This window comes from Chelon labrosus (assembly GCF_963514085.1).
Source record: "Chelon labrosus genome assembly, chromosome: 21".
Taxonomy (NCBI): domain Eukaryota; kingdom Metazoa; phylum Chordata; class Actinopteri; order Mugiliformes; family Mugilidae; genus Chelon; species Chelon labrosus.
This window is the reverse complement of record NC_140354.1, coordinates 10544285-10684833: the sequence shown is the minus strand read 5'-3', so window position 1 is coordinate 10684833 and position 140549 is coordinate 10544285. Positions and strand designations below refer to the sequence as shown.

The following is a 140549-nucleotide window of genomic DNA, read 5'->3' as shown; positions in this document are numbered from 1 at the left end:
CCCTGATACCTGCTCCAAGACATGATGACCGCCGGACATGTTTTTCCACAACCCCTCTGAAGGTCACTGTGGTGTCTGGTTCAAAGATGTCAGCCACAGAACCTTTAAGTCCTTAAAGATCTGAATTGGACATCTGCCAACAAATCTGTTTCTGCTTCCTGGTCTGTCCTTCTCTAGGTGCACAACACAGTGGAGCTCCCCACCAGGTTTCAGAGTCTCCTCCTCAGGAGGAGTCTCCAGATCCTTGTTTACCAGCTGGATTAAACAAAAATGTATTTATTTTATTCAACTTTCAGTTAACCCTCCGAGCTTCACATCAACACACTGTGATGAACCTGCAGGGCTGCTGAACAATAAGAACCCTAATGAATATGACTCTGATCAGATTATTGCTGCTGAACAGATTTTTTTTATTCTCAGTGTTGTTGTTTTCCTCTTCGTGCTGTAGAACAGCAGGCGGCAGCACCGGGTTGTGTTTTTGCCTTGTCTCCAAAGACCAGAAATTAAAGACCAATGGACGAGCTGATGTTTCGTTTTGTAAAATGTTTCCTGAACACTGCGATCAACATGATACTACACTCAGTCTGTGTGTGTTCCAGGATGAGCTGTTTGTTTTAACACGCAGTGAACTGCAGGGAACCGTTGTCAACAGTCAAGCACTAGAAGTCTTTGACAAACTTGTGCAAATTCTTTAAAAAGGTTCTCTGAATGTTTGAGCAGGATTAAATCCAAGGATCAGCTTGTAGGCCGATGTAGAGCAGGAGTAAATAGACAATGGTCAGATTTGGATAAATTCAAAAGAATCATTCCCAAAAATGTTCAGACTATCCACCAAGGAGGGGCGTGGCTACATGTGTGTGGGCCGGGCAACCGCCTGCACGGAGACAGGGGGGCGGGGTTACATCCTGCAGAGATCTGTCAGTCTGACAACATGAAACATGTTCAGTTACATACTGATTTTAATCAGAATAAAAAACATTCTGGCTTTATGTCTGAAAGAGTTTGATGCAGGACAATCCTCACAAATACTAAAACAAACAGATGTCTTATGGGTAAGTCCACTTTTACTGGCTAGTCCTTTAACTCTTGTCAACCCTGTAATTTATTTTCTTTGCAGATTCATTCTGTTCAGCAGGTTTGTAGCTGTAAAGTCCAGCTTCACCAAAAATACGAGAACAGGTTTGAAGTTTCAGAGACGAAGCTGAGCTTTCGGAGCTGAGAAGATGGATTTATTCAGATTCATGTGAATGTCACTTATTGTTTAGCCCCAATACAAGATGGTTTAACATTCAAATCTGATCATGGACTCAGCTAGTCTGTTACAGCTTTGTTTAATGCTGCAGGTCTGTCTGCAGGGACATAAAGATAATAAAAATAAAAAGAAGAATTTGACATTCAGTTTAAAGCTTAAAGAAATATTTGTCAGAAAGGTTTTTATTGTTATATGTGCGCGAACATTACTCATGTTGGGACGAGAAGTCTCAAAACAGAGATTAAAGACTAAATGAAGATTTAATTTTCAGAATAAGTCTTCAGTGAAAGAGTGTAAAGCTGTGTGATGTCCTCAGAAGTGCCGAAAACATGGCTGTATGTGTTTGTGTGTGTTTATAAAACATGGGAGGAGTTCTTCCTGTTGGACATCAGCACGTTCTCCCAGAGAGAGAGGGAGATGATTGTTGTTAATGAGGACAGAAAGCAGCGGAATTTGTACATAACATGAAAAAGTCACGACATCTCATTTTATTATTTATTTATTTGATTTTATTATGGTATTTTTTTTTTTTTAAACCTGGTTCATGTTGTCACTCCAGACTGTAACTGGTCCTGAGTTCTCTTAGAGTGATATTCAATCTGTTTTGAACTTTTCACCCGTTCATTTCTGGTCTCTGTTGGTCATGCTTACTTTAGAGCTCGGTTGAAAGATTTAGAGAAAACTGAGCTGAAAGTATTTGTGACATAAAGATGAGGTGAAATTGTTGAATAGATTTATGGCTACATCTATTAAATAGAAATATATTCAGTTCATGTTCAGTTTCAAACATGTGGCAAATGATTCATTTAGTGAAAAAAAAAAAAAAAAAAAAAAAAAAAACACTGTAAAAGTAACCTGGATGATGACTTTCTCTCTCTGCAGGACCACAGCTCGCTCGGCCCCAGCTCGCCCATCTACGCCAACGTCTCTTCTCTGAAGAAAACATCTCCGCCTCAGATACCTGTCTCTGCAAACTCCCCGCTGTCGCCTCCGTCGTCAGACCCCGCCCCCTCCACGTTAAGTCACACCCCATCGTCTTCAGGCTCCTCCTCCTCCAGCATGATAAGCCCCGCCTCCCCAGTGAGCCCACAGGACGAATGGCAGGTAAGGCGACGTCGGGCAGGTGTGTAGAGTTTTCACCGTTTCACTGAGCGCTCTGCAGTGAGGAGGGAGTAAAACTAAAAGACATTGAAGCGGACGCGTGGAATTTTGGTTGTGACTGAGGTACTGAAATTGAGAGATGATGTTTAAAGAATGACTGAAAGAAAAGAGGGAGGCAAAAAAATGTAAGCAGTGAAAGGAGAGGAAGTGGCTGTTGTCGGGAGCAGGAATATACATTTAATTGAGTTAACACGATGAAAGAAACTGAAGTGGCAGTCCAGGCACACAACAGACAACCACACAACAGGAAAAAATAAGCCTGGAATAAGTGAAAGTTGAGATAGTAGGACTTGTTGAAGTGTCATATGAGATTTACCTTGTTGAAGTGTCATATGAGATATTAGCAATAAAAGATATTAAAGTGAAAGGATATGAAGTGGTGGATCAAACTGAAGGAGAGGAAGATGACAGCATCCACAGGGTTAGCTTTGACAATAACAAGAAAAGCTTAGAAGGAGTTGAAAGGAAAGAGTGACACTGGTCACGTGCAAAGTGAGAAGTAAGCACTGAGGACAGTTGGAAGTGTTGATGACGTTGAAAGCACAGATTAAGCACCATGCTAAATAAGACATACCATGGTTTAGTTTTTATAGTTTTGTTGAACACTTGTATTCTTATTATTTCCGTATTAAGGTCTCACATTACGTTGAGTTTGGATTCTGCTGCGTTCATGTTACTGCAGCTCAGAGGTAATTAAAGTTTGATCAGATGTAATCTGAGCTCGTCGGGTTTCTTTCAGTCATCACATGAACAGTTAAAGCTTACGTGCTTCCAAGGAAGAGGAAACCGGTCACTTCTTTGCTTAGCTTCAACTTTTACTCACACTGTTGTGATATTTAGGCTGAATCCTGAGAAAAAATGTCCTCCTTGCTAGAGCCGCACCATCTAAAGAGCTTTGAATTGTCTGTTTAAACCGTTGTTTACGAGTAAACCTTTCTTGTTCAGGTGCACACTGATAAGGACAGCGGGAAAGTGTTCTATTATAATCCTGTGACCAGACGGACCACCTGGTCCGACCCGCGCTCCCCTCAATCCCCGGTGTCAGGAGGCGCGGACCAGTCCAGGGGGAGGGAACAGGGTGGACAGCTGATCTCCCCCTCCCCTCTGCTCTCCCCCACCTCCTCTCAGGTACAAACCACCACCTTTCCCTGCATTGTCGGGGACGAACTAACACGCTAACAGCCTCCTCCTTCCTGTCAGGGTTCTTTTGGCTGGGAACAGCTGACGGACGAAGTCTCAGGGAGATTTTACTACCACAACCCCACCACAGGAGCCGTGTCCTGGACTGCACCAGAGCCACTCCCCTCGTCATCCCCCCCAGGACCTACAACTTACAGGAGGCAGGACAGCAGCCCGGTACGACTCTGGTTTAGATCATGTTTCAGATCAGTAAAGTCAGAATATGTGGGTCATAGACAGATGCATTTTAAACAGGAAAAATGATTTTTGTTTATTTGATTGTTTGAAGCCTCCGCTGCCAAAGGAAGATTATCCTGTAGACAAAGACAAAGACAATGACAACATCAATGCTGTCTTTACACCGGTATGACACACAGACTGAACATGAAGTCCACTTTTATCTCACATGTGAATCTTTCATTGGATTTGGTGAACTGACCAGAGTGTTGTCCAGCTTTTAATCTCCAGCTTGTGCCTGCTTCTTTTCCCAGCATCCTCAGCAGCATGTGGGCCCGATACCTAGAGCTCAGCTGGCCCTGAAGGACACGAACAGCTCCCAGCCGAAGCAACAGGAGGTATCAGTGGAGATAAATTAATAGATCAGTGATCCTGTTGGTAAACCAAGTGGCTGGTGAAAGAAAGTTCAACCTGACTGATTGCTGCAACTTCTGTATTTACCCCAGAGGCCAATGGGAAATGGAGTTTCTGAGGAGGAAAACGTGCTGCAGATCAAGAACTGGAGACACAGCCTAGCCGAAGACGTGAGTCCAACCAGGACTTTTGCAAACTAGATTGTAACTTGTGAGCTTGAACCATCTTGCAGGACTTGGAGTTTGTAGACACTTTTTAAAGATCGTTGTCCATGTTCCAGACGTTTGCTCCGAGCCACAGAAGGAACGTCTCTGATCTCACTGAGGTGACCAACAGAAGACACTCCCCCGACAGTCCACAGGTATACACCGTTGTCTCAGTGTTGCTGTTCTCTCATTTACTTTACATTTAGACCTACTAGTTTACCTGCCCGTCATTCATTCATTCATTCATTCATTAAATAATACATTAATTCATGCCATCGTTCATTCATTCAATCATCTGTCAACGCCTCATGATGTCATCCTGTACTCCCTCATCAAGCTTTCTGATAGGTTCAAACTGAAGAGGAATCGATCCAATCCGTCAGCACCCCCCCGTCAGCAGCATGTAGGTCCTGGGCTCTGATTGGCCCTGAGTGTATGTTGGGTTGTCTCTGTGAGACATTAGGGGAGATTATACTACAGGTCTGGTTGTACTAACCTTTGTTCTAACACACAGAGTCTTTTATTTGTCACCTGACGGGAACTTTTTGGGCACTTCAGTCTCAGGGTGAAAGATTTTAATTGAAGGCGATGAACACTCTGAAGGTAGACGTCACTGAACAAGTGTGAAAATGTGCAGATTCGACTGTAAGACTTTTGCCCAGAAAGTTGCTCAGTATTTTGTTACTAACCCTCCTAATCACACATTAATAACCACTCATCATTTGGACTCAGAGTTCTTCTGTTGGCACTGTTGTTCGTTTTTCTGTTGGTTCTGTTATTGGTTCTACTGTTAGTTCTACAGAGAGTTCTTCTGTTGGTTTTGTTGTTAGTTCTTCTGTTGCTTCTGCTTTTGGTTTAACTATTGGTTCTGTTGTTGATTCTGTTATTGTTTCTACAGAGAGTTCTGCTGTTGGTCTTACTGTTGGTTTCATTGTTTGGTTCTTTCGTTGGTTCCACTATTGGTTCCGTTGTTGTTTCTACTATTGGTTCCACTGTCGGTTCTACTCTTGGTTCTGTTGTTTCTACTATTGGTTCTGTTGTTTCTACTGTTGGTTCTGTTGTTCTGTTCTGTTCTTGGTTCTCGTGGTGGCTCTGAGATGTCTGTCCTAGGCTTGGTGCTACTGATCTTATAATCATTATGGACCCAATTTCTAATTTTAGGCTGAAATTTCTAAACAAATATCCATGAAACTTGGTTCAGATATTCATACTGGAGTCTGACAGTCCAGATAAGATCAGATCAGACATTTGTCTCAGACCACAAGAGCAAAAAGAGCGACTTATGTATCTAAACAGCAGCTATTGGACAAATGCGTTGACGGCACCGTAATGGATGCACCAAATAAACAAAAGTCATACATGTATTATATATGTACAGTATGTGGCAGAGATTCATATGTGACTGTGGATGTTAGCATTCGGTCTCACGGAGCTGTTAACATGGATGTAGACTGTCAGTGTCAAATAAACTGGAAAGTGTCAGATGAGTTCAAGGATTGCGCAACAAACCAGAATAAAGGCCACAGACTCTTAAAGGAGTAGACCTCATCACCAACAGTATCTTTAAGCTTAGAAAATGCTAAAAACCTTCTTATGAGCCCTCTTGAGTTTAAAGTTTGTTTAGCTGTGCTTGTGAACTCATGAAATCTTGGGATCTTTGAGAAGTTTCATAGGTCTATGAGGATATTCTGCAGGTCACAGAGGATACATTAGGGTCATTGAGGACTTTTGAGGAGTCTTTCAGTAGTCTTTAGGTTGTCTCTGAGTATAAGGCGGTCCTTGTATCAGCTTGTACAATTTCTGGGTCTTTAGGTATTTTAGAACGTTTCCGCGACTGAACAGAGTAATGGATAAAAAATGAATGAGGTTAATAGGAAAGCCTTCAGGCACAGATACCCGCTCACTCACCGCTCCCATGTTTACAGAGGAGTCACATTTCAGAGCCGACCTGCAGGTATAGAGAAAGCTGAAGACTCACCCCCCTGTCTGTGTCTCTACAGGGACACCTGCTGGAGAAAGCAGGAATTATCAACAAGACCAAAGTGGCTGATAATGGCAAGAAGATCAGGTGAGATCCAAAGACTAGAGCTCTCATTCTGCCTCAGTTTGTCTATGAAGTCTTTAGAGAATAAAAACTTTCTCTGATCTCATCATGGGACATTCTTATGGTATAAAATATGAGTAGAATCATTTTCTGTCTGCTGTTTCTCACCTGATCTCTTAAGCACTTCCACATTGAGGAGCTGTCACTTAGTGTTTGAGTTTTTGTCGCACAGGAAGAACTGGAGTCAGTCCTGGACGGTCCTCCATGGCGGGATCCTTACGTTCCACAAAGACCCCAAATCTGCTCCAACTGGAAGCGCCGTAAGAACCAGTCAAACACACTGGAACAGACCTGCAGAGGTCGTCAGTGTCATCAGTGTTGTATTTATGTACAAGTAAACACTACAAATGTTAATGAGTTAATAACAGCAATTCTAAATACAAATATAAAACTCTTACAGAGAGACTATAATCATTTTTAATGAAAACTGAATAGTAAAACATTCTGGCAGTAAACCCTTAAATGTTCTGTTTACATGGTGAACTGGATTACAACGTTTATACACAGTATGATGATGATGATGATGACAACTTCTTTTCCCTCAGATGAAGGCATCACAGATTGTCCCAGAGTACACTGTCGAGCTCAAAGGCTCCTCTGTGGGCTGGGCCTCCAAAGACAAGTCTTCCAAGAAGAACGTCCTAGAGGTACGTCATTCTGTTACCATGGTTACAGTCGGCTGTAGAGGTTCCGCATCTATGTTGGTTACATGTATAGAGATCCTCTCTTCATCCATCTCTCGGAGCTGATTTTGAATTTATAGTTGAGCCTCTGGTTGCATTGGTAACATTCTCGTATGTTTCACAGTGAAACAAGCAGAACATAAAAATATTGCTCGTATAAGGACGCTAGCTCCAAGCCTGCTATCAGTGCGGCGAATTTGGAGGTAGGAGCCAAAGTCAAGGAGGGAGTTTCCTTGAGGTACAAGTTTGGGGAACTTTGTGTTTGCGTAATATACATCACCCGTATCAGCTGGTGGGTGTGAAGTGGAGGCCCCTTTTTCTTCTTCTTTTATACCTTCATGGTCTCTGGTCGACACACAGCTGCCGGTCTCTTTCTGCATGGGCGAAGTTTCAATGTGGCTACAGCCTGTTCTAAGATGTAATGGCATAGTTTAAGTTTTTTTGTGCAAAACAACTGTGTATATCACTATATGCAGACAATGTCCTGCTTTACTTATAGATATGGAAGCTGCAGGAGGTAGTTGGTTCTTCTTTTATCTGTTAATATGGTTGCTATGAGTACAGGAGATGTGCAGTCCTCCCATCTCTGACAGTCTTTTGCTATGGTAAAAGCATCAAACCCGCTACGTTGTGTTGTTTCTAACCTCAGCGTCAACTGTTGTTGTGTCTGCAGCTGAAGACTCGTCAGGGCTGTGAGTATCTGATGCAGTACGACACAGAGAGCATCATCTGCGACTGGCTCAAAGTGATACAGGACACCATCAGGCAGCTGGTAACACAGCACACACTGCAAACACATTCATTAGACCTCCGTTCGGAGTTTTCCAGATAATCCTGTGGACTAAAGATATTGGCACGGTCTCCTCATTGATTTGTGTATTTCAGGAACAGGAACATCTGTCAGACGATGAAGACGACGGTGCTTCAGACAAAGAGGACAAAGACAGGAAGAGGACAAGTGAGTCATCTGTCTGGGAATTTAGACCTGGTTGAATCAACCTTGTTGTTCAGCCGAGTGTTCGGCATCGGCAGGTTGAGTTTTACTGAATCAAAGCTCCAAAGATAGTCATTAATGTGTTTCCAAGATCAGAAATCAAAGTCAATGTGGAGGTGGAAATATTACCAGGTGAAACTTTAATTTAATTGAATTGCTAAGTCAGACTGTAAATAGCAGCTGATTCTTCAGATACATTTTTTTTTTCAACTGAGGTGAACAGACAACTTACTTTTAAATATACTACTCTTTTTTACAGGTGTAAATGTGCTATGTTCAGGGGACTGGCCCAACTAACTTTTATTTCTCAAGCACACAAAGGAAAGACTAAATTCCTATTTGCTTGATGAAACATCCGACTTTTTACATCGTCTCCCATACTTAAGGATACTTACTGATGACTTTCTTGGCAATTCAAAAATAAAAACCTCAGTGTGGAGCTTGGTGGGATATCATCAACATTATCATGAAGTTAAAGCTTTTACTTGTCACTGTGCTGTTTCAGCGACAAGGAGTACAGCAGGATCAGACTCTGAGCAGAGACGAGTTCGGACCAAACTGCGGCGCTTCCTCCAGCGGAGGCCGACCCTGCAGAGTGTGAAAGAGAAGGGATACATCAGAGGTAAAAAATTAGTCTGTCTGTGTTCTCTGAACTCTATTCGAACAAAAACAAACACTCTTTATTGTATTAGTTTCCCTCTTATTTGATTTATGTGTCACATACTCAATCCGTGTGTCACTTTTACATTTAAGTATATAAAATGTTAGTGTTGATAGATGTTTGCCATAAAATGATATAAACAGAAAAAATAAAACCCTCAAATAGATCTGACCAGACAAATACAAATATGACTTTATGAGATTTACCAACGTGTGAGAAATTTAACATTTTGAGTATATGTGTTGATTTGTGGAGTTCCCCAGGGTCTGACAGTAAGTCCTGGATCCACTGATCTCTCCATGAAACCTTAATAAGATTCAAAGTCATGGTTGAATACTTTATAAATCTTATTTCTCCTGTTAGTCAGACTCTGGGACTACGTGACAAATGTGATGGTTCCTCTGTGACAGTTCCTCTGTGATCTGATTTCATTTCGATCCTCTGAAGCAGTGCTTCATATCTTTTCTTCAGCACTTGCCTTGCTGCTGTAGCTCTGTACATTTTTAAGATCTTTTTTGCCTCTTCTTTCAGACAATGTGTTCGGCTGTCACCTGGACACACTCTGCCACAGAGAAAACACCACCATTCCCAAATTTGTGGAGAAGTGCATCAGAACAGTGGAGAGGAGAGGTAAACACACAAACATTAGTTCAGTGTTGAAGGAAACAACTGAACTTCTAAAGAAGTTCAGTTGAAAGAACTTCTATAAGGTTTATTGTGTACACGTATTAGAAATCTGAGGGTCTGATGTTATGTGTATGCATAAGCTTGAATGTTTGTCTGGTTCAGGTCTGGATATTGATGGGATCTACAGAGTGAGCGGAAACCTGGCCGTGATCCAGAAACTGCGACACAAAGCTGATCATGGTAAAGTTCAGTTCATAATACATAACAATCAGCTGCTTTTCATCTTTTTAGGAGTTGGACCTGCATAGTAAAGCACTTAAACGCTCATCATCTGTGTATTTCAATGTATGTAGATGTAATTTACTTGTTGATGTAATTACAGTCCAGAGGGTAGCTTCAGGAGATAGCTTTCTTTCAATGTTTTATTCTTATTTTTATCCATCTTTGGTCCCTGCAGAGGAGCACTTGGACCTGGAGGATGGACAGTGGGAGGAGATCCATGTTGTCACTGGAGCTCTGAAGCTTTTCCTGCGGGAGCTTCCAGAGCCGCTGTTTCCATTCAGCTGCTTTGAGAAGTTCATCGCTGCCATCCGTGAGTACTCAAAGTAACACTAATACTCAGCCTGCGAAATGTGGCACCGGTATTTAAACCATAGAGAAGGAAAATGTTTGACATGGTTTGGTAGCAGTCTTCCCAGGATACGTCTGGATGTGAATGTGATAATGTTGCTGATGGACAACACAAGAAAAAGGGTAATTATGAGTTAAAAACCTTGTTAGTGTGTGAAGGCAGCTCTTTGTGTTAATTTCTATGCAGAGGTCCCAGACTACAACCTGAGAGTCTCCTACATGAAGGACCTGGTTCAATCTCTGCCTCTGCCAAACCACAACACCATGGAGCTGCTGTTTAAACACCTGCGCAAGTGAGTTCACTCTAAGCTTCCTGTAGCCAGGACTAACCTAAAGATCAAGGACTACTTTTTAGAGGGAGCTGTGGACTAGTGGTTGGAGACCATAGGGTCTCAAGTTCACATACCCCATTCCACGGCTGATGTGCCTTCAGTTGATATATCTCTCTCTCTACACAGGGTGATTGAGCACAAGGACTCTAACAGGATGTCGGTTCAAAGCGTCGCCATTGTGTTTGGACCCACGCTGCTTCGCCCCCAGACGGAGTCGGCCAACATGACAATCCACATGGTTTTCCAGAGCCAGATAGTGGAGCTCATGCTCAACGAGTTCCAGACTGTTTTCACCCCGAACCAGTAGATGAACCAGATGGACTTCCTCTATAGAGTTCAAGAACCCTGTGAGGAACATCATGGAAACTGCCAATAATCTTCAAAGACCGTCAGAAACTTTGGATGCAACATTTCCTCCTTTCCAACTTTAGTTCACTTGGGACTGAACTGGAACCAGCTGGCTACATGATGCCGATATCTGTATCTGAACCAAGTAAGACCCGAACAGAACCACTGAAACCTCTTAGCTGGTTCTGAAGACCCTGGCATCAGCTTTAAGGCAACCTACCAAAGGGAATATATTTTCTTGGCACCTTAAAAAACCACAGAACATCTCAACATGAACAAAAACTCTTCATCATTTTCAACATCTTTGAAACTTGCAGACCAAAACACTTAAATTTTGACAAAATACAAGTTCGGGCATATTCAGTGCAGAGTGTAGCAGGTTGGCCACACCACACCTAACCACTGTGGCTTAAATGATCCCCTTTGAATTGGAATGAAACCCTCTTGAGCCCTGGATTAGTTTTCAAAAGCATGTACCTGGCACATTAAAATCCCTAAATCCAATTCCTGATTTCAAGATGAAACTACATCTCCAGGGTTCAAATGTGACGAGCTATCCTGAAGCCAAAGCAGCACCTTCACTTTACTTTCAAGGCAATACACCAAAGAGAACACAGTTACAGGGCACCTCAATAAAATCCAAACCAAATTTGTGGGAGCCCTCCCAAAGGTTTGGAACCTCTTTCTCACTCTTTCTCCTCTTGATTTTTTTTTTTTACATGCATGTCTCTGCAACTGTACCAAGCCTTAAATGACCCAGGTTTAAGCGGAGCCACCTAGAACTGATTCTAGGATCTGAAATCCTTAAACACAGAGACATGACAAGCTGCAATGAAGCAACAGAACAATCATCAAACTACGTCCGACTTACAAAGAACTTTAAAACACTCCTTCAGACATTTAGACCTCCACGTCACATCTGTCTCCAGCATCCTGACTCTGTTCAAGACATTAAAGTCCTGCATCTGGATTCTCAGGAGCTCACACCAAACAGGATTTGCACATTTTCCATGGAAAGACTTAAGAGAATGAAAAGAAGTATTTGAAATCAACATGACCGTTCCCTCACAGTTGGAATAAAAGACGCTCAAATGGATACTGATGCCAGTCTATCAACTATTTTCAATTCTCCTGATGGAGTAAAATTTTTATTGATTTCAACCTTAAAATCTAAAATATAATGAGCATTGTGTTGTTTACTTGGGTATCTAACACCTACCTTGATCAGGATGATCAACATGATTTATTACAGTTGTCCTGGTTTGACATCTGTGTGGGTGATTAAAATATAACTTACAAATCTTTTAATGAAGAAAACCTTCCTGACGTAGAGTGGCCTGGTGTCTGGAACGAGAGACACCTCCCTCTGTAACGTCTGGATGGATTCTCAACGGTCAGTAGAGGAGATCTACCTGTTTAGATCTAACTTCAAAGTATGTGTTCCCAGCTTTAGCAATACAGACTTTCAGTCTGTGTTGCATTCAGTGACATTGGAGAACACAGAAACATCATTTTCTAAGTTAAGTTACAGTATATTGACATTGAGCCCATGTTTTATGTACATTTGAAAGGAACAAGACCTTCATCTTATTAAACACTGGATCAAACTTCGTCTTGGTGACGTGATGGTGTTGTCAGACATGTACAGAGGTACAGTAACAAGATAAGTGTTGAAGAAAAGATATGAAGCACTGCTTCAGAGGATGGAGATGAAATCAGATCACAGAGGCACTATCACTTTTGTCAATGCAGTTCCATAGTCTGACTAACAAGGGAAATGAGATTTATTAAGTGTTAAAGACTTTGAATCTTAATAAGTTTAAATAGAGAGATCAGTGGATCCAGGATGTTTCCCTGAGGAACTCCACAATTTACCCAAGACAGAACAAAGAGATTTACAGAAGCAAAGTGTTTTTAAGAAACTCATTTTACAAGAATATTTTTACAGTTTGTTTCCTGCTGTAACAGTGAATTAAGCATATGTACAATGCTGTATGTTTTATAGTGTTGAGTTTATACTGTATGCATTACAGACACAGAACAAAGTTAGCACAAGATAACAGAATCATTTCTGTATATAAGAGGGTATTTTACTGACTGTTATAAAAAATAAAACTGACCTGTAAGACTCTGTTCATGTGTTGCTCTTTTGTCAAACATGAATTGAAAACCTATGAAGAGATTGAAGGCTTCCAGAAATCCAGCATATCTGCAGACAACAACATTAGACATGTCAGACATGTGAACGATGACTACATCTCATTCAAATTTATTTGAAAAGTTTAGCGAAGAGGTAAAAAGAAAATGCAGAAGGACGTGCAGGTTTTCTACATGATATTTAAAATTTATACCAAAGTTTGACCTTTTTCACTCATATATATATAACACACTGTATTAAAATTGTATGAAAAAAACTTGAAATTTGAATATGTGGTAAATTTGTTCCATTGATAAAATAATCTAAATAAATAGAAAAAGAAGCACACATTCTGATCAATGATCAGAGTCAAAACACCTTTAATAAAATACTTAAACATGTATTTATATTGACAAAAGAAAAAGGTTATTTTTTAATGTCCATTATATGCTGGATGACGGCGGTGTCATATGTTTCTTTAAACTAAAAGTTTACTTCCTGATGTTCACAAAACCTAGCTTTTTTTCTGGAAAAACCCAACTGCGCATGTGCAGCCCGTCGTCGTGGAGACGGTTTGTTGTGTCCTGCTCTTGAGGAGACTAAAAGCACCTGAACACAGAGAGACATCGGCACGGGGAACAGATTAAGTCCAGGTAAGTTGTTTGAAACAATTAACCTGCTAAGCTAACGTTACCTAACAGGCAAGAAATCACAGTTGTCTGCTCTCCGGTGGTTAGCTGAGAGCTAACTAGCTTTAGCAGAACAACTGCGTTCGTTCAAGACTGGCACGTATTTTTTATCAGGTTTAGTAATTGGTGTGTGATGACTTTTACTCTGGTTTAACATCTGTCCAGAAATCTTTAAATTAATTAAAAAGTAATATTTAATTCACATCCTAAATACTCATTCAACGTCAGTTATTTGATGTTTTTGCTGGAGATTGTGTGGTTAGTCTTTATTATTTCATAATTAGTTATGTTATGGTATGGTTATGGTATTCTAATGGACTCTGGTGTCCCCTTAAGCAGGTGTTTTATTCTATCATCTTTGACCTGCTGAAATAAACTGTCAACTGTACACACTTAAAACATCTGCAGACTCTACCTGTCTTACATCATCAGGCGATGGCGATGTCACAGCGTGAGGTCATCGACTTCCCTGCGTTGGAGAGGGAGCTGCAGGCGGCCGTGGACTCTGAGAGGAGACACGAGCGAGAGAATGAAGCCAAACTGAGAGCCGTCAGCCAGCGGGTGTCCTACGACCAGTTCAGGTAGGTCCAGGCCGTGGAAGGAGCTCCGGGCCAGAGTGTCCTGGAGACTACTTGAAAGGTCTTGAGGACTTTGAGAGACTCCAGGAGATTCTTCAAGGCACTCCAGTTGACTGTGAAGTAGTTAATGGTTTAGGGGCCTTTATAGGTTTCTGGTTCCAGAAAGATATTCCAGGAGCCCACAAAGGATTCCTTGGACCTTCTGGAAAAATCTGAACTCCTCCAGATACCTCCTGGAACGTTAACATTGCTTCATGATGTTGGAGAGACTTCCTGGTGTCACTCAAGACGGCCCAGGAGGTTCATGAAAATAGCTCCAGGATTCTTTGAAATGCTCTTTGTGTCCCTGAAAACCTCCCTCTACTGGTCCCTGAAGTGTGTGTGTGTGTGTGTCTTTCCTCAGAGACCTGGTGCTGTCCTGCCACCTGAAGCCTCTGGACAGGAAAGATAAAGATGGGGGTCCACGGAAACAACCCTGGAACCCGGTCGCCCCGAGCAGCAAGTAATGTCTGCTCGCCCCGAGCAGTGAGGAACTGTTTGTGTGATGCAATCCACCTTGCAATGTAAACAAACCCAGGAGATGTAAATAGTAGCACAGCTTCAGATGATGTTTTATAATAAACAGAATTTAACAGTAATCTGGTGTATGCTCTTTTTTTCCCCGATACAGCTGCACTGCTACTGCACTTCCTTCCTTCCTTGTCCAGGTACATCTATCTCTACTGTTTGAAACTGAGTGAATGCAGTGAGAATGCAGTCTGTCATATGTAATTCTCACATTGACCAGCAGGTGGTGCAGAAGACTCACAACTGAGGTTTGTTTAACAGTGCAGAAGCTTTAGTTCAACTCAAATAACAAGTATCATCTGGTTTTAATACTTTTCTTTTAGTAGTTCTCGGCCGCCTTTTTTGCAATGTTAAAATCAGTAACTTCCTGATTGATTTACTGTTTTTATTTTATTTTTTTTCGAGTTGCTAAAGTTTCACACATTCTGGCAGAAATAGAAATTACAGAGTTCTCACTCTTTTTATCAAGTGTGTCTTCACTCTGATGTGAAACAGGAAGTGGTCAGTGCTGAACAGGTTCACACACAGAGGAGCAAACACCGGCAAGAGGGCTCACTCTGACGTGTTAGTGGAAACTGAATGCACCACGAGAGTTTGAAATCTGGGGGTTTTTTTTGTGTGTGTGTGTGTGTGTGAATGAGACGGTTCCAGTAGTGGTGGGGAGTGAGTCATCTGTCAGACAGAGAGGATCTTTGGTTGCAGGTTTGAGAAGCGGAGAGGAAATTTGGGGCTGCAGAGTGAAGTGAGAACAGAATCAGACAGGAGACACCATCAGAGCTCCGAACACCCAAGCTTTCTTCTTCTGCAGCTTTTGGTGAGTGTTTATGATTTGTTTCTTCTACAGTTTAATCAGCCCTCCGGCTGCTCCACAGTCAGCTATTGCTTTATGTTTATAATTCAGTGCTACAGTATGATATTAAACTGCTGTATTGATTCTCAGTGTGACGTCAGATTTAATATCTTCTGTCTGAGTTAAACTTTGTGACCATAATAAAGTCACATAACAGCCAATGAGAACAGGTGGTCGGGTCCAGTCTAGGTCAACTGGTCTGCTCTTACAGAGGTTACTGATGGTTATTGACTGATTTTGGCTTGTGTCAGCTTCAGTTGAAACATGAAGGAACAGAACGTCAACGAGGAAGTAATAAAGATTCTGAAAGAAGCTCCGGATGCCAGAAAAGCTCTGCGTGAAAACTACAACAACCTACTGAATGTGGCTGACTACTGCTACAACAACTATGTACAGGTACTACAACAACTACATACAGGTACTACTACTGCTACAGCAACTATGTAGGGTACTACAACAACTACATGCATGTATTACCACTGCTACAACAACTATATACAGGTGCTACTGCTGCTACAACAACTACATACAGGTATGACAGCAACTACATTCAGGTACTACAACAACTACATTCAGGTACTACCACTGCTACAACAGCTATATACAGGTACTACAACTGCTACATACAGGTATTACTACTGCTACAACAACTACATACAGGTATGACACCAACTACATTCAGGTACTACAACAACTACATACAGGTATTACTACTGCTGCAACAACTACATACAGGTACTACTACTGCTACAGCAACTATGTAGGGTACTACAACAACTACATGCATGTACTACCACTGCTACAACAACTATATACAGGTGCTACTGCTGCTACAACAACTACATACAGGTATGACAGCAACTACATTCAGGTACTACAACAACTACATTCAGGTACTACCACTGCTACAACAGCTATATACAGGTACTACAACTGCTACATACAGGTATTACTACTGCTACAACAACTACATACAGGTATGACACCAACTACATTCAGTTACTACAACAACTACATACAGGTATTACTACTGCTGCAACAACTACATACAGGTACTATCACTGCTGCAACAACTACATACAGGTACTACTACTGCTACAATAACTACATACATGTACTACTTCTACTACAATAACTGCTAGTATGCACTACAGTAAATGCATACAGGTACTACTACTACAACAACTACATACAGGTACTACTACAGCAACTACAGGTACCACCACTACAGTAACTACATACTGGTACTATTACAGCAACTACATACAAGTACTACCACCACAATAACAATAAACTAGTATTTCTAGTGTTTCTCCTTAGCTAATTTTTCTTTGTTCTCAGTATTTATATTAAGCTAACAGTTTTTCTGTATTATCAGTATTTAAGCTGAAGTAAGCAAACAGTTTCGCTTTGTTGTTAGTGTTTATGCTAAGCTATGCTAATGCTTTCTGTTTGTGTGTAATATTTATGCTAAGCTAAGCTAAGAGTTTTCCTATGTTATCAGTATTTAAGCTAATGTAAGCTAACAATTTAACTTTAACATTAGTGTTTATGCTAACCTTACTAATATTTTCTGTTTGTGTCCAATATTCATGCTAAGCTAAGCTTACCCTTCCTCTTCGTCTCCATCAGTCAGGTGACGGCAGCTTGAAAGCTCTGGAGGAAACTAAAAGGTTCACCACCCAGTCACTGGCCAGCGTCGCCTACCAGATCAGCACTCTGGCCAGCAGCGTGTTGAATCTGCTCGACGCTCAGACCAACCAGCTACGCCACATGGAGTCCTCCATCAACCTGATTGGTCAGGTGAGAAAAGGCAGCCTGATGGATAAAATTGCAAATACGTTCGAAATAAGAGCCGTTTAATCATCACAGGAAGTGGAAAGAAGAGGTTTGTTCGGCAGTTGGTTCTGGTTGTTTGACTGCTGCGTTAAAAACAACCATCATGATTTAACAGATTCCACAGATTCTGGGCCTCTTAATGTTTCCTCTCTCTTTGTACTGAAAACAGAACATGTGTCATTCTTTGTGAGGGCCAGGTTATTGATATGTGTGACGACATTATTAAAAAGAATCTGCTCCTCAGACTTTTTAAGGTTTGTGTGTGTGTGTGTGTGTGTGAGTGCCAAGTGTGAGTGTGTTGGACTGCATGAATGAACTGAATGAATGAATGGACCCTCTGTTTTCTGTCTGCTTTGTCTCTCAAACTACTACGGCTGCTGCTGCTGAGATGAAGAGTTGTCCAACATGTAAACAAGGTGCTCTGCAGGGAGAACTAATTGTTGTTGTTTTTGAGCAGCAGAGCCGTGAATCTGTTCTGTTCTGCAGATATTTGTTAATTAATCCATACACTGTCAGAGACAATAACAGCCATCTGTCTGTGTTTCTTTGGACGCGTAGTTTGCTCTTCCTGTAATGCAATAATGAGCTATGACCAGTTTTGATTTTCTGTATCAGTCAGTGCTTTCCAGGAACATGTTTAATTCTCTTTAAAGTTTCTCTTTTGTTGAGTTTATCATATTTCTGACGGATGTTTGAATGATTTAATCTTTATTTGACTTTTCAACACAAACGTCAAAGTGAATTCCTACGGAGGCTACAGGCCCATCTGTGATCCCTCTCTGTCCTCCGTCCTCAGACAGTGGAGATGCACAAAGAGAAGGTTTCTCGGAGGGAGATCGGCGTCTTCACTGCAGTCAGGCGAGTCCCACGCGGCCACAAGATCCTCCCTCCTGCAGCCGTACAGCCCCGCCCATCTTACAGCCGTCGTCCAATCAACTACCAGCAGCTTGACGAAGTGGGCCACGGCATGAAGGTAACACCGATCCTCCGACTGCCGTTTCAGTGCTCTTGTCTTCTCTGCTGAAACTCAGCCAGACTGCCGATGCCAAACTACCAAACATCAGTTAAACGTGTCATAAACGACGCTACGCGTATTTAAGATGTGCAGCATTTGCTTCAGTTTTGCCTTTGAAAAGGTTTCCACGTTGAATCAGCATTATGAAAAAGGGCTCACAGGGCAGAAGAGACAAACTAAAGCAGAAGTGAAGCTTCATTCTGAGACTATTGAGGATGCTAACAGGATGCGTCGGCGGCTGCAGGAACCGCAGAAGCAGAAATGATGTGACAGATTTGTCAGGCGGACGTTCCTAATGTCAGTCTCCCAGCTCAGTCTCAAAGCACTCCAGACTGAATCACCATACACTATATACATACTGCACTAGACCACCCCACACTGCTGCAAACTGAGCTGCCTTAAATGACCTTAAATGTGAACTGACACTTCAGATTCGTTGCTTTCATCGCATACATCAACCTGCACGCCGCAGCTAGTTTCACTACTTCATCGGTGAGCACTTGTACATGCCCTGGTGTAAACTTTATGTCTTAGTTCCGTTTGTTTTGTGTTTGTTGCTTCTGTATCTGCAACGTGACGACACCTTCGGAGATATTAATGTCAGTTCACTTTAACTATAGAAAAAGAAGAAGTGCTTTAATAGAATTCTCACACAGCAACAACTTTGCACATGTTGGTTCCTCTGTCTTTGTGAGGACCCCAGTTCACGCTGACTTCCTCATTTACCAAAAACCTGAGTAACTCTAAATCTCCCGGTCCTCACAAACATATCTGTCCGCACACACACACATACACGCAGTGAGCCGGGGGTCTTTGTTGACCGTGGGAAAATGCTTGGAGAGACTAATTAGAGCTGCTGAGGCCTGAGAGGCGGTATTATTGCTAACACTGGTCTCTGTGTGTCCTCCATCAGGTCTCTGGGAAACAGTCGGACAGAACTGGAACGATCCGTAAACACGGAGCCTCCTTCAGGTTCCCATTCACTCGTCTCTATTGACGCCACTTTCTGTTCTCACTTGTGAAACCAGAAGTCTGACTGTGCGTTCGTGTTTGTGCATTTCAAGGTCCAACAAGCCTCCAGAGCCGGTCCAGTGCCCGGTGGCGCCCCCTGCTGGCGGGTAATAACCAGTCTCAGGACTTCACTTCCAGTTCCAGTTCCAAATTCAGTTTCTGAGCCTCATGTGCAAGAAATGAAATCAAAAGGCAGCTGTGTTGTTTTCGCTCTTTCCTCTCAGCTCCAGTTTTGGGAGACCTGTAGCTCCGCCCACTATCCCCACAACCTGGCAGGCACCTGAGAGTGACATCATCCCACCACTGCTGGATGATTCCCTGCCACCTCCTCTGAATGACATGCCGCCGCTGGACGATGAGGTCATGAACGCCTCTGCCCTTCCCCCTCCACCTCCTCCTCCTGATTCCTCAGCAGACATGGCATCCCCAGCCCCTCCCCCTCCTCCACCTCCTCCACTTTCAGGGGCTCTGGCCAACCTGTGCGCTCCACCTACAGCTCCACCCCCAGCTCCACCCCTAGCCCCGCCCCTTGAGACAGGTGAGTAAAAAACAACTGTTAATTTGTTTCTGAAAGATTTACATCCATAGATGTTGCCATGACAACTAAACTGAATCACATCGCAAGAAAAACCTGGATTATAGTTTGATTGTAATGATGTTTTAACTTCATTATGATAGATCAGCTAAACCTCGATCACTTGCATCAGTTAAATCAGAGGGGATCAATTAGACCTGGGCCAGTTACATTTCATTTTAACTGTAGGCTACTGTAAAACCAGATTAACCGTTAAACCGGTATCAGTTAAACCTGGGTCAGTTAAAATATGGTGTTTAGTGACATCATGACGACATCACATCTCCTCCCTTCTTGTAGTGGTCGAGGAGACCAGCTTCCCTTCTCCCTCCCTTCCTCCTCCCCCTCCTCTCTCTGATGACGACGGTTTCCCTCCGTTACCCAACGATGGCTCGGAGTTGCCAGCCCCGCCCCCTCCACCTCCACCCAACCAGGAAGTAGACGGTACTGTTCTTTAATAATGAGCTGTCTGTTTGTCACTGAAGTGCAGACTCTGTTTCCACAATCACTTCTCATGTTAACATCACAAGAAACAACAACCACTTGTTTTGGTTAATAAGCCACATCTACACATGCAAACATAGTGTAGTGTATGACGTTGACACAAACGTAAACCTGCAGGAAACCTACAAGAAGCCTGGCAACTGCATAACTGAGCAATTTAAGTCTGTATTTCTTCTTCTGTACGGTTTTTCTCGTCCTCTTTTCTGTGGTCTCTCTTATATCTCTCTCACCTCTCCTTCTTCAGCTGTGTTTTTTCTCAGCCTTTCCATGTGGTCTTTTCAGTGACCCTCCCATCCAGGAGGAGTCGCCACCGTCGCTCGCCCCCCGCTGCTCGCTCTGTTTCTCTGAGGGTCCGCTCGGGCCCCGCCTCGCGCTGCCGCTACACTCGCTCCCTCTTCCTGCCCGCTGTCCAATCACGTAAGCTGTTGGAGGGCAGTGCTGTTGTCCACCTGAAGCTCATGTAAATCAGTAAGAAGCAGATCAGTGTAGGGGGTCCTTGAGTCAGGTAACTTGAGTCCTTGAAGAGGTTGAAGAAAGTTGTTGAACTAAATGTCCTTGAGGAGGTTTCTAGGAAGTCCTGGAGTTAGAGGGGACTTAAAAGAGTCCACCTTAGTGAAGGTCCCAGGTGTCTGTGAGTCAGCTGTAAGGTCCTTGGGAATTGAAAAGTAATTATTGAGAAGTTTTTGGAGGTTCAAGCTCCTAGGTTCCTTGAGAATGTTCCATGACACTGATCGTTTCAATCCAAACTTTATTAGTAATCAGATTGTGTTGACAGTCGGTCCTGATGTGGTGATCACAGATTGTGAATGAAGACAGAGGCTCACTCCTACTGGTTTACTAAACTGCTCTGCTTCTCTTTGTCTGTGTGCCAGTCATGATCCCCCCTCCTCCATCCTACCCTCCCCCCAATGCTCCTAACCCTTCTTCCTCTTCCTCGTTCACCCTGCTCCCCCGCTCCTCCTCCTCACCTCGGCTCTGCTTACCTGCTCGTCTGGAACACCTGGGTAAGACGACGTAGAGCTAGTGTGGATTTGTATAGAGCGTTAGTCAATCTGGAGGTAGAACTGTTAGTGTACTAATGGTAGTACTTTAGTTTGAATGTCAGTAGTACGACAGTAATATTACTGCATCAGAGTACGCACAGAACCTGCTCTGTTGGAGCTCCGCCTCCACAGATCAGGTTGGTCAATCCCTGACAGGTTGTGTTCTCTTAGATCTGGTGGTCCCAGCCCCGCCGCCTATGCTCCTAATGGATGATGAGTTTGGGTTCAATGACACCATGCCACCCCTCCCTCCTCCCGTGGACTACGACATCAATGCACCCCCAGACTACATCGAGAAAGGTGACGCTGTTTCAGACGACAACCGAGCTCTTCCTCTGTAACTCCCATTAACTCCAGTTCCTCTCTCTGCACAGTCATGGCGCTGTACAGCTACGAGGCCACGAAGCCCGATGACCTGTCCCTCGTGGAAGGTGACATCATCTACCTGACGCGTCGCCATGACGACGGCTGGTGCGAGGGGGTCCTTAACGGCAACCACGGCTTCTTCCCTTCGAACTACGTCCAGTCGTGTGGCTAGGTGACGCCACGCCACTTTCTGCGTTGCCATGGAAATGGAAATAAAACTAATTTAATTTTTTTTTCAAGATCTAAGTTTTTATATAGTTGTGTTTAAAAAGTCATACTGACCTGTCAGTCAGATGTCTTTGTCATGAAAACATCCTCTGTTAAATGTCTCTTGATGATGAAGAAGTAATCACCTAGCACTGTTATAATATAGGTATATTACACAGTATAGTGTCATGATCTTGTGTTAATGTATAGAACACATTCTGATTGTGTTTGTGTACAATTTTAGACACTTTTCCATTGTTCAAATTCAAAATGATGCAAACTCACAGATAAAATAAAAGACCCTGTTTGTGATTCATTAAACATTAGACATTAGTATTTCTGAAAGATTTAGCATGGCTTCATTCACGTGGCGCCAGCATTGTGTTACCTTCATGTTAGTGAATGTGATGTTACATGAGAGGAATCAGCAGGTGAGCGACTGATCTCTTTTGCAAACAAAGTAAACATAGGTCTTTGTGCAATTTCAGCACTATTTCTAAAACTTAACAAGTGTCTTTGAACAGGTTTTACAGTAAGTCAATCTCAGATCCTTCGAACGCGTTCACACTGTTGTGTTTAGTTTAGTTCACATATTTACTGTAGCTTATCATCATTATGACAATTAAAAACAAGACTTGACAAAACAGAAAATCTGATTCAGATTCTGATCAGCAGGAATTACTTTATTGTGCAAAAACAGTTACAATTAAAAACAGTTTAAATAAATAAATATAAATAATTTAAAATATGTAAAAAATATAAATCATATAAATAAATAAATAAAAATAAATAAATACTTTAAAAATATAAATGTATAAATAAAAAGATAGAAACACTAGAAAGGCGCTGCCTTAATGTTGCTCTCTGGTTGCTGCAGAGCGCCTCCTGCTGGCAGAAGCTGTAGCTTTGATGGAGGCCACCAGCAGATCCAACTGATGCAGGTGTTGTTTGGTTTCACTCCTGAGCAGCTCCCAGGATACAGCACTGCCACCCTGCACACACAATAATACAGTCAGTATACGCAGTACTACAGTCTGTACGCACAGTACTATAGAGTAGTACAGTCAGTAATACACTACTTGTACTCACCATGCGCTGCAGAGTACTCATTGTCAGGTTCCTGTAGTACCTCCTCAGTTGTCTGTTTACTTTCTTGTTTGTCGACACCTGAGGACAAAAAACACACTTGAGGTTGATTTTCTGTGTTTGAAGTGAAACCTGAAGTTTAAGATATAAAAAGATATGAAGTGGTTTGTGAAGGGAAAGCACTAAAAGGAGCTGAAGTGGCAGTTAAAACAAAGGTTCCACTTCATCACTCAGAGCTGAGTTAATTTAAAACATCTGTCAAAGGAGATGAAGTTCTGTGAGACATATAAGGTTTCTGCTTGGTTTCAGCTGGCATATGGTAGTAAAAGAACTGAATGTTGACGTACTGAAAGGAGTTGATGTGTTCTGAAAGTAAGTAGAGTGTAAAATCCCAAAGTCAGCCAGTCTCTGACTTCGAGATTAATAAATTAACATATCATTTTTTTTTTTTTTTCAGCTAAATTGAAAGCAGTTGAAATGACTGTCCACTTACGCAGCTGTTGAATCCGTCTATCTGTCTGTCAATGCTCATCAAGAAGTGTTCAGTCCTGGTGGTGTCCCAGCCAGCGGAGGAGATGTTATCATGGCGATAGAGATCTAAAATGAGTTTCAGACTGTCCCTGATGAAAACCAGCTGGGACTCTACCTGGAGAGGAGGAGGTAAACAGTATTTCAGTCAGTTAAAGCGTGATTTTCACACAGGTAGAGAAGATGAGATGAAAGCAGTGGAAGCATCAGTAGCTCAACTAATTAAGTGCTTACCTCAGACTTGCGCATGCGGCTGTAGAGTTTGTATGGAAAGGGAACAGGACTGTCGTCTTCAGTCAACGGACCGCCCTGAAAGATCAACACTTCATTTTACCATATCACCACCACATTTTACCATTTCTTTTTACAGTTTTTCTCAAATGCTAAAACACAATTTCTGAAACCTTGCTCCATTTTCTCAAAACCTTAAACACAAAACCTCAGCTTCAAGCATGATTTACAAAACCTCTGACTCCTCTTGCAAAATCAAACTTTCACCTCAAAACAGTTTTACGTGTGCCCAAAATGAAACTTTCGCCTCAAAACAGTTTTACGTGTGCCCAAAATGAAACTTTGGCCTCAAAACAGTTTTACCTGTGCTCAAAATCAAACACTGCTCTCAAATAATAAACAAATTGCTCAAAATTACATACACTATCAAGCAGTCAGTAAACAATACACCAAAAAATAGAAAACACATTGTTCAAAACATATAGTTCTCAGGGAGAAGTACATTTTTAATCTCAAAACAAATTTCATATGTTTCTGTCATTATACAAAAAGCTCAAAATTGATCAGAAATTACTGTGTTTTGCTCTTTGCATTTTTTTTTTGTTCTTCCTCCTTCTTGTAACCTTATTTTTACAGTGCTGTACCCTGCATCTCAAAAACTTTATCTCTGTGATACTGTAATTCTTGTTCTTTGATGATATGAACCTGTAACCAGTCGAAATCTATTGAGCAGTCAGTACTGAAAACAAATGGAAAGCACAATGTTCAGGGCCATACAATTTGTTTATGGTACCATATACAGCTAACAACATGGTCTATGATTGTTGCTCGAATTTCATCGGATATTTCCACTCTTTGTCTTTGTCTTCCTCTTCCTCTTCCTCTTTGTCCTCCTCTTTCTCTTTCTTGCCCTCCTCCTCTTTCTCCTCGTCCCCCACCTCGCGTACGCACTCGTCCTCGTCCTCTCACATAAATTCTTCTGTCCATTCTCACACTTTCTCATTCCCACCTTCAACAACCTGTTTGCTCTCTGAACTGGCTTATATTGGTTGTCACATCATTTGAAACAAGTGAAATCAATTTTGACTGATTGTGTTCAATCAATGACATTTCTGCTCTCTTTATATGCAATTGTTGCCACTTGTGTTTACCAGTATGGATGACATGTGCATTAGAGTGCAGAATGTGTTTTAAGAATGAGAATGTGTTTAGAGTTTTGCTAAACCATGTGAAATGGTTTAAGGTATTGACAACAGACTGAACAGTTAGCTTAATGAGTTCAAGCAACTGAGAACTTTCTTCAGCCAATGGATTTTAGTGTTTTAGCAACTGAGAAAAACTGTAAGTTTTCTTTTTAAGAAATGTTTCCATGTCACCTGTAGCGCCTCCTGCAAATGTAATGTAACACAACACAATGAGCGTCTACACAATATGTTACAGATTGTGTATGCCAAATTTCATGGTTAGCTATTGCAGTTTTGGAGGTATTGAAATGTTGCTTTTGTAGCGCCCCCTAGAGACCAAGTGTCACAAAATTTGGGGTCTTTGTACAGAATCATATTGTCATTAATGATATGAAGTTTGATTAAGTTTGGGTATATACTTCACAATATATTATCTTTGGAGTTATATTTCGCCACACCGTAAAAAATAATTAGCCATTAACTTTGTAATCAATAACCCTGCTAAAGTTATTTTGACAACTTTTATTATCTTTCTCCATAAATGATACATGCCAAGTTCGGTGAGAATTGGATGAACGGGCTAGGAGGAGTTGATTTTGCTTTGAGGTGCAATTTTTTCAAAATGGCTGAAAAAAATGGCAGGCGGAAATCGGCGTGGCCTAGTCTATTAGAACCAGGGCTATATAAGGAATCAGAGGGAGAAAGAATTTTGTTTTTAGGGCACACGGTTCTCGAGATATGAGCCATAACATACATTGGCTTATTATAGCGCCACCTAGCTGCAGGCATGTGTATTGACACCTTGGCAAAGTGACATGCTAGGACTTCTACCAAGTTACCAGGTTTGATGCCTTTCGCCCTTGCAGTTTGTCCTGGGCAGACACTTAGCTACACAGAATAAGATGAATCATTATTATAATAATAATAAAAGTCGCAACAAAATCAATAGGGATCCTACAACTTTGTTTGCACGGACCCCTAACAAAGTTTGTCTAAGTCTAAGTCTATCCGAGACTCCTGGAAGCTCATCCAGTACTTGATATAAGTCTGTACTCACCATGCTGTCAATGAGAGTAAGAGAGTTGTTGCTCAGGTGGCCGTAGTGTCTCAGCCAATCACAGCAGTGTGCAGCGGTCAGGAAGCTGCTGAGGACGTAGAACAGACCGATTTTGCTGAACATGATGAAAATAATGGAGTTGATGAAGCTGCACTGAGAATCTTGTGTCTCCAACATGCTGCAGTTCAGACTTTTAATACGAAGAGGAAACAGAAAACAGAGGGAGTGACAGAAATTCCCACATTGTTTCAACTCTCCCTTTCCACAGAGCTCAGGCAGTATAGCGGTAAAAGTTCTTCTGATATTCAAGTGTATTGATTAGAAAGTGATCCATTTTGAAACAATTGCACCTCAAAGCAAAATCAACTCCTCCTAGCCCGTTCATCCAATTCTCACCAAACTTAGCATGTATCATTTATGGAGAAAGATAATGAAAAGTTGTCAAAATAACTTTAGCAGGGTTATTGATTACAAAGTTAATGGATAATTAATAAAGTATATACCCAAACTTAGTCAAACTTCATATCATTAATAATAATGTGATTCTGTACAAGGACCACAACTTTTGTGACACTTGGTCTCTAGGGGGCGCTACAAAAGCAACATTTCAATATCTCTAAAACTGCAATAGCTAACCATGAAATTTGGCATACACAGTCTGTAACATATTGTGTAGACTCATCATGTTGTGTTACATTACGTTTGCAGGGGGCGCTACAGGTGACATGGAAACATTTCATATGACTTTAAGGCCTATAACTTTTGAAGTATTCACCTAATCCTTGAGAACCTTAGCAACCGTCATTATAATATGCTTGCGTACAGTCATACCAAGTTTCGTGAAATCCGGCCTGTAGATGGCGCTACAACCACTACTTGTTTATATCTCACAAACCACCACTGTAAACAGCTTGAATTTTGACAATAATAAGCTGTGGATGACTCCTTACATGCCCACTAAGTTTCGTACAATACGGTCTATAGGGGGCGCTACTGTTGACTTATGCTTCTGCCTCCAGCTCGGGGACGACTTCGCCAAGGCATGGACCCTTTTATGATTGCTTGCGATCATACAGTTTTTCATTTAGATTTACATCAAAATGAAATTTAGATGCAATGGCTCAGAGCACAGCAGGAATACTGACAGAAACAGTATGTACAAAATTAGAATAAATATTCATATAAAAAACTTGAAGAAGTGGTAAAATGAGGTGGTGATGTGGTAAAATGAAGTGTTGATATTTCAGGGCGGTCCGTTGACTGAAGACGACAGTCCTGTTCCCTTTCCATACAAACTCTACAGCCGCATGCGTAATCCTGAGGTAAGCACTTAATTAGTTGATCAATTGACGCTTCCACTGCTTTCATCTCATCTTCTGTACCTGTGTGAAAATCACGCTTTAACTGATTGAAATGTTGTTTACCTCATCCTCCCCAGGTAGAGTCCCAGCTGGTTGTCATCAGGGACAGTCTGATGCTCATTTTAGATCTCTATTGCCATGATAACATCTCCTCCGCTGGCTGGGACACCACCAGGACTGAACACTTCTTGATGAGCATTGAGAGACAGATGGACGGATTCAACAGCTGTGTAAGTTGACAGTCATTTCCACTGCTTTCAGTTTAACTGAAAAAACGAAAATGTGCTGTGTTTTTCATCCTCAGAAAACTGTGTCTCCTACATGCTGCTGGTTGGGAGTTCAGACTTTTAATATGAAGAGGAAACAGAAAACGGAGGGAGTGACAGAAATTCCCACATTGTTTCAACTCTCCCTTTCCACAGAGCTCAGGCAGTACAGCGGTAAAAGTTCTTCTGATATTCAACTATGAAAGTGTATTGATTAGAAAGTGATCTATTTATTGATCACAGTTATCAGTTTATTGATCACAGTGATCAGTTTATTGATTACAAAGTGGTCATGGTTATAGAGCAGGGGTGTCAAACTCATTTTATGTCAGGGGCCACATATAGCCCTATTTGATCTCAAGGGGGCTGGACTTGTAACACAATAGCGTATTAACCTACAAATAACGATAACTCCAAATGTTTCCCTTTGTTTTAGTGCAAAGAAGTACAAGTATATTATGAAAATGTTTACATTTAATGAACCATACTACTATTACAAAACATATAATGAACAACTGGACTTGGAAAATGGAAAATGTCATTTCTGTATAGTTCTAGGTCTCAGTGTTGTGTTATGTCTACAACTCTTATGAAAACTCTCGGAGTAGTAGTTATTTTTAGTGGAAATATTGCAGTTGATGTCTTCAGTGTAATTCTTGCACTTTGCAAATTCATCCTGCGCGCCAGATTAGACCCTTTGAGGTGGGCCGCTTTTGGCCCGTGGGCCATATGTTTGACACCTGTGTTGTAGAAGGATCAATTTATGATAGATTGGTTTACCTCCCTTATAATCACTGTAAACTGGTTGATTACATACACACATGTTAACCCTCAGCGTGTATGTCTGAGGGTTTCCTGACAAAACAAACCATGTGTTTTTCTTTTGTTCTACGACTCAGTGAAATAAAACTAATATCTATATATATATTAGTTTTATTTTATTATTTCTGTATAGTTATTTTTATTTAAATATATATATATATATATTTATATATATATATATATATATTTTTTTTTTTTTTTTTTTTTTTTTTCAAGATCTAAGTCTTTAAACAGTTTTGTGTTCATGATACTTTGGGAATTCATTCTGAGCTGTCAGTCAGATGTCTTTGTCATGAAAACATCCTCTGTTAAATCTTCTCTGTTAAATGTCTCTTGATGATGAAGTAAACACCTAACAATCTCAGATCCTTCGAACGCTTTCACACTGTTGTGTTTAGTTTAGTTCACATATTTACTGTAGCTTATCATCCTTATGGCAATTAAAAACAAAAATTGACAAAACAAGAAAAAATCTGATTCAGATTCTGATCAGCAGAAATGACTTTATTGTGCACAACCAGTTCCAGTTAAAAACAGAGTTTAAATAAATACATATAAATAATTAAACAAAATATAAAAATAAAATCAATAAATAAATCAATAAATAAATAAAAATAAATACTTTAAAAATATAAATATATAAATAAAAAGACAGAAACAGTAGAAAGGCGACGTGTTAATGTTGCTCTCTGGTTGCTGCAGAGCGCCTCCTGCTGGCAGAAGCTGTAGCTTTGATGGAGGCCACCAGCAGATCCAACTGATGCAAGTGTTGTTTGGTTTCACTCCTGAGCAGCTCCCAGGATACAGCACTGCCACCCTGCACACACAATAATACAGTCAGTACACGCAGTACTACAGTCTGTACGCACAGTACTATAGAGTAGTACAGTCAGTAATACACTACTTGTACTCACCATGCGCTGCAGGGTACTCATTCTCAGTTTCCTGTAGTACCTCCTCAGTTGTCTGTTTACTTTCTTGTTTGTTGACACCTGAGGACAAAAAACACACTTGAGGTTAATTTTCTGTTTGAAGTGAAACCTGAAGTTTAAGATATAAAAAGATATGAAGTGGTTTGTGAAGGGAAAGCACTAAAAGGAGCTGAAGTGGCAGTTAAAACAAAGGTTCCACTTCATCACTCAGAACTGAGTTAATTTAAAAAATCTGTCAAAGGAGATGAAGTTCTGTGAGACATATCAGGTTTCTGCTTGGTTTCAGCTGGCATATGGTAGTAAAAGAACTGAATGTTGAAGTACTGAAAGGAGTTGATGTGTTCTGAAAGTAAGTAGAGTGTAAAATAATAATAATAAAGTGAGCCAGTCTCTGACTTCGAGATTAATAAATTAACATATAATTTTTTTTTTTCAGCTAAATTGAAAGCAATTGAAACGACTGTCCACTTACGCAGCTGTTGAATCCGTCTATCTGTCTGTCAATGCTCATCAAGAAGTGTTCAGTCCTGGTGGTGTCCCAGCCAGCGGAGGAGATGTTATCATGGCGATAGAGATTCAAAATGAGTTTCAGACTGTCTCTGATGAAAACCAGCTGGGACTCTACCTGGAGAGGATGAGGTAAACAACATTTCAATCAGTTAAAGTGTGATTTTCACACAGGTACAGAAGATGAGATGAAAGCAGTGGAAGCGTCAACTGCTCAACTAATTAAGTGCTTACCTCAGACTTACGCATGCGGCTGTAGAGTTTGTATGGAAAGGGAACAGGACTGTTGTCTTCAGTCAACGGACCGCCCTGAAAGATCAACACTTCATTTTACCATATCACCACCACATTTTACCACTTCTTTTTAAGTTTTCTTTTTAAGAAATGTTTCCATGTCACCTGTAGCGCCCCCTCCAAACGTAATGTAACACAACATGATGAGCGTCTACACAATATGTTTCGGATTGTGTATGCCAAATTTCATGGTTAGCTATTGCAGTTTTGGAGATATTGAAATGTTGCTTTTGTAGCGCCCCCTAGAGACCAAGTGTCACAAAATTTGGGGTCTTTGTACAGAATCATATTCTTATTAATGATATGAAGTTTAATTAAGTTTGGGTATATACTTCACAATATATTATCTTTGGAGTTATATTTTGCCACGCTGTAAAAAATAATTAGCCATTAACTTTGTAATCAATAACCCTGTTAAAGTTATTTTGACAACTTTTCATTATCTTTCTCCATAAATGATACATGCCAAGTTCGGTGAGAATTGGATGAACAGGCTAGGAGGAGTTGATTTTGCTTTGAGGTGCAATTTTTTCAAAATGGCTGAAAAAAAATGGCAGCCGGAAATGGGCGTAGCCTAGTCTATTAGAACCAGGGCTATATAAGGAATCAGAGGGAGGAAGAATTTTGTTTTTAGGGCACACGGTTCTCGAGATATGAGCCATAACATACATTGGTTTATTATAGCGCCACCTAGCTGCATGCATGTGTATTGACACCTTGGCAAAGTGACATGCTAGGACTTCTACCAAGTTACCAGGGTTGATGCCTTTCGCCCTTGCAGTTTGTCCTGGGCAGACACTTTAGCTACACAGAATAAGATGAATCATAATAATAATAAAAGTCGCAACAAAATCAAAAGGGATCCTACAACTTTATTTGTATGGACCCCTAACAAAGTCTGTCTAAGTCTATCACACTTCAGCCCCTGAACAAGCAGCAGGGTCAACCTAACTCTGAAAGCACCTCCTAGACTCCTGGAAGATCGTCCAGTACTTGATGTAAGTCTGTACTCACCATGCTGTCAATGAGAGTAAGAGAGTTGTTGCTCAGGTGGCCGTAGTGTCTCAGCCAATCACAGCAGAGTGCAGCGGTCAGGAAGCTGCTGAGGACGTAGAACAGACCGATTTTGTTGAACATGATGAATATAATGGAGTTGATGAAGCTGCACTGAGAATCTTGTGTCTCCAACATGCTGCAGTTCAGACTTTTAATATGAAGAGGAAACAGAAAACAAGGGGGGTGGGGGGAGAAATTCCCACATTGTTTCAACTCTCCCTTTCCACAGAGCTCGGGCAGTACAGCAGTAAAAGTTCTTCTGATATTCAAGTATGAAAGTGTATTGAGTCAGTTTATTGATTACAAAGTGGTCATGGTTATAGAGCAGGGGTGTCAAACTCATTTTATGTCAGGGGCCACATATAGCCCTATTTGATCTCAAGGGGGCTGGACTTGTAACACAATAGCGTATTAACCTATAAATAATGACAACTCCAAATGTTTCCCTTTGTTTTAGTGCAAAGAAGTACAAGTATATTATGAAAATATTTACATTTCATGAACTGTACTGTTACAAAACATATAATGAACAACTGGACTTTTAAGAAAATGTAATTTCTGTATAGTTGTAGGTCTCAGTGTTGTGTTATGTCCACAACTCTTACTAAAACTGTGGGTGGGCCGCTTTTGGCCCGTGGACCATATGTTTGACACCTGTGCTGTAGAACGATCAATTCATGATAGATTGGTTAAACTTCCTTTAAGTTTACATTATTTTTTTTTTTCAAGATCTAAGTCTTTAAACAGTTTTGTATTCATGATGCTTTAATTCATCCTGAGCTGTCAGTCAGATGTCTTTGTCATGAAAACATCCTCTGTTAAATCTTCTTCATCTTCTCTAACCGCTTATTCCTATTAAGGGTTGCGGGGTCTATTGGCGCCAATCCCAGCTGTCATCGGGTGAGAGACGGGGTTCCTCTGTTCAATCTTCTAGTTAAATATCTCTTGATGATGAAGAAGTAATCACCTAACACTGTTATAATATAGGTATATTACATAGTATAGTGTCATGATTTTGTGTTAAAGTAAAGCACGCTTTCTGATTGTGTTTGTGTATAATTTTAGACACTTTTCTATCATTCAAATCCAAAATGATGCAAACTCACAGATGGAATAAAAGACCCTGTTTGTGATTCATTAAACACAAGTTTTCTGTTTAGACATTAGTATTTCTGAAAGCTTTAGCATGGCTTCATTCACGTGGCGCCAGCATTGTGTTACCTTCATAATAATAATAAGTCAATCTCAGATCCTTCAAACGCGTTCACACTGTTGTGTTTAGTTTAGTTCACATATTTACTGTAGCTTATCATCATTATGAAAATTAAAAACAAGACTTGACAAAACAAGGAAAATCTGATTCAGATTCTGATCAGCAGGAATGACTTTATTGTGCAAAACAGTTACAATTAAAAACAGAGTTTAAATAAATAAATATAAATAATTTAAAAAATATAAATAATATAAATAAATAAATACTTTAAAAATATAAATATATAAATAAAAAGACAGAAACAGTAGAAAGGCACGTGTTAATGTTGCTCTCTGGTTGCTGCAGAGCGCCTCCTGCTGGCAGAAGCTGTAGCTTTGATGGAGGCCACCAGCAGATCCAACTGATGCAGGTGTTGTTTGGTTTCACTCCTGAGCAGCTCCCAGGATGCAGCACTGCCACCCTGCACACACAATAATACAGTCAGTACACGCAGTACTACAGTCTGTACGCACAGTACTATAGAGTAGTACAGTCAGTAATACACTACTTGTACTCACCATGCGCTGCAGGGTACTCATTCTCAGTTTCCTGTAGTACCTGCTCAGCTGTCTGTTTACTGTCTTGTCTGTTGACACCTGAGGACAAAAAACACACTTGAGGTTGATTTTCTGTGTTTGAAGTGAAACCTGAAGTTGAACATATAAAAATATATGAAGTGGTTTGTGAAGGGAAAGCACTAAAAGGAGCTGAAGTGGCAGTTAAAACAAAGGTTCCACTTCATCACTCAGAGCTGAGTTAATTTAAAACATCTGGCAAAAAGGAGCTGAAGTCCTGTGAGACCTCAGTAACACTTGCAGTGTTGGAGTGTCACTAAAAAGAGCTGAAGTAGCAATAGATGTTATAGTTTCAGCACATATCAGGTTTCAGCTTGGTTTTAGCTGGCATATGGGTAGTAGAAGGACTGAGTGAAAGGAGTTGATGTGTTCTGAAAGTAAGTAGAGTGTAAAATCCCGGAGTCAGCCAGTCTCTGACTTTGAGATTAATAAATGAACAGATCAATGCTCCCCCCCCCAGCTAAATTAAAAGCACCGAAAGCAGTTGAAATGTTGAAATGACTGTTCACTTACGCAGCTGTTGAATCCGTCTATCTGTCTGTCAATGCTCATCAAGAAGTGCTCAGTCCCGGTGGTGTCCCAGCCAGCGGAGGAGATGTTATCATGGCGATAGAGATCTAAAATGAGTTTCAGACTGTCCCTGATGAAAACCAGCTGGGACTCTACCTGGAGAGGATGAGGTAAACAATATTTCAGTCAGTTAAAGCGTGATTTTCACACAGGTACAGAAGATGAGATGAAAGCAGTGGAACCATCAATTGATCAACTAATTAAGTGCTTACCTCAGAGCAGTTACGCATGCGGCTGTAGAGTTTGTATGGAAAGGGAACAGGAGTCCTATCGTCTTCAGTCAACGGACCGCCCTGAAATATCAACACTTCATTTTACCACATCACCACCACATTTTACTACTTCTTCAAGTTTTTTATATGTATATTTATTCTGTTTTTGTATATAAGTTGATTTAAGTCTGTACTCACCATGCTGTCAATGAGAGTAAGAGATCTGTTGCTCAGGTGGCCGTAGTGTCTCAGCCAATCACAGCAGTGTGCAGCGGTCAGGAAGCTGCTGAGGACGTAGAACAGACCGATTTTGCTGAACATGATGAAAATAATGGAGTTGATGAAGCTGCGCTGAGAATCTGTGTCTCCAACATGCTGCTGGTTGGGAGTTCAGACTTTTAATATGAAGAGGAAACAGAAAACAGAAGGAGTAACAGAAATTCCCACACTGTTTCAACACTCCCTTTCCACAGAGCTCAGGCAGTACAGCAGTAAAAGTTCTTCTGATATTCAACTATGAAAGTGTATTGTATTAGAAAGTGATCTATTTATTGATCACAGTGATCAGTTTATTGATTACAGAGTGGTCATGGTTATAGAGCAGGGGTGTCAAACTCATTTTAGTTCAGGGGCCAAATATACACAGATTTTCCCTTTGTTTTAGTGCAAACAAGTACAAGTATATTATGAAAATTTTTACATTTAATGAACTGTACTATTACAAAACATATAACGAACAACTGAACTTTTAAGAAAATGTAATTTCTGTATAGTTGTAGGTCTCACTAAAACTCTCGGAATAGTAGTTATTTTTAGTGGAAATATTGCAGTTAATGTCTTCAGTGTAATTTTTGCACTTTTTACAGAGTGATCGGTTTATTTATTGCAGAGTCATCTGTTCATCGATTACGAAATGAACGATGATGACAGAGTGATTGTTTCTTGTGGGAACGTGGCTGCACTGTTTTCGCTCTCAGTTTTCTTGCTGTTGAGGAAGTCCCTTCTGTTTCATTTTTCAAACTACTGCAGTCCTCTCTTCACCAGCCGACCAATGGAGTTCAGCGCGTACTAATCACGTGGTTTTTACTTTCACAGGAGAAAGCCGGCCCTAAACGACACACTCTTACGTAACGGGACGCCAGACACTGGGACGCTTTTCCCGTTTGTTTGTTTGTTTTACCTGGAATTTGACTGACGTCAGCCTCGTTTTCACTTTCATGTTGTCCATGAAACTCGGCGATGACGCCAGAGCAGGTTGAACACCTGGCAGTGGCAGGTTGACTTTTGGTTTGTTTCATTTGTAAGACTTTCATTTGTAAAGTACACACTGTTGTCTCTAAAACCCCTTCTTGCTTAAACAATCTTTTATTAACATATTCTGTATATTTTTGTAATTACATCAATACAATAACATAAATATTTGCCTTTTTTATTTTGATTGATGAAACCGTAACGAGATAGTTAACCGAAAGTAAAAAAAGTTGTTTAATAATCCCATTTAGTAGTAAAGTAATACAACTGTGTCTAAAAGGGCGTCTAAAGAACCAGAACACCCTGATTGGTCCGTTAGAGATGTCGTCACTCTGCGTCCTCATTGGGTGCCGCAGCAGACTCCGCCCATTAGCGGAAGCGCGGTAAAACCAGTCCGTTGGATACGGTTGGATCTGTTGTTTATGTCGGTGAGTAAACTTCACGCAATTTAAAATACGGACAGACGGATATTCATGTTTAGTGTCACGGCGGATTTGAAGTCTAAAAGTTTTAAGACGCTTTATCGATGAGATATAACTTTATTTATCACGAAGGAAAGTATTGTGCCAGAGGACCCTTACAGAGCAAATAACAAACAGAGCAAACATTACAATATACTTCACGCTACTTTCATTTTACTGTTAAACGTCCAATATGTTGTTTCTTTACATTATCCGTGTCTTGTTCTCGTGTTCACACTCAACATTTCGCTGGCTGAGAAATCACTTCCAGCTGTTTTCGGTTTGTGAAACGAGTCGCTCATTGATTGACCGCTCAGCTGACTGGCGAAATCTTCAGTGTTTCCTCTGAATTGGTGAAACTTTACAAATGATGTGTGTAGAGATGCCAACTCCCAGAAAAAGAAATAAGGGACTCCTCATTGGCAGGGCTGGCCGACCTATTAACTATTTGACTCGAACCTCAATTGAATTAAATGCATATTTCTGAGTGATATAAACAAATTATTATTCAACAATTTATTTTTTAATACAAAATAACAAAATTAACTGAACAAAATAAATATCTCTCTTAAACAGAAACCTGTCCTGCTTAATTTAAAACTGTATAAATTAATGTAAAACAACAGAAAGCAGAACATTCCTCATGTAGTTGTGCAATAAGAAAAGTGCAAACAGAAAGTGTGAGGAAAAGTTGTTGCTTTGTTGTCTTCCGGTATCTTCTTCGCAAGCGACAGTACCTCGACCAATGAGATGAACGGGATTCCCACCGTCACCTCATACGTTTACCGTAAATGTTCATATAAAGCGCCCTGTTGTTTATTAATTCCATTGACATTTTACACACTATTTTTGATTCTCACGGTAATACGGGACAGAGTGCGTCCAGTTTCAGCTCAATACTGGACGCATACTTTTGTTTCTAAATACGGGGACGATTCTGTTTTTTTTAAGGGACGTTTGGCAACCCTAAATGTGTGTGATGTTGTGTGTGTTTGTGGTGTCTGAGCTGACACGAAGAAAAAGTTGAGTCTGGGTCGAGTTTTGAAAGCAGTCCGGTGTGAATGTGTGCGTGTAGGTGTGCCGGTGTGATGGAGGTGGACATCCTGGAGTTCCGGGTTCCTGTGGAGAACAACAAGACTCTGTTTGTGTGGGACATCCAGCCCCCTCTCACCGAGGCTCAGATCTATGTGAGTTCACCTGTTCTGATCTGATCGGGACTGCTAAACACAAGGAATGTATTTGTACAGTACGAGACAAAGCTGAACCACTTCAGTGTTGTTTTTGTTGTTGTTGTCAGGACGGGCTGTTTGCTGTCTTCTCGTCCTTCGGTCCTCTCTACCTGTTGAAGGTGACACCTAACGCTCCTCTCCACCCTCCTGGCTTCTACGCCCTCATCAAATTCTACTCTGCAGCTCAGGCTTCGAAGGCTCAGCGGCTCACTGATGGACGCCCGCTCTTCCAGAGCTCTCCACTCAAGGTCAGCACTTCCACATGTAGGCTGAAACCACAATGCACCACCTCCCATGTGTGCGCTTTGTCTTTCTGATGTATTGATTGATTGCTGACATCGTGAGTGTTTACCTGCAACTCACGTGTTGCCGTGCACTTGTCAACCAGCATAACAGTGGACTTCGGCGTCGTTACACATTCACCAACAGGGGACTTGCAGTTGAACAGGGGACAACTAACAGTCCCCTGTTAGTTATGCCTCAAATCAAGCTAAAATCATGTCTAAGACGCTCTCGTAAATTTTTTTAATATTAAGCAAAGTGGGGACTTGCAGGTATGTGAGTGTTAAAACCCATACTCAGCGTTCCGCCTGCTGACTGGAGCAGGGATTTTCACACGTCATTCACGCACGTCGTTTCTTAACACTCCTCCATTGTCTGAATGGCTTGCAGCCCCAGCCAGTCTTTCAGATTCAGTAATACACAGGATAAGATGTTATAATCCCTTGTGCCAAAATCCCAGGCAAAACACATTTAGAGGCCCTGTTCCGCTAAGAGACCCTACCAAACCTATGGTCATATAATATGACAATTAACCTATAATCTACATAAACTGAGTAAAAGCTGCTGGCTTGTAAGCCCATTGAGCAGCATAGTTCAGACATTGTAAAACATAAACTAACCAAACGCTGCTGGCTTGTATGGCCCGCTCAGCAGCTAACCATAGCTACCACGCAACAAGAAGACAACAGCAGTATGCAGCATGTCATTGGGGTTTTCAAGTGGGCACCTCCCTTCACCGATGTTTCGTTAAGTTAGGCCCACGACACCTCAAGAAGGCTTAACAGTGACTTCCAGCGTCCTGGAGTCACCCCCCTCCACACCGCCACTGCACAACCCTGTTTCCCTCACCATTCGATGTCTATCAACAGCTAATATAGTAACAACCATGAGCCAAACAAACAAATCTACCATGATTCGCCCCGTTGATGCAGACTGAACCACGTGACAAACAAGCAGATCTACCGCGATTCGCCCCGTTAATGCAGGCCGAAACCACGTAACAAACAAATCGCGTAACAAACAAATCGAGGCCTACATGCGGCCTTCCTTACCTTAGCTAGTTCCCCAGCTAGCATGCTTCCTGCGCACCCATAACCAGTCGCTCGCTCTCTCTGCTGCCCGGGACATGTTGCTAACCGCAGTCCTCTGGCTCCTTCCACCACCTCCTTCAGATAGTAGTAGGGCTATTCATCAACTACTTAGTGAAGAAACCACTCTATTGAAACACAATTCATCATGCATTTGAAACAAAATATAAAGGTTCAGCTTTAGTAGATATCAAGTAGATACGTTTCGAGCTTGATACTATTAAAATAAAGGACTGCCCAGAAAGCAGGAGAGTAAGTAAATTGGAAATAAAATGGTCAGACGAATTAACCTCTTTTCGGTTTTAAGTAAGCACTAATACCTTATTTAGAGTCTGACTTAATATCAGATTTTGACTAGACCGTAGACCATTTCAAAATACTCACCAAACCAGTTTTCACAAAGCCTGGATGTCAGTTTTCAACTTGTGTGCTCAGTCTTTACCTAAAGGAATATAATTTGTTTGTTGTTGTACATTACGGAAAAACGTCCACACTTATATAGCATGGAACGACACAAGTCCACTGTTAGCTGCCGAATAATGACACAAGTTCCTTCTTGGATAGCATAGAGCAAAAGGCACACTCCGGCATGGATAAATTAACTTAAGCTAAATGTGATTAAACTAAAGCTTAATGTGCATTTCCTAATCAGTTTCAAGCTTATGACTGTCTAAAACAAAATGCTACCCACAAGGCAGCAAAATAATTTGTATTATATAATAATTAAGTATTGTAGTATACAAAATAAAATAACACCCAATATTTAATTATTAAGTATTTAAAAAATTAAACAAGAAGGAAAAGAAAAACAACCAGGAAGAAGTTACAAATAAGATGGGCAGGCGTACGATAATTTATTTATATTTTTAATAAATCCTAGACATTCAAAGCTGTCTAATCCAAATCTCAAAAAATTGCTGCTGAGATTTTACAAGCCCTGGATTCCAGTTTATAATAATAATTCACACATATAGTAATTTGCACATACAGGGATACAATATTCGCTCATACACATTACCAAAAAAAAAAAAAAAGGTTCACTGTTGGCTGGCAAATTATGACGCACATTCCCTCTTGGATAGCACAGAGCGACAGTCATACTCCAGCATGGGTGAAAAGAAGAAATAAGCGAGAATATTTAAAACTTAACTCAATAGCTCAACTAAATAATTCAAGAATTAAACATGATTAGTTAATATGTTCTTTGTTTTTGTTTTAAATACAGCATGATGGCTCTATTAAAGCGAAATTAAAATGAAGTGCTACCCAAAGGACCTGAAAATCTAAAAATGGGGAAAGAAAAGAAAAACTACTAGAAGAAAATAATAAAATGGTTTATAGCCATATCTTCTATACTTATAGAAATCCATTTTATTTTTTTCATTTACATTAGAGCATAAGTGCCACATTTAAATAGTGTGGAACAACACAAGTCCACTCTTGGCTTCCGATTAATGACACAAGTTCCCTCTTGGATAGCATAGAGCGACACTTACACTCCAAAATGGATGAATAACAGAAAAAAGCAAAATGAATGGTAGTTTTTTGTTTGTTTTGTGGGATGATTTAATGTGTTTTTTGTAACAAAACACAAAGACATTAATGATTCAAGACAGAAAGGCCTGCATGGCCACCATGAGCATAGTATTTATGTCTTAATATTAACCTGAAAACTTAGGTCACACTGTTTGAAGAAATTTGTCTCTTAAACTAGTAATGTGAATGTTATTTTAATGGTTGTTTTGAGAATAGGGGAATAGATTATTTATCCTCTTTGTATGTTTCATATAATTACCTAAATAGAAAAGAAAACTCTACATCGAAACGGTGAAGTGACACAGCACAGATCCCAACTTTTAATGTTGAATCGTGGTGAGTGCTTTAATGTATGCAGCTATACATTCCTAAGCATGTAGATTCTTTATTCTCTTTGTATGTTTCGTATAAACCATACATATGTTGTAGTAAGCAATGTAATTTTACTTAATTTTTTTAGGAGGAGTTGCATATTTTTTATGGGAAACAGTGAAGTGACACAGCATCCAAGGTCTTCACAGATCTAAACTTTTAAGGTTGAATTGTAGTGAGTGCTGCTGTCTAAAAGTGAGTGACATCAAGCAGGGAGAGAGTGTGAATATGTGGTAATGAAGCTATCAGTCCTTCACTGTCTGCATTGTGGGGGATGGTAACCATTGGGCCTTTCTACCAAGGGCTTCAGGGCTGCTAGCTACTCATAGCCAAGATGACATTTCCAATTCAGACTGAGACACAACTGACGTGAAATGAAAATGATTGATTTGACACAGAAAGTTTTGCAAAAAATTTCACACAAGCATGCATGGCCACACGAACTCCAGTAGACCAAAAGCATATTACTCATATCCCAATATTGACCTGGAAATTTAGATCATACTCTTTAATGAAATTAAACTTTTAAAATAGTGTTACAATTGCTTTTAAAATGTTATATTTGGATGGGAATAGAGTGTAGTGACCTGTCGGTGGAACACACACAAAATATTTAATTTTCGCAATACTAGAGTCCTGTAGATTTGGATTGGAAGTGGAGGAAGCCCATCTGCAGTTGAGTGTTTGGAAAGAGTGAGTGAGAGATAGAGCGGAGGAAAGTCTGCAGTAAGGAGGGTTAAATGGATGGCAACAAAAACCCAGGTGGTAGTGGTGAGAGTCATCCACCCACCTGAACCAAACTCATGCCCATAAAAGGTTGTCATTCAGCAGTGTGGAAGTATTTTGGGTGTGTGTTTTGCCCTCGTTGCAGCATTACAAGTTTCCTCAGTCATCTTATGTTTTTTTGTTTTGTTAAAGTTCATCAGTGCAATAAACATTTCGTGAAAAAAAAAATGCGCCAGAGAAGCGTGATCTCAGTTCTAAGCAAACTTTTTAGCTGCAGTGGTTCACTCCACACTTTTGGCTGAAACACTTTAAATGAACTATACACTTGTATCTCAGTGGCACACAATACAACTGTAGTTAACCAAACTCATTAAATGGATGAAGTTTCAGAATTTGTGCTGATCCTGAAAGAAGCTATGTGTGACTCCTTCAGAGGTCAGTTTTAGCAGCCCATTTCCATACAAGTTAAATTATACAAGTCCAGGATTTAGAATTAAATATTTTGTGTTTCTTGTTTTACTGAGAATATTTCAGAAGCAATTGCAACACTAATATATGAGTTTAATTTCATCAATAAGTGTGACCTGTGTTTTGAGGTTAATATTTGGACAATAGTAAGATGCTTATGGTCTACTGGAATTTGTGTGGCCACGTGGCCCTTTCTGTCTTAAAATAAGCCCCATCAGTATATTGTTGTCCTAATTGTTTCATTTCAGATTTTCTGCATCATATGTGCCCAGTATTGTGTGATACAGTCTATCGTGATCAGAAAAAAAAAAATTAACTAAAGGTTAGTGTATCTATACCCATGACAAAAATGGAGATGGATAGTAAGAAACAGCAGCAAATCCAATATCTTATGGTGGTAAAACATAATCTTGCAGTATTTCATCAGTGCAAGTCTTGGGGTTAATCTAGCCTCCATCTGATTTGTCCCATATATCATCTCTAATAAACTTATAACATACTGGTCTTCCAAGGCAGTACTTACTGTATCACAGACTATATCAACTTATGTGAGGATACAGCAATCCCTACAAGGACTGTCCACTGTTATCCTAACAACAAGCCTTGGATCACCAGCCAGATGAAGGGTCTGCTGAACAAGAAGAAGCAGGCCTTCAGATCTGGAGATGAGGACAAGTTGAAGAGGATACAGTGGCAACTCAAGGTCAAGCTGAGGGAATGTAAGGACGACTATAGGAGGAAGCTGGAGGCAAAGCTCCCGCAGAACAACACCCGGGACGTGTGGAGGGGCATGAAGTTGATTACCGGTTTCAGCATCAAAGCCAAGCAACAGATTCAGCTCTGGACCCCCTGCTGGCCCTCCACCCCCCACTACTCCACTCTAGTCTTTACACCCCCACCCCCCACCCCCAGACGGCCCCCCCACATATAGTAATTTGCACATACAGGGCTGCAATATTTGCTCATACACATTACCAAAAAAAAAAGGACCCGAGTCCACTGTTGGCTGGCGAATTATGACACAAGTTCCCTCTTGGATAGCACAGAGCGACAGTCACACTCCAGCATGGGTGAAAAGAAGGAATAAGCAAGATTATTTAAAACATAACTCAATATCTCAACTAAATAATTCAAGAATTAAACATGATTAGTTATTATGTTCTTTGTTTTTTGTTTTTGTCCTAAATACAGCATGATCCCAAGATCACAGATTTGATCTTGGGATTAGCCGTGTCAATATGTACAAAAAGAACAAAAAAGAAGTTTTTGTTTCATCAAGTTTAGAATTCCTGCCTCGTCTGCAGCTGCCTAGCCCAGTAAACCCACTCTTTCAAATGCAAGTTAATGATAAATCTAGTGGTGAACTGCCGTCTAAAGACAACAAACTCACAGACAGAAAAATATTTTCAGACAATGCTGATCTTTTGCTGAAGCAGCAAGTTAGGGTGGACTCCACCCTCCAATAGAGGGTGTTTTTGCATAGAGTTTTGGAGGCGGGAACAAGCCAAGCCAAATAGATTGACTTACGGAGGTGGAAAGAACACAATAGATGGAAATCTGATTTGCAAAGTGTTTTTAAAACATAAAAAAGTATTCCTACTACATTTTGATAAACTAATGCATAAACATGGCCTGAGTGCGTGGGTTTCTGGGAAGTGACATTGACTGCCCTAAAACCCTTTAAAATAAAACACCTACAAGCTGCTACAGTATTATTTTTCATTGTGCATGTGTAAGCAAAAGCCTGTTGATTTTTTTCCCCTTTGTTTGAATCATAACAGTCAAGTTTAGCTATTTTATTTTATTTTCTGCCTAACCCCATTGCAATATTAAAACTTTGCTGAAAGACGCCAGAAAGCCATCATGTCTGACAAGAAGGCAGTGATCAAGAACACAAATATGTCTGATGAGATGCAGCAGGATGCCATGGAGAAGTACAACATCGAGAAGGACATCACGGCCTTTGTCAAAATTGTGTGTTGGCTCCCTTAAGCTCACTTACATTTCTAAGGTCAGCGATGTCACTAAGCTGAGGCCTAAAGCAGAGTTCTGCTTTGTTATCAATGCCGGGATGAGGAAGTTCTTCCTGCAGGCCAGTGATCAGCAGGACCTGGTGGAGTGGGTCAGCGCTCTCAACAAAGCCACCAAGATCACAGTGTCAAAGGTGGCCGATGGCCACCAGAACTCGGAGATCCAGAAGGCTTTGCTTGATGTCTTAGGGCCCAAGAAACAAGTCTAGAGGGGTCAAATATTTGCACATATTTGCATTTCCCTATGTATACATATCAATCTGCTAGAAAAATTTCCCACCAGAATTTCTAAGTATGGGACCCCGAAAATCAATCTTCAATATAGTGCACTCCTTTGTCCTCCATGGAGAGGACGGGGCCCTAACCATCAACCTAACCTCCGCATGCACGACCAGAGGAGTTGGGAGACCACCAGGAGTATGGACTTACACAGACAGAGACTCCAGAGAACTACACGGTCGTCCTTGACAAGGAGGGATTCAAAGAGCTGCAGCCATCAGACCATCTCCAAGTAGAGAGCTCCATTTGGCTGCCACTTAACGTGGTCTGCAATGGCAACGCCTGTTCCTCCTGCATGTTGATTTGATGTGATTTTATTAATATTTTAACTTGTATTATGCATGCTGATTTTGACTTTGCCTCACCATATGAGTTTCCTTATTTATTGGAAAAATACCAAGGTTAAACGCAATCGCAAAAAAATTATTGCTTCCGTCTTCTTCCCACGGGTGGGGCACTGATGTGCCAGGTCTACTTTTATTATGGCTCTGTTTATTATGACAAATTTAGCAAGGCTGTCTCTCTGTAACCATCACTAGGTCAAGACCACCTATTAGACAAAAATGGATGTAATCTTATTATTGCCTGTTGACTCTGTACTTGCTGTAGTGCATGTGTCAACTCCTTGTTGCAAATAAAACTTTCAAACGAAACTCCAGTGACTCTGTCATTCTTGATAAAGGAATTTCCGTAACATTTATTTATTTATGTTAAACCCACAGAGAGGAATTATCTTTTTAGTCACCCCAATTTCCAGGCATCAACTTGCAGAGGGGATCCCCTACCATGGAATTTTATTAGAAGCTCACCACAACAGCCCTTGTGTCTTAGAACCATTAATATGTTTGTCAGTTTTATTAGTGATGCAGTGCTACGCAATGCAAACTATTGACCCTCATAGCAAAGCTATGGGGGGGTCAATAGTTTGCAGTGCTTCGCACTGCAAACTATTGTTCTTCACTACGTTTTTCTTCTTATTATTAAACTTTTTCCTACGGATTTTCGAAACTTTTCAACTCAAATACCGTTCGTCGCACACAGGTCAAAATACATCAAAACGTGCGTCTCGATCGGACTCGGTGTGCTTCTATACAGTTCTTCCAAACAAGATTTTTTCGCGACAATTGAAATGAATGGAGAAGCACGAAAAAAAAAAAAATTCAACAGACATTTTCAACAATGAACTGCTCTGGCATACTTTAACCGAGAGACTTCATTTCAACTTTAAAACGTAGGTACTCTTGCCTTCTCTTCAGAGATTCACTTCACTTATCGACAACTTTTACCGTTTTTAAACTATGAAGCCTCAGAGTTGTGTAGGTTTTTACTCAAATTTCAGGGTTTATAATGGGTGTGTATTGCGCGGAATGTTTGTGCTAGAGTGGATGACATCATCAGCTAGAGTGAGGAGGGGAGACGAAAATTAGTCAAAAAACTGTACAGAAACTGCTCCCGTGGCCACAAATTTCACACGACAGACATAATTTATACATAGAAACGTAGGAAAATTTGTCTTCTCACTCAAATTCGTCTGCTAAAGCTGTAAGTCTTATAGTTTTGGCGTCAGACACAAAGATGCGCCAGCAACACCCATCCACAGCTCCATAGGCTGCCATGTTAAAAAGGCAGGGAAATTTCTGGAGGAAAGCAGACGTAACCTTTCTTTGAATCGCTTTAAATAGGTCACATTTCTTCATTTTACCCACAAACTGCATATGTAGACGTTCAGGAAAGCCTCAAGATGCCCAAAGTTAAGTCGGTTCAATGATTGGAAATACAGTTTGGCCACAAGTCCTTCCTGTTCGAGGCGATTTTTCAGCATTTTCTCTCTCTCTCCCCGTCTTCCAACTGACATTCGAACAGGAGCAGTTGACCCTGGTAGCCATGACAACCAGACCCCAACCAGCTTACACACGTTCACACACGCAGCTGCTGGGGACGAGAGGCGGGAAAAGAGCTCTCAGTGGAAAACATGATCTGCCAAAACATTAAAACCCCCCTTTCACACAGCTACTGGGCCTCTTAGCTATAGCTCTTCTCATTGACTGAATGACAACTTCATGTTTGACCTTTTCCTTTATTTTAAACACAAATTATATCTGGCTGCTTTGCTGAAACTCCTGACACAACATCCCTGACCCGTTTCCTTCATCTTATTAGGTCAGTGAATAGCTAAACTGCTTGTTAGATTTAGGAGGCTTGACAACCGACTTAGTTTTATCAAACTTTACTGTACGTCTGTACAACAGCCATAACACAGAGTAGCTTCATGAACACAACTTCATTACTTCCCTATCCCGTATCACGTAGCAGATCTCGCGTAGCTACGGGTACCTCTAAGGCTCAAGTCTATTACATTACATCCCTTTTTTTTTTTTTTATATGCATTTTTAAGTTAACATGAATGAGAGTCTGTTCTTTTGTTGACTTAACCTGTGTAAACATGTCTTATTAAATATGAACACTTTACCAACATAAAATGTGACTAAACATTTTACTCTATGCAAATGTTTCAAACTGTACTGACCTTTAGCTTGCAATTATACAACCATGTACTTCAACCTCTCTGAAACCATACCAAATATAACAATAAACATTCACTAACTTGTGCATATACTTAATCTACTCTCTGTATCTAACAGGTAGTCTCACTTGTCTACTGGATCTGGTTCGACATGAGAGTGTTTCAGATTGTTCATTCCGTGTCTCTGTATTTTGTGCAACCACAGTGTGTTCATCTGAACCTGTGTGTTTTGCATGTCTGTCATTTGTGTCACAGGGTTTCATCCCTGAGTCTGTGTTCAGGTTGAGGTCTTGTGCATCTGTGACATGAAAGGTTTTCTCATCAGTTTTCCGCAGATACTTTCTGTTTCTTCTGTACCGTCTCCCATCAGGTGTACAAACTACAAAAGATCGCGGTTGGTCATGTTTGTGCAAGACTACTGAGATCGACTGACTCAGGTCAGATAGTGGAGCACAGAGTTAAAACCAAACACGGTGAAGCAGCATTTAGCTGTTACGCTGCACACAAATGGAACAAACTACCAGCAGAGCTGAAATCAGCCCCAACTGTAAGCACTTTTAAATCCAGGTTAAAAACATTTCTTTTTTCATGTGCATATGGCTGAGCCCTTTTAAATCATTTTAAATCGTAATCTTGGATTTACACTGTAAGTCCTCTTAATCGTTTTAATATATGTATATATATAATACACTTTTCTTTTTCTTTTTTCTTTTTTTCTTTTTTTTGTTCTTGCTTTTAACTGTGTGTTCTAATTTGTTCTGTTTTTATGTAAAGCACATTGAGTTGCCTCTTGGTATGAAATGCGCTATATAAATAAAAATGCCTTGCCTTGCCTACTGCTGGTTGCCAGGTCCCTCCTTTTTGCACCCTGACATTTTCTCCTGCCTGCAGGTCAGACAGTGTCTTGGTTTGTCTGTCAAAATATAGTTTTTGTTTCACCTGCTTTTCTTTCAGCTGACTGCGTACTTGGACAGCACTTTCTGGAGTAAGGAGTGATGCTGAAGTTGGCAGTTTCCCTTTTAGCCGCCGCCCCATTAGTAGCTGGGCTGGTGATAATCCTACTCCCTCCAGCGGTGTGTTGCGATACTCCAGTAGTGAAATGTAGGGGTCACCATTAACTTCTGATTTTTTCAGCAGATTCTTAATTGTTTGTACTGTCCTTTCGGCTTGGCCGTTTGACTGAGCATGACCAGGACTGGACGTGGTGTGTGTGAATTCCCACTGTTCTGCAAAGTCCTTGAACTCAGCACTGGCATACTGAGGACCATTATCCGAGATGACAACATCAGGAATGCCATGCCTGGCAAACACTGATTTCAGTGCGACGATGACACTACCACTGGTGGTGTCTCTCAACTTTGATATTTCCGGGAACTTAGAGAAATAATCCACACAAAGCAGATACTCAGATCCTTTGAAGTGAAAGAGATCAGTCCCTACTTTCTCCCACGGTCTGTCTGGTACAGGGTGAGAGAGTAGCGGCTCTCTTGGGTTGCTGTTGCGGTTCTCATTACAAGTTGGACACTGTGACACCATCTCTTCAATGTGTGTATACATTAGCGGCCAATACAACACATCCCTGGCTCTCTCTTTGCACTTAACAATTCCTAAGTGCGATTCATGGATTTTGTTAAGCATTTCTTGTCTCAGCTGATGTGGAACGATGAGCTTCGCTCCTTTGAACATCAGCCCAGATGTGTGTGTGATTTCATCTCTAAATGTCCAATAGGGCTGCATTTCTTTTGGTACCGCACTTCTTTCATTCGGCCAACCTCTTAATGTAATGTCTTTCAGTAACTTCATTTCAGGATCGTTTGTTGTTGCTGCCCTGAACTTGTGCAGTTTTTCCTCTGACATGGGTAAATGATGTGTGATCATGTTTACCTCTAGGTCTTTCTCCAGCAGCTCTTCATTCTGCTCCTTGAGGAATGCTCGACTCAACGCATCTGCAATATGCAATTCCTTGCCCGGTCTGTAGGTGACGTTAAGGCTGTATCTTTGCAGCCTAAGCAGCATCCTCTGAAGCCTCATAGGAGCTTGGTGCAAGGGTTTTTTGAAAATACTCTCCAGCGGCTTGTGGTCACTCTCAACCTGAATGTCTTTTCCATACACATACTGGTGGAATTTCTCACACCCATAGACAATAGCAAGTAGTTCTTTTTCTATTTGCACATACCTGCGCTGACAGTCAGTGAGAGCCCTCGACCCGTAAGCTACTGGCTGTCCATCCTGCAATATGACTGCACCGATGCCTTCTGAGCTTGCATCTACTGACAGCGTCAGTGGTTTGTTAACATCATAAAACTTTAAGGTTGGAGCGTTGGTGACCAGCTGTTTAAGTTTCTCAAAACTCCTCTTTTGTGTTTCCTCCCAGTGCCACTCCGTGTCACCTACAAGCAGCTTTCTTAAAGGTGCACTGATGTCTGACAAATTTGGGATGAACTTTGCGAGGTACTGAATCATCCCCATGAACCTCAGCAGTTCCTGCTTATTCTGTGGGTCTGGGAGCTGTGTCACTGCTCTCACTTTTTCCTCATCCGGTTTCAGTCCACTGGTGGTGAGTGTGTGTCCGATGTATTTAATTTCTTTTGTCCTGATAAAGCACTTGTTTTTGTTGAGTTTTAGATTATTCTCTTTTGCTCTCTCCAGCAACAACTTCAACCTGCGGTCGTGCTCTGCCACAGTGTCACCCCAGACAAGCAAGTCATCAATGATGTTCACGACCCCATCTAGCCCTTCAATCATCTGCGCAATAGCTCTCTGAAACACCTCTGGCGCCGAAGAGATCCCAAACGGTAAACGCAGGAATCTGTATCTTCCGACAGGGGTATTAAATGTGCAGAGTTTCGAGCTTTCATCATCAAGTTTTATCTGCCAAAAACCCTGATTGGCGTCTAGTACTGAGAAGTACTTAGCGTTCGGCATACGGGAAACAACTTCTTCCACTGTGAGCAATGGATAATGCTCCCGTTTGATTGCTTGGTTTAAGTCTTTTGGGTCCATGCAGATACGAATTTTCTTGGGTGTGACCACTGTTACCATACTGTTAACCCACTCTGTCGGTTCCGTCTGCCTGGTTATTACTCCCAATTTCTCCATACGCTGTAGTTCTTCAATTACTCTGTCTCTGAGTGCTACAGGAATCCTTCTGGGAGCGTGCACAACAGGTGTAACAGTGTGATCAATCTGTATATGATGCTGACCAGGTAAGCAACCTAGTCCGGTGAAAAGATCCTCATAGTCCTTAAGGATGTCATTTTCTTTTCCAACATCATGCATCCTCTTCACTAAGCCAAGTTTCACACATGTGGCTCCTCCCAGTATAGCCGGAACATCTTCTTGTGTGATTTCAAACTCAATCTTGTGCTTTTGGCCTTTGTGTTTACACGTTATTGCTCTTTTGCCCAGTGGAGCTATCTTTTGGCCAAAGAAGGCAACAAGTTTAGTATTACTAACACTGAGCTTTCCTCTGACATCCAGCGCATTTAAGGTTTTAACTGACATTGCATTGCAGTCTGCACCTGTATCCAGTTTAAAAGTCACAATTTTCTTGTTAATTGTCAGTCTTTCAGTCCATTTTTCTTCCTCTGTTTGTGCAGACTCCATCACTTTCACGTGTTTCTCATGCTCCTGTCTGACTGTGCCAATAAACATGTCATGTTCATCCTCACTTTGCTCTATTGCATGTACAGTCTTTCTCTGTTGGTGCTGTCGACTCTGTGATCTGCACATCTTGGCAAAGTGATTTTTTCTGTTGCATGTTTTACATGTTTGGCCAATAGCTGGACATTTTTTTGTTCCATGCTTGTAACCACATCTGCTGCAACTTGACTCATTTTGTTCTGTGTTTGCTTTCATTTTATCTTTTTGTCTGACAGTCCGTACTCTGTTCATTTCTATTTCTTCTGTGAGTGCTTTGACTTGACTGGTCGTTATTTCACTTGCACGACATATATCAATGGCTTTTTCTAGGGTCAGATCTGCTTCTCTTAACAGTCTCCCTCTCACTTGGTCGTCAATAATACCACAAACAATTCTGTCACGTACCAGGGAGTCGTGCAACTGTCCAAATTCACAGTCCTTGGCCTTATTGTTCAAATCCGTTACATACGAATCAATGGACTCTGACTGTTTCTGGGCTCGTGTGAAGAACATGTGCCGTATGTAAGGTAAGTTTTTTCTTGGCTCACAATAGTCCTGAAACTTCTTCTTCAGCACGTCAATTTTGTCTTTCTCACCGTCCGCGAAGACAAACGTATTGCACACTTTAATTGCCTCTTCTCCCGCGACGTGAAGAAACGTTGCACACTGCACCTTCTCGGATTTCTCCGCGATGCCGCTGGCAGTACAGAAGAGCTCAAAACGCTGACTCCAGTTCCTCCAATTTTCAGCAAGATTGCCTTGCAAACACAAACTCGTTGGTGGTTGAAACTGCGCCATACCGTCACTCTTCTTCCGCCTTCACTTCTGACACCATGTTAGATTTAGGAGGCTTGACAACCGACTTAGTTTTATCAAACTTTACTGTACGTCTGTACAACAGCCATAACACAGAGTAGCTTCATGAACACAACTTCATTACTTCCGTATCCCGTATCACGTAGCAGATCTCGCGTAGCTACGGGTACCTCTAAGGCTCAAGTCTATTACATTACACTGCTAACAGACGCTAACGACTAGCCGCCCAGTGATTTAGCCGACGACTAGCCTTCCAGCATAGCTCATGTATGTTAGCAAGCTAGCGGAGCTAACGGAGCTAGCTAGCCGCTACCTTAACGCCGCGGACTCAACCGCGGAGTTAGCCTCGAGCTAACCGCTAGCTAACCGGGATTTAACCGCGGACCCGCGGGAGTTAAACACGAATTAGCCGCGGCAGTTAGCCGTGAGCTAACGCGGAGGCTAGTGGGGTTAGCCGCCGGCTAATTCGCCGCCTTGCTAGCGGGTGCTTATCACAGTAATAATGTTGAAGTTTTACAATTTAAAGGGAAGATATTTTTAAATTAAACTGTGTCAAACTGAAAAATATATTATTCCACCACATAAAGTAGGAAACATTTATGGCTTGCAACAACATTAATGACAGTATATATATAATTGGAGTAATTTAATATAATATGATGTTTTTAATTAAATAAATAATGAGCTGTTGAACACTCATAAGAGTTATATTAAGTATGTTACATAACATTATTTGACATGTCTATTTGTCTGCCTATAGTTTTCCTCCAGCTGATCCAGACAGACTGCAGTGACATCCAACATGAGACGAAGAGCTGGACTCGCAGGACAATTTGAAGGTCTTCACTTCATCGCTGATTCCTTGTTACAGCCTGGATGTGTTAAGTTTAATATTATTGTTTTTCTAACTGTAAGACTGTGCCGTAAACTGTTAAACTATTGCTCAGGTAGGAGTAATGAGTTTTATTGTTAAAATTATTATGATTAACGATCAATTGTTACGATTTGCTCGTTCTTTGTCTGGGGATCCTAGTGAGGACAGCCCTCTTAAAGGTGGGGGTGTGACGATCCCTCCCACTCTCTTCCTTATGTGATGCTGGCTTTCAGGTGGAGCTGGGAGGGGTCTGCTGCCTGTACCTGCCCTTCAGTTTGTAGAAGGGTGTAAAGGACGACCCTTCTCAGTGTCTCTCTCTCTCAGCCAGGCCTACTGCATCCTCCTCATCCTGTTTGGTTTGTTGTACCCTGCATGACATCAAACTCACACCCATCCAGTCAGAAGGAACCAGGCCTTAAATGACTATTTGAGTTGTGCTTTTTGTTATAGCTGCTGCTCATGGTAGTAAAGACATGCTACTTAGTAAAGACATTCGCGACGTAAGTCGCGAATACTTTCATACCTGTCTTGACCTGACCATTACTTTTTGTAGTCAAACATGAAATTATTTGCAACGTAAGTCGCAAATATTTTCACCAGGATTATATTATGACTATATGAACAGGTGATCATTAAAGCATCATAGCATCTTAGTATAATTGCATTGTAGCATCTTAGCATCGTAGCAACATAGTATCTTAGCTTTGTAGCATCTTAGTATCATAGCATCTTAGTATCTTAGCATCATAGCATTGTAGTAGCATCTTGGCATAGTAGCATCATCATAGCATCGTAGCATCGTACTATCACAGCAATATAGCATGGTATCGCAGACTGCTGCGGCCACTGCATCACTCTCGCGATTTCCCGCAGGGGAATTGTCTAGTTACTAATTATCATTACCTTTTTTTATTATTTTGATGTTGTTTTTATTGTGTTTATAACTTTTAATATATTCTTTTCCTACCCTTTTTAACCAGCATTGGTTCATCAAAAGGAGCCAAACAAACGTATTTTATACATTTTATTCCTCCGTGCCTCTGCAGCATTTTCTTTCCAACCTAACCCCCCTTAACCCTACAGGATGTTACTTCAATGCACACACAACAAAAACACAGATCTTCTACGTTTTAAAAATTCTCTGCTTTCCTCATGGGTTGCCCTTCATTTAAAACAGTCTCAAACTTGAAACTGGTCAGGAAGTCTTTGTGTTTTGTTACAAAAAACATATTAAATTATATCTCAATCTTAAGCTGGAAAAAAAACCAAACAAAAACAAACAAAAAACTACCATTCATTTTGCTTTTTTCTGTTATTCATCCATTTTGGAGTGTAAGTATCGCTCCATGCTATCCAAGAGGGAACTTGTGTCATTATTCGCCAACCAACAGTGGACTTGTGTCGTTCCACACTATTTAAGTGTGGACCTTTTTGCTCTAATGTAAATGAACAAATAAAATAGTCTTCTATAAGTATAGAAGATCTGGCTATAAACCATTTTATTATTTTTTCCTAGTTTTTCTTTTCTTTCCCCATTTTTAGATTTTCAGGTACTCCGTTGCCCTCTGGGTAGCTTTTCATTTTAATTTCGCTTTAATAGAGCCATCATGCTGTATTTAAAACAAAAACAAAGAACATATTAACTAATCATGTTTAATTCTTGAATTATTTAGTTGAGATATTGAGTTATGTTTTAAATAATCTTGCTTATTTCTTCTTTTCACCCATGCGAGAATGTGACTGTCGCTCCGTGCTATCCAAGAGGGAACTTGTGTCATAATTTGCCAGCCAACAGTGGACATGTGTCCTTTTTTTTTGGTAATGTGTATGAGCAAATGTTGCAGCCCTGTATGTGCAAATTACTATATGTGTGAATTATTATTATAAATTGGAATCCAGGGCTTGTAAAATCTCAGCAGCAGCTTTTTAAAATTTGGATTAGACAGCTTTGAATGTCTGATAAAAGTGATCAGAGTGATTAAAAATATAAATAAATTATCTTACGCCTCCCCATTTTATTTGTAACTTCATCCTGGTTGTTTTTCTTTTCCCTCCTGTTTAGTTTTTTAAACGGTGACATGTCCTCTTTACAGTTGTGCCTCTTGTACTAGCTCTGACAGAGATTGTAATTGATTCCATAGGAGGACAGATCAGATCAGGTTGGAAACATGTTCTAATGCAGGAAAGAATGATTACTGTATGCAAAGACAGATCTACCTTTGCTCAGCCTAAGTCAAAATGACTGCCTATTCCACATCAATATCTTATGGCTTATCTTGCCTGATGTGTTCTGGCACATTTTGTACACAAATGTGGGTACATTACTACTCTGCACCAGTGGTTAAAAACACCCCAGATGAACTGCACACTTATGTTTAGTGACTTTGAGATTTATTTTTAATTATTATGAATCCCAGATAAAAGTCAATTTTGCTGCTAATACTCCAGCACTTGAGATTAGTGTATGCAGCGAAGTTACTCCTAATTTGAAGATAAACATTTTTTATTCTCAGAATTCCAGTGGCCATGATTATTTAATATTTGTATCACAGAAAAAGGTTTAAATGTTGATAACATTAAAGTTAAATTATCATTTGAAAGAATCAAAGGCTTGGCAGTAAACAGACACTCATTAGGTGAAACAATGGCTGCAGATAGTGTCACTGTAGTAGTGGGAGGTCCCCTGCTTGATAGGTAGAGATCGCTCAAAGATGCGAGTCCCCTCTTTGCTTTTTCTTCAAAAAAGATTAAAAAGCACATTTTAAGTAATAATGTGGTAAAAGGCCTTTAAAGTAAATTTTCTATGTAATTTTTTTTGTTTAAAAACCCAAGTCCCCTGTTAGCCAATGAAGAATGGCAGTCCACTGTTAGCCTGGTTCACGTGTATATCTATTATGACATTATGCTACCAACAAGGTAGCATAATGTCATGAGCAGAATCTCAACTACTTTTTAATTAACATTAATGGTTGGCCACTGAGCATTTTCGAAGAGGCAACAGTTTGTTAGATAGTTAGCTAGGCAGCAAACTTCAGATGCACTTCAGGGTTTGCAACAACATTAACAGCTAGGTAACCTACACTTCGTAGCTTTAACAAACAACATAAAGACATTTTTTAGAGAACGTACCCGAGTCAAAATGCAGAGAACACACTCTCATCGACTGGGGGGTGAGATCGAAAGTAAGGTCCTTTCTTCTGATTGCAGCCAACCAAGCAATCCGGCGTCTCCTTGTCAGGTCAGAGACTTGCTCTCCCTGATGCTGTGTCCATTTCGGTAACCTAAAAAACTGTATTCCATTGTTCCTATGTTTTTCATATGTATCGTGTGAGGTACTGGAGCAGTTTTTAACGCAGCAGTGAGTTCCAGGCATGGTAAAACAGTGCGGAATTGTGAGAACCTCCTCTACTACTGAGTTAACAACACACGTAAACAATCATGTTTTGCCGATGGAATCCTGCCAACATGGCGGAGAGGGTGAGGATCCCGCGAGAATACCGTGATATCGAGGGGAGGGGCTCTGTACCATGACGACAACTCCTCACTCTCAATATAAGGAATGAGAGGGAGAAAGAATTTTGTTTTTAGGGCACACGGTTCTCGTGATATGAGCCATAACATACATTGGCTTATTATAGCGCCACCTAGCTGCAGGCATGTGTATTGACACCTTGGCAAAGTGACATGCTAGGACTTCTACCAAGTTACCAGGTTTGATGCCTTTCGCCCTTGCAGTTTGTCCTGGGCAGACACTTTAGCTACACAGAATAAGATGAATCGTAATAATAATAAAAGTCGCAACAAAATCAATAGGGATCCTACAACTTTGTTTGTATGGACCGCTAACAAAGTCTGTCTAAGTCTATCACACTTCAGCCCCCAAACAAGCAGCAGGGTCAGCCTAACTCTGAAAGCACCTCCGAGACACCTGGAAGCTCGTCCAGTACTTGATGTAAGTCTGTACTCACCATGCTGTCAATGAGAGTAAGAGATTTGTTGCTCAGGTGGCCGTAGTGTCTCAGCCAATCACAGCAGTGTGCAGCGGTCAGGAAGCTGCTGAGGACATAGAACAGACCGATTTTGCTGAACATGATGAAAATAATGGAGTTGATGAACCTGCACTGAGAATCTTGTGTCTCCAACATGCTACTAGTTGGGAGTTCAGACTTTTAATATGAAGTGGACACAGAAAACGGGGGGGGGGGGGCAGAAATTCCCACATTGTTTCAACTCTCCCTTTCCACAGAGCTCAGGCAGTACAGCGGTAAAAGTTCTTCTGATATTCAACTATGAAAGTGTATTGATTAGAAAGTGATCTGTTTATTGATCACAGTGATCAGTTTATTTATTACAAAGTGGTTTAGTTCAGGGGCCACATATAGCCCTATTTGATCTCAAGATGGCCGGACCAGTAACACAATAGCATATCAACCTATAAATAACGACAACTCCAAATGTCTCCCTTTGTTTTAGTGCAAAGAAGTACAAGTATATTATGAAAATGTTTACATTTAATGAACTGTACTATTACAAAACATATAATGAACAACTGGACATGTAAGAAAAAGTAATTTCTGTATAGTTCTAGGTCTCAGTGTTGTGTTATGTCTCAGTGTTGTGTTATGCTTTTGGCACACGGACCATATGTTTGACACCTGTGTTGTAGAAAGATCAGTTTATGATAGATTGGTCAAACTTCCTTTAAATAACTGTAAACTGGTTGATTACACACACGTTAGCCCTCAGCGTGTATGTCTGAGGGTTTCCTGTTTAAACAAACCATGTGTTTTTCTTTTGTTCTACGACTCAGTGAAAAAAGTTACATTTTGTTTTTCCAAGATCGAAGTCTTTCAACAGTTTTGTGTTCATGATGCTTTGGGAATTCATCCTGAGCTGTCAGTCAGATGTCTTTGTCATGAAAACATCCTCTGTTAAATCTTCTTCATCTTCTGTAACCGCTTATTCCTGTTAAGAGTCGCGGGGTCTGCTGGAGCCAATCCCAGCTGTCATCGAGCAAGGGGCGGGGTTCCTCTGTTAAATTTGTCTCTTGATGATGAAGAAGTAATCACCTAACACTGTTATAATATAGGTATATTACACAGTATAGTGTCATGATTTTGTGTTAATATATAGCACGAATTCTGATAGTGTTTGTGTATAATTTTAAGACACTTTTCCATCGTTCAAATCCAAAATGATGCAAACTCACAGATGGGATAAAAGACCCTGTTTGTGATTCATTTAACACAAGTTTTCTGTTTAGACATTAATATTTGTGAAAGCTTTAGCATGGCCTCATTCACGTGGCGCCAGCATTGTGTTACCTTCATGTTAGTGAATATGATGTTACATGAGAGGAATCAGCAGGTGAGTGACTGATCTCTTTTGCAAACAAAGTAAACATAGGTCTTTGTGCAATTTCAGCACTATTTCTAAAACTTAACAATTGTCTTTTAACGGTTCAGTTTTTTACAGTAAGTCAATCTCGGATCCTTCAAACGCGTTCACACTGTTGTGTTTAGTTTATTTCACATATTTGCTGTAGCTTATCATCATTATGACAATTAAAAACAAGACTTGACAAAACAAGGAAAATCTGAGTCAGATTCTTATCAGCAGGAATGACTTTATTGTGCAAAAACAGTTACAGTTAAAAACAGAGTTTAAATAAATAAATATAAATAATTTAAAAATATAAATAATATGAATAAATAAATAAATAAAAATAAATAAATACTTTAAAAATTTAAATATATAAATAAAAAGACAGAAACAGTAGAAAGGCACGTGTTAATGTTGCTCTCTGGTTGCTGCAGAGCGCCTCCTGCTGGCAGAAGCTGTAGCTTTGATGGAGGCCACCAGCAGATCCAACTGATGCAGGTGTTGTTTGGTTTCACTCCTGAGCAGCTCCCAGGATACAGCACTGCCACCCTGCACACACAATAATACAGTCAGTACACGCAGTACTACAGTCTGTACACACAGTACTATAGAGTAGTACAGTCAGTAATATACTACTTGTACTCACCATGTGCTGCAGAGTACTCATTCTCAGTTTCCTGTAGTACCTGCTCAGTTGTCTGTTTACTGTCTTGTCTGTTGACACCTGAGGACAAAAAACACACTTGAGGTTAATTTTCTGTGTTTGAAGTGAAACCTGAAGTTGAACATGAAAAGATATGAAGTGGTTCGTGAAGGGAAAACAGTAAAAGGAGCTGAAGTGGCAGTTAAAACAAAGGTTCCACTTCATCACTTAGAGCTGAGTTCATTAAAACATCTGGCAAAAGGAGTTGAAGTCCTGTGAGACCTCAGTAACACTTGCAGTGTTGGAGTGTTATCACTAAAAGGAGCCGAAGTGGCAATAGATGTTATAGTTTCAGCACATATCAGGCTTCAGCTTGGTTTTAGCTGGCATATGGGTAGTAGAAGGACTGAGTGAAAGGAGTTGATGTGTTCTGAAAGTAAGTAGAGTGTAAAATCCCAGAGTCAGCCAGCCTCTGACTTTGAGATTAATAAATGAACAGATCAATGCTCCCCCCCCCCCCCCCCCCAGCTAAATTAAAAGCACCGAAAGCAGTTGAAATGTTGAAATGACTGTTCACTTACGCAGCTGTTGAATCCGTCTATTTGTCTGTCAATGCTCATCAAGAAGTGCTCAGTCCTGGTGGTGTCCCAGCCAGCAGAGGAGATGTTATCATGGTGATAGAGCTCTAAAATGAGCTTCAGACTGTCCCTGATGAAAACCAGCTGGGACTCTACCTGGAGAGGAGGAGGTAAACAGTATTTCAGTCAGTTAAAGCGTGATTTTCACACAGGTACAGAAGATGAGATGAAAGCAGTGGAACCGTCAATTGATCGACTAATTAAGTGCTTACCTCAGAGCAGTTACGCATGCGGCTGTAGAGTTTGTATGGAAAGGGAACAGGAGGACTATCGTCTTCAGTCAACGGACCGCCCTGAAAGATCAACGTTTCATTTTACCACATCACCACCACATTTTACTACTTCTTCAAGTTGTATATTTATTCTACTTTTGTATATAAGTTGATGTAAGTCTGTACTCACCATGCTGTCAATGAGAGTAAGAGATCTGTTGCTCAGGTGGCCGTAGTGTCTCAGCCAATCACAGCAGTGTGCAGCGGTCAGGAAGCTGCTGAGGACGTAGAACAGACCGATTTTGTTGTACATGATGAAAATAATGGACTTGATGAAGCTGCGCTGAGAATCTGTGTCTCCAACATGCTGCTGGTTGGGAGTTCAGACCTTTAATATGAAGAGGAAACAGAAAACAGAGGGAGTGCCAGAAATTCCCACACTATTTCAACTCACCCTTTCCACACAGGCAGTAAAGCAGTAAAAGTTCTTCTGATATTCAACTATGAAAGTGTGTTGTATTAGAAAGTGATTGTTGATCACAGTGACCAGTTTATTGATTACAAAGTGGTCATGGTTATAGAGCAGGGGTGTCAAACTCATTTTAGTTCAGGGGCCAAATATACACAAATTTTCCCTTTGTTTTAGTACAAACAAGTACAAGTATATTATGAAAATGTTTACATTTAATGAACTGTACTATTACAAAACATATAACGAACAACTGAACTTTTAAGAAAATTTAATTTCTGTATAGTTCGAGGTCTCACTAAAACTCTTGGAATAGTAGTTATTTTTAGTGGAAATATTGCAGTTAATGACTTCAGTGTAATTTTTGCACTTTTTAAATTCATGCTGCGGGCCAGATTAGACCCTCTGGGGTGGCCGCTTTAGGCCCGTGGACCGTATGTTTGACACGTGTGTTATAGCTCGATCAATTTATTACTTACAGAGTGATCAGTTTATTGATTACATCGATTATCGTTTTTGTTTTATTACAGAGTGATCAGTTTATTTATTGCAGAGTCATCTGTTCATCGATTACGAAATGAACGATTCAGTGATGACAGAGTGATTGTTTCTTGTGGGAACGTGGCTGCACTGTTTTCGCTCTCAGTTTTCTTGCTGTTGAGGAAGTCCGTGTTTCATTTTCCAAACTACTGCAGTCCTCTCTTCACCTGCCGACCAATGGAGTTCAGCGCGTACTAATCACGTGGTTTTTACTTTCACAAGAAGACGCTAAAGGGAGAAAGCCGGCCCTAAACGACACACTCTCTTACGTAACGGGACGCCAGACACTGGGATGGCTCCGTCGCGGCTTTTCCCGTTTGTTTGTTTGTTTGTTTTACCTGGAATTTGACTGACAGCTGACGTCAGCCTCGTTTTCACTTTCATGTTGTCCATGAAACTGATGACGACAGAGCAGGTTGAACACCTGGCAGTGGCAGGTATTGACTCTTGGTTTGTTTCATTTGTAAGACTTTTAATTGTAAAGTACATACTGTTGTCTCGAAAACCCCTTCTTGCTTAAATAATCTTTTATTAACATATTCTGTATATTTTTGTAATTACATAACTACAATAACATACATATTTGCCTTTTTTATTTTGATTGATGAAACGGTAACGTGATAGTTAATCAGAAGAAAGAAAAAAAAAAAAAAAAGTTGTTTAATAATCCCATTTAGTAGTAAAGTAGTACAACTGTGTCTAAAAAGGTGTCTAAAGAACCAGAACACCCTGATTGGTCCGTTAGAGATGTCGTCACTCTGCGTCCTCATTGGGTGCCGCAGCAGACTCCGCCCATTAGCGGAAGCGCGGTAAAACCAGTCCGTTGGATACGGTTGGATCTGTTGTTTATGTCGGTGAGTAAACTTCACGCAATTTAAAATACGGACAGACGGATATTCATGTTTAGTGTCACGGCGGATTTGAAGTATAAAAATTTTAAGACGCTTTATCGATGAGATATAACTTTATTTATCACGAAGGAAAGTATTGTGCCAGAGGACCCTTACAGAGCAAATAACAACAGACAGAGCAAACGTTACAATATACTTCACGCTACTTTCATTTTACTGTTAAACGTCCAATATGTTGTTTCTTTACATTATCCGTGTCTTGTTCTCGTGTTCACACTCAACATTTCGCTGGCTGAGAAATCACTTCCAGCTGTTTTCGGTTTGTGAAACGAGTCGCTCATTGATTGACCGCTCAGCTGACTGGCGAAATCTTCAGTGTTTCCTCTGAATTGGTGAAACTTTACAAATGATGTGTGTAGAGATGCCAACTCCCAGAAAAAGAAATAAGGGACTCCTCATTGGCAGGGCTGGCCGACCTATTAACTATTTGACTCGAACCTCAATTGAATTAAATGCATATTTCTGAGTGATATAAACAAATTATTATTCAACAATTTATTTTTTAATACAAAATAACAAAATTAACTGAACAAAATAAATATCTCTCTTAAACAGAAACCTGTCCTGCTTAATTTAAAACTGTATAAATTAATGTAAAACAACAGAAAGCAGAACATTCCTCATGTAGTTGTGCAATAAGAAAAGTGCAAACAGAAAGTGTGAGGAAAAGTTGTTGCTTTGTTGTCTTCCGGTATCTTCTTCGCAAGCGACAGTACCTCGACCAATGAGATGAGCGGGATTCCCACCGTCACCTCATACGTTTACCGTAAATGTCCTTATAAAGCGCCCTGTTATTTATTAATTCCATTGACATTTTACACACTATTTTTGATTCTCACGGTAATACGGGACAGAGTGCGTCCAGTTTCAGCTCAATACTGGACGCATACTTTTGTTTCTAAATACGGGGACGATTCTGTTTTTTTTAAGGGACGTTTGGCAACCCTAAATGTGTGTGATGTTGTGTGTTTGCTTGTGGTGTCTGAGCTGACACGAAGAAAAAGTTGAGTCTGGGTTGAATTTTGAAGGCAGTCCGGTGTGAATGTGTGCGTGTAGGTGTGCAGGTGTGATGGAGGTGGACATCCTGGAGTTCCGGGTTCCTGTGGAGAACAACAAGACTCTGTTTGTGTGGGACATCCAGCCGTCTCTCACCGAGGCTCAGATCTATGTGAGTTCACCTGTTCTGATCTGATCGGGACTGCTAAACACAAGGAATGTATTTGTACAGTACGAGTCAAAGCTGAACCAGCTTTTGTTTTTGTTGTTGTTGCCAGGACGGGCTGTTTGCCGTCTTCTCGTCCTTCGGTCCTCTCTACCTGTTGAAGGTGACACCTAACGCTCCTCTCCACCCTCCCGGCTTCTACGCCCTCATCAAATTCTACTCTGCAGCTCAGGCTTCGAAGGCTCAGCGGCTCACTGATGGACGCCCTCTCTTCCAGAGCTCTCCACTCAAGGTCAGCACTTCCACCTCCCATGTGTGCGCTTTGTCTTTCTGACGTATTGATTAATCGCTGACATCGTGAGTGTTTACCTGCAACTCACGTGTTGCCGTGTGTGTGTGTGTGTGTTTTCAGGTGAGGCTGAGCTCTAAACGGACTTCTCACTTCCTGTCCAGCAGCAGCCAACATCTGAGCCACAACCGTTGCCTGGAATTGGCCAATCACTGCCTGGGATTCAACGGCTGGACCTCTAACATCGTCACAGTGAGGAACACACACCTACATCCTTTTTTTTTTTTTTTTAATTCAGGTGAGGGAGTGTGAACGCAGGTGACTTCCTGTCTGTGTCTGTCCTCCTCAGCTAAAGGAGCTCACCGGTGAAGAAGGAGATGATGACGAGGTGGAGGAGGAGGAGGAGGGGGGAGTAGTCACTCGGAGGAGGCTGAGGTTTGGCTGCCTGATGCAGCTCTCCTTCCCTCGGCACAGACAGACGAGCAGAGGAGCGGCAGTGCTGGAGGAAAGCTTCACCTGCACAGGTGAGGTCTGATGTTTATATAGGTAAAAACAACAAATTAGTAAAATAGAAACATGTTCTCTTTGGGAGTCACAAAGTAGTGATGGAGAAATGGTTCAGTGTTTCGAGGCATTTGATCAAATAAGGCGACATCTGCTGGCCAACCTTCAACATAGCATTAGCATGGAAAAACGTGTTTAACAATAAAGGTTCTATGTACTGACTGATGGAAACACTTGCTTACAAAGACTTAAGGATTTAAATGAGAGTCTCTCTCTCTCTCCTCCCCCCAAACACCACCCCCAGGGCCAGATGTTGCAACTGTTGTCCTACAGAGACGCTGTAAACTGCAGAGGCTGGTCAGAGAGAGAGCTCTGGTTCAGGCCTTCTCTTCAGTACTGCTCATACTTCTAGGTACAGTAGCACCCCCTCTGAGTGAGTATCAGTACATGCTGCTGTCTCAGTGTACGTGCAGACTGTCAGTCATCACTCTATCTCTCTAGGTGATGGTAAGGTGATGGTGGAGGTGAAACAGCCCCCTGATCAGTTTGCAGCTGATCACGCTGATGAAGTCCTCCAGGTAAAATCACCTGTTCTCAGCTGATGATGATATGTGTGTATATAAATATATAAATATATATATATATATATATATATATATATATACAACTTGTATGTGTGATGGATGCACTGACGTGTATTTCAGGTGAACGAGTTTCCTGCTCATGAAGACGAGATTGAAGATGAAGAGTGGAATCTGACTGTGTCTTAGGCTCCCAGAGTGGCGCATGATGGTGACCCTGTGATTGTTTGATTCGGCTCAGGTGATGCGTCACAGCGATCAACACGGGACACTCTGAAGTCTTTTGTTGCAGGGACAGAGTCAGACAATCGAGCTGCCGGTACGAAGCACTATTTCTACTTAGTTGTGCAGCGACAGCTAGAATGTGGAGCGAACAGGAATAAGACGGTGAGAACTGTTACACTGAAGAGTATAAAATGAAGATGTAAATATTCTGTCTGTTAATCCTGTATAAATGTTTCAAAGATCAGTTTTTCCTTTGTTTCAATAAAGGTTTGGAAATGTTCTGTTTGTATTTCCATTTCTATACTATAACTTTTTTATTCCATACTATACTGACTTTTATTGACTATAAAGACTTCGTGCCATAGTATACTATACTGAATATTCAGTGCTATAACACTGTATATAAATATATACATGTATAACCACTATACGACAACAAATGCTTACATACTATACGATGACACGTCTTTTATGCAATACTACGATCTATTTTAAAATACTGTTTTTCATCCTGTACTATAACTGTGTTTATGCCATCTTTCTTTTTTTTGACATACTATACAATGATGTTTTTTTATACCATGTTAAATTAAGACATTTATACTACAACTTTCTTCATGCCATATTATACAGTAACACTTTTTTTTTTCAAATATTATGGCGTTTTCAATCAGTAACGTATGTTTTTTTTATGCCACTTGCTTTGACGTACTATTCTACGCTATAATTATTTTTACATACACAGCGAGATATTTCAATATGCCACATTATATTTATGTTTTTATTTCAACATATGATGTTTAGTTTGTGTGACATTGCCATACAGTGATGTTCTCTATGCCTTACTTTACCATATAAAGTATATTACGGTATTTTTTTGACACGTAAATGTGTTTTTTCACGCGATGCTGTGATATATTTTAAAATACTATAATATTAAATGATACGTTCAATTTTACAGTAATATACAGTTAATACAGTAAAAGTTTTTATGCAGTACCATGATATATTTTAAATACTATGATGTTTTGAATCCTGTGGTATAATATAACAGTAATGTATATGCCATTTCTATGCCACACTTTTTTGACATACTTTACTACTATATATATTTTACTTACAATACTACAATACTACACTAAGAAATTTCTTTGTCATATTATGATCTTTTTTATTACTATACTGTAATGTTTTTTTTATTCCGTATGGTATTGCCATACAATGAAGTTCTCTATCCCTTAAAATATGATATACAGTATATTACGATATTTTTTTATTTTATTTTATGACATAACTACAGTATATAGATTTTTAATACTATACTGTATTGTGGTGTTTTTTTATGGCATACTACAATTTGTTGACATACTATACTAATAGGACATTATTATTATTTTTTTTTAATTTTAGCATGCTAAGATGTTTTTTTTTTTAATGTCATACTATACCAGTGAATACTCAAAACCAGCTTTAATGTCACCAACACAGAGAAAACACACAGGCACACATTTTCGCCACATATCACACAACCTGAAGCTGCTTTCAGGCGCTGTCAGAAATATCACAATTATATCAAAACACTTACAAAAAGCTGGCAGTTAAAGCACGGAGACGCGAAAAACGATTTTGTCGACAACAACAAACATTTTTACAGGTTCCTTTGGCAACTGGAGCAACGAGAATGAGTTTACGAACAACTCTTTTCCACAAGGGGCGAGAAGTTTTGGAGCCTCGAAGGCAGCACAAAGACAGAAGTTGAACAGAATAGATAAAAACCTGAAACACTAACCCTGCTGCCATATTTGGTCCTTAAAGAAGCCTTTTTGCTCTCATCTAGTGTAGCCCTTTAAAAGCAAAATCATCAGCCTTTGATTCTGAACTGAGCTCAGAGGACAGGAGGATGCTGGGAAGTATCCTCACACGCTGATACATAAACACATGTCAAATACAGATAAATTATAAAACGCTCTATAAGCACATTTATCTAAATCTTTAACCCTGCAACCCGCTAAAAACCTTACAGCCCCACATCTAACAGCTGAAGTAAAGGTAAGCATGTTGAGAGGTTTTCAGATGACAGCAGGCAGACTGGCAGTGTGGTAGTCTGGTTTGGTCAGAACTGGTCTGGTTTGGTCCAATTAGGTCCGCTCTGGTGCAGTTTGGTTCAGGATGTGTTTCCATGGATACAGCGAGTCCCTCAGTGAGTCTCAGTCCAGGAGGTCACCCAGGGTTTGGGTGACTTCCTGTTTCGGGACGAGGTGGCGTGGTCCTGGATGAGGAAACCGTCAGCGTCCACGTACTGCTGCTGCTGCTGCTGCTGCTGGTCTTTACCCAGAATCCTCCCCTGGTGGAGCGCTGCGGTCCGCCATGTCCTCTGGTGCGCAAAGAAACCACACTGCAGACGAACACAGAGACAGAAACCTTGTAGGTCCACACGACACAGGGCGAGGTGTAACAACGCGAGCAGGTAAACAAAGGTGTAACGGGATGAGATAATCTGATGAGCAGGTGAACGTGTTACTGATCAGCTGATTGATCAGAAGAAGCTGAGTGAAGACAGGAAGTAAAGAAAGTAAAGAAGATAAAAAATCCATCTGCAGACACAAACTGTCAACCATGTAACCAGTCTGTAAACAGTCAGTAAACAGTTACTCAGTAAATAGTCAGTCAATAGTCGGTCAGTAAACAGTCAGTCAGAAGCCTGGTCCTTACAGTGGAGCTGTCTGGCAGCAGCATGCCCAGCCTCAGAGCTCCTCGGTCAGCCTGTCCTTTTCAGAGGGCTGGCTCTTCATGTGGGCCTTCTGGGTCTTGGCCTCGTACAGCTCCCTGGTGCTGGCTCGCTTGAAGAACCCACACTGAACAGCAGGGGGCAACATGACAGCACTTTATGAATGATGAAGGATGCAATGGTGGCGAGAAAACTGAACTTAACGTTGCTGCTATGATGCTGATGTTTGACTTTGTTCCCTAGTAGATCCATAAGCTGGACCCAGGCCTCATGGCGTGGTGGCATCACAGCTCATTTTACCTTCCATAGCAACAGGGAGATCACAGCCAGCAGCAAGACCCCAGCCAGGACGGACAGCACAATGATCCACATGGGGACGCTGGAGTCCACTTGAAGCGCCAACTCTGGATCAGCGTGGACCTCAATCTGCAGACAAGAACCAGGAGGTAACCTACAAACCCAGTGACAATTTCTGACAAAAGTGCAGAGGTTTGGACAGACAGCCTTTAGGGGGCGCTGCCACACCTCTTTCATTTACCTGCAGGCTTTGATTTTGAATGTTGATGGTGGGTTTGTTAGTCCGTAGCTTCAGGGTCACTTGACCTCGAACTAACACACTCGCTGCATCACGGTAGTCCTGAAACACCACACGTAACTTTGATTTAAAGAACGAAAATACAGTCCTGGCAGATTAACACAGGCCCTCAAAAAATCTAAAGCATGAGGAAAGAGAAAGAGGAAACATAATTATCTGCATCATCAGTTCTAATTTTACTTGGCACAATAAACAGTTCATGTTGCAGTAAAGGTATTTACAGCTTTTACTGTGAAAACAGCTGAACCTGAAACATACAGGAAGTGAACCGCAAAACCAGAACCAGATTCTAAAATAGATATAACAGATTTTTAAGATGCAGTTTATAATGTGAGTAAAGTGCTGGTTGTACCTCGATCATGGTGGAGTTCCACAGCCTGGCTCTGACGGTCAGATATGCTGAGTTATTCATGTTGACCAGAGGACACACGAACCTCGTACATTTTGCCCCATGGTCACAGTCCTGTAACATGATCAGTCATCAGGGAGTTTAACTGGAATAAACACAACTTGACTTCACTTTTCCAAAGCATCCATAACAGACTACGCTCTGTCCTTAAACGTCCCAGAGTTTTATATTGGAAACAATAAAAACATGACTTGATGTGTTTGTACCAGTGTAATGGGCTTCAACGGTGCCCTCAGTTTAACAAGTAGAGGTTTTTCTTTCTGCTCCTCATTCCGCTCCACCTCTTCTTCCCTCAGACTCCTCCTCACTCTACTCTTCTCCTCCTCTGACATCTGAGCAAACAGGACGAGAGATCCATCAACAACACAATGATCGCTGAGGATCAACTTTATAGACGTATAGACTTATAGGATGTCCAACGCAAGGAAAAATTTTCCTTTCTCTAAACTGTCCTCCTGTTCTAAAGAGTTGTGTATGAAACTGATGTTGCCATGGTTACTGTAAGGTTGAGTGGGTTGACGACGTTTCCGGGCGGAGCACAGCGACTCTCCGAGGTGCCATTCACTTGGATTTCTGTGAGATACAGCAGCCACTTCCCGCTGGTCGTCTCCGTCGGCCAATTAAACTCCACCTCCAGGTTTCCTAGGTGACCCAGCGGCTTCCCTTGGATGTGAACCTAACAGAAAAACACCTGGTTCAGCCTGGTCTATTTGAGGTCATTCAACAGTTTCAGTGGTTCCAGACAAACCTCTAAGACGAAGAGCAGCAGACTGCCGATGTCCTCTGTCTTCTTCATGGCCGACTCACCAATCACATGACCACCGAAAGAGGCGCGGCCAGGTGAACGGTTTCTGTCAGGACACAGGTCAAGGGTCAGTTTACTAAATTAACTAAAGGTCACTAAGATTCTGGAGCATCAAAACTGATTCCAAATAAAAAGGGAAAGTGAACTAATGATCCACATCTGTTATCTCCACAGCTATCCTTAAATAATACAAGTACAGTCACTATTCTAGTTTTCATGACATTTATTAGATTTCTTAACCTTCACTTAATATTTGATGCTATAATAATTTCTATGGCAAGTCAATTCGTCAAAAAGTCATCCTGGTCTCAACTCAACTCTGGCCAAATGGTTTTCCTTTAGTTACCAACCTATACCCATTGTAATACGTTGTAAGACTGAAGCTGAATGTACTGTATAGTTTTGCGAGGCTAGCAACTGTTTTCAGTTTATTTGTTGTCTATCAGAATGTAAAATGTTTGTTTGACCCAGTTTGACCTGCAGGAGTTTCTGAAGGCTCCTGTAACAGTCTTGAAATAAATTCTCCTGACTCTCCTGCTTTCCTGCAGAATTAAAGACGAAATCTGTCCAACAGTTTCAGATATGGTCTCCCAGATCACACAATAGGTTTTATGTAAGAACCCATACAGCTTAATGAAATGATTTATTTCTATTCAAATGAAACCAGATATTTTTGGCAGAAGACACCCGTACCCTCAAGCTACATAGTCCCAAACCCTGCAATGCCACAACGCATAAACCTGCCAGTAATTACCGATCTGTTTACCGCTGTAGAATGGTACACCTTGTGGGATCAATATTAACACTGAAATAATCTGTTGTTAAGGCAATCTGTTGTTAAGGCAATCCTTGAGAAGCGATTCAGGACATGTCTTAACACAAGTCTCAATAGTCAAGGCAAGCCCATGGTCCTTTAGGGGAAAGTCAGAGAATTGTTGCATTTGTAGGACAGTAGTACACATCATCGATTGGGATTAACTTGGTTAGTTCATTAATTATTCAGACTGCTGTGGTTATGAGGTTAGTACTCAGGGAAAACCACTTCGGAATAATGTCTGTTTTTTTTTTCCCATTAAACACTGCATCTTTATACTTTTTTGTACTTACAGGATTAGAGATGTCTGCACTGTATACCTCACCAACATGGAGACATTCTCCGGAGACAGATCTGACTGCTCACTGTGCCTGAAGACACACAAAAAAATAGGACTGAGTACTTGTCCAGCAAACATCACGAGAAAGAGGTGTGTCGCTGGGTGACCTACGTGGACAGCTGCAGCAGAGACCGTATCTCTCTGGTGTCCAAACTGATCTCAGACGACTGAAATGCGATGAAAACTTTCACCTGAAATACAGGAAGAAAGACAAAAGACACGGTACAGTTTCAGTGGGAATACTGTAGTACAGACGACAGGACTTCATGTAACACAGGGTGAGCAGTTACAATTCAGTACCTGGTGGTTGCTTCTGAAAGGGTTTCCCAGCTCACACAGAAGAACATTGTCCTTAGCAGAGCACTCCACTACTGCGTCGTTGGGCTGAAACACAAATGCAGGATTGGAAGGAGGTGGTCAAGTCCAAGGTAACTCTCTTGGGAAGTACTAAGTTCCTGATCATTTAGGAAAGTACAAGATCAGGCCTCAAGGCCATGGTTTAGGCCCAAGTCAAGTATCAGGTCAAGTCCTACGCACTATAGCGAAACATCACTCAGTTGTCATTATCATTATCAATCCAGAGTGCAAACACTGTGTGAGTCACTTGGTTAAGGCAGGTCCAACAACCCGAGTGGATCCTCAATTTTTAAGGCAACTCCAAGGTCAAGTCCAAATCTCAAGTCCTTCAGGGCTGATCTAAGTCTTTATTAGTCTATCTGGTCTCTGACCAGAGCCCCCATCCGTCCATTTCAATGAAACTACTACAAAAGATAAAGTCCCGTTCAACACAAAGACATAAAACCAGTGCTCACTTGATTTGTGTTCCTCAAAAACATATGTTTCTTTTAAACTTGTGCAGACAACTCGAAAGGCTGAGTGATATGTTGATGTCATTCACCTTTCCACTTTACTAAAGATCGTACACAAATCCAGTATTCTTCTCTTCCTACACTTTCATTAACTTAATTCACAATATGCCCCATGTTGTTTTCTACATGTTCAAAGCCCAAAAAGACCCTTTTTCTCCACTCCACTACCTGTGTTCTAACATTTGCGTACAGCAATGATGGCGGGATGCTAATTGTCAAATCAGCATTGTAGGCGTCCTCTGCTTGCCGTCCTGGAGATGGTGTGTTGCTGACGTAAACCTCCAGAAGCAAGTCCGTGATGCTGGCATTGTAGTGCAACACCTGAGTGCCTTCCTCCCTGAAAACACACAAAAGCCCACTCAACAGCAATGAAATGTCGAGTTGGAACATTTAAATTGTAAAATTGATAAAATTACCTAGCTTTTGTGATGTTATGACCAAATTATTCCTATGCCCTTATTCACTGGGGTTCATCACATGATCTATATTCTCTGTTTCCCACATGTGACCCCATTCCTAGTTTAACAAACTTTTTTTTTCCATTTTGAATTTTGTCCACACTGCTGTGTAGCTTCTCTTAGCAGAAGTGAACATGTTTGATACGATTAATAATCAATACTCTTGTGTGTTCTCAGAGCAGGTTCACTCACTCAGGGAAGGGTTTGTGGTCCTTATCAGTGAACTGGGCCGCCATCTGTAGGTTACTGTGGCAAAGGTTATCAGAACCACAGGCCTTCTGGATATGGATCTGAGCAAAAAGAAGAATATCATCAGTGAAACAGGTAGGTTTCTATTTTTAAGTTTAACAAGTTCTGACCAGTGTTGTGTAGGTTCTGGTGTTTCTTTTTATGAGTCCATGTAACGGTGATGGGTTCTGACCTCGGTTCTGTTGGATTGGGCTCTCTGGCTTAACACAGGGAAGCGTTTCAGGTCCTGTACAGTGTTTTTTTCCTCAGGAAGCTTCTCATACAGAGAGAAGTTCAGAGAGAACACCAGAGGTTTCACTTTGTTATGGACCGGACTCTGAAACAAGGAACAGAACTTCAGCAACGCTTCTTATATGAAAAACAGTTTGATGGGAAAGAAAGTAAAACTGAGCACTAAATGAAGGATTATCTCTGCGAGTTTCATGTCGCTGCAGGTTCAATGTCTCTGCAGGTTTCATGTCTCTGCAGGCAGAGGAATTCAGGCTGAAATCAGTCAGATGATTTGAGTAACAACGAGCAGTAACATAATTCATAGACAATGGACTGAAAGCACGAAGAGCTGCAGTGTGGGGCTTTAACTGGCCTTACATTGTAGACATGTTAGAATCAACGAAGCACTGTAAGCACTCAGGACTCAGTCCGTAATGTCAAAACAAGATAGGAGTGGACAAGGGCAGAAACACAACTATACTCTGATAAGAACGCCATGAAGACGTGACAGGATGAGTCCCAACTATGCGATTAACTTTCCTTCAACCATATGAGTGTCTCTGAATCCTGCATGTCCATCGTCAGCCCAACAACCAACAACGCCCTTTGAAGGAGTACTCTGAAAATTATTTTCTGAGAGTTATTTTCTTACACTGATGTTGTGAGATGTGTGCTATTTTTCCCTTGCGGAAACAGGATGTGAAGTCAGTCAGCAGCAGCCTGATTAACTGTTTACTCTTAAAAGTGTTGATGGTGTGCTCCAGAATCATTCGGCCTTATCGTCCACAGCAGAATTTCCTTTGATCAGACCAAAACTTGAAACATTTGAAATGGTATTCCTAGCAGAAATAAAGTCACACTTTTAGAGTCATTTGTTCTTTTTCTCTGACTGTGGGGTCATTAATATTTATTTAATTCGGCTTTAGTTTGAAACGTGGGAACAGTTGCCGGTCAGCTAAATAAACTTCAACAAAAGACATTTTATTCAAATGTATTTCGGAATATTAAGCCTTAAGATTTAAATGGTCTTTGCTTTAGTGCCACCATCAGCTGCACCATCTGAACTGAAATGAGGAAGTTCGACACAGGCACATTTGTAGAAAAACGTGTGTGATTTTCTCACCAGGAGTCCGACGCTTAGGGTTTCACAATGCTTTTTTGGCATCGACAGGAAACCAGAGTAGATGCTCTGTCTGTTGTCCTGGAAATGGAGTCGGGGTTTGGGGCTGTCGGCGTCAGCAACCACTGTGAAGTGGACAGCTTAGAGACAAACACAGGTAGATTTTGATAAGTTGATAAGCCCAGATTTGATGGTGGTTTCAAATAAAAAGTTTAAATAGATAAAAGATGGGTTTAAAACTGTAATATTTCAAAATTAAAAGTTTTCTTTATGAAACAGGAAAACCATGGGACCTTAAGTCAGCGCTTGAGGAAATTCATGTGACATTTCATAGTTTTATAGTTACTACATAGTTACTAGTCCAGTCTGTGTACAGACTGATCGTTATGGAGGAACCCAGGTGATACATTTTTCATGAAACAGAGGAAGACCAAGAATCGAGCCTTGGGGAACTCCCCATTATGTTTCATTCAGGATATCTGTAATCATGAACACATTATTTTTACACCCAGAAACTGTGGTGAAATTATTATTGGACTAGCACAAATGTGAATACATGTTGGTTTTATTATTAATATTTTAGGCCAATAAAAGCACCAGTGGAATAATATGGCCTCAAGGATGTTTTCTGTCTTTTGACTTCTTGATGGCCAGAAAAGAATGGAGGATATCTGATAAAACAAACCGTATGACATATAAGCAACAATCAAACCTCACGTGACTACTGGTGACACAAAGCTTTATTTATTATTCATTGGTGCATAACATCTGTTGGGTTTGGCGGCTGTTATTTTATATGATGTGAAGTTTTTGTTTTGTCTAACTCGAGACATGAAAACAAGTCATCCAGGCGGTTCTATAGTTCTATTTGTTGTCAAATGAATTAATCATGACAAATAAACAAACAATAAAAAACATATGTTTTCTTTTGGTTGACTCCAAGGGCCTACCATGAAATCAATAAATTGTGATGGACAAAATTAGATTTTCTGACCCCACAGACTTGAGTTTGTGTAACATAGACCATGTTTCTCTGTATTCCATAGAAAAACTCAGGATGCTCTGAGGACATTCATTGTGACCTTGTCTCTGATTGGTCAAATTAACAGGACAGAACTAGGACACGCTCTGTGTGTGTGTGTGTGTGTGTGTGTGTGTGCGTGTGTGTATCAGATGTAATAATATCTGTAATGTGATTTATCATTCAGAAAACACACAGGAGACAAGAGGACAAGGACACAGCATGATGTCATCAGCTGTGTGTGTGCGTGGAGGTGTACTGTCATAGCAACAGCGTGACCTCATCTGTGATTGGCCAAATTAACAAGACAGCAGGAGGACACACAGCTCCCCAAGGAGTGTGTGTGTCACTTTGTTGATTAACAGCAGAGGTTAATTGACAGCTTTGTCCTGTCAATCAATCACACACGCACACACAGGAAGGTAGTTGATGTAATTAAGTCCTGACTGTAAACAGAGACGTTAGCATCTTGGATGATGGTCTGCATGTCTCTGAGGGTATCTGGTCTTCATGCAAAATAAACAAAAGACAAAAATAAACTTGTCTGTTAACTCACTGATGTTGTCTCTGTCGCTCTTGCCTCCGCTGCTGAACAGGTAGGAGAAGCACACTTCCACCTGAATACTGAAAGTCAGTCTGTTAGCATGTTAGCATTCTAACAGCACCTCCACCTCAGCTCTGAAGTAATTCTGTTAGTATTTTATCATATCATCCACGAGTCTGTTAACCTGTTAGTTGTTGTACGTTAAATCTCACCAGAAGCTGCAGTTGCTGGGGTCGACAATATATGGAGAAGCTCTGATCGTATTACTGAGGTGGATGACTGGACGAGATCTGAGGAGTCAGTCAGATAATCAGTTGAGTCACCAAATCAAAGCATGTTGGACCAAAATATCAATTATATAAACGTACCAGTAAATTAACTTCTATCAGCAGATGAATGTGTGTGAAATTTAACACCAGCTGTTAAAGCTATACTTCTTAGTACAGAAACTAGTACCTGAGCAGAGCAACGGTGTCATCCAGAGAGCCAACCAGCAGATCTGGATAATTGTTCCCATCAACGTCCAGACCTGCAGATAGGGAGTATCCAAATGTCCTGAACCTTGGAGAGACACTGCTGCCTTGGATGACCTGCACAGATACAAATGGAGAGTCTCAGGTGTATGCACACACTCACTGTATGATTATTAGGACTATTTTAAGCATGAAAATGAACTTAAAAGAACTGTGCCAGGGTTCAGACTTGTTTTAAGATTAGCATCACGGTCAAGTTCAGGGTTAGGGACGTGGGAATGTCCTCACAAAAACAGAAAGACAAACGTATGTGAGACCTGGCTCGGCTCTGTAGAGATCCCATCACTGCTCCCTGTAAAGATCATCACACTTCCTGTTTCATGGAAAGGAGCACCGACTGCAAAATCTGGAATGCAACAACATCACGTCACCCTGATTATGATACATCAACATCAGAGTATCATCGGCATAATGTTGAGTCCTCACCCTGGAAGCCATCTTGGTTGAGGTCTCCAGCACCAGCAACAGCCATACCAAACGCTGATCCGGCCGGTCCCTTCAGCACCACACTGGGTTCGGAGGCAAACCGGCCTCCAGCGTTAATGTAGACATAAACTGCCCCACCCTCCTCCCGCTGACGATGAAAGTAAAAAGGAGCGCCCACCAACAGGTCATTCCACCTTGCAGGAGAGAAATGCAGGTCAGTAGATCTTGTGGTGTGTCCTCAGCGTTAGAAGAAGTGACTCGTGACCTGTGAAGCCTTCTTTACCCATCATTGTTGAAGTCCACGGTTGCCACGGCGTTTCCAAAGTATGAGCCCGTCTGTTGACCACGCAGAGTCTGCTGAATCGTCAGTTTACTCGAGTGCTTGACCACCAGCAGCACAGAGCCACGGGCGTCTAGTTTACTATCCTTTGGAGCACCTGTTCACCAACATGACAATCACTACATTAATCACTATATCAACACTTCTAGCTGTTAACTAACTGGATTGATGGCTAAAAGATGAAAATGTATAAGTCTGTCACCTGTTACTACGGTTTCAGCATCCTTAGAAAGAAGACGAGCAGCCTGAGTGACTGAATATCCTACACAAACACACATTTTAGTTTTAAGCCTGGATTTCTGAATTTCTTTCTTCTTAATGTACAATCAAAAATCACTGATCACCAAAAGACTGAAGGAAACAGAAAACAGACTCTGTGGCACCTTCTGAAGTTTGTCATTGGGTAGTGAAGACACACTGAATGTAAACGTACGTGTTTCATGTGTTTAGTTCAGATCTGACTTAGTTTTGAGTGAAAGAGGGATCTGAATGGACAGGTTACCTATATAAATGTTTCTGTGCTCCAAGTTGGGGAGGACAGCCTCCCGGGTGTCGAATTCATCATTTGGATTTTTCCACAGGATGTGGACATTTCCTACAGCACACACACACACACAGAAAATGTATTAAACATGTTCAATGGGAGCTGAATTGCTGATCCTGTATCAACAGGAGAACAGGTCACAACAGAGCACAATAGAACAGAATCATTAACCTCGCCATTCGTAGCTTCCAGGTGAGCCAACAATGATTTCTGTCTGCGTGATAGAGGCTGAAATCCCCATGTTACACATGACCTCTTTGCTGATGTCCCCCTGGTGACTGATGACAAACACAAATACAGGTGAGGGGGCAGAGCATCTTTAATCAGAATTGTTTCAGCCTCGAGTCACGTGACATACTCGCAGGGTTGGTCTGGGTCCTGCCAGTGTCTGTCATTAACATCGTACTGCAGGTCGTTTCCACGGACATAACACTGACCAATCATGTGTCTGAGTTTGAACGCCCCGTAGAGTTTAACAAAGCGATGACCACACGCCTGCAGAGACCAAGGACAGGGTAATCAATGTTAGACACACAGACAGGTTTAATGAAATATTGAGTCACTCTACTGGTGAGTTAATAATAATAACTTATACTTGTTGTTAACTTAAATCCTTGACAATTATTTTTTCAGTCAGTGATTAATCGGATTAGATCACAAATAAATAAATATCTTATCTGACTAATTACATTCAGGTTCCAAAGTTTGTATGTTTTGAGTGAACCGACCCTTTTACATAAATAACTTAATTAATACTCGATCAGCCAATGAGAACACAGACTCACCAGGATCCTACCCCCAGGTCGGCCCTGACTGGCCACTGAGACGCCCAGCCACATGTCCTCCACCAGGTTCTCAGATACATCCAGGCCTACAACAGAAAGAGGACAGGTGGTTGACACACTGCAGGCTCCGCCTATCAGTAGACAGACTACTCCTATGGACCAACTGAAGCTCCACCCACTAACAGAGTCTAAGTATTAAACTATTAAACTATTAAACTATAACTTACTGATGGCCTTCTTTGCTCTGAATGTATATCTGTGAGTGTGTCAGGTGTCAGGCAGCAGCTGCAGTGTTTCAAGATTTATTTTTTGTTTTCACTACATCCCATTTACAATAAATCCTCTGTCTGGCCATTGCCATGGTTACCACTGATTAAGACTTTATCACTGAGTGCAGTAGCAGATAAACAGAAACAGACGGCAGCTGTCACTCCTCACTGAGGTATGGATGACCCATAATGCACCAGAACGCAGATAACATCACAAGCAGCAGGCAGTTTTAACATTAGCTGTGGTTAGCTATGGCTACTCACTTAGCTAATCGGCTAAAAGTACAGGAGCAGGGAGAGAAATGGGGTTTCCTCCTAAGTACTGGATGTCAGGTTTCTTCGATCCTTTCTCTGTGATTGCCCGACCCAAAGCTCAAAGATTACAAACGATTTATACATATTAAAACCTGAAGAAGCTAAATTCAGTGTCATTGTTTCAGGAAACCCGGTTGTACGAAACACACTTAATTTCAAACTTTCTTCCAAAACATCTGTTCGGCTAAATATGTGCTTGATTGCTTTGGTGTAATATTAATTACAAGGTTAATTATTATAATATTTATGATATTAATGAAAAACCTGAATCAGATCAGAAACACTGAGCTGCTGTTCAAGAACTTCCAAACGCCCTTCAAGGAACCAGAACTTCACAAACAGAAACCAGAACTTTGAGGACAAACAGGAAGTGGAACAGGCCGAGCTTGCTAACATTATGCTGGTTGTTCAGCAGGTCACTCACCTGAATCTATGAGCGGTATCCTCCTGCAGTCTGATTGGTCAGCATTGAATGGACAGCCATACACTCCTCCTGTTCGATTGGCTGGAACATTTGGTTCCGCCTTTTCCCTGGGAGCTCCGACCAATAGTCTGTCAGGATCAGAAACGAGAAGAAGCAAGACCCAATTTGGATTTCATTATGAGGCGCGTTTCAAAAAAACCTCTGCATGCAATTGGATAGTCCTACAACCATGTGTCTCTTGACAAATGCCTTAATGGCTGTTAACAGTATATTCTTTTTTGCGGTATTTCGCTGTCAACAACATTTGATTTGATAGCAGAATCTGAACATCTCACCTCTCCAACTAAAGCCATTTTGTTGTTTTTACTCAACGGTGTGTTATTCCTTTACCCCACAGTAGTAATGACTTCATGTGCTTCTTTACTAGCAAAATTGGGGGCATTAGAGAACAAATTCAAGGCATCCAGTTGTCAAAGATGTAAGTACAGTGGCATTAGACTTCTGTAGTACCTGATCAATATTTGGAATCCTTCTCTTCAATGGATCTTTCTGAGATAACTTGAGTAATTACAGAATCTAAACCATCAACTTGTCTTCTTGATCCAATCCCAACAGAAATGCTTAAGCAGGACTTTTTTTTAAATTAATGAACACCTCCATATTAAACCCGATAAATATATCTGTATTAACAGGATATGTGCCTCAGTCTTTTAAGATTAAATCTTTACTCAATAAATCTACCCTAGACCCAGATGTTTTAGCCAACTATAGACTGATATCCAACCTTCCCTTCATTTCTTAAATTCTAGAAAAAGGTGTGTGACCATTTAAACAGGAATGGTTTGTTTGAAGAGTTTCATTCAGGTTTTAGAGTTCATCATAGTACAGAAACAGCTCTGGTTAAAGTTACCAATGGTCGTCTCATGGCTTCAGACAATGGACTTGTCTCTATACTTGTCCTGTTAGATCTTAGTGCTGCATTTGACACTATTGATCACAATATTTTACTACAGAGACTTGAAAGTGAGATCAAGATTAAAGGAACCAAATTAAACTGGAATGATTCTTCCACTTATACAAAAATAAGTTATGGAGTTCCTCAGGGTTCTGTGCTTGGACCAGTGCTCTGCACATTATACATGCTTCCCTTAGGCAATATTATTAGAAAACACTTTCTTATTTTGAAATTTCTATTGCTACCACAGCTATATTTATCCATGGAACTATCCAGATGAAACTAATCAGCTGGTTAAACTCCAAGCCTGCCTTAAAGGCTTGGATGACCTGTAACTTCCTACTCTTAAACTCAGACAAAACAAAACAGAAGTTGTTGTATTTGGCACTAAACATCTCAGAGATTTATTATCTAATCATGTAGTTTCCCTAGATAGCATTACCTTGTCCTCCAGTACTACTGTGAGAAACCTTTGCACATAAAGCAAGTGACCAGGACTGCCTTCTTTTACCTGAGTATTGTCAGGTATATTGTCAAAATTAGGAACATCCTGTCTCAGAGTGATGCTGAAAAACTAGTTCACGCATTTGTGTCTTCCAGGCTGGATTACTGTAATTCATTACCATCTGGCTGTCCAAATAGCTCTTTAAAAAGCCTCCAATTGATCCAAAATGCTGCAGCAAGAGCACTGACGGGAATTAGCAAGAGAGATCATATTACTCCAGTTTTAGCTTTCCTTCACTGGCTCCCTGTAAAATCCAGAATATAATTTAAAATCCTCCTCCTTATATACAAGGCCCTTAAAGGCCTAGCTCCATCGTATCTGAAAGAAGTCATCGTACCACATCATCCCAATAGACCACATTGGTCTCAAAGTGCAGGCTACCAGACCTCTCTCCTGTGGAACCAGCTCCCAGTTTGGATTCTGGATGCAGACAACCTCCCTACTTTTACGGTAAGGCTTAAGACTTTCCTTTATGATAAAACTTATAGTTAGGGCTGGCTCAGGTGACAGTGAACCATCCCTTAGTTATGCTGCTATAGGCCCAGGCTGCTATAAGGGAGGATGCGCTTAGCACCTGTCCTCTTATCTACATTTCTTGCTATTACTTCTCATGCAATTTTGGGCTACTACTGTATAGCATGTTAACTGCTGTGTGTCCCTCTCTCAATCTCCTACTGCTAAGTCACTGCTACTCCTCTTTTGTCCATTACACCATCAGGCCCACCTAAACAATTTGATTGGCCCTGCATATGTTCCCTGGGCATAATGAATGATAATGAATTCCTTCATTCAAATTTTGTGGGCAGGGAACTTTGGGTTGGCTTACAGAGTAGGTGAGAGGTAATAGTCTGCAGATCAAGGCCAGGAGACTCTTCAAGGACACCTGGAATTGTCTTCAACATGCATTAGGGGCTCCAAGGACCCCTGGAATGTCCTGGTCGTCCTTTTAGCCCACAGTCATTGTAATGCCATCATGATTAATGTTTCTTTGCAGTCGTGAGATAAATGAAGAGTCGTCTGAGTGTGGAGGACAACCAGGACACACACACACACCACACACACACACACACACACACAGGTCTGAAATGTGCCCAAACTGCTGTGTGTTCATTTAAAGTGGCCCGACACCAGACTGTGTGTGTGTGTATGTGTGCGATGTTGTGCGCTTCCTGTTCTCGCTCTCTCACTGACCTCTGATATGATCTCACCACAGGTGTGTTACCATGGCGATGGTGTCACACGACAGAGGTGTCACACATGAAACTTTCTCAAGATCCTCCCCTATCTAATTATTGATCGCGCTATTGATCATGAGCAAATCCGGCGTCACTGACCTCCTGACCCCAAGTGTGTGTGTGCAGTCCAGCTAACAGCTAATTCCATTAGAGAACATAAAGAGACGGTCGTCATGGAGACTGTAGAGACGTACAGCTGGGTGACCTCTGAGTGACCTCTACGCTCCACAGGAAAACTCATCGTCCTGAATTCACACAGACTGTCTGGGAATCGTCATGTTTTTAGTATGTGGTGTGTGTAGGGGGGAGGGGTCACAGAGTCAGACAGTACCATGTGACCTGTCAGCATCAGATACGGCAGCAGCTGCTCAGACTTACTCTGACAGCCAACGTACTCCATACGGAAGATGTGTGGTTTATCAGCAGACCGTCAGTCGTCTGAGAGTCTGTTCTCCACAGAACGAACGCTCAGTGTTTTAATAACGTTACAGAGTCTCTGTAAGCAAGCAATAATTCAAGGATTCCAACAACTTACTCAAAGGCTTTGAAACTTCTTCAAGGATCCCAAAATCTTATCCCCACATGCCCCTTGAACTTTCTTAAGGACTCCTGATATTGCTTCGCAGAACTGGTGAACATCTGTTAGTGTTTCAAGGACCGTTCCTAGTTTCTTAATAAACTCCGCAGGCCCCTCCTGTAGCTGTTTTCTCGGATTTCAGGAGAATTCAGACACATTATTAACACTGCAGGGCATTCACCTGACTGTGTGTGTTACATACACACAGTGAGTCTGATCAAAAGCTGAGCTCTCAGTGTCTAATGGGGCGGCTATGGTTCAGTACAGCTGGTTGTGCATGAACTGGAGGGTTAAGCCGGGCATACACTGTGCAACTGTCGGCTCATTTTGAGCCGAATTGCCACTCGTGCGACTACTTTTTGAATCGGGCCGAATTTCAGCTCAATCGCGTGTTGTGCTTTGTGCAGTATACGTGGGGTAACGAGGAGAGATTAACACCTCACAACGAGCTCCCGATCACAAATCGTGTGTTCGCAATAAAATCAAACTTGTTTGAAATCCTGGTCGCTCCTCGTGAAGGTATCGCACAGTAGAAGCAGTGCCATAAGCCGATTTGCCTCAAACTCTCGCACAGAGCATGCACTATCGCTGAAGTTACGTCAAAACAACTTCGGTGTGCGTCTCCCACTTCCGGTTTCCTCTTCTTCTTCTACTTCTTTTTGACGTTGCAGTTCCGGATACAAAAGTCCGACGTGTGGTATATGGATGTATAGTGTGAGTAGTCAAGTCCCAGCAGAGTATCAGGCCGTATAGTGTGAGAACATGATTCGTGGGCTACGAACTTTTGAACTCAGCGATCTAGTTGTGCAGTTTGAGATGGAGCTGAATCAAAGGATTTAAAATATCGCACAGTGTATGCCCGGCTTTAGCTGTTCAATCCCCGGAACATGCCACATGCCGAAGTATCCTTGAGCAAGACACTGAACCCCCAGTTGCTCCCAGTACTAGGCACCGGTGTGTGAATGTGTGTACGCTTGTGTGAGCGAATGAGTAGACGTGTCAGTGTGACTGTAAAGCACTTTGAAGAAGTAGAAAAACACCGGAAATAAATACCATTTACCACTGAATGCAACATGGTGGGTATCATCTGAACGACCAACTCTGACAACACAGACAAGTTTGCAGTAGTCTGTGGTCAGAGGTCACTGAATTATTTTAAAAACCCCAAATAACTCTACAGAGATGATGTGGAGCAGTCATATACATTGCTTGGTCAAAACAAGTTCACGCCTTTAGATTTAAAAACAGCACACATTCGCTGTGGCACTGTTTCGATAAGCTTCTGCAATGTCACAAGATTTATTTCCATCCATTTTTCACCAAGATCTTGTATTGATGATGGGAGAGTCTGACCACTGTGCAAAGCCTTCTCCAGCACATCCCAAAAAATCTCAATAGGGTTAAGGTCTGGACTCTGTGGTGTCCAATCCATGTGTGAAAATGATGTCTCATGTTCCCTGAACCACTCTTTCACAATTTGAGCCCCATGAATCCTGGCATTGTCATCTTAGAATATGCCCGTGCTTTCAGGGAAGAAAAAATCCATTGATGGAATAACCTGGTCATTCAGTATATTCAGGTAGTCAGCTGACCTCATTCTTTGGGCACATAATGTTGCTGAACCTAGACCTGAGCAACTCAGGCAACCCTAGATCATAACACTGCCCCCACAGACTTGTACAGTAGACACTAGGCATGATGGGTGTATCACTTCATCTGCCTCTCTTCTTACCCTGATGCCCCCATCACTCTGGACCAGGGTAAATCTGGACTCATCAGACCACATGACCTTCTTCCATTGCTCCAGAGTCCAATCTTTATGCTCACTAGCAAATTGAAGTCTTTTTTTCTGCCGTATGTTCTGAGCAGCGTGACGTGAACAACAGTCAGCAACTGAGACAAAGTTGCGCAATCTGAGGTCAGAGCCATCATTCACCTGGACACACCTGAGAGCAGACAGACAGCTGACAGACACGTATATACTCACAGGTAACCGTCCGTCCTCAGGTCTTGGTGCAGAGCAACCGAAAGCCCGAACAGACTTCCGTCTTCGCCCGTCTTCAGGAGTGGGAACGATGTGTCGAGGTTAAACGCTACACACACACCGACAACCACACTCAGCAACACGCATACACTTGTTGCCATGGAGACACACACCTGAGAGGATGACAACAATGGGACATCAGACAGATGGAGCACTCTGGCCTAATTGGTCTGCTGGTAAAATCAGAGAGATCAATGTTTCTGTTAATTACCAGAGCAGAGCTGATGTTCATCTTCTCCTCTATGCAGATGACACTGTTTCACTGACGAGCCTCTTTAATCACTGACACTCTGATTTTACTGTACTTCTTTACTGAACTGGTCTTAAGTGCTTTTACCTCAATACCTCTACCTCTACAAATCATCTCTTCTATTGCCAGTCATTAAATTGTCTGTTGAATTAGTTTAGTCGAGAATCACAGAAAGAAAAAAAGAAATTCAAACCTGTTCTTCCTCAGGCAGAAGCAGCGTCCTGTTTGTTTTTGATTGTTTGTTTGTTAATGATGATCAACTGAGCGTGTCTCTGTCCTCAGCCGGTCTGCGTCTCACTCTGCTCTGACTTCTTCTCCGTCTGCGGACAACTGATCTGCACGCCCACAGCTGCCTCTCTTTCCCCGTTACAGCTCAAGGTCTCTCCACCTCTCTCTCTCTCTCTCTCTCATTTTCATTCTTCAGTCGTGCTCACTCACCCTGAAATGAAATCATGTTTCTTTCTCTCTCTCTCTCTCTCTCTCTCTCTCTCTTTCTGTTAACCTACCCACACACCCACACATTAGCCTTTGTATGTTTGAGAGCACTTTTATTGACACACTGCATTCCCAGATGTGTCCCAAAGTAAGGAGCAGATTAAATGTCCTCACAAGGCCTAGAACGCACATTACACCTCCCAAAGATACACACACACACAGAAGCAATAAAGGGATTTAGGACGATCAGGCGTGCGAGGGCACCTTGATAGTCTCACTCTCTCTACACACCCTTGTGTGTGGGAAAGGGAATGTTTTACTAACAATATGATGTCTGAACTTTTAGTGCACACACACACACCCACACACACGCGCGCACACACGTGCACACTCACATGTGCACACACACTCTCATTTCAGCTTCCTGTCTTTGTGGCGACTTCCCGTTCCTCTATTTTTTTTTTCACCCTTTTCTGATTTTCAACAACACAACTGTTAATCAGTGTGACTCACGCAAACACACACCCTTGTATACTCGTGAAGTTCACCATCCGTTTTCATTTAACAACGTTTTTGTTTTATTGTTTCAGTTATTGAGCTGTTAGCAGAGGAGAACATTACATCATCTGTCAAAGGTATGACTTTGACGTTTTACAGCTTCCTGTCTCGTTGGCTGATTTGTATTGAATGTGTATAATTCTGAATGGAGCCCAGTGTGCATCTTGTTTCCTACTGCTGCTGAGGACGTACTAGCACTGACAGCTGGTGTATAATGTGCCTCATTAGTTAATTAAAAAGACTCAGTGATCATTATTACCAGCCATGTGCAGTGCTTGAGTGTATTAGACCAGACTGAAATCTAGCATCTGCCTTTCAAATGTTTTTAGTTCGTGATTTTGAGAACAAAATAAAGAATCCGTCCATATTTATACATATTTTAATAATTGCTATTAATGGGTTTTACATTTAAAAATCTACATTTTATAGAAATGACTCCTCCTTTGTTGTTTTAAGGGCACACATTGGCAGCAGGCTGATTTGCATAAAATTAGCAGAATTTTAAATGGGCCTTGGTGCAAGTCTTTTGGTTTACTGTTTCTGGTGCTGGTGGTGGGTGGGATTTCAGTGTCAAACAGGCTCGAACCCATCTGTCTTCATGCCCTCACAAAGACACACAGGTTTTATCTTCAGCTGCATCAACAATGATGAAAGCTTCTGAACCTAGGACACTGGTTATCTGATGCTGCATCATGTCTCCAGCCAAACAGAGTGCTCCAACAACCACCACTGACAAAGAGTGACTGATCAGAGGCTTCAGGTGGCTGAACGCTCTGCACCTGTGTGATGGATGATAGCACTGGAAATAAAAAAATTGTCACAGTCACTCTTTACACCTGATAAAGCCGACGGCTTGCTGCTGTTTGTCAGAAACATAAAGACGTGATATGCCGATAAGTTGAAACACGATTCACGGTGGTGTGTGTTCATATGTTTCAGAGCTTGAATTAGACAAGTCTATTTAGAGCTGTTTATAGGTACCAGTCAAAAGTTCATCTTATTTGATGGACTACTTTGTGAAAGCCAAGAGCGTGCAAGGCCGTCATCAAAGCAAAAGGTGGCTACTTTGCAGAATCTAAAGTATAAAAGATATTTCAGTTTCTCTTTATTTGTTTAATACATCCTTATATATGTATTCCTTCATAGGTTCGATGTGTTCAGTATTAATCTCCAATGTAGAAAGTCATAAAAATTGTGAAAAACTATTTAATGAGAAGGTGTGTACAGCACCTTTGACTGGTGCTGTACTTTTCAGTAAAAACACAGTGACAGTAGAGCAGCGACCAAACCACCAGCAGTCCTCCCGACAGACAGACAGGGCCTGTGGTTAAAGTGTGAAGATTATCTTAGTTCAACCAACAATTTACGATATACATCTATTTCCATCAGTAGACCTGTTTGTGCAGATCAGATGGCTTTGAGCCAACCTCAACACCCACACATCACCTGAGCAATTTTCACACTGAAAGCCTGCTAACCACAATTCATCTATGTAAGACGTAACGTAAACTTGTTCCAACAACCTAGGAACCACCTAATACGACTATAGTAAAGTCATCTACAGGGGATTTTAAGGGAAGAGAGCTGGGTTTTGCTGGATTCACATTGGAGAGCTCGATCCATATGACCCACCTTGCCAGTACTTACACAAGCACGGTGTATTTCTTTTAAAGCATAGTTGTGAATCTCTCCGGGGCATTTTTAGCAACGCAACAGCCCCACATTTAAATGCTGAAACAAAGTGTCAGTAAGTAAGTAAGCAGTGAAGACATTTAGAGACGGTGAAGCGAACTTAGCTTGTATGGACATGTACTTTTAATATTTTACAGGTTTTTTCACAATGTATATTACAACATGTATATATTTTACAATCCCAGTAGTAACCTATTAACTCCCATCCCACCCACAACAAACATTTATGCCAAGAAAGACATTTCCTTCACAAAACAAAAACAGAGAAAATGAAATAAATAAAATTATAGTTAAAAAAGAAGGAAAAAAGGTTGCTCATGGTGAATGACTGTAGTTTTCAGCTTCGCTTTACTATGCGCTATCTGATACTATGAAGGAAACGTAAATTTGTCAAAGTAGGTCAGTAGAGGATCCCAAGTTTTATGTCCTTTAGTTCATTTTATGAAGCAGATTTTTTTGACATTTTTTTAAACTGTTCGCATGTTTGTGAGTGAATTTAGGCCTTTGTATTAATTTGTTTACAATCACAGAGTGTCTTACACGTATCATTTTCTGTCTAAACACGCAAAATTACTGTGACTTAATCATAATGAAAAATTACAGAAATCTAAGCCATTGAAAGTCAAACAATAATCTGTCCTAAGTTTCATTTACAGTTTTTAGAATTTTACCAAGTCGTAACCTTTCTCCACATTTGTGTGTTTGTCAGATGTTTTGAAACATGCAAACATTAATTATCGTTATTCAATCACTAAAATCTCATGGTCATCACAGTGACCTCTGATCATAGACTTTGATTTCTCAGTGATCCCAGCAGGGCCCTCCAGGCGAACACTGGATTACGTACATTTCGGGGACTCACCTCCCATGAGAGGACGTTTGTGTCCGATATTGGTTTTGGTCTCAGCGTCCAGTCAGCATGTGATTTTCTGCTCTGAGCAGTCAGATGAAGAAGGTGTGCCAAACCATTGTTGTTGTGTGAGATTATTAAAGCATAATGATCAAAGCTGTGCGTTTTGTTAATTTTCAGTTATGTTTATATGGGGATGAAACACAGTGCACAATGTGATGTTTATCATTCAAGTTTAAAACTAAATTATTGTAGTGAATAAATTACTTCACTGCCCCCCAGAGACAGAACACAGTCACTACATGTCACAAGTTGCTCCTGATGTTTTAATTTATCTTAACCATCTTACATTTTCATGAAGAAATGTTTTATGAGTGAACAATAAGAAGTTATTACTGCTGTGTTGAAGAAAACTAAGCTGTGGTTAGCCTCAAAACATCTTATTTCAAGTCAACAGTTTGGTTTACAAGGTCTCTCAGTAATTGTCTGTATAAATATTTAATGTCTTATTAAATGTCTTAAATTTATTATTAATTAAAATGTCTTAAATTAACTGTTATTATTTTTTAACCTGACTGACACATTACTTTCTTCAAAAACGTTCAGAAATGTTCACAGAACATTTTACGTGGATTCGACTGGTTCTGGTGAAACATTTAAACCAGTCAAAGTGAATTATAATTTTGCTCACATCTGATCAAGGCATCATTTCCCCTTGCACTATCCACATTGAATGAAGAAGAAGAAAAGCAGTGGGTCAAGTTTTTGCAGGGTCCCCTACAACGACAAAATTGTGCATCTGAACACATGACCAGAATCGGTCCATCAGAGGTTTCATACAGTGAGGAGATAAACTTTCTCTGGAGTTTGTTCCATATAGATAAATAACTTACAAAATGGAATGAAAGGCTACAAAAAGCTAACTAACCTAAGTGGAGTGTCTTTAACCTAATCAATCTGTAAAGTACAACAAGCAGATGCATCTACAGATAAATTCATATATTCTAAAAGTAGTTTAACCACAGAGTCAGAGCTAGTTAGCTTCAGCAGTAGCAACAAATTAAATATATGATGGTAATTACCGTGCTGGTTTAAAGTCTTGTTTTTCGGTTTCAGATTAAAGATGGAGAAACATCTTTTTTGAGGTCGTACATGACGCCATGATTCATGTGTTTCAGATTCAATATGCTGTGAGGGTTCAGTTGGGATTAGGAGAATGCAACAATCTGGTGGTAGTTTTTGAGCACAAAACATAATTACTACAGGTCCCATTTGTTCATATTGCTAATTCTGGTTAAAACTATTCTTCGTCATCTATTGTTGCTATTATTTTATTTTTTTTACGCGTAATGAGTGCAACAACACCAAAGCAAATTCCTTGTATGTACAAACATGCTTGGCAATAAAGTCTTTTCTGATTCTGATTCTGATTCTGCTCAGCTCCACCGGCTGTATAAAGAAGGCTGTAGCTTCATTCGGACAGACAGAATTTAGGACAGATTTCACCGTTCCAAGAAATGAATGTTACACATGGTCAATAGAGGTGCCATGTCTGTAAGGGGTACAGATTCAGTTGTGACACTGACTGACAGTTAGTTTTCCTTGAGGTGTATTGTGGTTAATGCTCGGATGTAGAGAGATGTAATTCACATTCAGGTGGCCTATCAATAATTGGGTCGGATATCTTTATAGTTCTTGATGATTCCAGAGAATCTGAGGACGTGGATTTCAGGGTTTATGGGTTTAAAGTCCTGCCACAGGTACTCGGGTGACAGGATCTTGGTGGGCTTGTTGATAAAAAAGTACCTGAACACACAGAAAAGAAATATGGTCATCACAAAATACAACTATGCTCAACACCTGATCAACGGCTCCACCTACCTATTCATGTGACTCTCCTCCTGCCAGGCAGCCTCGATGCCTTTCTCTGCATCTGCATCAAAGTCCTCGCGGCAGGCTTGCACAAGCCGGATTACTTCCTGTGGGATGCCTCCAAATACAGCAGCCCCGTAGTAGAAGTCGCCAACATTAGGTGCCAAGTAGGCTCTGGACTCGGGTCTCCGCTCATAAGGGAACCTGCTGCGGTCGTCCTTGTAGTAACCTGAAGGCACAGGTAGGATTGACGTCACGAAATCTTATCTTCATCTGAACAAATCAATGTCAGTAGTGCAGATATTGCTGCATTCCATCTGTAAAACTAAAAAAGATCCTCCCGACACACGAGAATGAAAACCTGTGACAATATTTGGACTTTGGATGAGAATTAACATGTTGATTTGATTTAAGCGGAGTAACACTGGTCAGTTTTTACCACATGTTCAGGTTAATACAGATACAGTCAGCTTCAGGGGTCATAAGTAAGCCTTTGAGTACTGATCCTGCTGCTACGAAATCAGTCACTGACAGGGCCACTGACCTGGATGAATCGCAGCAATCAGTCCGCCCAGTGTCTCTAGTCCCCAGTGGCCGTGGAATCTGGAGTCGACGTCCAGACTGAAGAAGAAGTCAACCTTGCCGCGAAGCTCATCCTCTAGTAGCTTCTGAATGAGCCCCATCCTGCTAGTCGTGACATCCTGCCAACGGTTCGCACTGGACACTGAACGCACACTCAGCTGGAAGAGGGACAAGTACATCTCATCAAACATTTAGAACTAATGCCTATGTTAAGAGTAGGCGACATTGCAGACAGCTCAGAAAGTATCCCTTTACCTGTCGGCCAGGGCCTATTTTGACTTGGGGAACGTCATTTGGCTGGTCCGTGTACACAAACATGTGCACCTTGTAACCAACAAAGAAGTGCTTCTCTGCTGTCTCCAGAAAGTCTTTCAGGAACCTGATGTACCTGTACTCAAGGACAGGAGGAGGGGTTTACATCCAGGTAAAAAGCTCAAACCAGAAAGCACAGTGTTGTGATTTCAGACTTACTTTCCGACTGCAAACACGGAGGCTGCAATGCTGAGGTTCTTTGGTTTGTAGACGTTCTCGAGTAGAACCGTGTCAAAGGTACCCTCCCAGACGACTGGAGCCAACCAGGGTGTCACCGTTATCACGTCAGTACGACTGCGATGAGAGTCAAACGGACACCACCACCATCATCATCATCATCCTCCTCCTCCTCCTCCTCCTCTACATGTTTCATTGTCAACAACATCGAAAGTGAATGTTACTCACCCCTTCACTATGCTGGGCTGTGGTACGCTCAAACTGCAACACAAAGTTTCCTCATCAGTAAACAACCTGAATACCACTAGAGTTCAATGTCAGTAACAATGTGAACTAACAGCATCCTGATTAGTTTGACCTTTAGAGGAGATTATTTAGAAAGTTTGTCCTGAAGGTGCCACTAAAACCAAAATACTTTACTGGAATTCACTGTTCAGGGTCTCCTGCACAGACCTCAGAGAAGATCCAGGTTCTGAATGTCAACGTTTTAATTGCTGTTACCCAGAATTCCTCTGTGACCAAGATTTAATAAGATATGATAGCCGAGATATTTTAATATGTGTTACAGACTTGTAAATGAAATGAGGAAGAAAAATGAGGCCACTTCATTTCAGTGATCTTTACGACGCTGTAAACTGAGATACACTATATTACCAAAAGTATTCGCTCACCTGCCTTTACTCATTCTATGAACTGAAGTGCCATCCCATTCCTAACTCATAGAATTCAATACGATGTCGGTCCACCTTTTGCAGCTATTACAGCTTCAACTCTTCTGGGAAGACTGTCCACAAGGTTGAGGAGAGTGTTTATAGGAATTTTTGACCATTCTTCCAAAAGCGCATTGGTGAGGTCACACACTGATGTTGGTCGAGAAGGCCTGGCTCTCAGTCTCCGCTCTAATTCATCCCAAAGGTGTTCTATCGGGTTCAGGTCAGGACTCTGTGCAGGCCAGTCAAGTTCATCCACACCAGACTCTGTCATCCACGTCTTTATGGACCTTGCTTTGTGCACTGGTGCACAGTCATGTTGGAAGAGGAAGGGGCCCGCTCCAAACTGTTCCCACAAGGTTGGGAGCATGGAATTGTCCAAAATGTTTTGGTATCCTGAAGCATTCAATGTTCCTTTCACTGGAACTAAGGGGCCAAGCCCAGCTCCTGAAAAACAACCCCATACCATAATTCCTCCTCCACCAAATTTCACAGTTGGCACAATGCAATCTGAAATGTACCGTTCTCCTGGCAACCTCCAAACCCAGACTCGTCCATCAGATTGCCAGATGGAAAAGCGTGATTCATCACTCCAGAGAACGCGTCTCCACTGCTCTAGAGGCCAGTGGCGGCGTGCTTTACACCATTGCATCCGACGCCTTGCATTGCACTTGGTGATGTGTGGCTTGGCTGCAGCTGCTCGGCCATGGAAACCCATTCCATGAAGCTCTCTGCGTACTGTACTTGGGCTAATCTGAAGGTCACATGAAGTTTGTAGCTCTGTAGCAATTGACTGTGCAGAAAGTCGGCGACCTCTTTGCACTATGCGCTTCAGCATCCGCTGACCCCTCTCCGTCACTTTACGTGGCCTACCACTTCGTGGCTGAGTTGCTGTTTTTCCCAAACGCTTCCATTTTGTTATAATAGAGCTGACAGTTGACTGTGGAATATTTAGGAGCGAGGAAATCACGACTGGATTTGTTGCACAAGTGGCATCCTATGACAGTTCCACGCTGGAATTCACTGAGCTCCTGAGAGCGGCCCATTCTTTCACAAATGTCTTGTTTCACAGTCTGCATGCCTGAGTGCTTGAATTTATACACCTGGGGCCAGGCCAAGTGATTAGAACACCTGATTCTGATCATTTGAATGGGTGAGCGAATACTTTTGGTAATATAGTGTATGTTTCATTTGCTCACAACACTTAGCTCCACTAAAGCTCCTTTTATATTAACGTTTTGAGAAGAAAGATCCAGATTGGTGGCTCTGATCACAGCTCACTGTCAACAGCTTAAAGTCCATGTCATTCACATGTAAACGGGAACAGCTCCAACTCCTGAAAAGCAGGTTTCAACGTCCACACAAAGCTTAAGGGTTTCTCCATGTCCCAGTTGTGTGTGCTCAGAAGGGATTCATGCGATTCACTTTCACAATAATACAGGGGTCGCGTCAACCGAATATCTTCCGTCACTGACCATTTTTTTTAAAACTGTGACAGAAAAATCTGAAGGCAATTACAAAGCCTCTAATTAGTTAGATTAATTTTTTTAACCGAGTCCCACCCCTAATTTTTAGTTAAATCGTTTAATGTCATTGTTCATATGTAGCTACTGGGGCCACAGTCAGTTGTTTTTGTCACTGCGGAGAAAAAGTTAGCCTACATATATTCATCTGCTTGATGTGTGTATCCACAGTGTGGATTCTCTGCTCAGCTTGTTTGGACTGAATATTAATTAAAAATGAATGAAGATTAAATGCTACTGAATATGTCATTATCATAATTTTTTTGTGACCCTGTCAGTCAAAATGACAGACAACGAAAAAGTCTAGCGCAACCTGTGCAATAATACCAAAGTTGCATCATCTCAGGATCCACCTCAGGAACCTTATTTCTTCTACTCTCGAAAAGTGAGCGCAAACATAAAGCTATCTAAAGAGGTTAAACTGCAACAAAATCTGATTGAATCTTAATCCATTTTCCAAAGGGTCTGTTTAAAGATCATCTGGAATCTTTGACTCTGTTAAAGAGCCAGTGGGAGGAAAACTTCAGGAAGAGATGATGTTTGGAAGGAAGGCCTAGAAAGGATACATTCCTCATTGATCTGCTAGATACCCTCTGGCAGTCTAGAAACGACCCATAAAGCTTGTGGCCTTAAAAAACATTTTTTGTACCTCGACAAGATACACCACCAGGCAAAAAAAATAAGATCACCTTTGGATCTCGTTTCACAAGATAACTGATATTGTTTAACTGGAAAGACAACGGTTAAATATCTTGTACACCATTTGACATTTGAGAGAATTTGCTACTCTACAAGAGGCTGTGCTAAGAGGAACATAAATGAAAAGGATATTATGACTTTGTGACATAGACCCAACGTTACATATAACTTTTAATCTTCAGTAAATGATGAAAAGATTTGGAAAAGCATGTGCAGGCATGCAAAATTTGGATGCGTGTGTGAAGCACTGATAGATTTTCAGCAGTGTGAAGCCCGTTCATGCTGAAACATCCAATCGGTGCTCTAGATGGAAGAAGAAAATCATTGACAGGTGTGTTAGTAGGAGAAGATCGTGTAAATAATGAGATAAGTTACCTCGCAGGGATCTGTAGGCGTAACAGGTGATTGGTTACTGAATCTTCATTGCTGGAAGTTGTTCTGCAGAGAACACAAAAATCCAAATCAATCATAGCGGTCAACTTGTGCCACATGAGATTATCTCACATCTCACCGAATGTTTGTGCAATGGACTGTATCGATATGTTACTGTAAGAACTGTTGATCAGCTGCTCCAATCAATCCTCGGTTTTATACCTCATTATGTCCTTATTTACACCTATTAGGTGTCTTATTTTAGAAAAGAACATACTCTGAACAGACCTGTGTGTTGACATTTATTCTATCCAGCAACACTGCTCCTCACCATAGAGTTCTTTACTCAGTACATTACAAACAATGGGTCCAGAGTTGTTTGAATATGTTCTGTGAATCATTTGCATTTTCTCTGGATTCCTTCTTTATCAGAAATCAGTCATGTTTGGTAGGTCGCAGATGTTCATGTTTCTAGTGTTGTACTGTAGGGAAATACGATGGAAATGAACTCTGACAGCTTCTCTGTAGAGAATGACAAGCCGCTTTGCGTTTCCATAACGCTGCACCTCCAGCAGGCGCCTAACAAAAACAAACCTGCGGTGCTCTGGGAATTCTTGAGAAGTAAACAAAGACGCCCAGTACAGATATTTTCATGTGTGTGCACCTGGTTGTTCAGACAACTTTCCCAAACAGGCTATTTAAAGACATACGGCCAGCTCCGATATTCTGACAACTGATTGATAATCAATAAATCTGAGTCACGGAGCATGTTAAAGCTCAGATTTGATCGACTCATCAGAGGCTCGTTCAAGTAAATCAAACCGCAGCCGTTGATCCCCAGTAAGAAACATGGCCATGACACACCAGCAGAATGTCACGGATTAGGCAGCATCGTGACAATGGAAAACATGGCATTAGAACTAGGAGAATGAGTCAGAAGAACTTTAACGAACTAAGGTGAACCATGTGATCCAGGTTATATTGAAACTGGAGAAGCTAAACCAGTTCGTTAAGTGTTTCAAACGCACAACGATTTGATTGAAGGAGTGGAACGAATACGACACGTAGTCGTTGACTTTGCACATCAATACAGGAACCAGTGATATGCTGCTCCGTGGCTGAGGGAATGACAAATAAGGATATGAACTTTGATAAAGCAGAGGATGACTTCAGTGAAAGCTTAATATTGAACTATACATGGCACTATGCCCACTTTAATATAAAGCCCAACTTTATAAAATATTGTGTACAGTAGGGAGTCCCTGCTCCATCTCTATATCAGCTGGGGGGTTCTTTCTTACTTACTTACTAAAATACTGAAGACCCCTGATTTAAACTGTCACGACCTGGCTCATAAGCCATGACAAACGACAAAGAAACGCGGTAAAATACAAAGGTCAACTGATTTATTAAAGCAAACCAAAAGAAAAACCCATAAGAATGAATGAGATTTGTGTGTGAAGATCAGTGTGTCTGTTGATGGGTGCATGATAGTGTAGGTGTAGTGTTGAAAAGGTGTTAAAACAAAACAACCAGGCCAAAGCCAACGCAACCAAAACCCATGTTGGAGTCCAGGTGGTAGATGAGAGAGAGAGAGAGAGGATCATGACTGCCAGGTTTTGTAAGCTCTGGGAGACTGGCCAGGTGCTCCCAGTTGCTCATGATTAACCCCGCCCACTGAGGTACCTGCAGAAACAGAGAAGACAAGACAAAACACACAACAGGCCCTAGTGGCAGGTGGCCGTCACACCCCCCTCCATAAGAAGGGATTCCAATCCTGGAATACCAACCAAAATACATAATGAGGACATTACAGAATATCCCAAAAACCAACTATAACATTTAGAAAAATATTCTATATTTGTTTGCCCTAAATAGGCTATATGTATATACACTTTTTTTTTTTTTTTCTCCAATCATACCAACTGACCTGATGCGCTTATAACCTCCAGCACTCGTCAAACCCTTCCTCTCAGCAACCTGGTACCAAAGGAAGCGCTTTAAGAGAGGAAAGGGAAAAAACGAGGACATAAAGAAATAAACATACACCAGCAACTAAATTAAACACCGGAAGGTTTAGTGATGAGGTGCTCTTGACAACGCGTCTGCCACAACGTTGTCAGAGCCCTTGATGTACCGAATGTCTAACCAGTATGACTGTAACAACAACGACCAACGGATTAGTCTCTGATTCGGACACTTCAGAGAATTGAGAAAAATTAAAGGGTTGTGGTCAGTGTAGACCACCACAGGCACAACACCAGACCCCACATACACATCAAAATGTGTCAAAGCCCACACCAAGGCTAGCGCTTCTTTCTCAATAGTCGAGTAGTTTAGCTGGTAAGAATTAAACTTCCTCGAAAAGAAGCTAACAGGCTTCGCAACACCGAAGTCATCTTCCTGCTGAAGGACAGAACCTGCACCCACATGACTGGCGTCCACCTGCAGAGAAAACAGGCGATCAAACCGCGGTGCGGCAAGAACTGGAGCATTACACATCATCCCCTTTACCTGCTCAAAAGCTTGCTGACACACGAGAGACCAAACAAAAGTTGCCTTTGCCTTTAGCAAGTCGGTAAGGGGTGCTACTACCTCAGAAAAGTTTCTGCAAAAACTTCTGTAATAGCCCACTAACCCGAGGAAACGCATGAGCTCCTTTTTTGTGGCTGGGACAGGATAATTTTCAACTGCCTGGACTTTTTCTTGCACCGGACGAACAGAGCCTTGACCTACCACCCGACCTAAGTATGTTACCGTCGCCCTCGCAAACTCACACTTGGCGAGGTTGACTGTGAGGTGAGCTTCAGCCAAACGGCTGAACAGGGCCCGGACACGCTCGAGATGTTGGGACCAGGTGTCAGAGAATACAACCACATCATCCAGATATACTGAACAACCTTCCATGTCCCCCAGTACTATGGTCATAAGTCTCTGAAAAGTCGCAGGAGCATTCCTTAACCCAAAAGGCATAACCTTGTATGAGAACAAACCGTTAGGTGTTATGAATGCCGAAATGTCACGCGCACGCTTGGACAAGGGAACCTGCCAGTAGCCCTTTAATAGATCAAATTTACTGACATACTTGGCCTGGCCTACTTGGTCTACACAATCTTCCATGCGTGGCAGAGGAAACGAATCAGGCTTAGTAACGGCGTTCACTTTACGGAAATCAGTACAGAATCTGGGGGTGTTATCTGATTTGGGCACCAAAAGACAAGGTGAGGCCCAGCTGGACGATGAGGGCTCAGCAATGCCATGGTCCAACATGTACTGTATTTCGAATTCAAGATATTTGCGTTTTTCAGGGTTTACCCTATAAAACCGCTGTCTAACCGGCTGAGCATCGCCTATCTCTATATCGTGCTCTATTAAATGTGTCTGCGTGGGAATGTCACGGAACAAACAAGGATATGAGCCAATCAACGCTGATAAATCCATCTGTTTTGACTCCGACAAATGACCCAACAACACATTCAAATTACACAGGGACTCCGAGTTCTTCAGACGGCCCTGCAACACAGTGGGATCCAAACATGGCAACCCATCCTCCACCTCAGCTGCCACAGACTGAGGGGCATGGACAGCAGACACTCTTCCCGCTGAACAAACTGGACGTGCGCCTCCTGAAGAAGACAGAGCAGCATCACAAGACTTAAAAGAATCACGACAGTAAAAGGGTTTCAACAGATTTACATGGCACAGTTGAGTCTTTTTTCTGCGTTCGGGAGTAGAGATGACATAGTTAAGCTCCGATACCTGCTTCACTACTTCATATGGGCCCGAGAACTTAGCCTGCAAAGGTGAAGTAATTATAGGTAGCAGCGCTAAAACCCGGTCCCCCACACTTAACAACCGGCGCTCAGCACGTCGATCGAACAGTTTCTTCATCTTACTCTGCGCAGATGACAGCTTCTGTTTTGCCAACTCCCCAGCTACATACAATCTATGCCGAAAACCATTAACGTAATCAATGAGATTTTGCGGAGTTTCTTCTTCCTTCCATTGATCGTAGATCAAAGTCAGTGGGCCACGCACCCTGTGCCCAAAGACCAAGTCATTCGGACTGAAACCAGTACTTTCCTGCGTGACCTCTCTGGCAGCCAGCAATAACCAGGGCAATCCCTCCTCCCAGTCTCTCTCCATCTCAACACAGTAAGCACGCAACAGGGACTTCAGCGTCTGATGGAACCGCTCTAGAGCTCCCTGGCTCTGCGCATGGTATGCAGAGGCTTTATTGTGTTTAATGTGCAACAGTTTCATGATTTGAGAAAACAGATGGGAAGAAAAGTTCGAACCCTGATCCGACTGGATGATTTTCGGAATCCCAAACACCGAAATGAACTGACTGAGTGCACGTGCAACAGACCTAGCTGTGATTGTGCGCAACGGGTATGCAGCTGGATAGCGAGTAGTTTGACACATCACAGTAAGAAGGTAAATTGCACCAGACCGAGAAGGGGGCAGTGGACCCACACAGTCAATGATCAGATGTTCAAAGGGTTGGCTGACCGCTGGAATGGGAAACAGTGGTGCAGCAGCTATGTTCTGATTGGGCTTACCTGTGAGCTGACACGTGTGACATGTCCTAATATATGCAGCGATATCTTTTTTCAAGAGTGGCCAAAAGAAATGCCGCAGGACCCGATCATAGGTTTTACGGACCCCCCAGTGACCAGCCTCATCATGTGCCAACTTCAACACTGCTTCGCGAAATTTAGCTGGCACCACAATCTGGATAACGGGGTCGCCGATGAAACCGTCACCGTGTGGAACCCACTTTCTCACAAGAACCCCATCGTGAACAAAATAGCCTCGAGAGCTATCGTTCACTACTCCTGCCGGCAGCACCTGCTCAAACAAAGCCATCAGAGAGGGATCAACTTGTTGCTCAACCTTCAGGTCCTCCAGCGAAACTGAAAGAGGAACATCAGACAAAGAAAATGCACACAATTCTGACACTTCATGCTTTACATTGTTCACCTCGCCTTCATGCGCAGCATCGGCACGCACCATGGCGCGCGTCACCACACACGCTGTGAAGACCTCTGGAAAGTTCACTTCACTATCGTCAGGCCGGTTCCTGACTAACGGAACAGAAGAAACTACTGGGGGTATCGGTGGACCATCAGCCCAAACCCGGCTTCCAGCCGCGCCATTTCCCAGAATGAAAGTGATGCCCCCAATCGGCAGTGCCGGCCGCACTCCAACAGGCACTTGACCCTGAACCAGGTCTGAGAACAGCATGACATTGTGCAGCGGAACCTGCAAAATCTTCATGCCCACACCCAACACAGGAACAGAGGATCCAGTGTTGCTCTCCTCTGAAAAGGGCAGCACCGAAGCCTGGATAAAGGAGTCAAATGCAGCAGTATCACGTAGAATTTTAACTGGTACTTTCTTCTCACTTCCCACCAAAGAGACAAAGCCATCTGAAACAAAAGGTAAGAAAGCATCAAGCTCACCAGACAAAATCTCTTTCTGCATCTCTTCCTTTTCCAGATCAACTTCATGCTTTTTTGGCACCGACACCGCTAGACAAGCCCCTCTCGCCTGCCCAACCGGTTTGTTTTTAGCCTTTAGAGCATAACAGTCAGCTTTCCAATGACCCTTTTTATGGCAAAAATTACAAACCTTGTCTGCATTTCTCGAGGTACGATCCCTCCCCTCATTTTTAATTGGAAAAGCAGACGTACCATAAAACTCTGGGCTCTCGACGAAAGTGGAGCTGCGAGCACGTCCGTCAACAAAAGTACGCTTGTGCGTTAAGACATAATCGTCTGCCAGAGCAGCCGCTTCCATGGCAGTCCTCACCTTGTGATCACAGATATGGTTAGCAATACTACCAGGAATAGAATTTTTAAATTGCTCCAAAATTATGAGATCACACAAGTCTTGAAAGCAGTCAACCTTTAATGCAGAACACCAACGCATAAAATGAGCGGTCAGGTCACGAGCAAACTCCAGATGAGTTTGTTTCTCAGCTTTCCTCCACGTACGAAAACGTTGGCGGTAAGCTTCTGGGACCAGCTCATAAGCATTCAGAACAGCAGATTTCACCAAAAAATAATTCTGGCTGTCTGCAAAAGACAACGCCGAATAGGCCTCCTGCGCTCTGCCAGTTAATGCGCACTGCAGCATTAACGTGCGCGCAGACTCGGGCCACTTTCTCGACTCTGCTATGCGCTCGAACAGAGAGAAGAATGTTTCAGGGTCTCTTTCATTAAATTTTGGCAGCAAGCGCAAGTTGCCCAACACATCAAAACCATATTCTGGATGTTCATGATGAAAAGGTGAATCTTCAAGATCAACAGAAGTATCAGTAACAGACTTTCCAGTTTTTATTAATTCAAGTTTAAACTGTTGTAAAGAAACTTTTGCCTGTTCAGTCTGATGACGGAGCTTTTCAACAGCCAATTGCTTCTCAATTTCTGCCGTCTTCATCATCTTGTCATGTTCCAGTTGTAATACCAGCAACTCCTTTTGCTGCTCAAACGTCAGATTCTTATTGACAAACAATAATGGAGCCGAACCACCCGCATTAGTGGCAGAAGGAGGTTGCTCCTCACCAGCAGTTAACACACCCATTTCACTTAAATTTGCCTTCAAAATGCCTTTTACCGTGTCCTTTAACCTTTTATCAGATATCTCAATCTCATAGTAATCCGCAATCTTTAACAGTTGTTCTTTTGTACACCTATCCAAAACTTCTTCAGTTGGAGAATTAACAAATTCAGACAATTCAGCCATGGTGCACACAAGAGAAAAAAAAAAACCTAAAGTTGCTTCTCTCAAACAAGACAAAGTGAGTGAGCCAAGTGAACACTAGGCCAATCAAGACCACAAACGGAGCACACAATCCCCACTAAACTACCTAACCAAAACCTAACTAAACTCAACCCTAGTCTTCATGAAGTTACTTGCGGTGGGTACTTATGCACTGAAGACCGCTGGTGTGGGAAAGCGACCATTAGCTGGCAACAAACCCATCACCACGGCCATGCTCCCGAGACAAAGCTCTAACCGCTTTCACCCCAACACTACAAAAAAACCAAACCAGCGAAACTCAAAAGAGCAACGCTGCTAATACCTAACAGGGGAAAATGTCTCCAAAACACAGTGAACACTGAACCACACTCACATAATTTCAACCAAACATTGAACTCCACTTAATGTTCTAAACCCTTACAAATTTCCACATCTCCACAATGACACAAAGTGTAAAACCAGCTACTCAAAGCTTTCACTTTTACACTCAAAAACAATGTACTTACGTCACTTCATTCATAAAAGTCGCGAACAAATTACAAATGAACAAGCAGACGAGCCCCCACTTTGTCACGACCTGGCTCATAAGCCATGACAAACGACAAAGAAACGCGGTAAAATACAAAGGTCAACTGATTTATTAAAGCAAACCAAAAGAAAAACCCATAAGAATGAATGAGATTTGTGTGTGAAGATCAGTGTGTCTGTTGATGGGTGCATGATAGTGTAGGTGTAGTGTTGAAAAGGTGTTAAAACAAAACAACCAGGCCAAAGCCAACGCAACCAAAACCCATGTTGGAGTCCAGGTGGTAGATGAGAGAGAGAGAGAGAGGATCATGACTGCCAGGTTTTGTAAGCTCTGGGAGACTGGCCAGGTGCTCCCAGTTGCTCATGATTAACCCCGCCCACTGAGGTACCTGCAGAAACAGAGAAGACAAGACAAAACACACAACAGGCCCTAGTGGCAGGTGGCCGTCACAAAACAATAAACACAGATTCATTTAAATGTAACACCGCCCTCATCTGGTTGTAAAATACATGCAAACTATTCTTGTCTATAGATACGGGTCTTTCTGAGCCACAAATGATGGGCGTGTTCAGTTACGGGGGTTTAGCAGTAAGAGAGAAGCCAGGAAATCTGAGCACTGTGCTTAAAAGCTACGGAGCAATAAACACACTTCCAAGTCCTGAGACTTTAGTTATCTGCTAAGAAAACCACACAGTTGCTACTGTACAAACGGAACAATGAACAAAAAAAAAAAGTTAAAAGTCCACCCGTAGTGGCTGTGCTACAGCGGTGGGCAGTTTCATTTTTTTTCCATGAGAGTGCCACTTCCACTTCCTCAGGTGCGTTTACAGTAAACAAATTCGCTGTCACTCTTTGACGTCACTACATTACGACCAGAGAGTCCCTAAGGACAGTACACAGCAGAAGATAATCAGAGGAACGGGTATGTTGTGTGATCAGGGTGGAGCTGAGAAGGCTTCAAGCCAACAGAAAAAAACTTCCAAGTAAAGCTCACCTGCACATTTGGGTCTTGACTCTGTCTTGACTCTGTCTTCTGTCCTCAAAAAAAAAAAAGTCTTTGCTGCAAAACACAAAGGAAAAGTTTAGAGATAAGTCGAACAGGGGGATAAGCGGTCATCATCAGCATCAGCAATCTGTCCTGATGGTCGTCATTTTTCCTGTTGTTCATAGGATGAGTTTCTACAGCTTCTTTAATGCTGTTGTTGGTCTTTAAACTGACTTATTAATGTAGCCTTGTGGCAACCAGTTAAAAAGTTAGACTTGAAAGCCAGGCAACATTCAGATAGTAGCAAATTCTTGACTAGATGGGTAATCATTTATTCAGAAGAAAAAGCACAGATACTGCATTCATCTACAACCAAACCTGTTTGTTCACAATGATCATAATCTGCACTGAAATACTTTCCCCAACAGGCCATAAAAGAACATACAGTCAGCTCTGACAGTCTGAGAGCTGATCAGTACTTAATAATTTGTCTTCTTTTCATGTATATCTGGGTCACGGATCATGTTAATGCGGAGCACTGCTGACAAAGCAGCAATGTTACAGTGGTGAAAATGCCATCGGAACCAAAAGCAGACATATGTTGCAACCTTTCACAGCTAGTTTCTCGTCTTCATTGCACCACAGTAAACACTTAAAAACTGTAGCAGTGGCAGACGTTTGAGCAGCCGGCACTGCTGTATGTTTATTCTCTTGTCTCTTTTGCAAAAAATCCTTTCGATAAACCTGAAACTCTGAAAGAGACGGTTAAAACTTGTCGGACGAAATCAAGCCAGATGACATGATAAGAACTTTTCACTTCCTCTCATGTGACAGCTTACACAAAATGAAAGCCAAAGCTGCTGTGAGAATAAACAGCATAGCCACAGATGTTCACATTAACCCTGACAATCATTTAGTCTCCGTGTGTTAATGGTTACACAGTAAGTTCATTATTTGCCTGGGCACTGATGCAGTAATTTTATCTCTGACAGAATGTGTCCTCCAGTGACTTGAAACCTGAACCAGGAACAGGTTATCCGGGTTATTTAACTCTTCAAGCATCTTCAACAGTTTATTGACACAATGCATGGGCATGGAAAGACTTAACAAAGAAACTGCAAGACAAGAAAGGAGTGGTGGCACCAAGTCGCTGACAACAATGAAAACACGTCAGTCATAATCAGACTAACAGAGTCAGAGAGCCCAACTGTAAACGCAGGACAGACGTGTGTTATGGATCTCATCGTGGTCTCACCTCCACCTCCCTTCACCTCAACCATCCACATCTGAAAAGACTGGATAAAGGGCCTTGTTGAAGAGACCTGGGATCATCACTTTTCAGCTGCAGAAGCTCACTATGTCCGACCCGTCGCCTTTTTCTTTTCTTTTGAATTAAATTAAATAAACCCTTATTTTTATAACTCTGTCACGTGTCTCCGCTTTATGTTGCGCCACTCGAGCTGGGTCGTAACATTAACATTAGCTGATCCGGCTCACATTTCTTTACATTAAACGACCTATGGGCAGGGGAAAAACAAACAGAACTGAAAATGTGTTGAAGGGCATGCCAAGTCCAAGCACGCCCTTCATTCACAACTGCTCAGATGCGGATAGTCAACACAAGCCCGGGCTCCATTCAGTTCCCCTTAAACCAACACAGAGGTGGGCGACGCTGGAAGTCACAAAAAAAAAAAAAAAAAAAAAAAAAAATCTTTGGTGGAAGAATGTTTTCAACGCAGCCGAGCAGATCATGTTCTCAGAAGACAGGACGAATGAAGGAAGTTGTTTTGTGTATTAAGCGCAACTTTTAGATTGCAAGATCTGAACACATGGGTAGGCATAAACACATTTTTAAAGTTCAAGAAGAGATTAAATGAATACGACTGTGTCATTTGACTGATTGCAGCACATTAATAAAAGAGTGTAAAACTTTTGTAATATGTTTTTGTTTTTTGTTTTTTTCAGATAGCTCCAGTGTCTCATCCAGCGGATCGAGCTACAACTGCCAAATGACCCACTTGAAATCATTGAGGACTTGACCCTAATGCAATGTACTGCACCTAAGCATACACACAGATCAGGCATAACATAATGACCACCTTCCTAATATTGTGTAGGTCTCCCTTTTGCCTCCAATACAGTTTTGACTAATCAGAGAATGGACATGGGCCTTCTGAGGGTGTCCTGTGGTGTCTGGCAACAGAATGTTGTTAGCAGTGGCGGCGCCAAATATTATTTTCAAAGGTTTACATTGGCAGGCTTATGTATGTTGTATCTATAGCCCTTGTGTTTAGGGTTGCCAACCGTCCCTTGAAAAACGGAATCGCCCCGTATTTAGAAACAAAAGTACACATCCCGTATTGAGCTGAAACGGGACGCACTTTGTCCCGTATTACCGTGAGAATCAAAAATAGTGAATACAATGTCTATGGAATTAATGAATAACAGGGCACTTTATATGAACATCTACGGTAAACTTATTCCCAGGCCATCTCTTGCTCTGTGACCAATGAGATGACAGCAGGAATCCCGCTCATCTCATTGGTCGAGGTACTGTTGCTTGAGAAGAAGATACCGGAAGACAACAAAGCAAACTTTTCCTCACACTTTCCATTTGCACTTTTCTTATTGCGCTATTACAAGAGGAATGTTCTGCTTTCTATTGTTTCATATTAATTTATACAGTTTTAAGTTAAACAGGACAGTTTTCTGTTTAAGAAAGATATTTATTTTATTTATTTTAAAAATAAATTGTTGAATAATAATTAGTTTTCCACGTGTTCATACCACTCAAAAATATGCATCTAATTCAATTCAGGTTCGAGTCAAATAGTTAAAATATAATTTGACACACACAAATAAGAGGTAAAAGTCTCACCACGCCCGCATAGGTGCAGGCAACCGGGACGGCCGGCTCTGACAATGAGGTTTCCCTTATTTATTTTTCAGGGAGTTGGCAACCCTACTTGTGTTGCATACTTTTACATATATTCGCGGAATGAGTGTAGTTAAAGCGGGCGTGTACATGTGTGTATATATACCAAGGGTGGTCCGATACGACCTCCATAATGAAACACACCAAAATTCAAAGCACCTTCTCTTAAGTGTTGAGCATCCCCATAGCACCTGCAACAGAAAATCTCTGGAGCCGCCACTGGTTGTTAGTGGGGGGGATTTGGGTCCTATGTGTTGAGGGGAGGGGACTGCAAGAAGTTTTCCTCTGTGTCGTAATAAAAGACTAATGTCTCACAGAAGTTGGCTTCAAGAGGCAAACTATTTCTTGATCAAAGCCATAAACAAGTCATGTTCAAAGTACGCAATGATGTTTATAGCAGGTTTTTCCTGTTGTGAGAGGTTTTGATAGCTTGATTGTTCAAACCTCCATTGCCTTTGCAGGATGGAAGTCACTGAAACACCTGACTAAAAAGAGTCTGCTAATCGTCATGAATGACGGTAATGATGTGAAAAAAATGGTGTAAAATGATGAACTCATGTGTTTTCTGATAAACGGAACGGAACTGGTAAAAAACACTGACGATAATGATGGTCAGAAATGAAGCAAGATATGGTAAATGGTAAATGGCCTTGCTTTTATATAGCGCTTTTCTACCTATTGGTACTCAAAGCGCTTTACAGTCACAGACACATCTACCCATTCGCTCACACAAGCACACACACATTCATACACCAGTGCCACGCACTGGGAGCAACTGGGGGTTCAGTGTCTTGCTCAAGGACAACCCGCTTTACCTACTTATGTATACATAAATATACATGAAGGAAGCTGAAGATTAAGACATAAGACAGGTTAAAGTGAAGCGTGTGTTACCTTAACGGCTGGGAGTTGAAGCGGTACAGCACCCTGTGAGATCAAACACACAAAAAATAAATCAATGATTAGTAATAGCAGAGAGCTGAATGACTTTAAAGTGAACAACTGTAAGTCAGTCACAGGCATGTTCTAATGATGTAATGAACTACAACAAGATTTTATAAACTGACAAGTTAAAAAAAAAAAAAAAGCTCCAAATGGCTTCTCCGACTTCAACAATGTCAAAAGAACAATGTCAAAGGACATCAGACCTATGACTGTTATGGACCAGACATTTAATGGTTGTGGTTGATCCTGAAGCGACTGGTGCTCCGGTAGAAACTCTGATGTTCAAACATCACTGCTCTCTGCAAAACTGAAGGAAAACAGACTCTCATCAGCAGCGTCCATGAGCTGATTTTTCTGAGATCCAGGTCAGGCCAAGAACCCTGACTGAATCTAAACATGTCTGCTGCTTTCTTAGGTCTCCTGCAGTCACCTGACGTAAGCACCCTTGCCTCATGTCACCCTAATTTGTAGGTAAAAGCCATTTGGCTTTAACTATGGGAAAGAGACATCTGACTAAAATAACATTTGCAACTGTCATAGTAATTAATAATTGTTCTTCCTTTCACAGCTGGCCTTAGTTAACTTAGACAGTGTGTACAGCATGCAAAGACTGATGAATGCACAACTAGGCATGCATGGTATGTATATTACAAGTAAATGCTTGCAAAAGAAATAGTTGAGAAACCACTCTATCCACAGTTATGACAAACTCTCTGTTCAGAAAATGAAAAGCTAGGGAAGATGAACTCGAATTGAATTTCTGTCGGAGCTTAAAGAGGACACACGTTTTCCTTCCAAGTCTTCACAGAGCAAGAAGAGACAGCGACTTCAGAGTCACGTCGAGCAGCTGCAGCCTGACAGCAGACTTGTTGACATAATGCATGTTTAAAGGACTGAGATGGATGTCCCGATGCCTGGATGGGCCCTGTCAGTTTTTTTTTTTTTTTTTAAATGTTCGGATTAGATCAGGCTTCAACCAAGCCTGATCTTTTGTAGTCGTGTCTTTTAGGCCTGCCATAAACCAGAACCATATCCCTGCAGCACTTCTTCAGTTTTAATGCCAGTTAAAGCTAGCATCAAAGCTGCCAAAAACTGAAGAAGAAGATGGCTTATAGTGTTTTAATGGAAGTTCGAAGTACTTTACTCTGGAAAACGAAGTCAGTCAGAGATCAATTTGTAAATTGCGCAATGTGACGTTTGGCAAGGTGGTAGAAGGAGATTGTCATTCAATAGTATGAATCTGATTCATCACCTATAAAAAAATTGTAATCACTAAATGGACTACACCACGTACACTCAAACAAAAGCTGCCCTGAAAGAGAGAGAGGGCGTCAAGGTGATAAAATATTTTTGTTTTGGCATAGGGAGTTTATGATGTTGATAAGACCAGCTCATTTCTGTGGAAGAGCACACAGGTTTCTACAGTCTGTTGGAGCTTCCAGAGCCAATACTCACTACGAAAAGCGCAAAAACGGTTGATTGAGATACCCCTAGCCTGGTACCCTATAATGCAACACTTTCTATGGCACACAACTTTACTGCGCCACTTTCTGCTTACCAAAGCAAGATTTCAGCTTCTATGAAAGTACAAAACTCATAAAAGATTATGCTGCTGAAACAGGATCAACTTATCTACAGTAAAATTCATCATGAAGTAACCTGAACATGACTTGGAAAATCAACTTTTCTCACTGAGTGGATGTCTGCACTGTTTATTGTCCTCATATTTTCAGTCCAAACATTTACTATTGTTTAATGAGGTCCAACAGTAAGATAAGAAGAGAAGATAAGATGAAGGAGTTTTATTTGTCTAATGCACAGTAATACATAGTACAATGTACAGTGAAATGTATTTTAATACTTGCAGCCAGTAGTTAAAACAATCAAAAAAAACAGTAATAATAAATAATAATAATAATAATAATAACAGTAATAAAAAGCTTTAACATAACACAGAGCCTGAAGCCTACAAAGGAAAACTCACAGGTCATGAATAAAATATCAGCTCGGCGTATCACTAACAACCAGCCTCCACTGATCTTGTATCCTGCTACAAAACAAAAGCTTCGGTCACCTGAGAACAACACTTCACCCTCAACAAACAAAGAAAAGCCACAGAAAGAGATCGGGAATTTTCTTGGTCCAGGAAACTGTTCAAAGTTCAAAAGTTTGTCACTTCTCAAACTGTCCAGATTTCAACTTCTCGATCTAAACACTTTATTAAATGGATTATTTTCAAACAATCCACTAAATGATCAACTGGTGAATTAGTCACCAAATAATGATGGACAAATGAGGACCTTTTTGCCTTCACAATTGAAATTACAGTTACAGGCCCCACCCACCTGAGTTTTCTGAATCTGAATTAATCCACCTGCACTTTAAAAACACTTATAATGAAAAGACTTAAAAAAAATACATCCCAAATGTAACCACTTTAAATCAAGAATATTGACAAGATCACTGATAATAATAACTTGATTTACTGAAGCACGCAGCAGTGTCTGTTCGTGTGTCGTTTGTGTTAGAATCTAAATCCAGGAACAATAATAGGTTGAGCTTTCCTGGAACTGAGCTGAGCTGTGTAATGACCCTCAGGTGTAAACTAATCTTGCAGAGTGTGTGACATCTCAAGAAGACATCTTCACACAGATCACTGCGATTACTTTGGTGTTTAGATGATCATTAACATAAAAAAAAAAAAGCTTTCCAACAGATCTGATTCTTCAAAATGGCCTCTCTGACGCTCTGTTATGAACTTACCCCATCAGTAGAAACACAAGCGCCACCCCAGCCACGTTTTTGGCGTTTATCAGGTGCATCTCACGGTCCGAATTGAACAACGTCAAACTCTTAAAGCAGACCAGGAGGGAGCGGTGAGACTGGGAAAAGGGAGACGAGGACCAGTGAGACCAGGAACAGCAGCTTAAGACTCGAGGGTTCAAATCAGACGTATGCCGATTCACATCCTACTCTCACACTGATCTGTTTCAGGAAGCACCAAGGAAACAACTAGCGCTCTGCACTCTCTATAGACAGAGAGAGAGAGACGAGGGTGTGGTTAACACAATAAAGCATTCCTCCTTCGTGAGAATGTTTCTAATTATTTCTTTGTGAAGCTTCAGGATGGAAGCCCGTGAGTGTCGAACTGTCGTTCATCAACTGGAGAGGGGCCGTCAAGTCAGTGCGCAGTCAGAAACTAAACTGAAACTAGCACAGGAGGTTCCACATCTACAAAAACAGCATCAAACTACTGTTAAAGCACTTCATGTTTCAAATGAACCACTTAAATGATAGCTTTATGATCCATAAAGTGATCTTATCTGTTAACAGTGCGGTTGCTCCGTCAACACAAAAGCAAAGGGCTTTCCTCAATATAATACGTCGCTAATAACCCTAACCATACCCAACCCATCGTAACAAAGTCTAGCAGCTGCAGGGCCATCATATCCTAGTGTCCAAAAAAGTGTCCCCAAAACGTTAGTATTCTGCAAGAGTTTGGGCCCCACAATTGATAAAAACAAGAATACACAGAAACACACGGGTCAGTTGTCGATTAACAGGGTGGAATCAGGTGAAATCAAACTCTGCTGAATTTCTTCCTATAGACTGAAACATTCTGATCATCACCATCACCACCACCACGGATGAGCGATCAATCTCTAATGAAAAACATCAGCCGAGTTCGTTAGTCACAACCATTACATGATCGATAACTAGTCGACATGCAGAGGACCACGAACAGCGCAGGAGGTTCCGCGCCGTTCAACGAGCACATCTCCTGCTCTGAGAAAAAAGAAAAAAAAAAAAAAAAAAAGCTCCAAAGAGAAAATGGTGGATTTTAAGACGCCTCAGCCTATCCCATGCGCTCTCACCTCCACGTGGCCGCGTGGACCCAACTGATACCTATTACTGATTATCGACCAGAGTCGGATCAGTCGAGTAGACAACACCCGTCAATAAACGAGACAACGAGAAAGAGTTAAAGTCGATCACAAACAAAGACCAACCCAGCGTGCCCTGTGCCACCCTGTACCGCCTTCAAGGTGGGGCTCTTATGATCGTCATTAAAACAGTGTGCCCGGTAACTTCCTGGTTGTCTTCCAGGGTCCTCCCCCTGATCCCACCGCCTCAGGTAACGGAATAACGGAAGGCCACAGGTGGAGAGGGGTCCTTCACTTCTTCTTACATCATTTCATCACTCCATCACTCCTTTTTTACTTCTTCACTTTATCACTTCATCATTTCACCTCTTCTTCACTTCACTTTTTCACATCATTTCATCAGTTCAACACTTCACCACCTCACTTTTTCACATCATTTCATCACTTCACTTTTTCATATCATCTAATCACTGCTTTATTACTTAACTTTTTCACTTCTTCATTTCATCACTGCTTTTTTTACTTCACTTCTTCACTTCATCACTTCACTTTTTCATCTCATTTCATCACTTCTATTTTACTTATTCACTTCTTCATTTCATCATTTCATCGCTTCTTCACCTCATCACTTCACTTTTTCACATCATTTCATCACTGCTTTTTTACTTCATCACTTCACCAATTCATTAATTAATTTCTTCTTCACTTTGTCACTGTGTCACTTCATCAGTTCTTCACTTCTTCACTTGTTCATTCCTCATCTCGTCACATCACTTCTTCACTTCATCAGTTCATAATTTCACAATTTCATCATGTCACTTTTCACTTCATCACTTCACTTTTTCACAGCATTTCATCAGTTTATCATTACTTCATCACTTCTTCACTTCACTCACACTCATTTCATTCATTCATTCATTCATTCATCTTCTGTTCATTCCTGTTAAGGGTTGCGGGGTCAGCTGGAGCTATACTAGCTGTCATCGGGCGAGAGGCAGGGTACACCCCGGACAGGTCGCCAGTCCATCGCAGGGCTAACACAGACAGACAACCATTCACACTCACATTCACACCTACGGCCAATTTAGAATCACCAATTAACCTAATGAGCATGTCTCTGGACGGTGGGAGGAAGCCGGAGTACCCGGAGAGAACCCACGCAGACACAGGGAACATGCAAACTCCACACAGAAAGGCCCAGTCTGCCCATGGATTCGAACCCGGGACCTTCTTGCTGTGAGGCATCAGTGCTAACCACCTCGCCACTGTTCCACCCTCACCTCATTTCATCACTGCTATTTTATTTATTCACTTCTTCATTTATCACTTCTTCACCTCATCACTTCACTTTTTCACATCATTTCATCACTGCTTTTTTACTTCATCACTTCATCAGTACATCACTTTATAATTTCGTTACTTCACCAATTCATCAATTCATTTCTTCTTCACTTTGTCACTTTGTCACTGTGTCACTTCATCAGTTCTTCACTTTTTCACTTATCATTCCTCATCTCATCACATCATCACTTCTTCACTTCATCAGTTCATAATTTCACAATTTTATCACTTATTCACCTCTTCACTTTATTATTTCGTCATGGCTTCATTTCTTCTTCACTTTATCACTTCATTACTGCTTTTTTCTCATTTAATCTCGTCATCACTTCTTCACTTCTTTATGTCGTAATCAGTTTAAAGACTCAAACAGGAAATGAACATCTTCAGTCATTTGTGCTGACTTTAAAGTTTTCTGACAGAGTTTTCCACAAAAGTCTAAAGTGGTTTGTGTCAGCAGATGACAAGTTTCGTTTCTGCCTGCAAATGTGAAAACCCATGGCTGGTACATTTGACTTTTTCCAGAAAGTCTGGTCTGGAGGATATGAAGTTGAGGCCAAGGGGGATGAGTGTCAAAAATGTCCTTTTGATAATAGAGTAGTCTCAGTATATGAACAAAGTTTACAAAGGTGCTCCTTAAACTACATTTGCATATGCAGGTGCTATCACAACCCAATGAAAACACTGTGTCAGACACTGATACACTTTAGTACTGCAGTAGCCATAAGCCATAAGCCATCATTGAGCACAACTATTGGGTTTCTGCACAGCTGCAACATCAGCATGATACCATTCCTTATAAAGTCACTGTTTGGAATAGTTTTTCCAGTTAATGAAAGGCAATAGGGCTTGGAATTATGAAATTTTTTTTGCCATAAGGCTTATACTGTGGTAGACGCCACAATGATGACACAGTTAATGGCAGTATTGGACTGAATTTCCATTTTTGCATGTCAAGTAGAAGATTATGTATGTATCAAGTTTGCATACTGTGACAGAGGCTTTCATCCACACTGTCTATTTCTAGAAGCTCTATTTCCTCCGTTTACTTGTTGGCAATATTTTTTTATAGTTGACATTTGGTCATTTATTTGTGTGGTTGCTTCATAAAAGAGTAACTTGTTTTTAAATTGTCTGTGTTAACCTGTTTTTTTATATATATATATTTAAAAATGTGTATACTTGGCAATATTCATCTGTAACCTGTAAATATCTTTATTTATAACTGATTTGAATTTGTTCTCTAACTTAAAGTAACTTAATCAAGATGTTGTTTAACTTATAGCAGACCTCATGAGTGGATTAAAATAGTAACTCAGTTTGCTCAAATTATTTTGTTTATTCGTTCATTGTTTTTGAGAATTAATATACAAATCAAATTCAATAAGAAACAAAGTGAATGAAGGTGCTGATTTCATGTATTTGGCTTTGTGAATATGGAATTTCCCTAATGAAATAAAAAGGTGAAGGCATTTTTTCTTCTCTGTAACTCTTTCCTGTGATGTTATACATTTTCAAGGTTTTCCTCCCAGAATAATTTACACATAATGAACGTTCATAAAACAAGGTAATTAAGTTTTTGTGTTCCGTTTTGCAAAAGGTGCATTTAACAACTGTTGCAGAAACTTAAAGGGGAACTTCTATTTTTTACAACCTGGAACTTATTTCTGGCATATAATACGATCGTTTACTCACCCATATAACTTTGGTGTCATTTTTAGTCCTTCGGAAGATATTTAGCTCCAGCGAAGCGCCACGTATATCCATATAGTGGAGTGATCGGGGCAACTCCGGACTCAGCGGGGAATAGCACTACCGTATCATAACAAAATATTTGTGAAATGAATGAGTTTCACAGCAAATAATCATTATTTAGAGGCTGCGTTCCGGTGCCCCAATCACTCCCACTGTATGGATATACGTGGCAATCCGCTGGAGCTAAATTTCTTCCAAAGGACTAAAAATGACACCAAAGTTATATGGGTGTGTAAACAATTGTATTTTATGCCAGAAATAAGGTTCAGGTTGTAAAAAAATGGTAGTTCCCCTTTAAAGGTTATATGACATTATATAAATTATTAGTAAATTTCCATTACACAAGTGTAAATGCTGATATAAAGCAACTGGTTGGATATATATTATGTGATAGTTTCTGCTGTATCTTATTTTGATTGAGATGTAAAAAATTTTTAAAAAAATATAAGGAAAAAGCTACTCTGTGTACCAGTGAGTAATGTGGGAGTGGATAGTTTGTGGTGCACATGTCTGACGGGTGCAAGTGCAAGTGCTCTATCTGGTGGTTACATGGAGCCACCACACCTTGATCCGTCTGACATACAGAACACTGGGGAGCCACCTATTCACCAGTTCCTTCCAATTCACGAGCTGCACCACCTATGACTGATACTAGCCAGTGGCAAACTATGCATCTCGCTGCACCTACACCTATGACTGTTGCTGCCGTGAACCCGCAGCAATCAACGACACCAACAGTACCTCCACATGTTCCATTACAGCGTTCAGCATGACTGGACCGTACATTGCCGGCTGATGAAAAGTTTCTGTGGGATCACTGCTAAAGCAACCAACACCGCCTACACTAGCAGAGCTTGGAGAAGGGGAACTCTCATATGGTGAGAGTGTTAATGTCAGAGGAGCATGACCCAAGCATACACATAGGTCGTTTTGGTATGAAACATCTTCTGCTTGTTTTAATAGGTGTCAACGTATAAAATTAATTTCACATACTTGCAACCCTCCTTCCATGTTTATTTTACATAGATACTGTTCCGGCCAATTTGACTCTGAACACGAGGTTTTCTCTTGTTAATTAATTACCATCACCCCATAAAAAGAAACCTTTTTTAAAAATGTCTAATACATTTAAGAAAAAAAAAAAATAAATCAGTGTAAAACTATTGTACTTTATATGTAGGTCTTTCCAATGTGCATTAAAAAAAAAGGTTTAACGTGCATTTCTTATGAAAAATTGCTGAATTATCTTCATTGAACCATGCCTGTGAGAGGTAAAGAAGCCCTAATGGAGTAGTAGTGGAGTTAATAATGAGATATTAACTATGTTTATTGGAATTTTTTTGGTCAAAGTGACCCAGGAACATCATTGCTGTTCCTGGGAAATGCTCATAACAGGAGGATTAAAGAGTGTGATATCTAAATACTGTATAAAATATCTGAGATATAAAGTCGTTAGTAATTAAAGCTATTTAATACTGTATAGAATCATAATATATAGAATTATGAAGGCGCTGAGGACTATGATGAATTTAATTTCATTTAGATCTTGTATAGTTTGACCTTTGACCTTCTGACTGACAGGCCCATTGTTTATTTTTATTTTTTTAATTTCTGCAAGATGCTTCACACAAACGTAGTGTTGTAATCTCATTGAAAACACAAATATTTAAAGGAGTGACCAACTGGCTGAACTTGGCTCAGATTTATGGATCTGCTTAGTTCAAGGGACACAAAATGGCTAGAGTTTGTAGAATCTCCCCAGCGATCTCCTCTCCTCAAGCTGTGGACGCTCTGCTCACTGTGTACTTGCTTTTGACGCAGTTCTTGCAGTGGAGGTTGTTCATTAACACCGTATACCACTTCACCTTGGTCACTGAGTCCTTACACTACACTTTTTAATCACGAGGGCACTGTGGAGCCATGTGATCAGCAGTGGACAGAGGTGTCTCTGTGATCGCTTCACCATCACTTACCAAAACTCTCAGTCGTATCGTGAAGAGAGGCCTGGACAAAACTTTAATACCCACCTTCAACCCTTGTGTCTCCAGGAGCAGTAATGGGCCCAATGCTTCACATTGCTCACACCACCCATGAGGCAGCTTTGACCACTGAGGTCTACATGGATCAAGACAACCACTACAGCTTGCCTTGGCATGCACCAGCCAGCCACACATTCACAACTCGCTCAACACAACTGAATATAGTAGCTCATTCACAACACAAAACATGTACATGACACCTGGCACAAAGCAGAAGGCATACACAACAGACAACACCCGAAACAATTAAAATTACACAACTCAACAGACCACGAACAGAGCAACCTCAAGAAATTAACACTGGAGGACAGATTAAGAGTGATGCCAGGAATCCCTGGAAAGACAGAGACAAGACCCTTTCATAATACACATTGATAATATTAGGAGCTTCATTTATGGTTTGAGCGACATGGTTGTTTTTCAGCAAACTGTGAGTATGGCCAAAAACCTTTACTGAAACAAAGGTGCTTGGTGCATGATCTATATGCAGTTAACAAGGTGGTTGAAGCAGAGTGTCCGCACGTCCCTGTTCCTTCTACCTTGTTGTCGGGTTATTTCGGACGACTCATTGATCAGTTTTTTTTTTCTCTGAGGAGCTACATTCGGACTCAGGTTTTTTTCTTAGTAGTTAAAATTTAATCAAACAGCTGCTACATTTGATGGATGTTTGCAAGGGGTTGTTGTCAGATTTTGTGACTCTTTCATCAGAGTAAGCCTGATTCAGTCCGGCTGTCAAAGATACGTTTCGCTTCCCAATAAAACGCGAAGCTGCTGCAGTCAGTGTGTGCAGGGAGCCATGCGGGCAGCTATGTCGTCAGTCAGAAAATGCGCTGAATCAGCTGAGTTGTTTTTCCCTTTAAAACTGAAGTGGAAAGTAAACAGCCACAGACTTTCCTGAACACATTTCTCCTCAACACAAACTCATTCATAGTTTCGTCCTTCCTTTCAGCTTTCTGTCCTTCTTTCTATTCTGCCAAAATGTGAGCTTCCTGCCTGCTCGTGTCTCCCTTCTGTGTTTCCTCTTTCGCTCGGTCCCTTCTCTGTAAATGTAAACCAAGCCCTTTGGGGGTTACACCGCATCCTGTGACGCTACAGATAAGTTTTATTTTGATTGTAACACAATGAGGACATGCCTGACACGCCATACTCTTAGTGGGAAAGTTTACGCAGCGATTAGTTCACTGTTTCCAAACTTAAAAGAAAAAAATTTAATTCACAAACTGTGCATGCACAAGAAAAGGTCAGAAAATAAAAACATTAGAGAATTATAAATGTAAGCTTCAGGGCAGTATTTTTAGTTCCCATCCGTCAATTTTTGACTCAGTTTAAGGTCCTGACCCTCAAGCAGCTGGAAAACACAACACAGCTTTTAAAACTTGTTAATTACACATTGAAAGCAATGATAATAATTACACTTTTATCCAAACTGTAACAATAATCAAAACTTCCCACCTCCCCTTTATTTCATTTTAATGCTTCTTTAATGCTATTTCAACAGTAATTTATTCCCTAATTAATCTGAATGGATGAGTGTATTTCAGTATCTTAGTTTTATTGATTAATTAATCTATTAATTTCTTTGGAATCGGTTGCAAAGTGAAAGTTATACTCAATATTTGACAATTTGCAGAGAAACCTCAATCTGTGGGTGGGGGGCGGAGGAAGGTGGGTTTTGTGATGAGGTGTGAAAAGGGAAATTTCCAAACTTCGAAGAATTTTTTGAACACACTTTCTGCTTATGACATTCTAGGATGAAGGATTATTTAAACCACAACATGACACAGATACTCATCTGAACCACAATAACCAGACCTCCAGGACCTTCAACACCTCCACAAGCTCCAGGACCTTCAAGGCCTTCAAGACTACCACTGACACTGACTGTGAGTTTACTTCATTTGTTTATACAGCGTTGTAAGGACCAATGAACAGTTTTCTGTCCTGCGAGAGTTATGATGAAGCTTGTCAAGTTCATCAGTATAGATGAACTAAAGGATGTATTTTGGGATTCTGCAGTAAAAATGGATGGAACTAGGATAAAAAAAAGTATTAATGAAAACTGTTCCAGGCAGCAGGTCTTCCCAGCGAGCTTCAGGTCAGAGGTGGAAATGTTTGTCATTAGCGTAGAAAAATTAAGTTTCATTTCAGAGCATCTCAGACCGAAATATGAGTCGAGCCCTGAACAGTTTGGGAATCAGTGATCAGTGTGACTCATTAACAAGCCTTCTCGCTTTCGGGCCTTTTTCTTCTCGATTAAAACCTGAACGTGAAGTTTCCACCGAGTTCTCTAATGACGCTCTGAGATGCGTTTGAGATGCTGATGTTTGCTTGTGTCCCCACCTGCTGTTTGCTGTCCTGAAACCCAAAGTGTGGTCTCGCAACTCGGCGTTTGGTTCATGGTGACAAATATTTCCACCTCTGTTCCGATGCTCGAACTTTGTGAACGCTGCCGCTTGGAAAGCCTGCTGCCTGGAAAGAGTGTCGCGTTATTACGTCTAATGGCAGCAGCCGAGTGTCCGACACGTCACTCTGCCGGCGTACAAATATTCACCCGAAACACGATGATTGCACAGCGTCTTCTCCGGCCGACAGACTCACAGGTCAGAGTTAAACTTTGGTATAGTTATCACTTTACTAGCCTGAATTATTAATATTAATAATGAGCTGTGCTGTCACTTCCTTTTCAGGGGCATTTAAACGAACAGAAATGCGACAAAGCTCCACGTACTTTGAGTACTTTGTGGATATTTAAGGGAACTCCGCTAAAACTAAAAGCTACAAGGCCGAAAATATCTGATCGAATGACTGTTCCGATATTTTTTGTCATGTTGTGTGTCTTTCTCCTGAAATGAATGCATTACGTGAATTTGTGCACTTTCTTTTTACAGTTCTGCGTTACATCAGTATGTAGTGTTCACATACTTTTGACATGCAGAGTACTTTCGACATCTGGATGCTCAAAAATACACGGGCGAATCAAAGGCCAGCTCCATAACAGAGCATATAGTTTCCATATTTGCTTAATACTTTTGGTCATGTGTTATTTTAGTTTCTTTCTTTTTTTTTTTCTTTCAAACAAAACAAACGGAAATGGATAAGTATAGATACACGCTGAGCACCGTGTGCTCAGTGCCACAATATAAAATACTCACCACCGTCGCTCATAATAATGTGTAATAATGTGTAATTATATGTAAACCAGTTTAGTCATTATCAAGCGACATGTTCAGACAAACTCGTTGGAATCTGCGCTGGTTTCTGTCAGGTGAACGTCAACTTTCTGAGCTCCAGTGAGGTTTTTGTAGAAATTGTGATTTCAAAATAAAATAATTCAATAAGTTTTTTTATGATGACAAGAAAAAAAAAATTATGTGAACCTTTAAAGAGGCTGAACAGACCTGGAGTGACACACCTGGCAGGAATCCTGCTCCAGGTCTATGGGGCTGTGGTTTGGATCTAGATTTTCTGACTCACAAGTGGTCTCTTATTGGCTGATTAATGTCGATATATAGCCAATCTGGTGCTCTCTCTTCCAGGTTACCTGAATTCACCTGAACCTGCCGGCTCACAAAGCAAATACCTCGGACCAGACCGTGACCAACTGAAAATCCAGGACCAGCAACACCAAACCCAGAACCATGACGCCGTCTTCTGTCCTCTTCATCCTCCTGAATCTCTGCAGCCTACAGCTGACAGTGGTCGCCTCGCCAACATGTCAGATGCTAGGAAAAGTGGTCGAGAACGCCCACCACTTGCTCAGAGACCTGGTAAGTTCTCAAACCCTCAGAGAACACTACCTGTAGCTGTTTTCAATCTTTAATTTAATTCTCATACATTTCAGTGTGAGGCTTAGCATTAGTTTTGCTAGCTGGTCAGTTGTTGATAAAATTGTATTGTCTTGTAGGCTGGACCGTTTCCTGTCCACTGCCTGCAGTACAACGCCAACATCTCTTTCCCAGACTCCGCCATCCCTGCAGCCAGTGGCAATAAGGTAAGTCACTGACCTCACTAAGACCTTTAAGCCAATCAGTGTGCTGGATTTTATATGTCTAATTTTTCATTTAGAAAGAATGCTGGTTGAATTCTCTGTCCTCTTATTGGTTCGTAGCAGTGTCGCCAGTCATTGTGGGTGCTGTACGAGTCCCTGCGGGGCGCAGAGCTTATTTTCGATGAGCACGATTTGCCATTTGGAGAGGCCGGATTCTCCTGGGATGAACAGAAACTTGACAATTTCCAGAACCTGCAGAACCGCCTGGTGACGGATGGCAGCTGTGTAAGTACCAGAACTTGACTCTGTAGAACTGGGTTTCAGTCCACTTCTAGCTGTATCAAAACTGCTACAAACTCCTTTTGGTATCCGAAAAGTGCTAAATTAACATGTCAGTCAGTTCAAACAGACATTATTGGAGGGAATTTGATGAACGTCTACAACTAAACCAAAGCTGGGCCGGTCCTAATCTAGATTCTGAATGTGGTTCTGGTTCTGGTCCTGCAGGATGACGACACAGGACCAGAACACAGGGGAAACGATAATATTGATTTACATATTTGTCGAGGTTAATCAGATCATGTCAACAAAACATATGAGCAACAATGTGTGGACTTTTGGGGACCCGGTGAACCCCATTTAATTAATTAATGAATTCACTGATCGATTCCTTCATCCATCCATCCATTAATCCACGTATTCATTTCTTGTCTCCTTCACCAGTTGTCCAGTGTGAATGCTACCAGCGTTATCTCTTCATACTTCAGTAATGTGACAGCTGTTATTGAGAATCAGGTAAACAAAGAATTCATTGATATTCAGTTTTCATTACAAAGTTTTCCAAGCCAGATTTTTAAAAAAACAAAACAAAAAAACATGTCAGTCACAGTGTATGGACCAATCACAAATCTGTGTGTCTGTGTATTACAGGACAGCGCCGCCTGTGGTTGGATGGCCCTGAGGAGAGACCTGCTCTGGGTCATGAAGTCCACCCTGCAGAGACACAAGAACTGCTTCAGCTGGAGACAAGTGCGACACCTGGGCTAACGTCTGAGGCCACACCCCCCTGACTTTGTTGTCCACAATATTTATTTTATCACCTGTTTATTTAATTATTTATTTATTTATTTATTAAGATTTTTTTATTGTTTTTTGCTACCTTTCTAATTTATTGAATCTATTTTTTGTACTTTTTGTCATATTAAAGCATCACAAAAACTAAAAGCTGACGGTTTGAACTCTGCTTTACCACACACATCAATCACAGAGTAAACTGTAAACAGAGTGAGTGAGCTCTGCAGTGAATCACTGTTTCTATTTTAGCTGAATCGTCTGCAGCTTTGCCAGAAACATTCATGTTGACTCACAGTGTCTTCCTCATTAGAGTCTCGTCATTAAAACTATGATTAAATGTGAGACTTCAGACTGAGGAGGCCGACTAACAAATGTGGTTCAAACTTGTTCTGGGATCATCGCTTGCTGACAGACTGGTTGTGGTTTTGTTTTCAGTGTACTTGCTTGTTGCCTGGGTGTCAAACAGCCCTCCGGAGGGTTTTTGGTTTGATGGCATGCAGTTCAGTGACATGTGGTGAATCCAGGTGTTCTTCATTGGACCAGTTAGTGCAGTCAGGCTCCAGAACCAGAATGAAGAATTTGTTGAAATGTTTTCCACAGTAAGTTCTCATAAATCCAGCTTTAAACATTAACATGAAGACAAAGAGAATACAGCTTTTCACATTTCTGCATTAAATTAACTGAAAACATCAGTGGATTTTCACACAAGTTGTGAAAGTAGACAAAGATATCCAAATCAAACAAATGGAACAGAAACATCATACTCGTGTATTAATTTATTCAGGGAAGTTAATCATTTGGACATATTTGTGAGTACCAAAACTATGTGACTCCTTGTTTTAAGTGTGACACTCTTGTGCAACAATGACAGCAACTAAACATTGCTGCCAACAGCGACTTGGAGGAACTGTAGCCGATTTCTCAGCACAGACCCGCTTCAGTTCTGAGATGTTGGCGGGTGTCCACACACGCCTGCTTCAGGTCCTTCCACGACATTTCTGCTTCGTTATCATATATCCACAAAACATTCGGGCTTGCCAGCTTCCCGAACATAAACTCGCCTTGCATTTGTGGATCTGTGCATGCCTGTCGGAAAATTATGAGTTTTGTGAAGATTTGTGAATTTCAATAATACGCATAACGTATAACTACGTATAAATAATATTTATACTTTATAGTTTCATTTATTTGATTGGATTCTCATTGTCTGCTTTCAAGATGTGAAAATCCACTGATGTTTTGAGTAATTTGAGTAATTAATCTTCAATACACTGTATTTTCACACTCAGCACAAAAGCAAAGCATTTTAAACAGGGAGTGAACACATGTTTCAGTCAGCTGTGATCAATCGCTTTAAAGATAACTTTCACTTTCAAGCACACCTTCAGACTATAAACGCTGACTCAGCTCTGACTAAGCCTGAAACTTTCAAACTCGTTCTATTATAGCTTAAGTCACTCAGACGAACTCTTTGAGTCACAGCAACAATGAATCCATAAATAGCGCTCAGCTAAATATGTTATTCATCAATTGATCTTAGTGATTCAGTGAGCCATTGATGCTTTATTCTTACTCCAGTAGGAAGGAAATCTTAGGAAACTTCTTCTTTAAAGATTTTTTTTTTTAAGTTTTCTTCCTGCAGGGAAGCTTGAGAAAATTTAGAGCAACTGAGTTCAGTTTGTGGGTGAAGGGTGTGCTTTGTTCACCCTTCACCTCCATGTATTCAGACCCACACTGCTGCTGCACACTGTCATTGTGTTATTTGTCAAATGCATTGTTTCACTGAGAGCAGATTTGATCCATTCCAAATTATTTGACATGTTTCATGACAAACATATGTGTGTTTAAAATAATAAAATCCTCACAAACGACTCGAGATGTTGTTTATTATTGGACAAACACAATTACTTCAGACTGAGCGTCTCTATTCAGACATAAAAAAAAAAGTACTACAGCACCAGTTAACACACACACAATGTACTGTTCATTTTCTGTGTATTTCTCTGTTTGTCCGAGGTGATCTGTTTGATGTAAGAGGTGTAAACGGTTTGTGAAGCTGCATGAAGAAGAGTTTGTGTTTACTCCTCCGACCAGCAGGAGGAGCTGCAGCTTGTCGGAAGCTGATTTCACAAAATGAAGATGATTATTCTCAGCCAGAAAATAAAATCAACCTAGAACCAATCAGAATCCAGAGTCTGACAAATGCTGCTGGCTTTAGTTTTAGTATAAAACGTCGCTGTTAAGAGTCAACTGTGATGTCTGTAAACTGTAAAGCTAATGTTTGCTAATGAGCTAATTTGGGTGGGTTAGCTATCGTTGTTAACAAGTTCACATTTGTTGTCATAAAATGATTCTTGTTTGCTGGAGAATGAACACTTTGGTTTTAATTCATGGTCTGGACTGTGATTGGCTGCTGACAGACAGGACACAACCCCTGGCGTAGCATCATCATCATCAGACCTTTCAACTTCGTTGTTCTGAATGTATATTTTTTAATGTTTTAAAATGGAAGTGTGTGTGTTTAGAGTCCCTGAGCACAATGTCAACAGTCATAAGAAGGTTCACTGAATATGAACGTAGAACACAAAACTACCCAGAGTGCAACAGTGTTTAAGCGGGGTCTTTACTCTTCAGTGGGCAGGGTCTCCACAGGCTCCTGTGGGCTGGGGTCGACGTAGTCCTGGTTGAAGGTGACGGAGTCGGCTCCCAGTTTGAACCTGTGGATGCCCAGCAGACACTGGAGCGCCTGCGGACAAACAGGAAGTCACTGTCTTCATGTACATCAGGAGAAAGAGCCCCTTCACAGACAAGCAGGAAAATATCGTGCTGTTCACCAAATCAACAAAAAACACTAAACATGAATGAATACAGGTTACGTTTGCAACTTGTTTACCTTCACTCGCTGTGAGTCTGCTGTATCAGAAATAAAATGTGCTGAAATATTGTCATCTTTCTGAAGCTTCTGTACAAAATAAAAAGTTACAGTGTGATCAGAACGTAACACCAACCAGACACCTCTGATGAAGAACCTCAACTGAGATGAACGATTAAGAACATTTTATTTATTTATTTCATATTTTTATAGTGATTGTATGATTTTACATGTTTTTATACCTGCCAACGACCTACATGTAATACAATATTCAATGTGTGACAGGATCATTGAATGTAAAAGCATTCTAGCAGCACCAAGTGTTATGAAAGGTTGTATTTGTTTAAAAGTGTTCAAACTGAATTTCACTGTATTAGCTATTCTTTTAATGTGCCTCTTGAAAGATAGTGTGGAATTAAGTATCACACCAAGATAATTGGATTCAGAAACAATTTCTAGTGTATTTTTTTCCTCCCCAAAATACAACTGAATGTTTGATGTCCAATGGTTGCTATGTGAACATCATACAAACAGTTTTAGTTTCATTTAGTAGTAGGCAACATTTATAAAGCCACTCATTTACAGAAACCACAGCTGAAGTAAGAACAGAGGCTACTTCTTGAATATTTTTTGCACTGGTGAAGATGATAGCGTCATCGGCGTACATTTGAAATTCAACATTAACACATTAATTTGGCAAGTCATTAATATACACAGAAAATAAAGGAGGGCCAAGTATTGACCCCTGAGATAGACCAACAGGGACATCTAGAAAAGTCGGATTTGATGCTTTTAATGCAGACACACTGTTTCCCTGAATACTAAATACGATTTCATCCACTGAATTGTGTCCAAGGAAAAGTTAAAATAGGTTAATTTAGACTTAATTTGATGATTTACAGTGTCAAATGGCTTTCTAAAATCTAGAAATGCTGCACCAACGCGAGCATTATTGTCCACATGCATTTAATCTTTTCTATTAACAGTTTCAAACTCTGTGGAATGATTTTCACAGAAACCAAATTGCATTGGCTGCAAAGGAGAGAGGCCTTTATTTAAATGTTCATTTATGATTTTTGCTACCCACCTCTCAGCAACTTTAGACAACACAGGGAGAATACTGATTGGCCGATAGTTGGCTATATTTGAACCGTCACCGGATTTAAAGATTGGGGTGACTGTAGCCATTTTCCAAGACGATGGGACAACTTTTTGTGGAAATGATAAGTTGACCATACATGTTATTATATATGAAAGTAGGGATTCTTTGCATTATTTGAGAACATTTGTCCATGGACATCCTTGGCTTTAGAATTCTTTAGTGAGCCAATGTTATTTCTCATAGAGAAAAAACAGACTGGAATAGACGGTGGAAACATTTCTGTTATCTCCCTGACTGAGTTAAGGAAAAAAATGTTAATTCATTAGCTAGGACAGTTGGATAAGTTACCATTGCATTGTTAGTTTTGAGCTCAATATTTTTGTTTGAGTCTTTTCTTTGCCAATTAATTTATTAAGATTATGCTTTTTGGCATTCCCCTTTGCTTCGACAATAATATCCATGAATAATTTTGCTTTAGCCTTTTGCAGACATTGAATTACTTAAAAATGTGAATTTTTGTTCTGTAGTGAGACCGCTTTTCAATGATTTTTTTAATTTCCTGCACTCATCATTTAACCAAGGTAATAAATTCCCCTTTCTTTTATGTTGGTTCCCCCTACTGGTGAAGTTTGAAATTACTTCATTAGTTTTTGTGAAGAACAAATTGCTGGAAATCACTATGTTCTTGCTTTGTAATGTTTCACTCTAGTCAGTCCTTTGCAGAGCTGCTTTCAAAATTTGCATTTGATTTTTTGGAATTGTACAACAAGAAACTGTGGGCCTATGTGAATCATGAAAACGTGTTTTTGACAGCTTCTTTGAAAAAAAGATAGCATTGTGATCCGAAAACCCAGTCATATAGTTAGAAGTTTTAATGATTCTTTCAGGTTGGCTTACAAAAAGTAAATCTATGAGTGTTTTTGAACGTTATCCAAGTAGGCTGTTCTATTAACTGTGTGTGATTTAAATGGTCAGTAACTTAAGTTTTTTTTCTGGTCTTTTTTTTCATTCCAGCTTATATTAAAATCTCCAACAATTATTATCTCTTTGTGTAAATCACAATGGCTGAGAACATGATGATGCTCGCTGTCTTGTCACTGATGCTGAAGTGACTGACACTCATGTTAACGCTGATGATGTTCATGTCACTGCTTCTCATCGCTTAGTCAGTGAAGATCAATTCAACCCATAAGTGTGCTTCTTAACTTCAATGAATGACCAACCTTATCAAAGTAAAGCATAAATGTAATCTGTCACTCCGACATATCAACATACTTGATGAGTGACATCAGAGAGCCAGTAGGGGGCAGGTTTTCAATGACTCCTCATGGTCCAAACTCTTGAACTGTGTATATGTTTAATCTTCATGTTGCATCATCTTCATGCACAAGAATAGACAGTGACATCACATCAGATGTCATGACACCACTATAACAAAAATACCATGAAGTTCATGAATCAGTTCCAACATCTGAGGAGGGAAACAGCATCATTTTGTTACCATGGTAACAAGAAGGCACTTTGGTTGAAGGCACTTAGAATCCACAGGAGTTAACGAGGAAACAGGAATCACAGGAACACTGACTCTGATTGGCTGAAGGAGACAGGTCAAGTTAGTTTTGGGTGTGCGTGTGGTTGTGTTTGGGTGTGTGTCAGGCGAGAGGAGGGATGAAGAGTTTGTTGTATTCTTCTTCATAGGAGACTCTCTTCAGACGCTCCAAAGACAGCAGAGTGAGACCTCCCTACACACAACACGTCATACACATGCACAGGACACACACACATAAGCACATACGAAAAAAAAAAGAGATCACAATCATGTAAAATGTCACATGTCACATGCAACAATTGAACATGTTATAATTTAATACATACAACAACCTAACTTAAATAGTTGACCTTTGACCCAGACCCTGACCTGTCTGGGCTTATTCATGTTCAATCAATGATAGTTTGGACTGAAAGTCAGATGTAACTGTCAGCTGTAAGACTCTTCAGAGAATAACTCTTCTTGTGAGTATCTCTGGCCTGGAGTGGTGTGTTTCCTGTGGAGCTCTATACTACATCTGTTGTCGTGGTCTCATCAGCCTGCCCAGTCTTCATGGAATCCTGCAGTTATCCACTCCTACCTGAATGAACAATTCTCCAACCTGCCAATGATTCCTCTTACATTTTCAAACTGTCATGTAACATCATCAGTTTGTATCATAAGATTCCACATGTACACTTTAGTCAGATATGTGTATCTATGACAGATGTATGTTTATCTTGCTGTTCTCTTCTCTTCTCTCTTTGCTGTTCTCTTCTCTCTTTCTTCTGTCTGTACCCGGCTGGCCTTAGGCAGATGGGTCCCTCCATATGAGCTGGGTTCTGCTCGAGGTTTCTTCCTGTTAAAAGGGAGTTTTTCCTTGCCACCGTTGCCTTCAGGCTTGCTCTGGGGGTTTCAGGCCGGGTTTTTGTAAAGCGTCTTGAGACGATTTGTATTGTTATTGACGCTATATAAATAAAATTGAATTGAATTGAATTGAAATATGGATACCCTTATTTAACCCTTATTCACTCTGTCAATAAAGATGTCTGCATTCACACTCCACAGATCTATTCTCTGTCTCCGTTACCAACCTGAATTACATGCTACATGCCGATGAACTCAACAAATCATTGATATTCAGTTTGATACCTGCTGCCAGATCAGGTGAGCTTATTGGGAAACTGCGCAGGTACGTACCCAGGTGAAGATGGAGAAGAAAGAGAAGACAATGGTGGCTCTGGCAGCATCTGCTCCTTCTTTCAGTGGGTTGTCTTCTTCTTTAGAAACCTGCCACTGATTGGCAAGAAAACAGAACCCCACAAACCAGACCAGACACCAGAAAGCTGCAGAGAACACAGGTGACGCATGGTTGTTAACACACTCAGAGAACACTGGTTACACGTGGTTATTAACGTACTCGGAGAATGCAGGTGACGCATTGGTTATTAACACTCTCAAAGAACGCAGGTTACACATGGTTATTAACACACTCAGAGAACGCAGGTTACACATGGTTATTAACACACTCAGAGAACGCAGGTTACACATGGTTATTAACACACTCAGAGAACGCAGGTTACACATGGTTATTGACACACTTGGAGGACATGGGTTAGGCATGGTTATGCAGATGATGTATGGTTATTCATACACAAACCTGTCAGTGGTGTTAAAGCAGAGGAGGCAGACACTCACCTGACACCCCGATGTCGGCCATGACGGCCTTCTTCCTGTCCTTCACTCCACTGATCTGAGGAAAATAAACGTCCAGAGCCAGGAAACCAGCACTGCACAGGAAGCAGAGTGTTCCCATGGTAACAGCATAGTTGCAGGCATTCTGGTTGCGGTTGAAGATGCAATACTCCTCCACCTCCTCAGGTCGGTTGATGTAGCCCTCATTTGCAACACAACCCAGGATCACAATGGAGAAGAGCTGAAAACAAAGAAGAGACAGTTAGCTCGAAGCTAACATGCACATTTTTTCTCAGTAGAAGAAGAACCTAGATGCCAACTCCTGGAACATGGAGGAGGATTTCAACTCATTGAGATCTTTCTTGATAAATTAATTATTAGCAGTCACAAAACAGCAGGTCCATAACACAAAACTCATTTGATCAGTCCGTCATTATGCTGCCTGTCTACTTTTATTAAAATCATCAAACTGACACAACAATGAAGTGTTTATGAGGTGTCTGGTCTCACCACTATACCATCTATATTATATTGTCTTTGAGTTGCGTGATCTGAACTTCTTTTACAGGGTCATCGTGCAAACCAGAACACCACATGGACGGCCAAGACTGTTGCTAGAGCTGGACATTTTCTGTTAGTCCCTGCAGCAGCAGTGTTGAACAGTGAGGTTTTGTTTGAGGAGTCTTGTGTTGAGCCTCGGGAATGTTAACACCAGTCTCATGACTGAATCACACTCACACTGAACTAACAGGAAGTGACCTGAATCCAGAGCTGCACTAAAAACCAGAAGCCTCAACTCAACTGAAGATTAATCTGAAAAGCACAGAATAAAAAATACATAAATAAATAAATTATACGAAAACTAATCTAAAGTAACAGGAAAAGTTCAGGTACAGGTCAGGAGCTTCAGTTTATGTTCACATCTAACTGAGTTCACACTGGCTGGAGCTGACAGAAAGGCTACAGTAACTCAGAGAACCTAAATATAGCTGCACTGAGCAGAACATGGATGGATGTTTTTGTCCATCACACCAGTCAATCAATCAATCAATCAATCAGTCAATCATAGACTGAATGCCCATGTGCTTCCTTTTATGGCCAGAGTGTTACTTTCCAGCAGTTCCAAAGTAAAGTCTAACTAGCTTCAACAACACATTGAGTTTCTCTCCAGTCGTGAATCTCAGAGGAAGGTTTCAGCATCTCATCGAGAACTGAAGCCAACATAGTGTTAGTCTACTGTTCCCAATAAAATAATCCTGGAGTGTATAAACCACATAATCAAACAATAAATACCAAATTAATAATAAATTGCCCTCAACTCATCTAATATAAGCAAACATCATGTCAGTTATGTAGTCTAATCTGCACCAAACAATCAGCATATGGTGGTTCTTGGTTCTGATTGGGCATCGCTCAGATGTGACAACAGTGAAGAGATTTTACAGAAGAAATGTACAAGAAGAGAAAAGACGAATAAACTGAGATGCTAGCTTAATAATGCAGTTAGAATGTCAGCAGTTATTTTACTCAGGCAGGTGGGTTGTTCTCACTGTTTTACGTTAAGATGAGGTAAGAGGCTCCTCCCACCTGAACACACCTGTAGGGCAGTCAGGTGAGTCCAGGAATCACTTTACATTAGCTTAACCATCGAACGTTAACTGCATCCATTATCGCCAGACTCACCCAGCAAAGGATCCTCACCACCGTCTGAGGCTGCCTGAAGAAGGTCAGAGGGTCAAAGGCTCCACCGGCCTTCCCCGCCCCGTACGCCTGGAAACCGTCCATCCAGAACGCTCCCTGCTTCCCCGGACCAGCTCACACCAGTTCAGTCCACCTTAACCCTCCACCGCCACCTCCTCCTTCTCCTCCTCCTCCACCTCCACCTAGCTCAGTCAGTTAAATTCTTCTTAGACAGGTTGGCCCCAGGTCACTGCATCTGTCCTGGTTCAGCTGGGTCCAGTTTTTTTCGGGTGTGACTGTGTGAGTTAAGGTGAGTGTGTGTGCTCTCTTCTTCTCTTCTGTTATAAACTGCTCTGTAATCTTCACTAATCCTCCTCATCCCCTCTGACCATCCAAAGGGTTTTATCTCCCCGTGCTCAGTCTCACAGGCTGTGGACCAGCCCCAACCAGCTCCACCAATCACACTCATCATTTGGCAGATTAACGGCAAGAAGGAGGCGGACACACTTCCTGGGCAGAGGTTCTGCCTGAGAGACGACACTCTGGGTAAAATCTTCCCTTACTCCATAGTCTTTCTACTAATATCATTCTTCTACTGTTGTTGTCTTCACACTTCCGTGCTCTCATTGTTTCTTTTTTTTATAATTATTTCCTCATCATTGATCATGAAAATCTTGCATGTTTTTTCAATTTACAGAAACCGATCAGTTGTATTAATCCACACAGTTTAGCGCAGAAATGACAAAGTTTGACTGAACGCGTTTATTATCCATTGTGAGGACATATTGTTAGGTCCTCACTCTGGGACAGATCCGCTATTTAGACCTGATTGTATTATGTGACCTCACTAATACACCGGTACAAATGTGTGTGTGTGTGTGTGTTGATAGGATCAGTGTGAGCCCCGTCTGTCAGCTCATTTCATTTCCTCTCTTTTCTCTCTTTGTTTACTCTCGTTTGATTCTTGTCACACATATCAGGAGTCATTGTTTGCAGGCAGTGAGACAGTTTTTTTATTCAAAGTGAAACTCATTAAACTTGTTGCAGTGCACACGTTCAAGAAAATGTTTATCAGTGGTTAAAGCGTATTCAGAGCGAAAGTTTCAAACACATGAAGTCGTCCCTCCTCTCTGTCTGACCAGCAGTCATCATGTGACTGTCATTCAGTCATGTGACTTCTCAGCCAGCCGCTGCTCTTCATTATCATCATCATCGTCATCAGTGGGGGGCCGGGTTCGCCTAAAGAAACCCAGCTACAGAAACAGAGCGAGAAAGACAGAGGGACTTCAGTGATCAATGGCTCTTTAAACACTGAACACTGAGCTATGCTGTGGACAGAAACATTAAATTAGCAAAATTCTGAATGGGATTTGGTGTGAGCTACTTCAAACAGTCCCCTAAGATCTTCACTGTGTTCCAAACTCTGTTTAAAAACTGACAGCACTTCTTCTTCTTCTGTCAGTTTCATAAGTAAATATCAGTAACATAGAAACACTGCTGTCAGTCATCCTACCAAAAAAACAATCAACTAGCACCAGGTTCAGTGGGTCACTTCCAAACAGCAGCCTGGACTTAAAAATAAAATTACAACTTAGCAGAATCACTGGGCCTGGGTGCCTGAAAACAGTCCTGAGAGAAGTGCGCTCCTCGTGTCCAGTTTATCAGGACTTTCATAGTAAACTCAGGACAGATTAGAGTGTGTCCTTCCCTCAACTAATCCTAACCTGGTGTTTTGAGACTAACACACCAAACTGCATTTAGAAAACTGCCTGTTTAAAAACTCCCAGCTGTTAACCTGCCAGTCTATAAACTGATCTCATGTGGAATCTCATGACACTGGTGATTGACACATCACATGATTGATTGATTGATTGATTGACTGATACCTTCCAGAAGATGAAACAGAGCAGAAAGAGGAGGAGGAGTCCAGAGATGATTGACAGGACGATGTAGCCAAAAGGAATTTCTTTCTCTCCATCAGGGGGACGCCACAACACGCTGAGCTGAGTCTGCACACAAACACACACGCTCTAAAATCTTAATAAAATCTCTGCGGTTGAGTTGGTCTGTTTGTGTTCGTACCTGCGCGTGTCCGCTCGGCAGCACCAGAGGTTGGACCTTTGACGATGTGTTGAGGACGTCATATGAAGCAGATGAAACAAACTCATAGTTCAGGTAGGGAGTCTACAGGAAGACATCATCATCATCATCATCATCATCATCATCACTTGTATGAGGGTGTGTGTGGGTGTGCACCTGTGAGTCTGTGTGTACCTGTGTAAGGGTATGTGTCCACAGATGCGCTGAGATCCGGATGACAGCGCTGAAGCCCCGCCCCAACGCCATGACATCACACACAAACCTGATGCAGCCCGCCTCACTGCTGCTGCAGTTCTGTACACACAGGTATGAATGACTGATCGGTAAAACCCTCATGTACCACACACACTGTACCGTTGTAGTATTTTGAACATGAAGTGTCTTTACCACATGAACAGTTCGTCTGGGTGCGTTTGTCTCCTCCTGTTGGATCAACCGAGAAACTGCAGGAACACTGGAGGAGTTACCAACCAACTGCAGGGAGACAGACAGATTAGAAGGACAGACAGGTCAGATATAGATACGGAGTTGAGAAGAAAAAGACAGTTGTCAAAGAGGTTTCAGACCTGGAATGGGTCTATCTGCGATGCGTTCAGGGTCCAGCAGCTCAGTGATTCTTCTGAGGCGTTGGAGAAGATGTATAGCAGAAAGTGGTGTTTCCATCTGGAGGGGAAGTCCACTGTCATCCTGGCATTGACCACACTTGGGCCTTGATTCCTCAGCTAAACAACAGTGCCATCAACATCATCAGTGTCATCTGTATTATTTACATGTTAGGATATAACATGGCAGGGTGTGGTTGCATCTTATGGTCCGCAAGAAGACACCACTGACAAGAATCAGATGACTGTATCATACTGAACTGACTACTGGTTAGCAGTGACAGCCCTGGACCGAGGCTCTGATGATAAATTCACAGGGAACTTCAGATGTCAGAGGAGGTATATAACAACAAAAAGAATAGAAACAAAAATAATTTATTAGTACTGACTGTTAACTATGTTAGCCTAGCTGGCTGAGACCAGTGTCAGTCTTGCTCAGAACTAGCATGTCTTCCATGGCCCCATCTACCCTAATTAGTATTTCTTTTTTATAAAAATCCTTTGAGCTTTTGGATAGTCTCACCTCATAAACATGTTCCACTAGAGGGCCCACTTCCTCTAAACTCCCAGGATACTCTGCAGGCTGCCAGTCAGGGAGGGGCAGAACGACGTCTGGAGGGGAGGAGCCTCTGCAGACAAAGAGATCGCGTTCGCTTTCGGTCTGTACTTCGCCTCTAATATAGAAGTGATGTGTTGATTTTTACCCTCTGATCTTCAGTGTCGCCTCGGCTTTCACCTGAACCTTCACCGTCACCTTGTTACTGCTAGCGTTCACCGAGTTCTTACTGAGACACAGAAGAATGGTCAGACAGATGGACATCAGCGGATGTTACAATAAACTCAAGTTAACCAAAATGTGTTAACAAAGTTCCAACAAAGTTCTCATTTCAAGGGCATAAAGGACTATTTTTCTGTCAAAGCCATAGTGTCTCAGAGATTCTCATTGGGTCTCCAACACAACACAAATGCAAGGTTTGCTATTGTTGCAAACCCTGCAAGCCACTTGTGCATATCTCTGCAACGACAGCCCTTTTGTCAGCAAGGAAAGTTTCTACCTCCTGATTCTGAGGCTGAAGGTGATGTGACTTTCCACCTCCTCCAGATGACCGACGCTGAACAGGAGACCTGTCTGCAGCTACAGACAGAGGTAGAGAGACAGAGACACAGAGACAGACAGGCCATTTATTATATCATATATAGCATAGCATCATTTAGCATCCAAATCCATGCTGAATAGCTGTGTTCATAAGTCAAAGCTACAGGAAGCCAGTGGACATGAAATCTGGTGAACACCAGTCAACTACAATTCCCAGAATGCCTATATCCAGTCCTCGAGCTTCGCAGTCATTACGTTCAGATCACTGCTAGCATCAAAGGTTCAACCAATCTGCTGAACCCCGCTCCGACCTGAGGAACTCTAGGATCCATACAGTTACCATGGTGACAAATTTAAAAAAAATTTCCTCTCTATAGCAACAGCTGCTGAGGCTCATGGGTATTATGATATTTAGAGCCATTTACCAAGATGTAGGCTTCCCAGAAATGAAGAGTAAATAATTCAAACTGGAGGTCAGGAGATAAACTGTATGATGGTCACGTGACGCAGGGGAGTCTCTATGGTGACGTTGGACAGAAATACTCACTGTGTGTCCTCGTTTCATGGGGTTACCGAGGTCACAGATAACAACAGCCGTCTGGTTCTCCTTCCTTTGAATACACACAAGCCTGTTGACACCCTGCACACAAACAGCACATCTCTCTGAGTAATCGTATGTAAACATGAACACGGCTGCTGTGTTTGTGTGTGTGTGTGTGTTACCTGACTGCTCTGGAAGTGTGTGTGTTCAGGGAGTCGGACCACCAGCTCGGTCTCGTACGCCCCCTCACCATCATTCACTGCTGTCACTGACAACAACACTGACTGATCCTCACCGACCAGCACGCTGTCTGACACACTAACACACACACACAAACGTAAGTTATACTATCATTCGGGGGGACCCACACTGACTGGACGAGTCCTTGAGTAACAAAGGACCGATTATGAAACCAGTCTGCAGCAGCTCTCCGAGGCTTTAAAATAATGACAACTGAAGTGAGGAGTGATCATGATGTTTGTTATATAAAATGCATTGAAGGTGAAGGTTATTCACTCACGGCTCAGCACTCAGCTTCAAGTCAGGGACACAGATGTTGTCCTTCCCACAGTCCAGAATGATCCTGGTCTACATATACAGTTTGGTTAGCGTCATATGCATCTTGTTTGACTGTTTTTGCGGCCACTTTGAGATATACACGTTAAGGATATGGACACAAGGAAGGTAATCTGTGTTTCAAATGTCAGTTCTGACTTGGTCTTTGGGTCAAATTTCAAGTTCAGGTTAGATTAAGTCTAAACATGTAGGAGACATGTTTCAATAGTTAGCACACTGAATTAAAGCTTAGATGTATAGATGTGTGTCTTAAACTCACTTGTGCAACAGCATGTGTCTGTCCATGAAGCAAAGCATGCTGTGTAGTGTTGAGGAGGCTTATATTAACACTGATGAAGATAGAACTCAACTTATCCCGGACCTCCTCTTCAGACTGCACATAACCACACGCACAAAGAAATGAGTTCTGACTGAGTTCAACAGTTTTTTCTTGTATTCTGAATTGTATTCTGTTATGCTACTCACCCTCAGGTAGGCAGTGTGATTGACGCAGGCCACACCCACCTCCCTCTGAACCCTCAGTATCATCGTCGCCTGCGGCTGATTGGTCGACAACAGTAGTGTCCGTCGTGCCATTGGCTTCTTGTTCTTGTCCAGCTGTAGGTCAACCTCCAGTGCTAGTTCAACCAAGCAGCCGACAGAAAAATTAGGTCATTAACAATGAGTCAACTACAAACTTCTTCTTCACCTGAGGGCCTTACCTGTCTCCTGTGGAATTCTGAAACCGGACACGTGGACACACATCTGGATAATAAAACTGAGGGCCAAGAACAAAAGTTAATAGTTACAACTTTATTAAATAATTTGTTGCAATCTTTATAACTAAACTATTGACATTCACCAATACACAGAGGACATCCAACTCTACAACCTCTTACACACTCTGGAAACACTTCATGGACTCCTTTAAACCTTAACACAAATGTGGAGTACCTGAAAGCTGTCCCCAAAAGCCCTGGGCAGGGACAAAGGACACTCAAACAACCTTGAGTTCGACTGTTATGAGCTCCTAGGATAAGCCACTCGAATTCATGTATGTACAGTGTGAAAGTTAGTCACCAGGACACAGGTGTGTTTCCTTGATGACACAGTTTGACTTCTGGATTCAGGAAATCTGGCAACAGAGCCAGAGAAACTGTGGATCGGATCACTGCCTGTGACCTGAAAAGTCAACAAGTCAACATGCTTATTAGTTCAAATGTGCTAGAAAACATTACTGGAGTGAAGCAGGGCTTGTGGGACCCCGGAACATCTGAGACGATCAGATTTCTTTAAATTTGATTATTTTGTACCTGTAGACAAAAGCTCGGTCTATAGCCCACGCTCCAACTATCAGATCTAGGAACACACAGGAGGTGACAGTGATCAATGATTATTGCTGTAATGGTCGGCATTAATGAGTAACCCATCAACTTACCTGGGTATCCGTTCTCGTCAATGTCAACCCCTGACCTCAGAGTAAAACCGAATGCTGCTCTGCTGATGGGCAATGGGCTGTCAATCACCTGGGAGGGCGTGGCAGACAGACCATTAGGGTTACCCAGGTAGATAAACACCTGGCCCCGTCCACTCTCCCCAGACCAGGGGGCACCAACAGCCACATCTGTAGAGAGAAATGTTCATCCCAATGTGCTCCTGAGAGTTTGTCTTTCCTTTAGCATCAGTTTTAGCTGTTGCTGTGTTAGCTAATCAGTGTAGCCGCACAGAAAGGAACAAGTTTTTGTTTAAGGACACAACATCACCGTATATCTAAGTGCTGTGTTCAATGCTAGCTGTTAGCATTAGATTATCTCCAAGACAGCAGTGCATTTCCTAACATTTAAAGGCTGTTCATTTTTACCTTGGTAACCGTCCATGTCCAGGTCGCCCAGCACAGCGAGGGCGGAGCCAAAGCGGCCATAGAGGGATAGGCCAATCAGTGATTGGTCAGGCTGTGAGGGGAAGGATGCGTGTTTTCTCTGCAGGTACAGAACCACCTGGACAAATGACAAAACACGAAGGGGGGGGGGCACATAGCCACATAATCAAGAACAGACTGGCACAGACAGGTCCAGAGTCTGACTGTATGAAACACAGACGTTAAATAAACAGATTCTACTTTGTTTGATTCATCAGCAGAAATAAAAAAAAGACAGCAAGGGCGTTCAGACCTGCCCTCTCTCCTGCAGCTGCTCCGTCACTCTGTCCATGAATAGAGGAGCTCCAACCAGGACGTCCTCCAAACTACAGACAGACACACAGACAATATTCCACTTTTGAACCAGAAAAAATGACTCATTCTCATGTCAGACCATGACTTAAGCAAACTTCTTTTGTTCCCACCCGTCACTGTTGACGTCGGCCACGGCCACACTGTGTCCAAAGTATGACGCCACCTACAGGAGAGAGATTCAGATGCTTCGTCCAAACCAGTAACGATGTTTTCACAACAGCTACAGTTTGAAATTTCACCTGAGCACCCAGGAATGTGTGGTAAACTCTCAGCGATCCAGTGCTTCTGCCGTCGTAGATCTTCACCTGTTAACACACATGGATATTTCAGTAGAGTAAAAGCCTCTTAATAAATAACACCAGCAGGCTTTCAAATTAAAAACAGAGACACAAACACACACGACACAACAAACTTACTGTTCCTGCTGTGTTTCTATCATTTGGGACACCAACAAGAAAATCTGAAACACAGGTATTTCATAAAGTATTATATTATATTATATTATATTATATTATATTATATCATATTATATTATATTATATTAACCTGGTGTGGAATCTCCAGTCAGCAGACCACTGGCCACAGAATAACCTGACACACATACAGATCCACATTTAGTTTTTGTCAGATTTTGTCGTAAATTACGGATACCAACAACAAAGTTACTCATTAGCCTCGCCTTTAGTGTGATAGCATCTGCTTATTAACAGTAGTGTGACGAATGAACATTTGTCTGTTTTAATGTCAGCCCAAACAACACATGCTGTGTGTCTGACGCTGAGACAAACACACAAAACAGTGAACCCCCCGGGAGCAACTGTTTCAAAAGCTCTTGGTTGCTTCAACACAAGTATCCCCTTCAGTTCAGAATAAAAGCCTTCCTCAGCTTTACTCACCATGGTAAACGTCATAAGCGCCTCTCTCATCTGATTGAGTGATGCCTGCTACATACTGGATGGGATCGTTGCTCTGCCCATTGTTGAGGATGTCACTTACACCCACTGTTATGACCTGACCTGAAATCAGAGGTGAAGTCAGGACTCACCTACCTCAGGCTGCTGCATTAAGTTCTACTTTTTACTGATGTAGCTACAGTCAGTGGCCAACAGGTGTCTTCCTTACCCTGGAAAAAAAAGCTTCCTGGAGCTCCTAGCACAAGCCGACCTTCCTACAACACACAGAGACATTAAGCTTTAGTTAATGTAAGAATTATCAGTTGGTATGTCCAAAACTAAGGCAACTGGACTTATTTGACTTTTCTTGAAGATGTCCAAGAAGCTTCTTCAGTTCTAAATGACTGGTGGGTAGTTTGTCTTTTTATTAGGGACATCTGTGGTGTCCACCTGAGACTGACATGACAACTGTTTGTAATGACTAGATATTAAACTGCACCTTAGAACTAAAAAGGCAGCTTCGATTAGTGGCGAAGTCTTCAAGAAAACTCACACACGTCCATTTGCCTTTGTTTCAGCTTTGTTTTGGACATCAGGCCACAAAGTGATGGCTCAAACTAAGGTGTGACCCTGCCCACCTCACCTTGGTGATGTCAGTGCTGAAGCCAACCTCACAGTAGCGCTGGTCATTTCCTAGTCAACGAGAAAGAGTGATATGACTCAGCAACAGGAAATAGGCCTAGTGACTATGCATGTGACTGTCTTACTGTTCCTCAAGCGTTTGTAGTCACTGTCCATCAAGACTCCTCTGCAGGGGGAGAAGGGGGTGCAGCTTCCTGTCTTGTGGTCCAATAGGAGGCAGTTCCCCACAGGTGTTTTCCCTGACTCCTCCCGTCCTCTATGAACGTTCCAATGGAAGAGGGGTGCACACGCCTGAAAGATAGACAAGTTACAAACTGGACTCCGCATAACACTTATATTTATGTTGTGGCTGTATGGAGTGCACTGGCAGGTTGTGAGCTTACCAGTAAGTGTGTGTTGTTGACTGATCGAACTGACGCACCAAACCACTGATGACTCTTAAAGGTGTGAATGAACAGACCTGAGCTGTTATAGTTCTCATCACCTGCAACAGGTACAACACGTACAACCTTCAACGTTCTGATCACACAAATGACACAAGGTTTTCTTTAATCAGTAAACTTACCTTTAAGGTCAAAGTTAATGATATTACAGTCCCCGCCTCCAGGTGACCAGGGGCAGAGGAACACGCCCCCACCCTCCATCACTCCAGATTGGCTGGTGTTGGCTTTGGGAGCTCCAATGACAACAAAGGACCTGCAGAGCGTTCATATCAAAAAGAACAAATCAAACCTGAAACCTAAGTCAGCTGTAGTCAACTCCCCTGTTGGACAGTTTAGTCAAGTCACTTTGTTTCACTTACTTGTTGATGACCTGAAAGTCGACAGAGAATCCAAAAAGACTTCCTGTCGGTCCGCTGAACATCACAGCTTCCTCCAGCAGGTTCAGACACACACACAAATTCACACACAGCACTGCACACACACACCTGAACACACACATCACACCTGTCTGTTGTCCTGTCTCACTGACTGACTGACTGACTGTGAGGAGACCGAAGCAAATGTGTTTTGTCGTTATTCCTCCAGCTTACAAACCCTCCTATAACTCTGTATGTGTGTGTGTGCATTTGACAGTTGATTGACGGCTGACCAAGTCAATCTGACCACAATGAGTCACTGTTTCCTGGTGATAGGAACCAAAAATAAAGGCTCGTCTCTGTGGAGTTTTATTTAGCACTTGTTGTTGTGTTTGTGGTGAGTTCAGTAACTTCCTGGAAATGACAGCTTTTTTTTAATTGTTTAGTTAAAACTTAAAAATATATTTGTTGCCATGTTCATAAAGTTTGTGTTCTCATATTTTGCATTGGAAATGTGCTTATTTTAAGGAATGTGTAGGAATGTCCCAAATTGTACAAAATAATAGGAGGATTTTTCTATCAAGGTTAACATTCAAGATTTTTTAATGTGTGTGAGCATGACATGCTGTCATTTCCATCACTAATCCATATTGAATTATTAAAAGATTGGCTAGACACACATTCCAATAGTTGACAGATCTCATTTGAAGACAATTAACTCTGCAATCCTCAATCTTTAAGGACTCCCCAGCAACATGTTGTTTAATCTCCAAACTAGACATGTGGGCAGTTCATCAAACACACGACAACTATAAAAAGTCCACATTGTACGTTCATTTGGACGTTCATCATTTTATTCTGGTTGACGTCAGTATTTTTACATGCATCTTGTTTCTCTTGATAAACATTGTTTGTATGAAACCTGGCCCAGCTTGAAAAGTCCAGTCCATCTTGCACCTCTCTGTTGCAATTAGCGTCTTCTCTGTGTCCACTCCGGCTATGTGTCAGGACATGCTAAAATAGCAGCTATCAAGCATCATGCAGGGTGTTACATATAGTTGTAGATAAGTCAAGGAGGAAATGTCTGGGCTGCAGCGAGGTGTTGGAAGATTGGAAGAGTGTTTCCTCTGTGACAGCGTGACTCACTTCAACTTTCAGAAGTAAAGAAAAGGACAGCAAAGGCGCACACAGGCAACAATTTTAATTACACTGCTGTCCTCCTGCTTGTTTTGATGATTTGTGTGTTTATTTGGGGTTAGCTTGGTGGATTTAACCTTAACTTTTGCTCCAACCCTTCAGTTTTCATCGATCAAGGGTTAGCGTTAGGGTTAAAGTTAGGGTTATAGAAAATCTTCAGACTGACACGTTTTGGAAAGTAAGTGGTAACAAATAAAGTAACTGCAATCGTTCTCAGATGAAATGAACAGATTTTAATATAACATTTCACTGAAAAAGGACAAATATTTAACAGTGATTAAGGAATTTGTCAAGAATGGCTCAGTCATTTATTTTGTTTCACTGGATTTTTGATTGATTGTGGGACTAATTGTGCACAGAGGTATTTTTAGTAACATACCTCATAATGAAATCCTGACAGTCACATTCTGACTGACTCTGAATTGATTCTTGCTAAACCAGACTAAAGGAGTCACTAAGTTGGGTTTGTGTTACGGCAGATGTGACAGCGACACCTGCTGCTGCTTTTCTGTCAGCACATACAACCGTGTTAGTTCCGCCCACCAGTCTCCAGGACGACGCCAGCGCGGCCGTAGCAACAGGTCGTTCATGAAAGTGGCAAGACACGCCCCCAAACCAGGCCCCACCCAGAACACCTGCAGGAAAACCAGAAAATTGCAGCTCAGTCTGAGGGTGACATTGTGTCTGTGTTTGTGACTGTGTGTGTTCTGACCCAGTGGTTGTTGAAGTTGAGTGTGATAGCAGCCGGACCGAAGGACCGAGCCGGATTCATCCCACAACCTGTTGCATTCACCTGAGGGAGACAACAAACAGGTATGTGGTCATTTCTGTGTAAGATTACATATTTGGAAAAAAATTGTACTTACAGCCACCATGTGACCTAGACTGACAGCCAGGCCGACCAACAGAGGAGATGCTATAGCTGGAAGGGGAACGTCAAAGGTTGCCAGTACAACCAGAACCAGCTGGAAGGTCACCAATGTTTCCAAGGCAACTGCCTGGTGAAGCTGGACACCTGAGGTCACCTAAACAGGCATAACAACAAAAACTGCTCTGTTTGGTCATAAGGATTCTTAGATAGACTGTTTAGAGTAAAACTAACCTGGTTGAGAGCTGGTGTTACGTCTCCAGTCAGTCCCAGCAACAGTGCCGCAGAGACCACTCCCCCCAACAGCTGACCAAATATAATTAGTGCTGCCTTCCACAGATGGAGCCTCAAGCTCAGGACCATTGCTAGGGTAACCGCCGGGTTCAGATGAGCTCCTCCGCCCACAGAAACAGTTGACATGGCAACAGACAGACCAAAGACCAGTGCCACCTGCAGGGGACACAAAGATGAAACAGGTGCAAGTCCAGACTGGTGCACACCTGCAGACAGGTGGCTCTGGTTGGCAGCAGACCTCAGATTCAGTCCTGGTCCTCCAGTGACAGGCAGCAGCAAGGCAGCTGATAGGCTAGCAGACAGAAAGAGGGTGGTGCCTAAGAATTCCAGCAGGAAGCGATGAACGCTGGTAACAGCGTCTCTCAGGACAAGACACAGGACCCGAGGGATGATCGTCATCGCCATCAGCAATCTGAAGCAGAGCGGAATAAACTAAAGGTTTAATGCTGGCATCCGGTAATTAAATCAGTCAGTCACGTCTCATAACTTGACTGTAATGATCTGTAGTAGCTTGTATAAAAATCATATAGTTGCTGGATATGAAACACCAGGACATGGTCTATAGCCAGCTGTTCAAAAAGTATGTCATACCTGTAAGTCTCAGAGAGGCTGCTCAGATCACAGGTGTGCTGGCCAGGTTAAAGAAAATCCAATGTCCAAGTGAGTCCTCCTGTCCGTCTTTTATAAAGATGAGGTGACGTACAGGTGGGTGGTCTCTGCAACTAATACTCTGTGTGTGGAGGTGAAGACGGCACACTTGTACTCCTGTACTCCTCCTCTCCTGTACTCATCTACTTCTCTGGCGGATACTCGATACATGTTTTATCAAACAAATCATAGTAAGTACAGTACGAACTTATTAAGGAACAGTCAAATCATCCACGTGCAAAATGTGAGTGAACAAGGAACAATAATGCTGTATTCACATGACATAAACATTTGTTGTTCACTTCTGAGCGGCATATGTTTGAAATGGATTGGAGGCTGTAAAGCAATAATAGTAACTCAAAGCTTTGTTTGTTCAGGCAAAGGAACTACTCTGCTACTTTGTATGTGGTTTGTATTTATTTTAAGTCTCAATTGAGTGGCCTATTTTCACTGAAGTGTATAAGTACAGGTGTGTGTGTGTGTGTGTTAGCCTTCATTCAGCTGCACAGAGAAGCTTCAAACAGGTCAGTAACATTCCTCGTCCTTCACGCTGCAACCTGAGAGCTGTCTGACACACTGAGCTCTCCGATTGGCTGACACCCC

At 41.4% G+C, this 140549-nt stretch overlaps 14 protein-coding genes across 22 annotated transcripts in view; 5 read left to right on the top strand and 9 right to left on the bottom strand.

Annotated features, from left to right (window-relative positions):
- LOC311506816 (rho GTPase-activating protein 27-like) overlaps positions 1-12896 on the top strand; it is a 21632-nt gene extending 8736 nt beyond the window's left edge. For 2 of the 3 annotated variants that reach the window (XM_084570908.1, XM_084570909.1), the window contains 19 exons: positions 2135-2356; positions 3359-3541; positions 3614-3769; positions 3882-3956; positions 4084-4167; positions 4276-4353; positions 4464-4544; positions 4727-4792; positions 6390-6457; positions 6666-6753; positions 7039-7140; positions 7850-7948; positions 8062-8134; positions 8676-8792; positions 9363-9461; positions 9621-9698; positions 9916-10050; positions 10276-10381; positions 10547-12896. In XM_084570908.1, the coding sequence (XP_084427034.1) occupies positions 2135-2356; positions 3359-3541; positions 3614-3769; positions 3882-3956; positions 4084-4167; positions 4276-4353; positions 4464-4544; positions 4727-4792; positions 6390-6457; positions 6666-6753; positions 7039-7140; positions 7850-7948; positions 8062-8134; positions 8676-8792; positions 9363-9461; positions 9621-9698; positions 9916-10050; positions 10276-10381; positions 10547-10727 (2091 nt within the window). In that variant the 3' untranslated portion in view covers positions 10728-12896. The remainder of the gene's footprint in view (positions 1-2134; positions 2357-3358; positions 3542-3613; positions 3770-3881; positions 3957-4083; positions 4168-4275; positions 4354-4463; positions 4545-4726; positions 4793-6389; positions 6458-6665; positions 6754-7038; positions 7141-7849; positions 7949-8061; positions 8135-8675; positions 8793-9362; positions 9462-9620; positions 9699-9915; positions 10051-10275; positions 10382-10546) is intronic. The other variant, XM_084570910.1, reaches the window with a different exon arrangement.
- A 656-nt stretch (positions 12897-13552) lies between these two features.
- On the top strand, positions 13553-14935 carry dnaaf19 (dynein axonemal assembly factor 19). Its single transcript, XM_084571461.1, has 3 exons — positions 13553-13558; positions 14027-14175; positions 14576-14935. Exons 2-3 carry the CDS (start codon positions 14030-14032, stop codon positions 14676-14678), a joined length of 249 nt encoding a protein of 82 aa, XP_084427587.1. The 5' UTR covers positions 13553-13558; positions 14027-14029; the 3' UTR covers positions 14679-14935.
- Positions 14936-15482: 547 nt separating this feature from the next.
- On the top strand, positions 15483-22783 carry abi3a (ABI family, member 3a). 3 transcript variants are annotated; one of them, XM_084571417.1, is made up of 12 exons: positions 15483-15553; positions 15841-15985; positions 17222-17392; positions 18225-18401; positions 19357-19415; positions 19508-19561; positions 19679-19992; positions 20329-20472; positions 20815-20949; positions 21405-21536; positions 21747-21875; positions 21950-22783. In XM_084571417.1, the coding sequence occupies exons 2-12, from the start codon at positions 15854-15856 to the stop codon at positions 22111-22113; spliced, it is 1611 nt and encodes a 536-aa protein (XP_084427543.1). In that variant the 5' UTR covers positions 15483-15553; positions 15841-15853; the 3' UTR covers positions 22114-22783. The 3 variants fall into 3 exon arrangements, with proteins under 3 accessions (XP_084427543.1, XP_084427541.1, XP_084427542.1); XM_084571415.1 differs by lacking the exons at positions 20815-20949; positions 21405-21536; XM_084571416.1 differs by lacking the exons at positions 20815-20949; positions 21405-21536 and having other exon boundaries at positions 15487-15553; positions 15847-15985.
- A 216-nt stretch (positions 22784-22999) lies between these two features.
- On the bottom strand, positions 23000-26411 carry LOC311506153 (interferon a3-like; the record flags this gene model as incomplete). The annotated part of the gene is made up of 5 exons (XM_084570033.1): positions 23000-23140; positions 23238-23315; positions 23728-23880; positions 23997-24071; positions 26235-26411. The coding sequence occupies 5 exons, from the start codon at positions 26409-26411 to the stop codon at positions 23000-23002; spliced, it is 624 nt and encodes a 207-aa protein (XP_084426159.1).
- A 2948-nt stretch (positions 26412-29359) lies between these two features.
- LOC311506151 (interferon a3-like) lies at positions 29360-31607 on the bottom strand (the record flags this gene model as incomplete). Its single annotated transcript, XM_084570032.1, has 5 exons — positions 29360-29500; positions 29598-29675; positions 30088-30240; positions 30357-30431; positions 31410-31607. 5 exons carry the CDS (start codon positions 31605-31607, stop codon positions 29360-29362), a joined length of 645 nt encoding a protein of 214 aa, XP_084426158.1.
- A 1397-nt stretch (positions 31608-33004) lies between these two features.
- On the bottom strand, positions 33005-34402 carry LOC311506150 (interferon a3-like; the record flags this gene model as incomplete). Its single annotated transcript, XM_084570031.1, has 5 exons — positions 33005-33145; positions 33283-33310; positions 33802-33983; positions 34082-34162; positions 34280-34402. The coding sequence occupies 5 exons, from the start codon at positions 34400-34402 to the stop codon at positions 33005-33007; spliced, it is 555 nt and encodes a 184-aa protein (XP_084426157.1).
- A 1332-nt stretch (positions 34403-35734) lies between these two features.
- LOC311506814 (RAD52 motif-containing protein 1-like) lies at positions 35735-37666 on the top strand. The gene is made up of 3 exons (XM_084570905.1): positions 35735-35760; positions 36869-36980; positions 37091-37666. The coding sequence occupies exons 2-3, from the start codon at positions 36882-36884 to the stop codon at positions 37337-37339; spliced, it is 348 nt and encodes a 115-aa protein (XP_084427031.1). The 5' UTR covers positions 35735-35760; positions 36869-36881; the 3' UTR covers positions 37340-37666.
- Positions 37170-63495, top strand: LOC311506813 (RAD52 motif-containing protein 1-like). 2 transcript variants are annotated; one of them, XM_084570903.1, is made up of 8 exons: positions 37170-37270; positions 61511-61622; positions 61729-61908; positions 62029-62157; positions 62255-62429; positions 62714-62821; positions 62911-62987; positions 63114-63495. In XM_084570903.1, the coding sequence occupies exons 1-8, from the start codon at positions 37236-37238 to the stop codon at positions 63177-63179; spliced, it is 882 nt and encodes a 293-aa protein (XP_084427029.1). In that variant the 5' UTR covers positions 37170-37235; the 3' UTR covers positions 63180-63495. The 2 variants fall into 2 exon arrangements, with proteins under 2 accessions (XP_084427029.1, XP_084427030.1); XM_084570904.1 differs by lacking the exon at positions 37170-37270 and adding an exon at positions 60353-60397.
- LOC311506111 (interferon a3-like) lies at positions 57450-58847 on the bottom strand (the record flags this gene model as incomplete). The annotated part of the gene is made up of 5 exons (XM_084569993.1): positions 57450-57590; positions 57688-57765; positions 58266-58418; positions 58535-58615; positions 58725-58847. The coding sequence occupies 5 exons, from the start codon at positions 58845-58847 to the stop codon at positions 57450-57452; spliced, it is 576 nt and encodes a 191-aa protein (XP_084426119.1).
- A 1981-nt stretch (positions 63496-65476) lies between the features above and the next one.
- On the bottom strand, positions 65477-83024 carry LOC311506612 (integrin alpha-3-like). The gene is made up of 29 exons (XM_084570637.1): positions 82773-83024; positions 82273-82442; positions 77014-77141; positions 76006-76091; positions 75579-75715; positions 75392-75498; positions 75179-75271; positions 74879-74938; positions 74620-74773; positions 74337-74530; positions 74168-74256; positions 73834-73967; positions 73590-73667; positions 73390-73457; positions 71816-71952; positions 70655-70798; positions 70426-70523; positions 69944-70112; positions 69207-69290; positions 69018-69097; positions 68860-68937; positions 67696-67798; positions 67447-67623; positions 67154-67279; positions 66891-67001; positions 66482-66580; positions 66244-66369; positions 65928-66070; positions 65477-65610 (listed from the first exon to the last, which is right to left on the bottom strand). The coding sequence occupies exons 2-28, from the start codon at positions 82428-82430 to the stop codon at positions 65960-65962; spliced, it is 3129 nt and encodes a 1042-aa protein (XP_084426763.1). The 5' UTR covers positions 82431-82442; positions 82773-83024; the 3' UTR covers positions 65477-65610; positions 65928-65959.
- A 2190-nt stretch (positions 83025-85214) lies between these two features.
- Positions 85215-108528, bottom strand: LOC311506360 (globoside alpha-1,3-N-acetylgalactosaminyltransferase 1-like). 3 transcript variants are annotated; one of them, XM_084570283.1, is made up of 11 exons: positions 108399-108528; positions 107287-107405; positions 104473-104505; positions 100653-100718; positions 92365-92427; positions 89286-89318; positions 89040-89174; positions 88824-88956; positions 88531-88726; positions 87996-88215; positions 85215-87920 (listed from the first exon to the last, which is right to left on the bottom strand). In XM_084570283.1, the coding sequence occupies exons 2-11, from the start codon at positions 107343-107345 to the stop codon at positions 87779-87781; spliced, it is 1080 nt and encodes a 359-aa protein (XP_084426409.1). In that variant the 5' UTR covers positions 107346-107405; positions 108399-108528; the 3' UTR covers positions 85215-87778. The 3 variants fall into 3 exon arrangements, with proteins under 3 accessions (XP_084426409.1, XP_084426408.1, XP_084426410.1); XM_084570282.1 differs by lacking the exon at positions 108399-108528 and having other exon boundaries at positions 107287-108343; XM_084570284.1 differs by lacking the exons at positions 100653-100718; positions 108399-108528 and having other exon boundaries at positions 107287-108344.
- A 12248-nt stretch (positions 108529-120776) lies between these two features.
- Positions 120777-127831, bottom strand: syngr1a (synaptogyrin 1a). 2 transcript variants are annotated; one of them, XM_084570841.1, is made up of 4 exons: positions 127482-127831; positions 125802-126039; positions 125304-125449; positions 120777-121347 (listed from the first exon to the last, which is right to left on the bottom strand). In XM_084570841.1, exons 1-4 carry the CDS (start codon positions 127581-127583, stop codon positions 121225-121227), a joined length of 609 nt encoding a protein of 202 aa, XP_084426967.1. In that variant the 5' UTR covers positions 127584-127831; the 3' UTR covers positions 120777-121224. The 2 variants fall into 2 exon arrangements, with proteins under 2 accessions (XP_084426967.1, XP_084426966.1); XM_084570840.1 differs by lacking the exon at positions 120777-121347 and adding an exon at positions 123929-124317.
- A 627-nt stretch (positions 127832-128458) lies between these two features.
- Positions 128459-138261, bottom strand: itga2b (integrin, alpha 2b). The gene is made up of 31 exons (XM_084571159.1): positions 136943-138261; positions 136706-136836; positions 136524-136624; positions 136266-136431; positions 136142-136191; positions 135728-135773; positions 135502-135621; positions 135152-135196; positions 135022-135065; positions 134845-134910; positions 134716-134768; positions 134544-134616; positions 134234-134369; positions 133811-133996; positions 133686-133731; positions 133453-133554; positions 133095-133150; positions 132859-133010; positions 132653-132766; positions 132338-132405; positions 132000-132135; positions 131824-131916; positions 131236-131315; positions 130885-130965; positions 130704-130809; positions 130145-130300; positions 129966-130052; positions 129753-129872; positions 129561-129662; positions 129365-129487; positions 128459-128731 (listed from the first exon to the last, which is right to left on the bottom strand). The coding sequence occupies exons 1-31, from the start codon at positions 137080-137082 to the stop codon at positions 128642-128644; spliced, it is 3069 nt and encodes a 1022-aa protein (XP_084427285.1). The 5' UTR covers positions 137083-138261; the 3' UTR covers positions 128459-128641.
- Positions 138262-138606: 345 nt separating this feature from the next.
- Positions 138607-140079, bottom strand: LOC311506149 (aquaporin-1-like; the record flags this gene model as incomplete). The annotated part of the gene is made up of 4 exons (XM_084570030.1): positions 139239-140079; positions 139003-139161; positions 138849-138929; positions 138607-138771 (listed from the first exon to the last, which is right to left on the bottom strand). The coding sequence occupies exons 1-4, from the start codon at positions 139701-139703 to the stop codon at positions 138607-138609; spliced, it is 870 nt and encodes a 289-aa protein (XP_084426156.1). The 5' UTR covers positions 139704-140079.
- Positions 140080-140549: the final 470 nt, after the last annotated feature.

Excerpts from the sequence above, each read along its gene's own strand:
- LOC311506612 (XM_084570637.1), bottom strand. The coding sequence starts at position 82,430 with ATGGCAACAAGTGTATGCGTGTTGCTGAGTGTGGTTGTCGGTGTGTGT. Across the intron at positions 75,272-75,391 it reads TGGAAGCTACGAATGGCGAG|GAAATGTCCACATCCTGTGG; the intron begins GTTAATGATTCT and ends TGTGTGCTGTAG. Across the intron at positions 67,799-68,859 it reads GTGCAGACATCTCTAATCCT|AAACCGTTCACCTGGCCGCG; the intron begins GTAAGTACAAAA and ends GTGTCCTGACAG.
- LOC311506814 (XM_084570905.1), top strand. The coding sequence starts at position 36,882 with ATGGAGGTGGACATCCTGGAGTTCCGGGTTCCTGTGGAGAACAACAAG. Across the intron at positions 36,981-37,090 it reads TCACCGAGGCTCAGATCTAT|GACGGGCTGTTTGCTGTCTT; the intron begins GTGAGTTCACCT and ends TGTTGTTGTCAG.
- abi3a (XM_084571417.1), top strand. The coding sequence starts at position 15,854 with ATGAAGGAACAGAACGTCAACGAGGAAGTAATAAAGATTCTGAAAGAA. Across the intron at positions 15,986-17,221 it reads GCTACAACAACTATGTACAG|TCAGGTGACGGCAGCTTGAA; the intron begins GTACTACAACAA and ends CGTCTCCATCAG. Across the intron at positions 21,876-21,949 it reads CCCAGACTACATCGAGAAAG|TCATGGCGCTGTACAGCTAC; the intron begins GTGACGCTGTTT and ends CTCTCTGCACAG.
- LOC311506813 (XM_084570903.1), top strand. The coding sequence starts at position 37,236 with ATGGACGCCCGCTCTTCCAGAGCTCTCCACTCAAG. Across the intron at positions 37,271-61,510 it reads TCCAGAGCTCTCCACTCAAG|GTGTGCAGGTGTGATGGAGG; the intron begins GTCAGCACTTCC and ends GTGTGCGTGTAG. Across the intron at positions 61,623-61,728 it reads TCACCGAGGCTCAGATCTAT|GACGGGCTGTTTGCCGTCTT; the intron begins GTGAGTTCACCT and ends TGTTGTTGCCAG.
- syngr1a (XM_084570841.1), bottom strand. The coding sequence starts at position 127,583 with ATGGACGGTTTCCAGGCGTACGGGGCGGGGAAGGCCGGTGGAGCCTTT. Across the intron at positions 125,450-125,801 it reads GGCCGACATCGGGGTGTCAG|CTTTCTGGTGTCTGGTCTGG; the intron begins GTGAGTGTCTGC and ends TGTTCTCTGCAG. Across the intron at positions 121,348-125,303 it reads TCTTCTCCATCTTCACCTGG|GCGCTCCAGTGTCTGCTGGG; the intron begins GTACGTACCTGC and ends GTTTGTCCGCAG.
- itga2b (XM_084571159.1), bottom strand. The coding sequence starts at position 137,082 with ATGTGTGTGTTCAGGTGTGTGTGTGCAGTGCTGTGTGTGAATTTGTGT. Across the intron at positions 136,625-136,705 it reads CATTAACTTTGACCTTAAAG|GTGATGAGAACTATAACAGC; the intron begins GTAAGTTTACTG and ends TACCTGTTGCAG. Across the intron at positions 128,732-129,364 it reads TCTGTTTCATCTTCTGGAAG|CTGGGTTTCTTTAGGCGAAC; the intron begins GTATCAGTCAAT and ends CTGTTTCTGTAG.
- LOC311506360 (XM_084570283.1), bottom strand. The coding sequence starts at position 107,345 with ATGCACCTGATAAACGCCAAAAACGTGGCTGGGGTGGCGCTTGTGTTT. Across the intron at positions 104,506-107,286 it reads CTTGTGTTTCTACTGATGGG|GGTGCTGTACCGCTTCAACT; the intron begins GTAAGTTCATAA and ends TTGATCTCACAG. Across the intron at positions 88,727-88,823 it reads AAATAGGCCCTGGCCGACAG|CTGAGTGTGCGTTCAGTGTC; the intron begins GTAAAGGGATAC and ends TCCCTCTTCCAG.
- dnaaf19 (XM_084571461.1), top strand. The coding sequence starts at position 14,030 with ATGGCGATGTCACAGCGTGAGGTCATCGACTTCCCTGCGTTGGAGAGG. Across the intron at positions 14,176-14,575 it reads GTGTCCTACGACCAGTTCAG|AGACCTGGTGCTGTCCTGCC; the intron begins GTAGGTCCAGGC and ends GTCTTTCCTCAG.